Below are 122,421 nucleotides of genomic sequence, written 5' to 3'. Positions count from 1 at the left end.
CTTTTTGAGTTTCCATCAGAGGTGTTGGGCCCTATTTCATGTTTAAAGCCTTTTGTTTAATTTCTTTGCTCTTGCTAACACTTGGAACCTTTTCATGCCAGCTGTTCCCAGGAGTGGTTTTCCGCAGCCTATCCCAGTTGAGAGCAAGGCTCATTATTTAATTAATTTCAAAAGCTATTTTCATGAAACCCATTGTTCTCCCAAGAGCCTTTAAAATTTCAAGTCAAATCCTACCGAGGAAACTAAAAAGGAGCATAAACTCAGACAAGCCAAGTGTAAATGTATAATTAGTCAGGCCACAAAAGAATCTGAAGAGCAACTAGCGAAAGATAAAAACTAACAGCAATTTTTAAAAGTGCATCAGAAGCAGAAAGCCTGCCAAATGATCAGTGGAACCACTGGATGGTTGAAGTGCTGAAGCAGCAGTCAAGGAAAATAAGGCAGTTGTGGAGAAGCTAAATAAATTTTCTGCTTTGGTCTTTATTGCATAGGATGTGAAGCAGATTCTTAGGTGGCAAATCTGAGGAATTGTCTAAAGTGACATAGAGGAGGTTTTGGGACAAATTGGTAATATAAACAGCAATAAGTCCCCAGAAATTGCAAAATTACTGAGGGTATGTCTACACTGCATCCCTAGTTCGAACTAGGGATGCAAATGGAGACAATCGAAGTAGTTAATGAAGCGGAGATTTAAATATCCCGCGCTCCATTAACATGATCTCGCCGGCGCGCTAGTTCGAATCACAGCTGATTCGAACCAGGAAGTGCGCGCCGGGACGCGTTAGTTCGGACTAAAGCCCTTAGTCCGAACTAATGTTACTCCTCAAAAAATGAGGAGTAACATTAGTTCGGACTAAGGGCTTTAGTCCGAACTAATGCGTCCCGGCGCGCACTTCCTGGTTCGAATCAGCTGTGATTCGAACTAGCGCGCCGGCGAGATCATGTTAATGGAGCGCGGGATATTTAAATCCCCGCTTCATTAACTACTTCGATTGTCTCCATTTGCATCCCTAGTTCGAACTAGGGATGCAGTGTAGACATACCCTGACTGTGGTGTGTAACCTATTGCTTAAATCAGCTTCTTTACCTCATGACAGGAGGATTGCTAATGTAAAACCATTTGTTAAAAGGCTCCCAAAGTGATGTTGGCAATTGCAGGTTGATGAGCCTAACTTCAGTACCAAGCAAATTGAGACTGAGGGTATGTCTACACTTGCACCCTCTTTTGAGAAAGGGATGCAAATGAAGACATTAAAAACTGCAAACGAAGCTGGGATTTAAATATCCTGCACTTCATTTGCATATTCATGTTATGGTGCTATTTCAAAGTAGCGCTATTTCGAAATGACAGACGCTGTTAAGACGCGGTTATTTCGAGAGAAAACCCTTCCCTCGAAAAAACCCTTATTTCTCATACAATAAGGTTTACCAGTCATTTTGAGAGAAGGGTTTTCTCTCGAAAGAACCACGTCTTAGCAGTGTCTGTTATTTCGAAATAGTACCATACCACAAATATGCAAATGAAGCGCAGGATATTTAAATCCTGGCTTCATTTGCAACTTCAAATGTCTTCATTTACATCCCTCTCTCGAAAGAGGATGCAAGTGTTGACATACCCACAGAGAAGAGTCAACATGGCTTTTTTTAAAGGAAATCATGCTTCGCCACTCTATTAGAATTCTTTAAGGGGCTCAACAAAGAAGTGGGCAAGGGTGATCCCGTGGATATAGTGTAATTAGACTTTCATAAAACCGTTGACAACATCTTCACCAAAGACTCTTCAGCAAAATAAGCAGTCATAGGGTAAGAGAAAAGATTGTATCATGGCTTAGGAAACAACGGATGGGTATAAAAGGCCTGTTTTCACAGCTGAGAGCTAAATAGCAGGGTCTCCTAAAGCAGGGGTTTTCAAACTTTGGGTGCAGTTTATAAGGGTAAGTCACTACCTGATCATAAGGCACTTTGTTTACTTGAGCATCTGCAGGCATGGCTGCTCACAGTGGCCACCGTACACCATTCCTGGCCAATCGGAGCTGCAGGAAGCAGCGCAGACTAAACCACCACTTCCTGCAGCTCCTATTGTCTAGGAATGGTGAACCACAGCCACTGGGAGCTGGGAGCAGCCATGCCTGTGGATGCTCAGGTAAACACAGTGTCTCTCAGGCTACGTCTACACTACAAGTTTTCTCCACAAAAAATATGCTGAGGGATTCATTTGCATGAGTTGCAATCTCATTTGCATATTTTCATTTTTACCGCCTTTTTTGGGGCATAAGGATCTTGCAGAAAAAGGGGGGTTTGCGCAAAAAGAAAATGTCCACACTGCTCGCTTTTGTGCAAAAACCCCTAGCGCAAAAACGGATTGGCAGAAAATATGCAAATGAGATTGACTCATGTAAATGATTCACTCATTAGCATATTTTTTTGCCAGGAAAAATAGTGTAGTGTAGCTGTAGCCTCAGCCAGCTAGCAGCTTACCCTTCCCAGCTGCAACTCAAAGTTTGAAAAGCCCTGTTCTAAGTATTTGTACTTGGACCAGTGCTGTTCAGTTTAGTGTCAGATATTTACAGTGGCAAAGTCTGTAGAAGATACAAAATTATTTAAGGTAGTTAAGTACAAAGCTGATTGTGAAAAGTTACAAAGAGATGTCACAAAATGGGGTGACCGGGCAACAAAATGGCAGATGCAATCCAACAAATGCAAAATAATGCACCCTGGAAAACATAATCCCAATTATATATATAAAATATGGTGTCTAAATTTGCTGTAAATTAGCAGTTACAAATCTAACAGATTGTTAAGAACCACTGGGAAAGGGATAAATAATAAAACAGAAAATATCATAATGTCAATCTATAAATCCATAGTACTCCCACACCTTGAATATTATGTGCAGTTCTGCTCCTACCATCTCAAAAAGATGTATTAGAACTGGAAAAAAGTACAGAAAAGGGAAACTAAAATAATTTGGGCTGTGGAACAGCTTGTATATGAGGAAAGATGAAGAAGATGGGAACTGTGTATCTTAGAAAAGTGATGACTAAGGAGGGGATATGATATAGGTCTATAAAATCATGAATGGTGTGGAGAAACTGAATAAGCAAGTATTATTTACCACTTCACAGTACACAAGAACTAGGGTTAAGCTATGAAATTAATGGGTAGCAGATTTAAAATAAACAAAAGAAAGTACTTCTTCACACAATACACAGTCGGCCTGTGGAACTCATTGCCAGAAGATGCTGAGAGAGCCAAGCTGGGTTCAAAAGTAATTGCCTATGCTCTTGGAGAAAAAGTCCATTAATGGCTATTAGCCATGATGGTCAGAGGCACAACTCCAAGCACTGGGTGTCCCTAAATCACTGAGTGCCAGAAGCTGGGACCGGATGAGGGGATGGATTTCTCAAAATTGCCTTGCTCCTCTGAAGCATTTGGTACCAGCCAATGTTGGAAGACAGGATACTGGGCTAGATGGAATATTGGTCTGACTTAGTATGACCGTTCTTATGGCAGTGTTGGTGGATGAAAACAGGGGAGCTGACGGCCTCCATGGGTCCCTGGGGAAGATGGCGGGGAGAAGGGGATGGCTCTGTGCTCCCAGAAGAGCTGAGGTCTCAGGCAGAAGGAGTGGGGCTAGAAGTCACTAGTCCTCAGTGCTGTCCAGAGTGTGACGCATCTCCCCAGCCTTCAGAGCTGGATGGAGAGTGCATCTTGGTGCTCTGGCAGCAATTTAAAGGGCCCAAGGCTGCGGCCACTGCTGCAGGCCCATTTGAATCACCAGGCCCTAGTTCAGCTGCCCACTTTGCCCTCCCACTCCACCCCCTATCAGCCGGCGGGTGTGGATGGGATGTTAGCGATATGGCCTTACTGAAGTGATGCAGCATGAGGGCCGTGTGGTCTACTATTGTGTGTGAAAGAGTGAACAGTGTTCCCACCGAAACCCTTCCAGGTACTGGGGCAGTTAGCAACACTGCACAAGGCTCTTTCCCTGCTGGTTGTGTTCTGGAGCTCTGAGTTCCTGTCTCCGGAGAGGGATCAATGTCCTTGGGCCAGTCAGTTGGTCTTGCAATTTCAACAGCCTCCTTTCCCCATCCCAGTCAGCCTTGGTGAATATCCTGGAGAAGAGCTGCCTGGAAATTGCTAGAAAGAACCCTCACAATGCTTAAAACATTTTGTTTTTAATTGAAATATTTTCAGCTAAAATTTCCAACCAACTTTTACTTCAGAGTGACAGCTAAAAAGCTGGACTTCTTCTCTGGCCGCTGTAGCCTTGCCAGTGTTGTACATTACCCAGACCCTTCTTAACAAGGAATGCCACAGGGTTGCCAAGGTGAACTTGACTGCACTGAGTCTGAGGTGAAATTCAAGGTCCATATAGGATCCTGTTTCCATCCTTCTGCGAACTAAGTTTGGTATAAGGCATGCAAGCCTTGTGATATTCATGGGGGACTGGCATGACAAGTGGTGTTGGCTGATCCATCGTGCCATAGGTTTAGCAGCTTTGTTCTATATAATGATCATTTCAAGAGAGAGTGGGTTCATCCCTCCACATTCTTGATGGAGCAATAGCCTTGGTTCATTGGTGGTGCGTGGCTACTGTACTTGTAACCCACTGCTTTGTGCATGCAGGCTGCTCGATGACCTCCTGAGGTCTCTTCCAACCCTATGATTCTATGACTCTATGTTGCCCTGATGGTGAGTGTCTTCTACCACTTCCTGCTAGAGGAAATAGCCCTATTGCTCAGGCTCAAGATTTGAGCTTTGGAACTCCCTCGTTCAGTCCCTGGTGGATGCCAGAGTGGCAGCCCTACTTGTCATAATCCTGCTCAGCTTGTATATGGCCTGTTGCATCCAAGGAGCTCTAAGTACTTTGTTAAGACTGGGAAGTCTTGTAAGACCACTATTGTCCTCTCCCACAGCAGAAAGGGAACCCTGAAATGGAGTGACTTGCCTGAGAGGTGCCTAGCAAGCCAATGGCAGAACTGAGTCAGAAACCAGGAGTCCTGCTTCCTAAATTTCTGTAAGCCTGAGTATAAGCGATTTGCCATCAGTGACTAGAGTCATTGTTCAGTGGGCATGGTTGGGAAGGTAAATAGCTCAGTAGACTAGAGGCAGGGTGTCTGTACGAGCTGAAATAAGTGTGCATAGGTGCTGACTTCAGAGATGCTTGGGGCTGGAGCACCTACAGAAAAAAATTAATGGCAGCTAAGCTCCACCCTCTGCTTCTCTCCTCCCAGCACATGTCACCTGCCAGTGTCCCTGCTGACCAACTCCCCCCCTGACTCTGCACCACTCCTGAAAGCAGCTGGCATGTATGACAATGGATCCACGGCCCCTCATCTACAGGCACTGAGCCCACAGCTTCTACTAGCCAGTACTGATCAATGGGAGCTGCAGGAGTGGTATCTGCAGACAAGGACAGCATGTGGCGACCCCCTGCTCTGCCTTTCTCAGGGACTGCAGAGATACGCTAGCTACATCCAGGAGCAGCAGTTACCATAGGGATAACAACTCCAGCCACAACAGGTTAGGTATTTCAGAACTCACTACTCAAATAATTAAATTTAAGCATGAGAGAGAAATGAAAATTATGAAATGCACAGCCCAGTCAAAAACCGCACAGCCCAGTCAAAAACCACACTGAACACACTTTGCAAGCAATAAAATAAATAACAACCCACCCCCCCACATATGTGTTGGGTCGGGAGATGAGAGTGAAGGACAGTGTGGCTCTGTCTACACTTGCGGCTTCTTGCACCAGAAATATGCCAATGAGGCTAAGCGTGGAATATCGTCAAGCCTCATTTGCATACCTAAGAAGCCGCCATTTTTGAAGAAGAGGCTCTTGCACCAGAAGGAGCTGTCTACACTGCCCCTTCTTGCGCAAGAAAAACCCTCTTGCGCAATGCCGCTACGCTGATTATTTTCAGGAAGAACGGCATTGCGCAAGAGGGATTTTCTTGCGCAAGAAGGGGCAGTGTAGACAGCTCCTTCTGGCACAAGAGCCTCTTCTGCAAAAATGGCAGCTCATTAGGTATGCAAATGAGGCTCAATGATATTCCATGCTTAGCCTCATTTGCATATTTCTGGCACAAGAAGCCACAAGTGTAGACATAGCCTGTGTGTTTGTGAGAATGACAGAGACATACCCAGTGTGTGAGAGTGACAGAGATTTGCATTGCCAAGCTCCCTCCATCCCCTTCTCTCTGTGTGGAGACAGGGTACAGGAGTGTGGGGAGGAGGGACACCCTGACATTAGCACCACCACCCTTTCCCCCTCCCACATCTTCCACAACAAGCAGGAGGCTTTCAGGGGAGCAGCTCCAAGGCAGCTCCATGAGCAGCATGACAGTGGGTAGAGGGGCAACTGAAGTGCCAGTGCTTGATAGCTTCCTGACCAAACCAGTCAGGATCACCCATTGGAGGCTCCAAGATCTACCAGTAGAACCCAATCTACTGGTTGGTGACCAGTGACCACTGAGGTAAAGAGTGTGTCATGCATGGACAGAGTATGATGCACAGGAACTGGATCCTACCAAGTAACCAAGCCAGCCCTGAAGTATGTTATGCATGTGTTTATTAATGTTGGAAAATTGCATATACGGAAACGATTTTTTTGCTGAGTAATTCTGAATGTGTTCTATTCCCACCTCCATGCTTCAGTCTGATCAGCTCTGCAGAGTATTGCTGTATGCCAAGTAAAAAAAACTGAGTGACAAGATTGGAGTGAAACTAAGCTCGTGGGGAACGACATGAAAGGAGGTCTCAGAGCAACTCCAGCAGTTCCTTCCTATTGCTGTCAGCTCTTTGGGACAGGGACTATCTTTCTGTGCTGTATTTGTACAGTGCTTAGCTTAGTGGGTTCCCTGTCCATGACTGGGACTATGATAATATAGTGTATTTATCAAATGTCTTTTGGATTTCTGGATATTGAACTTGTGTCATCAAAGGCTATAAAAGAACCTGTTCTATTTCCAGACAGATACATTCATTCAGAATGACCTTTTTTCCGATCAAGAGATCAACAAAACAAGAAAGAAGTAAAGTCTTCATGAGAGAGAGTGAGAGAGCACAGTGTGTGAAAGAGACTGCTAAAACAGTCTGTCTTGAATTCTGGGGACAAAATGGCTGCAGAGCACTGCACACAAGGAATGTATTTGTTAGAAATGTAAAGGAGCAATATACAAACAGCCATAAGGTGGATATCATATACACAGCTAGATACAAGGGGACGTTTAATTTCAAAAAGGGATCTTCCTTTTTGTGCACATGACTTATACTTCAGCTGCATTTAACTGTAAATTAGAACACTCACCTGTAAATTCCAAAGGGCATGAGTATATCAAGTAGTGTGATCGGTGGCACAAGTACCTTTATTTACACCCTAATTCAATGGATGCAAGCAGACTGGAGCCTCCAAAGGAAAGCTCAGCCTAAGCGGGAAAATGTAAGCCATAATATGCATAGAGAAAAATCACAACATATTTTAGGCCAGTGGCCTCCAACTTTTTTAAGCATGAGATCACTTTTGGAATTTAAGTCAGTCCAGGATCTATCTCAAACCCAAATACCCCTGCTCCACCCCTTTGCTGAGGACCCGCCCTCCTCATTCTATGAATACAGGGTACAGAGGAGGGGGACAGAGTGACATCAATGCCACCCTGCACAACAAGCAGGAAGCTCCCAGGGGCAGCTCTGAGGCTCTGGGCAGTGGTAGGAGGGGCAGCTGAAGTGCCAGCGCTTGATAGTCTCCCGGCCAGCCCAGTCAGGATCACCTGTCAGAGGCTCTAAGAACTATCGGTAGACCCCGATCTACTGGTTTAGGCCAAGTCTACACTTACCCCAAGATCGACGCTCTGGAGATCGATCTTACAGGGTTCAATTTAGCAGGTCCTGCTAAATCAATTGCTGATGGAACCTCTGTTGACCTCGGTAATTCCCAGGGTCAAGAAGAGTAAGGGAAGTCAATAGGAGAATTTCTTCTGTTGACTTCCTGTATTGGAGATGCTGCAGAAATTTAACTTAAGGTACTTTTAATCCAGCAACACTATTCTCTTACATATCTTAGGTTGGTTTTCTCCAGTAGTGTAGACCTGGCCTTAGTTCAGAGAGAGAACTGTGCTGCTTCCTTTGGCAAACTTTGGGTCTCCACCTATAAAGTCACAGTTACATTAGACTCCTTCAGGTTCCCCAAGCGATGTATTCTGTGGTTTCTGACTCTGAGTCTGATTGTTTGTTTGTGATGGGTAGGTTTTTGGTTTTTTTAATCTAGGAAAATCAGCTTGTTGCATTGCTAGTGGGAAGTGGAGGTAAGGAAGAGAAAGAAAAGACAAAGAGAAAGTGCTGATTTTTAAAAAGGAATTAAAAAGTGGCAGTGTTAGTGAAGGGTAATTATCCCTCTGTTCCAGCTGAAATACAATTAAGGAAGCTCTCCGTGAGCCCCCGGGATATTGTGGTTTACTAATTAACAAGCGGATATGCTGTGGCCCCTGTCAGGGCAATTATAGCACGAGACAGGCTTCAGGAGTTCTAATTACACATCAGTCTGCGACACACGCTGCAATACAAATTAACAAGGGGCCCTGGCTGGCATGGAAGGGAGCTTACCTAGCAAGTGATTACTGCCAGTCACCAAGCTATGGGAGTCTGGGAAGGGCCATAGAGCTGCATAACAGCTGACGTAGACTCTGACCCAGAGCTGAGGCAGGGAGAATAGCTGGGCTCTATTGGAGGCTGAGCTCAGAGCAAGATTTTATAGGAGCATTTTCATCCTCTTTGTTGTGATTCCTCCCAACCCCCACAGTACTTGTGGTTTTGGATTGTCAAAGCCAAAATTGCGAATCCGTGATATTAGAGTGAGTCAGAGGAATAAATAAGATGGGGCTAACTGCTGTGTCTCTCCCATTCATTGGATACATGCAGCACTTGCGCAGAATTCATGTTGCTGGCCAATGCCATTTGAGAATGATTTCTCATGTTAGCAAACAGATGACCACAAATGGGGGATTGAGAGGGGGAGAAGGAGATGCCTCCAGCTGAATGAACAAGGTGCAAGTACTAACTAACATTAGGGTGGATGAGTTTGCTTGACTGTTTGTGGGGTTGTTTGCTCTTTCAGGTTATTTCAGTTACTGGGCCAGTTGGGATTGTGTGCCTGGGGACTCTCTGAGCCTTTGTTCCCTTGATCATTTTTGATCAGCCTTGTGATCACTCTCCCCTGCGTGATTAATGAGGGGGTAGGAGAGGAGGCCTTAAAAGCCAGGGGCTAAGTGACCAGTGGGGGTTAGCGAAAAGGGCAGTTTGAAAGGGAGTCCTAATAGAGTCACCATGGTTAGGAAGGGTCGCATTGCCTGTACCAACATTGCTCCTGTCTCCTCCATCTGTATCCAGACAGACAACCTACCCCTGGATGCCTCTACCCACACCCTGTTGTGGATTTGCAAAGACTGTGGCCTGCATTTCCTACTCACAGAAAACCAGGCTGTGAAAGGCGCAATGTGAAAGGCGCCTGCTGGTGGAGTACCTCAGGAAGCAGGCGGGAGAGCTTCAGGAGCAATGGTTAAGCTGAAGTATCTGTGCCCATGAGGAATTCCTCGAGTATTCCTGTGAGGACATCTAAGACTGAGAAAGTTATTCAACTACAGAGGACTGCTGTCACACAACTGGGGAAGGAGGAGGTGGCTCTGTCACAGGGAGGACATTGGCAGCTGGTTACTTCTGGCAGCAGGCAGTGTTCCACCCCTACTCGAATCTATCTGCCACGGTGATGAACAATTAAGCTGCCCTGGGTACCAGAGATGAGGAATCACCCCTTAAGGTGGAGGGAGGTGGGCCATGTACTTCCAAGGTTGGGAGGTCTGCAGCCATCACTCCCAGGAGGAAACGCAGGGTAGTGGTGGTTGGAGACTCTCTCTGAGGGGGACAGAGGCCCCCAGTCTGTCCCCCTGACATAGCATCCCGGGAGGTATGCAGCCTTCCAGAGGCCCCTATCTGAGACATTATGGAAGGATTGTTGAGGATCAACTGCTCCTCTGACTACTATCTCCTGTACCCCATCCATGTGAGCACTAATGATACTGCGAAGTGTGACCTTCATCAGAACAAAAGTGATTACAGGGATCTGGGAGTACAGGTGAAGAAGGTGTTTGGAGTGTAGGTGGTATTCTCTTTGATCCTTCTGCTCAAGGGTAGGGGCCTTAAAAGCATTTTCGGAAATGAGTGTCTAGATTGGCGCAGACGCTTTTGCGCAAAAGCACTTTTTGCAGAAAAGTGTCCGTGTCAATCTAGACGCAGTTTTGCGCACGGAAGCCCCAATTGCCATTTTCGCCATTGGGGCTTTTTTGCGTAAAACAGTTTTTAGCTGTCTACACTGGCCCTCTTGCACAAATACATTTGCACAAGAGGGTTTTTCCCCAAACGGGAGCAGCATAGTATTTACGCAAGAACACTGACAATCTTACATTAGATCATCAGTGTTCTTGCGCAAATTCAAGCAGCCAGTGTAAACAGCTAGCAAGTTTTTCCGCAAAAGCACATGGTTTTGCAGAAAAACTTGCCAGTTCTAGAGGCAGCTGAGGTGAATACCTGGCTGTGAAGATGGTGTCACAGGAAAGCTTTGGCTCCCTTGACTGTAGGATGTTGTTCCAAGAAGAAGGACTGCTAAGCAGAGATGGAGTCCATCTACTGAGGAAGGGAAAGGGTGTATTTGGACAGAGACTAACTAACCTAGTGAGGAGGGCTTTAAATTAGATTCAATGGGGGCAGGTGACCAAAGCCTACTGATAAGTCAAAAACATGGAGACCTGGAAGAAGAGTCAGAAATTGGAGGGAGCATGGACTGTAACAGCAGGGATAAAGGAGAGACTTGTGGGATATTACACATGATTGGAATATTAGTATTGAAGGCTACATCTTTCTTAGGAAGGACAGGCAGGGGAAAAGGAAAGGAGGTGTAGCCTCATATTTTAAACATGTATACATGTGGACTGAGGTTGAGATGGACATAGGCGACAGACTTGTTAAAAGTCTCTGGGTAAGGATAAAAGAGGTAAAAAAAATAAGGGTGTTATGGCAGGGGTTTACTACAGACCACTTTCCCAGGATGAGGAGGTAGATAAGGTTTTTTTTTTTAAACTAACAAAATCAGCCAAATCACAGGACTTGGGGTTATGGGGGACTTCAACTATCCAGACATCTGTTGGGAAAATAATACAGCAGGGCACATATTATCCAGGAATGTATTGGAGACAAATTTTTATTCTAGAAGTTGGGGGAAATGATTAGGGGAGAGGCTGTTCTAGTTTTGGTTTTGTCAAACAGAGATTAACTGATTGGGAATTTAAAAATGGAAGGCAGCTTGGGTGACAGTGATCATGAAATGGTAGAGTTCATTATTCTAAGGAATGGTAGGAGGGAGAACAGCAAAATAAGCACAATAGATTTCAAAAAGGCAGACTTTAACAAACTCAGGGAGTTGGTAGGTAAGAGCCCATGGGAAAAGAGTCTGAGAGGAAAAATAATTGAAGACAGTTACAGGGCTATAAGTCACCCCAGTATAATCCATTCCACACTAAAGTCGTTGACGCTTGTAGAAACTGATGCGTTATAAGTCCTCCCATTCCCCGCTCTTAAGTTGTGCAACCTCCCTCCATGCCCCCCCGCCTCCCAATTTGCGCAAATGGAAGTCAGTTGCAGGGAAAAAATTCCCCACTTTAAGTTTTTTCGCTATAAGTCCAAGGTTTTTTTGAATGTTTCTTGGACTTATAGTGAGGATGGCCTGTAGCAGTTTTTCAAAGAGACATTATTAAGGGCAGAAGAGCAAATTATTACACTCTGTAGGAAAGACAGGAAGTATGGCAAAAGACCACCTTAGCTTGAATGATATAAAAGAGACCCTGAATGGTATAAAAATCAAAAAAGAGTCCTTCAAAAAGTGGAAACTTAAATTAAATTAAAAGGATGAATTTAAACAAATGGAAGTCCAGAGAAGAGCAACAAAAATGATTAAGGGTCTCAAAAACATGACCTATCAGGGAAGATTGAAAGAACTGGGTTTGCTTTGTCTGGAAAAGAGAAGCTGAGAGGGGACAAAGTAGTTTTCAAGTACCTACAAGGAAGAAGAAGAAAAATTATTCTCTTTAACCACTGATGATAGGACAAGAAGCAATGGGTTTAAATTGCAGCAAGGGAGGTTTAGGTTAGACATTAGGAAAAGCTTCCTAACTGTTAGGGGGCATATATACAGCACCCTTAGCTCGAAATAAGCTATGTAATTTGCACTACTAGCTTATTTCTATGCTATTTTGAAATAGCTTATTTCACAATTTGGTGCTGTCTACGCAGTGACAAATTTCGAAATAACTCGCTATTCTGAAATGTACCTTATCCCTCGTGGAACGAGGATTACTGGGATGTCAGAATAAGCCTCCCATTATTTTGAAAACTATTTCAAAATAATGGACTGCTCCAATAGACGCAGAATAGCTATTTTGGGATACTTCCAGTATCCCAAAATAGCTCCGCAGTGTAAATATTCCCTTAGGGTGGTTAAACACTGGAATAAATTGCCATGTGGCATCTCCATCCCTGGAGAATTTTTAAGAGCAGGTTAGACAAAAATCTGTCAGGGATGGTCTAGATGGTGTTTGTTCCTGCCATGAGTGCAGAGGACTGGACTTGATGACTTCTTGAGGCTCCTTCTAGTTCTATGATTCTATGTTTGGAAGAGTCTTTACTAATTTATGTATGGGGAAGTGAAACCATGACCCAAACCACTTTAGTGACTAAAATATATAGCTGGCCTTGGCTGCAGGCTGCGGGTTTTCTTACTAGGTATTTCTAAAGTTTTATATTTTTAAATCCCACCTGTAATGTTCAAGGAGGGTACACCTGTGTGTGGCTTTGAGTCTTCTATCCTTTAAGTGTGACTGTGGAATAATTCCACTGAAGGCATTGGAGTTATAACACCATAAGTGAGAAGAAAATCCTGCCTAGGCATTTTGTCCATAGCATGTAGCACACAGAGCAGCAGACAATCTAATACAGTTCACAGCTATGAGCATCACACACACAACCCCTGTCCATACTGCTTTTAACCATATTGGTTAAACACCATTCACACCATTACAATATGGCAGGTTTTGGGCCCAGACCCAGTTTGACTCCAGCATTTGGAAACCATGTGATGGATTACTTGGAGGAAGCCAACCGCCTGATTCTTGGCAGCATTGTTATTTAGCATTTATCTGTGTACAATGCCAATCTCTGTCAGTCTGCCATGGGCAGAAATCCCACAATCCAGCCCTGCCGGGAATAACCCTGCTGGAAAGCTGCCTTGAGTCATGGTTCTGGTACCAGAGTGGTGCAGACCCACAGGAGGGAATGGATTGCAGCCCCTGTCCACAACCAGAATCACACCCAGACTGAACTAAACTCAGAGGGTTTCAAAGGCAGATTAAACAGACAGGCTCTTACTGCTGCTGCTGCTTCCCTGCGCCTCTAGCTAAGAGGGAAAGGAAATGTTTCATTTACTTCAACAATAGCAAAAAAATGTATGTAACCCTCCATTCCAGCTGAGCTCCTGCAAATGAGATTTGCAAACAGCTAGCAGAGCATCCATCAGGCCTGCAAGCATCTGGCATCCGACAAAGGGAAAGGCTTCTCTGCGCTGCTCTGCCCCCGGAATAAAAGAAGTGGCTGCCTCCAAGGACATGTTATTCAGCTGCTGTTCAGCTCTGCACAGAAACACCATCAAGGGTAGCAGAGAGGAGGCGGTGGGAAGGGCCTTGGAAGAAGGTATTTGTCCCACAGCAATCGCTGCTCTGCTCTGTTGTGGGTCAGGATGTTCCGCTTGGGCCACAAGTGGGGGCTAGAAGAGGGAGAGGGGCAGGACTATGCATTGTATAGGGACAGAGTGTAATGAAAGGGCAGGTGAGTGCTATTCCAGAAAAGGATTTAACCTATAGCACATACTTTTACTCTCTTGCTGGGCTTCTTCCGCTCTGACAAGCATGTGTCCTGCAATCTTATTTTTTGAGGAAGAGCAGCTCTTGCGCAAAAACCTCTTGTGCAAAAGGGAAAGGAAGAGGAGAGCGTGACATATGCAAATGAGCGCTCCATTTGCATTTGCTCTTCCACGAGAGGATCGTAGTTTAGTCGTAGGCTCAGAATGCCCAAACCCACCCTCCATCTGCAGCTGCTGGTTACTGCCCCTCCCCTCTCCTTGAAAGATCCATCTGACCCCCTTGCCCAGATGTCTGTTCTCTTCTGTTTCTCTCCCTATCTCTGCCTAGACATCTGCCCCGAGCTTGCCTCCCTTACCAACATGAGACTAGACCCCAGCAATCTCCCCACCTATTGCTAACCCCACATGACACCGTCCCTCAGGGTTAGAGTGATCTAGTTCTATGGTCTGCCTGTCTCGGATCTAGAGGGGTCTGGGATCACATGACTTCCTTTGGTGCCTGTTGTCGGGCATGTGTCTAGAGCAATTTGAGATAAACGTCTACGGGGTGTGGGAGGATGGGGAAACCCCATAGCTATCAGAGCCTAGCGTGTTCATCCCTGCTAGGATGCATAGGCAGCTGAACTGGGACCTTTGCTGCAATAGGGGAATTATTCCAAAGCACTTCCCTCCTTCTGCATGCTGACCCCTCTGTCCGTGATTGCCCCCCTTCCAGATGGGACCGGGATCAGTCATGTGGCCATGCTGAACTGTACTGCTTCACTCCCTTCCACAAGGGATGCAGCACGGGTTACTGGTAAGCTGCTGGCCTCTTGGGACCTGAGCCATGACATGACTGGCAGACACAGGCTGCATAGGGTGAGGTTGAATGGAAGACATTAGCCCCCTTTCCTTTGTGTGGAGTAAGGGACTCAACTGGTCTTTCATGGAACCTCAAGCTATGAGAGCTCCCCATCCATGCTGCCGCTATGAGGAGATGGCAGGGATGTGTCTGGGGAAGGCAGCCCTAGAATAATGACAGAGGGAAATTGCACATGATGTGATAATGGAGGGATCCACCCACAGTCAACAAGAATTCCTGGCTTGCATCCATGGATTTTCTGATCCCACTCAGTTTTCTGAGCTGGAAGCGGGGGCACTCTTTGAATGGGGAGCAGATTTGGGGAGAGCTGGAGAGATTACGAAACAAACACTTTACACGTTGTAGAACAGTCACTGCACAAACTGGAAATTGCTGCAAGTTGTGGACCGTGTGATGCTTTGGGCCAGCTCCCAGAATTCTCTCAGACTCCCTAGCGATCCTGTGAAATCAACATGGATTTGTAATGGGGAGGGGAGGATGCTGGGTTTTGTTTTAAATTTCACTAAAGCAGAGCTGGGCTGTGGCTGCTGCCGCTCCGTTTCTCTTGGCTTTGATAAAAAAGGATGAAGTAGTAACACTGGCTAAGATGAGAGGCAGGTGGTGCTGCCTGTCAAATATTTTTCTCACACACACAAACGTTCTCTCACGCTCACACACACTTGCTCTTGCTCTCATACACACACATACACACGTTGTCTCATGCTCACACACACACTTGCTCTTGCTCTCTCGCACACACACTCACACACACACTTGCTCTTTCTCTCTCACACACACACACATTCTCTCTCACTCACACACACACTTGCTCTTGCTCTCTCTCACACACACACGTTCTCTCAGACTCACACACACTTCCTCTTACTCTCTCTCTCACACACACGTTCTCTCATGTTCACACACACACGTGCTCTTGCTCTCTCTCTCACACACACACACACACACACACACACACACACACACTCACACTCACTCCGTCTCTTGCTCTCCTCCCCTCCCCCAGATATACAGGGTCAGAGAGAGGTGCCATTGCTTCCTATCATTTACGGCTCAGCAACAAAGCTACCAATTGGCCACCTCTGCTGCAAAGCAACAAGGGGGGGGGGGGGGGGGGGACAGCGCACATGGCCTCCTTCAGAAGTCCCAAAATAAATCTCATTAACAAATGCAATTAATGGGAGCTGGGCCCTGTCCCACTCCCCACCCGCAGACAGAGCCATACATAAAAATAACTGTTTATTACACAGCAGGAGCAGCCTGGCTTATCGCTGCAGACAGGAAATTACAGCACAGAGCTGCACGTTTCACTTTTAATAACTTTGGCAATAAAGCGTCTTGTCAAACGAGGCCGAGACAGCACAATAATGAAGCTTCCGCAAGGCCCGTAATTGCTCACTGTTCTCCCAGGGCTAAGCCAGCAGAGCGGGGTGATGGGGAGGGTCACCCGCTTTCCACCCCATGTGGGCTACCCCAGCAGCCATAGGAATCTTCCACCCCTAATTCCTAAAACAATGCTAATCCAGCTACCCTGTCCCCTGGGGGCAAATGCAAGATCGTTCTTCTGTGGTGCTTGCGGTATTGTCGTCCTCTCCCTTGCCACCCTGCTCAGAAGAGGTGGCCTGGGGCCTCCTTCCCTGTGTACTGCACATCAGGGAGATGAGCTCAGTGCCTGAGGGCTCTGTTTGGACAGCTAGAAGCAAGGAAGGGTGGGGCTACTGGGAGGGGCAGTTATTGCTGTGACTGAGTCAAAGGAAGCAGGTGAATCTCTGCAGGGCACTGACCTGTGCAGAGTCCTTAGCTGATCAGCATCAGCCATATTCTACTGGGTGCTGCCCAGCAGAGTTTCCTCTGCCTCTGTCAGGAGGAACACAAACTCCTTGGCACTTGGCTCTTCCGCTGCACAGCACAACTCAGTACTGCGAACTTCAGGCTGCAGCCATGCCCAGTTACCTAAGATGTGAAGCAGTTGGGTGAAGGTGGGATAAGAGGTAGGAAGAGCATTAGGCCCAGGGATAGGGATGTTAAATTTAGTTTAATCAACTAATCGACTAGTCGGTGGATTTTTCCATTGACTAGTCGATAAGCATGGGAGCTGCAGTGGGGTTAGCTCCCGTCCTGGGGAACTAACCCCGCTGCAGCTCTGCCTTTTTAATGTATTAAGAGCCTGCCTGCTCTTAATATATTTAAAAGGAAGAGGCGCAGCATCTGGGACTGGGTGCGAACTGGGAATCAGCTAATTCTTGGCTCCTGCCCGGTCCCCACTACCCCCTGCTGCCCACAGAGATGGTGCTGGGGGGAACCACTGATAGAGGCAGCGAGGTGGGGGAAAGCAACTAGTCAAAAGACTAGTCAACGATCAGATAAGCTTTTGCTTATCAGATAGTCAACTAGTCAACTATAGTCGCTTACATCCCTAACCTGAGAACTACAGACTGGTCAGCATATCCTGCTCTTTGGCTGAGGTCATCTCCAGCTACAGATGCTTCCTAGATGTAAACTGTTGGCTTCTGTGATTGACGTCTGTTCCATTAGCATTTACAGCTTCTTCCCACACCTCCCTTAGCAATGGTCTCTTGGCCGGACTTCTTCCCTTGCTGCTCTTGAGCTTGTTGTATCTGACTGACAAGGTGAAACAAGTTCCCAGCCTCCCCCCAGTTTCTTATGGGCAGGTGTCCACCTCACCACAGCCCACTGGCACTTTTCCTAACCTTCTCAGCAGGTCTTTCCCCTGCCATCTGCAGAAATAGTCCCTCCAGGTCAGGGATGCTTGTGCTAAGAAGATCGTCTAGAACAGGGATTCCCAACCTTTTTCGGTCCCCGTAGCCCCTTGGCTTTTAGTAAACCTTCCCGTACCCCCTATTCAATATGAAAGGAAATAAATTCTAGACTCTAGAATCCACAACTTTTTTCACTAACACTACTACTTTTGGAATATTTCACTTAGGATAATCTAGTTATTTACCAAATATTCCCCGTACCTCCTTGACAAGCTTCTTGTACCCCCTGTGGGTACACGTACCCCAGGTTGGGAACCCCTGGTCTAGAAAAACGCCCTGTCTTTGTCAATCTATGACTGACATTGCTGTCAGTCCAGCCCTGGCATTGATGGTAATAACGACAATAATGGTTACAAGTGGGAAACCCTTCTGTTCACCCATAAGCAACTGACTCGTTACCCAGCTACCGAGGCAGCTCCCTGAGTGGCAATCACTCCATTTACCACAGCAGGAGGCTGAAAGGGGACGCTTATTTCTTTCAATTGTCCTACCCTGGTCTTGGGATCACTGCTTGGTCAATAAACTTGCCTCGCTCCCACAGACGTGCCCCAGCTGGTTAGTTCTACATCTCAGGGCAATCAGTATGCGCTCAGTGCACCCAGCAGGGATGGCAGGGGAATGGGAGGACTGCGTTGAAGGAGAGTGAGTGTGGGGAAAGATGGAGGCACAGAGAATGGGACTGGAGCCTTTAATTTGGGAAAAAGCTGGGCGTGTAGGTCTGGACTGGAGAGGAGGGTGGCATCTGAAAAGAGGCAAGGAGTTAGCAGTGGGCAGAGACACTGGGAGTAGCTGGGGCAGGATTTACCACCCACTGTAGTTGCCACTTCACACTGAACAGTCTGTTACCTCCAAACTAGGAACACTTGTACCTCTTCTTGAGGCTTTGGTCTGGATTAGCCTCTCTGAAGAAAACTTGCTCAGCTCCAGGCTTCAGTTACTTCAGCTTCATCTCAACTTTTCCCTCGGTTCCTCTGCTGCTCTCCTACTGCTCCAAACTGTCCTCTTCAAATCACTGAACCCTCTCCACATCCTCTCTCCCTCTGCTTTCATTTGTAGCTCCTGTGGGACACAGAATGGCCTCCTGCACGAGACCTGCCTGCCTGTGTGAGGGGAGATGCTGGGGGCTGCTGGAGGAAAGCCCTGCTCCTGAGTTCGGTAGCTCTACTGAACCACAGGTGAGTTGGAGATGTCTTGATGCCCTACAGTCCCCAATGATACTCTAGGTCTCTGCAGATGCCCTAGTCCAGTAGGTCCCAGAACTTTGGGTAGGTCTGGAGCACGGGGCCTTCACCAAGCCCAAGGGCTACCCCCTTCCCTATGCCTCCTTCCTCTCCAAGATGTGAACCGGGCCCTTCTTTATTCTTAGACACTGAGTTAACACGAAGCAGGAGCCAGGGCTTCTTTGCTGGGCTGTCTCGCCCTCATCCTAACCCTATTCCTTCTCTGCTGGCTAGGCTGGGAAACAAGAGCTGCACATGCTCCCAGTCAATCTGCTAATGTGTTAAAACGACACACTGGGATGTTACCATCTGTTAGCTTAAAAATCACCTTTTCTCCCAGTGCAGGCAGCTCCCAAAAGTGGGAGGGTTGCCCGAAGCTTGGCTAGGGAATGTTTGTCAAATAGCCGGGATCCTCTGGTGAACGGTGGTCAAACCGGACAAACCATTATTAGCATTTCACCTGAAGACCACCTGTCTGTCCCCATGAAGTGCACTTCTCCCTGCACCTCTTGCACCACAGCCCCTTCCAGAATGACCCTGGGATGGTCAGTTCCTGGCAATGGCAAAAGCAGGTCATGCAGATACACGTCTGTGACTGCTGAACACAGCGAAGGCCAATGAGAGAGAAATACATGTGGGTACAGTCTGCAGCAGCACTTCTTGGACTCCATAGGCAGTGCCCCAGCTTCTCGATAATAGCTTCTTTAGGATACAGAATGAGACGCATCCAGGCTGGGACTGAGAAATGAAGCGTTTTGGAGTCACAGCAGGAACGTGCTGCTGTTGCTGGAGCCCTCTACCCGTTGCCTGGCTCCCTGGGCAGAGAGGAAGCATTGTTCTCTGGCATTAGCACTCTCAGGGACTTTACCTGGAATTACTGATCCACATTCATAAACATGATCATGCTAATTGTCTGCCACAGCAGCTGCTCTCGCCTGTGGCTGCCTCCTCCCTGTGCTGGGACATCACATGAATTCATTTCCATTCCCAATCCAAATATCAAGATGTCTTTATTCCACAGCCTACTTTGATTAAAGGGGAGAGGTGGAGGCTAGAGATAGTGAGACAGAAATTGAGAAACGCAGGGACTGCAAAACAGGCAAGGAAGATGGACTAGTGCATCTTCATTGACTTCAGCTGTGTTGCACCTTCTTACACCCGGCCTGAATTTGGCCCAGTGACAGACCATGTCGGGAATATTGGTCTAATAGCCACTTACAAGAGCTTTATAGACCAATATTCTACAGGATCCAGCTGTGGTGAGTCATATACACAGTATGAACAGCTTCTGTCTAAATAGCAAGGATTATTGTGTAAGAATCAAAATATTGCTGGACAGGAAATGGCTAACGATCAACAACCAAGCCATCCAAGCTCTTCTAGCCTTCTGGGATAATGCTTGCTCCTGTCTCATTTAGAGGCAGGCCAATTACCTGCAGTGAAATGTTCAGTCTACAAATTTAGCACTTTATTCTACCCACAATCGTCTCAATTTTACAGTTTTGTTCATTATTCAAGATATATTTGCATAAAGCATCTGAACTATCTCAATCTCTGGGTCCTATGTAAACCTCAAAACTTTGCTTCTTTGTACCATCTGATTGGTCCCTTAATTCACATGGCTTAATCTTTGATTTCTGATTGGATCACTGAAACTTTTCTAGACAAGAGGAAGGGAAATGGAAGATTTCAAGAGGATGAGGTGAACATATCTTTCCTGCACCAACTTTCACACTGACGTAAGGAATCATGAACTTTCCCTTTCCACAACCATGCTTAAGAACAGAGGACACTCACTTGTCTGAATGAGTGCTGAAAACAAAATATGGACACAAATATCCTCAAAATTAATGTGCAATCAAATAAATCCATTGAATCAGGTGCACTCACACAGAGGATAATGAAGTCATTGGGGACCATGGGCATTGGTCTAATTTAGGGTTGCCAGATACATTCACAAAAAATTCTGAACATGACAGGGAAAAAAATTGGTTGGTTAAAAAAAGGTCGCTGCACCTTTAAATTCGTGTGCTCCCCACTCCCTAAACCCCACCAGACATAGCAGGGGGAAAATGTCCCCGTCGACCTTCCGTCTGAGAAAAACAGAAAATACTGGACATTTTATATGCCCAGGATTTTCTGGTTTGTTTTTTTTACCGGACAGAAGACATGATTACCCAACTGTTGGGGGAAAACTGGACACCTGGCAACCCTAGTCTAATTGCAGGTTCAGGACCATAATGTTTTTTGCATAGTTCACCCAGCTCTAGTTTGGCTAGTGGATGTAAAGTGATGGCTGTGTGATTGTTTTCCTGTATCCTTTCTGAAACATAAAACCAGGTTGATCTGCTCAGCGAGCATTTGCAGCTTAAATGCTGAGCTCTTATTAATAGACATAAGATAGGAAATGCATACCGTAATAAAAATTATGGTCAGGCAAAAAAACTGAATCCACTATATTGAAATGTAAAGTGATTTTGACTTATCTGTTTCCATGCCCGTGAGCAAGTGGATGGCTGTGATGCAGATGCTTTGGGGGCATGTGACCTCACAATATTTCCTCACCATTTAAGGAACCGATAAAAGGGTTGTAAAACTGCAAAAAGTTGTTTTCACAACTGCTTGTGCAAGGGTGTTTTTTCAATTAAAAGGAGACTGGATAACTTTGCAGAGACTTGTGCAAATGGTGTGCCCTTTTAATAGACAGGGGCTTCAAAGTCTATGACTTCATGTTGTATCATGCAAGCAAGGTAGTAACAAACTTCAACAGGCCTTTATTTAACAAAGGTGAAACCTCTTTACAGCCAGTGCTCCCAATTCAAATAATTACAAGCAGCATCTAAAACACCACTCTTCAGTAAGGCCAGGATTTCACTCTGTGTGAAATATTGACACACCAAGGGACTGTGCCTAATTTCTGAATCAGACAACACTGTGTGAATGCACAGAACCCCAAGGCACAGTATGCGGTGCAGCAGACATCAATGTGCCTGTTAATATCAACTTGATCTTAACCAGATTTTGCACCAAGTTACTAGCACTTACCTATCATGGATGGAGTCAATAGATAATTAAATTAGGATATGTCTGCAGGCCGTCCTTGCTGTAGGTCCAAGATACCGTCCAAAAATGTGGACTTATAGCAGAACAACTTAAAGTAGGGAATTTTTCCCCCACAGATGACTTCCATTTGCACAATTTTTTTTTATTTTTGAGTGACTTAAGAGTGGGGAATGGGAGGACGTATAACGCGTCAGTTCCTACAAGTGTCAATGACTTTAGTGTGGAATGGATACAGTATATACCGGGGCGACTTATAGAGGGGATACCCTGTCCACTACTCATTACAGTGCAGGTAAGCTGGCTTTCTAGCTTTGAACATTTCCAAAAGTTTGCACATCTTTGCTGGTTGGAGAAGCCAGGATATTTACATTGCTCTGCACAAACCTCCCGGCTGTGTGCGGGAACCAAGCTCATTCTGCTAGCTGCCATGTCGTGTAATTTCTTCCTGACGTACCTTCTACCAATCTGATTTCAGATGCAGTTGCAGGTAACTCTGAAAAATTTCTTGACTGTCTCCTGCGGAAAAAATCCTCTCAGGTACATTAACTGCAATTTCCAGGCCACTGAGGAAGACATGGAAGCATTATGTAAAGGTCACAAAATGCTACCAACCTGCTGGCTGTTTTTGAACTGGAACAAAAGGAGGTGGTGAAGAAAGGAAGAGACACCGAACAATAGTTCTCACATTATCTCACCCTCATAAATGGAAAAACTAGAGCTGAACCTAAAATTCCCAAAATATCATTTATAGAATAAATGTGGTTTGTTCTACTCATATCAGAGCTGTGCCCTGATGTGGTTTCCTAAATGCAGTTGTTATTCTGAAGAAATAAATCCACTTTTCAACTTTTTTCAAATTTATTTCCCCATACAGGTTGGTCTGAATAGTGGGAGTGTTCAGTAGTTAGTATGCATTATTCAGATGGTGAAGACTAGCTGTGATTGGCCAGGTAAGTTACATGACTCAGGCTTGTTTCTCTTCTCTGATAAGGTGAACCTGAAAGCCCTTCCTTTGCAATTTCAGGAGTGCTAAATTAAGAAATCAGTTTCTGCAAAGGTCTGTGCAAGCTTGCCACAAACACCTGTGCCAGGAAAAGTCAGCTGCATTTACCATCATGGAAAGTGACCACAAAGGGACTTGATTTGAAAATCAAGGACCAAATTTTGTTCTGATTTACAAACCATGAGTAACTCCGCTAAAAAGCAATTAGATCCTTGCTTATTCCAGATTATCTAAATACCACCATATTGGAGTCCCTCCACAGCCACCTCTCCAGTGTGTTTTAAGTTCTGATGACTTTTGCAGTAGGAAAGGAAATAACAAGAGGGGATTTTAATTGCATAGGAAAAGCTAGTGAAGCTAAGCTAAACAACAACTGCAGTTCAGGTAATTAAAAAAAACCTAACTGAACTAATCCTCTGTGACGTACACAGAAGGCTGTCTCCATTAGCCTGTGCTAACAACTCCTACTCAAGCTCTTGGCGTGTGTATGCCTGCACTGATTGTCTTTTGTTTCCTCTGTTTGCAAGTTCACGTTTGTTTCAATGGATATGGGCATTGTGTTATGGTCAGATCACTCCCCACTAACAATTACTTGGCAGGATAAAGGAGAGCCAGCAGTTCCCAAAGAATAGAAAATTAAGAATTACCTACAGCAGTATCCCATGGTCTTACCATATATAATAAACAAGATTAGAAATTGCTGCAAAACCAAATGACCTTCCAGGGTCCACCTAGGAAGTTATTGTGGGACACTTTAAAGACTGTCATTAGGAGGAATTAATTAGTTTAGCAGCAGGGAGAGGAAAAAATGTTTGAAATAAACGGCAGCAGATTTAGGGAAGAGGTTTAATAACTAGGAGAAATGCATTAAAAGGGGGGAACATAGAAATTAAATTACAGTTTGAAGTCAATTTAAACCTTTTAATTTCTGAAAAGACAGAACAAGCCCTTGGGTGACTAAAAGGGGAAAGCAACAAGATGTAGAACTGCTCAGCCTACAAGCTTAGGGCAAAGAAGGGGAAATGAAAGGCTGCAGCAATGAGACCGCAAAGGGAGACGTGCAACTGAGCCACATCATCATCTCACAAAAAATATCCATTCTTATTCTCCCTCCACCACGGTACCTCGGGAGAACTGCCACTGATGTCGGTGGAGTGCCCTGGTGTCACCCTGGGGTAAGAGACAGGCGACTCAGGCCCAGACAATGCAAGTGACCTTCTTTAAGCACAGAAATAAGAGGGATCTGATTTCTGCACACAGCTTCCACACCCAGGGGGGCAGGACACTTAATTATGAATGAGTGAGGGGAATAGAATTCCAGCTCATGTACATTGCTGGTTTCTGCTTCCTCTCTGCCAGGAGGAGGGATGGGCTAGCAAAAAGGCTTTTGCATTTCCCATGGCAGGTGGAGGTATGCAGGGCCATGACACCAGTCAGAGGAGGTGAATTGTCTCACAGCAGAGCGAGTTTTCCTGGGGCCTGGGTCAGCTTTCTACATTTGCTCTCGGTGGAGAAGTAAAATAGAAATGAGTGGGGAAGGGTCTTTACTTAGCTGTATTGTGATGTCTGACAGTGCCCAGCCAGCACTTGAGACGACCTGGTGACACACACTTTTAAGCACTGTGATCTATGGGTAATTTTACCACTATGACAACGGTCTTAGCTGCGAGCTCTGTGGACACTAACTGCTCTGAGCACGGCCATGGGCAATAACTTTCCCAGTATTCATCTGGGTTGTTATGAATAAAAGTCCATTGCCATGTCACGTTCAATAACAACATAAGACACTGACGTCCACTCCTATCTTCAGAAACCCATTCACTTTCACAGCCCCCTGGCTGGGCAGAGAAAGGGTACCAGTCCCAAAGGACAAATGGAGAAACTCAGGCACGGACCAGGGAGAGATGTACCCAGGATCATGCAATCCATCGATGGGGCAGCTAGCCACAGAACCCCGGAGGTGTACTCCATATCCCCTGCTCTGGCCAGCCTGCTCCTGTCCTGAGACAAAAATGGATCATAGGAGTCCAAACGCCAGTGATCTCTCTGGACCTCTGGACCTCATGGGCATGAGAGCATGAGCAATAAGCATATCAGATGCACACCTCATCCCTTGGAGGTGGGCATGAGGGAGAGACTCACTCTACATGCTGTGTCACAGTTCAGGGCAATTGCACCTGAATTTCCTTCTCAGAGTCCAGCAAGGGAATCCACTGTTGGTTCCAGACTCCGCAGCCATCACCTGTCCTGCCTGGAGACACGCTGCTCTCTCCTAACTTACCGGGGTATTTCCAGGGTGACAATTCCCCAAGTGTCCTGTGATCTCCTCACAACAAAGTCTTCCAAAGCAGGCCTGCTTCACTTCCCCCCTTAAAGATGTCACACAAGAGGATCTCCACACTGTTTAAGCTGCTACACAGTTCTGAGCAAGAACATTTATTCTTAAAGTGAAAGCAGATTAAAACAAGTGCTAGTGCAAGAGATCACCCTTACTCCAGCCAGGCTCTGGCTGAAGAACAAGTCCTACACAGGGGTTTTGCTGTCGTCACAAGCAATGTTCCTTGTAATCTTTTCCATCCTCATTGGAATTTTTATTTCATCCATGTCTGGATGGAAACTTTTATGTGCACGGAAACACGTGCAAAGGTGCACCGCCAGTAGAAACAAGAATGGGTGCTTTGCTAAATTGCTGGGTGGCATTTGAATTTCTCCTGAGAGGCAGCACAAGTGCACAGCTTAAAGGACATGCTGGTCACAAGTTCTGAACAATCTGTCTCATGGAGCCTGAATAGGCCAAAACCCTTCCAACCCTTTCCCAAGTTTTACGCCCACACACCCTTCCCTTTAGGACACAGGTTTTGTCCATTTGCTGGGTCAGAAAGAAAGCCCTAAGTCATTTAAACTTAGGTGATTTTGTCCTTTGGTGCTGGCCTCCAGAGAAGCCATTTTGAGCCATTATGTTCAAGTCTCTGAAGACAGGGAGTAGAGGTTCCTCTTGGAAAGTGTTGCACCCTGAGTGAATTGCCTAATAATCTCCCACTGGTTTTAATACCTGATTACCCTCATGGGGTATGTCTACACTACCACCCTAGTTCGAACTAGGGTAGTAATGTAGGCAACCGGAGTTGCAAATGAAGCCCGGGATTTGAATTTCCCGGGCTTCATTTGCATCTCACCGGGCGCCACCATTTTTAAATGTCCGCTAGTGTGGACTTCGTGCCGCGCGGCTACACGCGGCACGGACTAGGTAGTTCGGGCTAGGCTTCCTATTCCGAACTACCGTTACTCCTCGTGGCGGCGCCCGGCGAGATGCAAATGAAGCCCGGGAAATTCAAATCCCGGGCTTCATTTGCAACTCCAGTTGCCTACATTACCACCCTAGTTCGAACTAGGGTGGTAGTGTAGACATACCCATGGTTACCTTCCCCCATGGAATAACAAACAATCCCTGGCCTCTATACTACATACATTGAATTCAATAAGGCTTGTCCAGGATATTGCAGGAAATTGCCACCTCTGTCACAGTATACAAAGGGGGCCCTTTACTAGCCCCTTCAGGATCAACATAGGGGAGCAAGATGTGGGATGGGTGCTCTCTCGGAGGTGGACATTGAATGGGCAAGGCATGGATTGTCTGCTGTGCTCACTGGCCATGTCCCTTATGGAAGACTAGTGATTTTGTTGTTCTATAGCTCATCTCACGACAACAAGTCACAGTCTGCCTTATGGTGTACGGCCTCCTCGTCAACACCGTGCCATGCGCTTGCTGAAGCTGTTGAATTCTGCCTGCGCTCCCTCTAGCTCCCCACCGTGGTCCTCTGCCACCTTTCTCTGGAGTACGGCAAGGTGAATGGAGCGCAGCAGAGGTGCGATTCATGGAAACGCTGGGGCAGCCGGATGCCTCTTCTCCTTTTCTGATCACCTCAGTTGTTGCTTTTGTGAACATCTCAGGAAAGCAACGAGAGGGTAGGTCTGAAACCCCTTTGTACATCTCCCAGAGCAAGCACTAGCCAGCAACCCAGCGCTCTCATCCCAGGGAACCTGCTCTCCTTGGAGTCCAATCAAGGTTACTTACTTCCTAGGTATCAAGTAAGGCTGGAGAGAGAGAACCTGGAGCTCCGGACATTGGTGATTCTGAGCAGACCTTCAGACAGTGCCTCATAGTGGGGGTCTGTGTATGTGCACCATTGAGGGTGTGCGTGTGTCTTTGTTTCTCCAGGCTTGTGTATGGGTCTTTGTGCACCTGCTCTCACTCATCTGCTCTCCTGTCTGTTGCTCCCCATCTTACTCTCACTCCACTCCTGCCTTTCACTGACACTCTACTTTTCATTCACCTCCTGCCCCACCCCCTAACCCCACCCCCGTGATTTGAGAGGCTACGTGCAGGGGGTTGAAGGAAATGCCAGTCACACTTTCTCTTTTTCAGCAAGCTCTGAAGTAGCAGCTCTTCTCCAGAACTCAAACCACAAAAAAGTTTAGTCGGGTTCAACTAGCGACGCTCAGACTCAGAGCAACTTCTGAATCCCCTTTGATGCACTTCACGTGTTTCCAAGGAGAAGCAAATGAATGTAACTGTATCCACTTCCCAACCTCACACAGAGCCTCTTATGGGCCACACACACTATTCACATACCTCCTGCTTTTATCAAAGATAGGATGTAGGATTTTGAAGTTACCATAATTTTTGGATCAACAGCAACAAATACTCCTGCCAGTAACTTTAAGGGCAGTGAGCTCTCTCTCTCTCTCACACACACACACACACACACACAAAACATTCCCTCTCCCCATGTTTCAGTACTTCCATTTTTGCCAGATACACAATACTGTACAGCATGGATTCCCAACTGGGGGGGCATGCCTCCCTGGGTGTGTGTGAAGGATTTCCGGGGGGGGGGGGGGGTGCAAGGTGACCCAGCCTCCCTGCCCCCTCCCGGTCAATCCCCTTGCTATTTTTGTTTTTCAGCCCTGGTCAGTTCCTTTTTTTGTTGCTGGGGGGAGGGGGCGAGGCGTGAGGGTTTCTCAAAAATCAGAAAGGAGGTGTAATGCCGAAAATTTTGAGAACCACTGCTGTACAGTGACATAAATGCATGCAATACTTGTGTGGATCATTTACAGATAAGCAGGGTACTGGAATCACAAATATTTCAATAAGGGTATAAATAATCACAGCTGCAATGATATCACGCAACACACAGTCAGACTTTGGAACTGCCCGACAGAGGATGTTGTGAAGGCCAAGATTATATCAGCATTCAAAAAGAGCTAAATTCATGCCGAATCAGTCCATCAGGGGCTATTAGCCAAGATGGGTAGGAGCGGTGTCCCTAGCCTCTGTTTGTCAGAAGCTGGGAATGGCCAACTGGGTGGATCACTTGATGATTCCCTGTTCTGTTCTTTCCCTCTGGGGCATCTGGCATTGGCCACTGGTGGAAGACAGGGCACTGGGCTAGATGGACCTTTGGTCTGACCTTGTATGGCCCTTCTTATGTTCTTATGACATGCAGAGGGAAGCAGCAAAGCAACACAGTACTCTTTGACTGGTCAGCACAGCAGGCATACTGGTGAGTTGGTGCCTTCTGCTCACTAGCTGTTGGAGGACTCAGTATCTCTTGGCTTTCCAGGGGCCTGCTTTCACAGCTTTGTACCTTGTTTTTATCTTAAAGGTCAATTTTTGTCTTTCTTCCATTTTAAAAAGCATGGCTGCATCTAGACTTGCAAGTTTTTCCGCAAAAGCAGTTGCTTTTGCGGAAAAACTTGCCAGCTGTCTACACTGGCCACTTAGAATTTACGCAAGAACACTGACGATCTAATGCAAATACAATGACTTTCCCGTTCAGGAAAAAGCCCTCTTGCGCAAATGCTTTTGCGCAAGAGGGCCAGTGTAGACAACTGAGAACCGTTTTGCGCAAAGAAGCCCTGATGGCGAAAATGGCGATCGGGGCTTTCTTGCTCAAAACCGCGTCTAGATTGGCATGGACGGTTTCTGCAAAAAGTGCTTTTGCTCAAAAGCGTCCGTGCCAATCTAGATGCTCTTTTCCACAAATGCTTTTAACGGAAAAACTTTTCCGTTAAAAGCATTTGCGGGAAATCATGCCAGTCTAGACACAGCCCATGTGTAATGGGGCCAGGCATTGCCAGGGCAGCCAATCTGTGGAGCTGGTCATAGGGATGTCACTGCCCACTGAATAGGCACCACCATCTTGGAATTGGGTAGAGTGAGCCACATAGAGAGGATTATATTAGCAGATTTAAAGCCACAAGGGACCTTTAGATCATCCAGTCTGACCTCCTGCACAACACAGGCCATAAATCCTCACCTGAGATTCCTGCATCAAGACCACAACTCTTGGCAGAGCTTTTTGAAAGACTTGCAGTTTTTAAAGGCTTTAAGCACTAGAAAATCTACCAACCTCCCATAGGTGAGACAAAGCCTTTAGGAATCAGAAATAGGGGAAAGTCAGCCCTCCCTCGATTCCCTCCACCATGTTGCTCCCAGGACAAGAGAGGCAGACAGGTTCATCTGCCAACATGCCAAGCAATGTCAAATTGGCCCAGCTAAAAAATCTGTGGACCGGTGACTTTTGATCCAGATCACTGAATTGCAGCATCTGTATGTGTAAACATAGATTCATAGACTCTAAGACCAGAAAGGGCTATTATGAGCATGTCATCTGACTGCCTGCACATCCCAAGCCACAGAACTCACCCACCCATTTTACCCTCTGCCTGAGTTACTGAAGTCTTCAAATCTTCTTCCAAAGACTTCAAGTTACAGAGTTCAACCATTTACTCTAGTTCCAACCTGTACCCTGTGCTGCAGAGGAAGGTGAAAACCAATCTCTGCATCTAGGCCAATCTGACTGGGGGAAAATTCCTTCCTGACCTCAGATATGCTGATCAGTTAGGCCCTGAGCATGTGGGCAAGGCCTACAATGCAGACATCTGGGAAAGAATTATCTGTGGTAACTCCCAAGCGCTCCCCATGTAGTGTCCGGTCTCCAGGAGCTGGAGATATTTGTCATAGATGGGCGTATGCTATGCTCGGCAAACTCAACACACCATCCCCCTCCAGAACCTTATCAAGATCAGTCTTAAAACAGGTTCGGGGCAATGGAGCACTTTTATAATGGAGGTGCTCCGTATAATAGAAACCACGTGAACCCAGGGGGTGCAGCAGCACTCCCCTCCTCCTCCCGCACCTTTAGTTCTTGCACCTATGAACATGATAGATTTTTGCCTCCACTCTTGGAAGACTGTTCAAGAACTTCACTCCTCTGATGGTTAGAAACCTTCAACTAATGTTAAATCTAAATTTCTTTATGGCCATTTTCCAGCCATTTGCTCTTGTGCCAATACTGGCCCTAACTCCACCCCCTCCCTGGTGTTTATCCCTCTGATGTATTCATAGAGAACAATCCATATCTCCCTGCAGCTTTTGAGTTGTTAGGCTAAATGTGGGACAGATGCTTCCCTAGCATCAGCCCTGTGCTGATCACAGTGTATGACTGTGTCTACACTGCACCCCTTTTCCAGAAAAGGGATGCAGATTAGACACTTCGGAATTGCAAATCCGCGGGGGATTTAAATATCCCCCGCGGCATTTGCATTTACATGGCTGCAGCTTTTTTCCGGCTTGGGGATAAGCCGGAGAAAAGCGCCAGTCTAGACGCGATTCTCCAGAAAATAAGCCCTTTTCCGGAGGATTTCTTATTCCTCTTAAAATCAGGAATAAGGGACCTTTCGGAAAAGGCTTTATTTTCCGAAAGATCCCCCGTCTAGACTGGCGCTTTTTTCCAGCAAAGCCCCGAGCCGGAAAAAAGCGGCAGCCATGTTCATGCAAATGCAGCGGGGAAAATGTAAATCCCCGCTGCATTTGCAATTCCGACTTGTCTCATCTGCATCCCTTTTCCGGAAAAAGGGTGCAGTGTAGACACAGCCCCCGGCTTTATCAGAAAAAGCTACGCAAATTGCTCTCCACAATATGCATAGCTTTTTCCAATTGCTTTTGCAGAAGAGGCTTTTCTGCCATTTGGCCCAGTCTAGATGGGGCCAAATGGCAGAAAAGCCTCCTTTTTTGGTGGAGCCCTTATGCCTCATGAAATGAGGTATACAGGGCTCCCCAAAAGAGTGTGTTTGCTCTTCTCCTGTCCAAGCCTCTCAGGATCACCTGTCAAAGGCTCCAAGATCTACCAGTAGATCCCAATCTACTATTTGGTGACCACTGTGTTATAGAGTGGGTCTTCCCCTTTGTTTCTTTGGGAGAATGGATGGAAGGACCAAGGTGAGAGGGTGGAGAGAGGGGAGAGATAACAGCACTGAAAACAGAGGGGAACAAGGAAAACAGCTAGTCCATCAGGGCAGGGCAGCCAAGGGGGCACAGAGGAAGAAGAGGGGACGAGAATGGTGGCCGTCTTTTGCCTAACTCCTTATTTTCCCCCAAGAAAATATTGTGCTGTTTCTTTGGCTGCAATGGACATTTTCACTGAGAACTTTTTCTGGTCAACATTTTTCAATTACCCCCTCCCCCAATTATTTTGGTCTCTTCCTCCCACACCTTTTACAGCTGTGAAAGAAACAGGCATGTGGGTGGAGTGGGCAGGGGCAGGGTTGATTGATGTTTTCATGTAGTCAGAAAAATCCACGACGTATTCCAGAACAAAACACCCTTTCCCCTCATATTCTTCAGAATGGAAAGAAGGGAGCAATTTGCAGCCAGTTGCACTGAACTCGGGTCACTTTCATTGACTGTGTTTTTGGGGCTGGCATCCTGGTTCTTTATGCTGGTGAGAAGAAGTGGCTGCTTGGAGTTCCTGTTCTATCAGCCCCGCCAGCTTCTCTGGATTTTACAGGCAGCTCCCCCATGCACAAAAAATAGCCCCAAATTTACTAGGGCAGTGGTCACCAACCAGTAGATCGGGATCTACTGGTAGATCTTGGAGCCATTGACAGGTGATCCTGACCGGTTTGAACGGGAAGTGCCAGCACTTCAGCTGCCCCTCTCAGCACTGCCGTGCTGCTCCTGCCCTTTGTCTTGGAGCTGCCCCCCACTTGTGGGAGCCTCTTGCTTGCTGTGCAGAGCATGGTAATAAGAGGAAGTGGGAGTACTGATCTCAGGGTGCCCCTCCCTCCACCCTGTACCCTATCTCCACAGAGCAAAGGGGGTAGGGATGGAGAGAGTTTGCTGGCTGCTTTTGGGAGTGGTGCAGAGCTGGGTAAGGGTGAGCCTGCCTTAGCCCCCTGCACCACCACTCAGAAGCCACCTTTGGTAAGTGGTGCCCAGCTGGAGCCTGCATTCCAAACCCTGGTCCCAGTCCTGAATCCCTCCTGCACTCCAAATTCCTGCCTGATAAAAGAGGGGGAAGATAGGGGAGGGAGGATGGAGTGAGCAGGGGCGGGGCTTCGGAGAAGGAGCGGGAAGGAAATGGGACAGGGGTTTTGGGGTTTGAGGTAGGTCCTGGATTGCACTTAAATTCAAAAAGTGATCTCATGTTTAAAAAGGCTGGAGACCACTGCACTAGGGTATGTACACAGCCCTTCTGCGTCCTTCCTCTTCCCCTTCCCGGCCCCTGGGCCTGTCTGCTTCACACCAAGATTTGGCATCCCACAGCAAACAATTCCATTTCAATAGCCAATCCTTTCGGAGAGCCCCCAGCAGGTATCTGTCCCTATTAGAAATCTTATTTGCACTGGAAGAGAGTGCAAATTATGGTCTCTCTCTCGGACGCGGATTGCAATGCGGGGGGAGGCATGGAGCACAAGCTGCCATTGTTAATAAGGGGTGGGCGGGCAGAGCGGTAGGGAGCCCTGGGTGGCAAATAAAAGAAAACAGTAACTGATGTAGCGAAGGCAGGAGCGGTGGCCTTTCGAGTACTCCGAAGCAGCCTCGGAGAGCCCCGACAGCGCAGGAACAGCAGAAGCAATGCAACAGGCTTTCGCAGGATGCGGGGCTCTCTCCCTTTTGTCTGGATTCGTAAGGCAGCGATCGAGTGGGAGATGCGGCTGCTTGACAGATACTGTGGATGGACAGATACTGCAGTGCGGCTAGAAGAAACAGATACTGCAGCAGAGAAAGACGCAGCCTCAGAGGGTTTGGGGTGGTTAGCGGAAAGTGTTGGGGGGTGGAGCGGTTCAGGGTTCTTCAGGGAAGGGTTACCAGCAATTCCCAGTCCGGTTTCCCCTGCAAGCACTTGCACCGTCTCTCTTCATCTCCCTCACACCTGCTCAGGGCCGGATTAAAGGGGGGGGGGGGGGCAACTGCCCAGGTGCCAACCTATGGGGGGGGCCTCATGGCAGCTGTAAGGGTCGCCGTGCGCCCGGGGCCGAGGGCACCCCTTAGAGCTGCAATCAGGTGCCGCACGCTTGATTGCAGCTGTAAGATGCGCAGCGCATCGGGGGGCAGGGCCACGCATGCGCTGTGCGCCCAGGGGCGCAGCCGCACATGCATCGCGCACCCGCTGCCTGGGGCGCAGGAATGGCTCGAGCCGGCCCTGCACCTGCTGCACAAGAAGTGTGTAGCAACCCACGTGAACTCACCAGACACAGAGCTGCCTGGCGAAAGGGAAACGGCCCAAGGAAGGGGAATAGCACCCAACACAAGCCGATTTCCAATTCCTCCAGAAGAGGCAGAGCTGTTAATGAAAGTCCCCCTGGTGGCTGACAGCGTGTTGAGAGCACCGCTGGCCCCAGCCCTTGGAGGTTGGAGTGCAGCACCAGATCCTTTTCTGAATGGACACACTTCCTGTTCAAGGGTCACTTCTGTCTGCCCTTGGGGTGTGTGGCTAAGATGTTGGGGTGCTGCAAAGCATGCAAAGAGGGCTTGTGGCTGAAACAGCTCCTACTCAGGATTCCTTTTCAGCCGGGAGACCTGCTACCCACAGAATGGGAGCAGGGAAGGGCTGGCCTCAGATGCACATGAAGTGAGCCCGCCTTCAGCATTGGGGATTCTGTTAACTCGTTAAGCTAGCTCTGCTTTCAGGCCATCGGTTAGCAAAGAACAAGCAAAGGACAAAAGTCTGGGTATGTCTAAAGCTGTGTTGCCTAAAGGCTGTTGGGGTTGTGGGGCATTTTGTTATCTCAGACCTGCACCAGTGCCCGTCCAGAAGAGGTGATGTCACACAGCTCCTGACACAGCCCACTCCTGACCTGCTGCACCCCCGCGTCTCCACTCTCCACCACACATACACACTCCTTTTCCTCCACCACTGTCCCTCATCTCCAAGCCACAGTTTCCCTTTTATTTCAATCCTGACAAATCAATGAACTAATATTGTTGGCGCAATTCAACTGCCTATTTAATCCCCTCATGTGGACTCACTTTAGTGGCCTGAGTCAGCCATTTCAGTGAGTGCAGGAGAAAACATCCGTGCCCATCTTAAGGAGCTCTACATTACCTGTGTACTGTGTCTAATGCAATAATAGGATTTGGGTGCCCTGTGAGCATCTGATACCCTCACCCGTCTGGCTAGCAGCCCAAGGGTAGTATGGTGAAAGTTCAGTTCTTCGTTACCACTAGGGTAAATCCATCTCATTCAACTCAGCCACCATAAAGTGTGGGAGTAAAAAAGCAGAATCCCTGCAAAGACAAGAAACTGCATGTAACTCTGGGTATGTCTACACTACCCTCCTAATTCGAACTAGGAGGGTAATGTAGGCATACCGCACTTGCAAATGAAGCCCGGGATTTGAATTTACCAGGCTTCATTTCCATGAAGCCGGCCGGCGCCATTTTTAAATGCCGGCAGTTCGAACCCCGTGCCGCGCGGCTACACGCGGCACGGAGTAGCTAGTTCAGATTAGGCTTCCTAATCTGAACTAGCTGTACTCCTCGTGGAATGAGGAGTACAGCTAGTTCGGATTAGGAAGCCTAATCCGAACTAGCTACTCCGTGCCGCATGTAGCCGCACGGCACGGGGTTCGAACTGCCGGCATTTAAAAATGGCGCCGGCCGGCTTCATGCAAATGAAGCCCGGGAAATTCAAATCCCGGGCTTCATTTGCAAGTGCGGTATGCCTACATTACCCTCCTAGTTCGAATTAGGAGGGTAGTGTAGACATACCCTCCGAGTGGACCTTTCCTGTGGACAGAAGTGAGACAGTAGAGAAAGAAGCAGAGGAAGCAGATCCAGCACACGAGATCACTGCATAAGTACAAAAGCCAAATGAATGAAGGGAATAGTGATAACACAATCAGAAAAGCTGGATGTGAAATGGAATTGTTGCTTCTGTAATGTCCGTGGGGTATCAGGGAAATCCACCCACATGAGGACAGGATGGAGAATGCACTCACAGCTTCTGTGACCTGTAGATGTTTCTATCACTATAACACTTGGTGACTCTCATTCTAGCTTGTCATACCAGTAAAAGATCATTGTCTTGAACTGTATTGCAAAATGAATGATGAAAACGACTGGCTTGGACCTGCCTATGACTCCCAAGGGCCTACGTGTTACAACAGAAACCAGAGCTTATCGACAACAAAGATCAGAGAGTGACGTGCACTGCCCAGAGCTTATACTGGGATCCTGCCTTTGGAGCAAGCAGGTTTCGAGTTTCAGGAGAATGCTGGCCTGCTCGGAAAACTCGGCACTCCAAACAACCTGAGCATCAGGCTATGAGCAGGGTTCAACTATGCCCAGGTTTTGCTATGTGTGGACTAATCTAACAACTCTGAGCAGTGCTCAGTATGCAGGGCAGGGTGAAAGGCCCCATATACTCTTGGAATGTCTGACTACCTTGGGGCAGCTGGCTAGAACAAAGTTGGATCCACTCTGCACAGGGGAGAATAAACTCTTGCTGCTTTGGTGATCTCTAGGTCTCTTTCTGAAGGAGATGCCAAGAGAAACCCAATTCCATGGTGATGGATACAGTGTAAAAACAAAAATGGAGTGGAGTGGGCTTGTCTATGTTACACTTTGGTTCCGTGATATGATGGGAGCCTCAAGGGTTAAAGCCGACTACCCAGTGAAAACTACTGGATGATGGTGAAACAAATTATTTTTATTAAATGGAATGATTTTTTTAATCAAAACTAACAATTACCAAATGGCTTTTTAAACTAGCAATTGCCCAATGCTTTTACAGGGTAGAAAACCCTAAACTTAGCTGTACTTAACTAATTACAAACTTCTTTGATTACAATTCAACTATACCAAATCACTGTCTCTAATTTGCTTAAGGCAGCGCAGCATGCAAATGAAAAATACAAAAACAAAGCCAATATAATGATAATAAAAACTCCGTCCAAAGCCAGGGCCTCTATGGTTATTTTAGGGCAGCTGGTGGAGTTAGTCATAAATCTACTTTTACAACTTAACAACTCCTGGGCTTCTATTTCTAACACTTATACTTAGCCTAAATACAACACTACTATACAACACAAGATTATACAATTTACACAGTGTGGTTAACAGAACTTAGATACACTTTACAGAATTACACAGTGAAATTTACACAATTTAACTATTAATTAAACCAATAACCAATACATTTAAGCAATACTTACAAATCCAGCAACGATAACAACACAAAGACACATTAGAACTCGGAGCATGCTCAGGACTAGTGCACCCCTATCTTTGACTCGAAGGGTGGGGAGGCAGCATCAGGGTGATCAATCCTTTAGCCGGGCAAAAAAAGACACGTGCCCTCAATACACGGAACCTCCATTGAACAAAGGGGTTGAGGGTCTTTTTTACAAAAATTCGATGTCTAATGCCATGCTAGGGTCTGCATTTGGCAGGGCCTGATAGGCTAGTGATGAGGTAGTATGACAATACTGCCCTATAGGAGTTTTCGTGATGTATGTGTGAGCCCCTCGTGGACAGGACTAGATGGGGCATGGTTAGTGTGAGACAGTTGTGTTTTATTACCTTATGTTTTCTTTTTCTCTTGCCTCTAAGACCGGTCAAGCTATGGTCAAATGAGGCTTATCTGTAACTGCAGCTAGGCACTATCTAGTCATGCTCACCTCCCTGTTTTCTGGTGCCTGTGAGTCTCAGGATACCTATAAGGTCAAATTCCGTTCACAGAAAACTGCATTGTGCTTCCCATGCTCCTCTGAGTATCTCACGGTCTGGGTTTTCTGTGAGGGGCCTTGTGTGGCAGGATGGGCTATACGCGAAGGCCATGGACAGAAAAAGCCTGCTTTACAACAGTCTACAGAAGGAAGCTCGACTAGTTACTCTGGAATAATTGTACTGGTGTAGTTAAAATGATATAGCTATATCAGTATAATTCCTGCTATTATAATTAAATCCTTATACTGGTACTTTAGTATCAGAGGCATTTTTCAGTTTCACTTAAGTCCCTGCCCAAGTGTGAGAGAGAGAGAGAGAGAGCATGTAGGGGTGGTCTAAGTTCCTGTAAGTAGGGCAACTGTACAGCTGTCTACTTAGAGCTACATAGGCACTCAAGGTACACCAACCCCTAGCCCAGCCTCCAGCCTGCCATGGCTGGGGAAAGGACAGCCTGAACCAGGGCCTCTCTCCAGCCCAAATGCAACCATAGCACAGGTGACTAGCCCTCAAGTCCCTCTGCTATAGCCCAGGCAACCCGGACCTAGAGTCCCTGTGATAGACCCCCACCATGATTTATGAAATGGACTTCTGGACACAAATATGCATAACTCAAAGATGCTTTGGACAAATTGTTTCATGTAACCTATCAATCTTAATGTCATAATCTGCTGGATAGTAGCAGAGAGATAGCCGTGTTAGTCTGATCTTGCTAAAACAAAAGGAAAAACTATGTAGCATTTCAAAGACTAACAAGATGGTTTATTAGGTGATGAGCTTTCGTGGGTCAGACCCACTTCCTCAGATCTGTTCCTCAAATCTGCTGGATCTGTTTATCGTATTTTAGGATATGTATCACTCTTCTATGTGAAGTTAGAGGTATGGAATATGGAATGGTTTATGGTTTTAAATGTGCAAACGAAAGCCATCAAGGCTGTTACCCTCCATGTCTAGATGTCCAATTGTAAACCATCTCCTTTGTTCTCTAAATCTTAGCATGGTTGTTCTGAGGCAGTCACATGTCCACCCCAACTAGTGGGGCTGACTAAGTAATGGAAGGGTAGAATGTAGAAACAGAATTCCTGTTCAAAGGGGAATCTTTAAAACAATAGGAAACTGGCAGGTCTTGGTCTTTTGGCTGGCGTGACACACCCAAGGGAGGAAACCAAAGACCCTAGGGAAAAGGAGACTTCCCTGGTTTTGAAGGTTTAACTGGAAAAGGAACAGTTTTAGGGTGAGTTTATAATGAGTTTGCACTGAGGTTTTAGTGTTAGAATTAGCTAAGCATTTTCTGTTATTTTTAATTTGTAATCTACTTTGCTCTGCCTGTTCTCATTTATAACCACTTAAATCCTACTGCTTGTACTTAATAAAATCACTTTTCTCTACTATCAAGCAGTGTAAGTAATTGTTACTCAGGGAAGCAAACAATGTGTACATTACCCCTTCATTGTTAAAGGGGGTTTACCTAAATAGTTCATTTGGGGTTCTGATCCAATGTAGGGAGTGGTATCCCAGGAAGCTGGGCCCAAAACTGCGTTTTCTTTGGACCTGAAGAGTTTCAGTGTCTCTGTTGCTTCTTGGAGGTGGGGAGGGGGTAGGGATCTCAGCTCTGTGCCTTGGCTAGAGGAGACCAGGGAGCTGGCCCAGCAAGACAGAGAGGTGAGAAACCCCAGAGAGCAGGAAGGCGAATGGCAGTGGCCTTGTCAGCACCTGGGGAAGCACCCCAAGGGGTGACCGCACCCCATCACAGTTCCCCTGCTGCAGACAGAGCAACTTGGTCCCAGAGCCCCCTCCCTCACCTACCTGCACCCCAACCTCTTCCCCAACCCCACCCCAGAGCCCACTGACCCCTGAGCCATCCTTAGGGGAATGCAGGGCCTGGAACAATCTGCAAGTGTAGACACAGCCTCATGGATGTATTGGCCCACCATCATCCAGGAGGGCCCAAGTTTTTTACCTTACGGGTGGGAGCCCTCCCTATCTAGAATATAGCAGCAGTTGGCCCTGGGTGTTGCTTGCTCCAACCTGCAGAAATAGTAATACAATTTACCCAGAGCATCGTGTCTCTTCCTGGGACAAGACCTGACCCCACCACTTCACTGTGTCACAAGGATAAATGAAAGCCCTCAAATCGGTACCCTCCCCCATCCCCTCCTCTCCGCCTTAAGGGCCACGGCCCAGCTTGCTATGTGCAGGGAAGTCTGCAGCAGAGCCCGGAGCAACCGAGCTCTCTCCTACTCCCTACAGGTGCGTGAGGCAATATAACCCGGTCTCCAGTCCTCTTGCAGCCGGGGCCTTGCCCACAGGTGCGCGGGGACCCCCGGCCCAAAGGGCTGCCTGGTCCCAAAAGCAACGATCCAACTATAGGAGCCCAGCCGGAGACAGGCGCCGTGAAAGGGCGCACGCGGAACCGGTCCCACGCGCTGCAAAGCAGCCAGCAGCGACCCGCCCAATCACGCCCCTTCATGCAAATCGCATCCCCCCCCCCCCCCCGCCCCAGGAGCCAATAGGCGGAGGAGGGGACGGGGGGCGGAGCATGCAGGCAGGACTTGCCCGGGCATGTGGGAGCCATTGCAGCCGCTGCTTCCGGGAAAGCCACGTGTGAGAAGCCGGCTGGTGGGGTAAGAGGTGCGGGGCGCCGGCCCAGGGGGCCACGGCCCGGGTGAGTGAGTGAGTGAGTGAGGGGGGGCCGGGCTGGAGGAGGGGTCCCAGGTAAGGGCAGAGGAGCCCCTTTCTCCTGCGCACGCTCTCTGCCCGTCCTGCTGCTCCTGTCAGTCCCAGGCCCCTGCCCCGGGGAGAGCTGGCACCGCGGAGCCCAGCCAGGGGACTGGGGCAAGAGTCAGCTCTGGCCGGGCCAGCTCATCCCCCCTCTTGTGGCCGTATCACTCCGCTATGCCTCGGGCGATGCTGGCCCCCAGGCCCGAGTTGTGACTGTCACAGGCTCTGCCTGCGCTCTGGCCAGGCCTGACTGAGTCACCAGCTCGGGCATATTAGCCACGCTAAGGCCTGAGCCCTCCAGGAGGGCCCCGTGACGCTCCCCAGCACACAGAGATTGGGCCAATTAGGTGTATTCCCTCGCCCCCTTGTCTCCTGGGACTGACTGTGCCTTCCACAAGACTGTGATAAAGCCCAGGCAGACCCATCGTTCACTATTGCCACTGAGGGGTGCCAGGTGTCCCCCCCTCCTTTTTTTTTTGTGGGCTGCCTGGTCCGAAAGGGATCCTGGCGGCTCTGGTCAGCACCGCTGTTAACAGTCTGGTCGGGGGTGCATCAGGGGCTGGGACTAAGTCAGGCTTCTTACCTGCTTGGCTCCTGGAAGAGGCTGCTAGGTCCCTGTCTCCGTCCCAAGTACTGGCTCTGCAGCTCCCATTGGTTAGGAACATTGACCAGTGGGAGCTGCAGGGTGGCAGAAGGGTAGCATGAGGAGCCTTTTTGCACCTAGGAGTTGCAGGTATCTGATATCCGCTTCCTAGGAGCCACAGTAATTGCTGCCGGTACCCAGAACCCCCTCTGACACTCCCAACCCCTGCCCAGAGGCAACTTCTGCACCCAAACTCCCTCCCAAAGCCTTTATATAACCCACATGCGTGTGCATACACACACACCTGCCCCAGCCTTGAGCCCTCTCCTGCATCCCAAACCCCTCATCTCTAAGCCCTCCCCAGAGCCTGCACCCGCCACCAGAGCCCTCACCTCCTGCACCTGAATGTCTTGTCTGAGCCCTGTGAAAGTAAGTGAGCGAGGGTGGGTGAGAGCAAGTGATGGAGGGGGGTGGAGCTAGCCCCTTGGAGCAAGGAAAGGGTGTTTTGTGCAATTAAAAAGTTGGCAGCCCTATCTCCATTCATCTGTGAGGAATGGAACAGTCCCTCTCAAGTCCAGGCAAGGACCATCTCTTTACCAGCCACTGACTAACCCTGTGCTGTGGTCTATTTTGGCAGGATGCCTTGTGGCCAGGGTTTAATGCTAGGTGTCGTGAGCACAGCAAAGGCCTGCGAGGTGGGACAGAAGGGGGCTGATGGCCGGTTTCTCGGGTACGCCAATGCCAGGTGGGATCTGTGCTGCCCTCGCTCCAAAACCCACCTGGCTCACGGAGCACAAGTGGAAGATCGTGACTTGCTGCAAAGCCAGAATAAAAAGAAGAGTCGGAAACACCAGCGGTTTATGGAGCGTAGGGCTCTGCTTGAGCAGAGGGGGCTATTGAGACCCAAATTGGGACATGACACTGAGCCAAAGGCATTCAGACCATCCAAAGGGGGCTCATTAAACAAGGAAGCCAGTGGATGTGACAAGCCAACCAGTGAGACTGTATCTCTCGTAAACAATCAGTCTGTGAGGAAAGTCCATGTAAAGCTCGCAAAGCTGAAGCGGGCTCTGCTAGTCCCTCCAGGGGGCACGGCTGAGCAATGCTCCCTTTCGCTTTCCCAAGACTCAGAGAGCAGGTTATCTTTGCCTGGCAGCTCCAACTCAGGAAGAGCTTCTTTGTCCTGCTCACTACAGAGACCCGGGAAGTGCGTAGCCATTGATTGTGAGATGGTGGGCACAGGCCCTGGTGGGAAGGTGAGCGAGCTGGCACGATGCACAGTGGTAAACTACGACGGAGACGTAATCTATGACAAATATGTCCGACCGGAGCTTCCCATTGTGGACTACAGGACTCGCTGGAGTGGAATCACCAAGCAACACATGCAGAATGCTATCCCCTTCCGGACTGCACAGAGAGAGGTAAGCAAGGGGTGTGGTGTGCATAGATGTATAGTCTGAACAAAGGCTAGGTTTCATCCCCTCTGTAAGAAGTTGTCAAAGTATTGCTCTGCCAAGATGATGGGGTGTTGCTGTTCTAAGACCAACTGGCAGGTGACATGCAAACAACCAGAGGCCTTCATCTGCTGCCTTCTCCTACCAAGAGATATTAGAAAAGCACCGTAGTTTGGAGACCTAAACATAGGACTAGAAGCCAGGAATTCCTAGTTTCTAATCCTTGCTCTGGAGATGGTTTGTTGTGAATCAGCCTTGAGGTGAGAGTTTCTATACACGTGTGCGCCTTCCCTCCCGCTCTTTTGCCCCTTCACCAAATTTCCAGCCTGCCCTGAAACCAGAAAATGCTTTGGAACTTAGTGTCTCTGGGAATTGTAGCTCTGATTCTTCAGTGACTGTGTTGGGGCAGTGGGGATCTGTGACCTCATAGTGGTAGGACTGGATTTGAGGTTAGATAGAGCTGGAGAATCTGAAGTCAGTGCAAGGAAGGACTCTTAAATCCCTCTCTTAATCGTGCTGTGATGCCCAACTAATCACCTCTGACACTTTCAGGTCCTGAAGATCTTGAAAGACAAGATTGTGGTGGGACATGCCATCCACAATGACTTCAGAGTCCTGAAGTATTTTCACCCCACAAGCCGCACTCGAGACACCAGTCGAATCCCTTTGCTGAACCGGAAGGCAGGATTCCCTGTGAAAGTCAGTGTCTCTCTCAAGAGCCTGGCCAGGCAGCTGCTCCACAAACATATTCAGGTAAGGGACCCTCTGGGCCTGGAAAGCAGGATTTGGGGAGTCTTTAACTCCTTCACTGCTGAAATGGCTAAGGTTGCAATTGAATCTGTGAGGGTAGGCCCTGTGGGAGACCATGTGGATGTCGGTGTCTGCATGTGAGAGGCAGGATGGTCTAATGGTTAAGGTGTTAGCTGGGCTATAAGAGACCAGGGTTCAATTCCCTGCTGTACCACAGGCTTCCCTCATGGCCTTGTGCAAGTAATTTGGTTTGTGTCCCTCTGTTCCCCATAGAGGATGATAGCACTGCCTTGCACTGTGGTGGTGGGAGGGTAAATCCATTACAGATGTTGAAGTGTGCAGGCCCAAATCCTCAGAGGTGTCTAATTCCCAATAACTTCAATAAATCGGAGGCTCTGGGCTACAGATACCGTGGCAAGGGAGCACCCAGAAAACATTTTAAATAGACTGATCTGCAGATCTGTTTGCGAGATGGAGCCCAGGGTGTGTTTGAAGTCCAACAAAAATTGTCATTATTCTGGTGGATAAGGAGCGTTTGGGAGCTTGTTTCTGGGGCCTTCACCAACCATTGACTCTGGCACGGCCTTTTCTCTTTGCCCTCAGGTTGGCCAGAAGGGACACTCATCAGTAGAGGATGCTCGGACTTCCATGGAGCTTTACAGACTGGTGGAGGTCCAGTGGGAGCAGGAGCTTGCCAGCAGTCTACCCGCCAGTCCCCCTAGCACTCCTACGGACAGCTGCACAGATAGTGACCATTATATGGAGGACCAGTACTGGCCCAAAGACCTGAATGTAGATTGCAAATGAAATTCTGAGGCTCCAACTTTTCCTTAAGGGGTTTTCCTCCTTCAGCTTTTAAATTCGGAGCAGCTGTTGGCTCCTCCAACATGGCAGCTTGGTGGTGGTGCATGAGATCCTAAAAACGACACCGAGCCATGCAACTGGATTGCTCATGCTGGACAAAAAGCAAATGTAGGATGAAAAGTACCGGACTTCCAGCTTTGTTAACGTGAAATATTAGTAAGAGAAGGAAATGAACCCTCCCAACCCTATTCTCACCTGCCCGGGCCCTATAATATCCTTCCCCTGTTTGAACACTAGGGAGAAGTAAAAGGAAACAAATGTGAAAAACTCTGCCTTTTCGTTGGCTGCTAGGAACCTGTGTTGGTGCCTTGGCTGTCCATAGATTACACTGAAAAGCATGATGTGGGGCATCTCAGTTGTCTAGTAGATGCAGAAAGAGGAAAGGGAAGGAGGGCGGTGGGTGCAGACTTTTCAATAGCATGGAGTGCTATTGACTAAAGATGGTTCTGGGACCTGGTTCCCTACATGCTTCCTAATTCCCACTGCAGGTTGGCTTGCCAGGAGTGTTACAGGCAGCTGTTTCTCATTAGAGCCCTGCCAAAGGCCCTGGAACCCATAGCAAAGGAAATGTGATTACATGTGTTGCTCAATGTCAGGGTCAAAATGCAGCTGATATTGCTGGGCTGTGGGAGTTTCCAGTTCTGTGACCAGAGATGACACTTGCAGTATTTCTACACTGCAGTAAAACTCTTGTGGCTGTCCCAAGTGCAAGCCTGGAAGGGGGGGAACAGGGACCAAGATGGCTCTGAACTGTTTTTGTGCTCCCCAGACTCCTGCGACAGCAGTGGCATGGACTACCTGAATCCCCATTAGTGCACAGGGCTGCTGTCACTTACACTGAGCTACCTGTGCCTGTAAAGCAGCAAACAATGGAGCCCTGCGCTCCAAGTCCAAATCAGGTGCAGGGTCCTGGGTTTTTAAGCAGCTCCCCAGTGAGTCTGACTTGATAAAAAGCAGACGTGGCCGTTTTTTACACAGCTTGTGGCTCCTGGGTTAAAATCTGACATGCCTGGCTTCTTTCAGTCCTCCCCACACATGCTCCTGTGTTGATCATGTCAGATGTAAACCACCTGGGCAGATGCCAGGATTATTTCTCTGGGCAGCCCCTGCTGTCCCACAGCACTCTACGAGGATGGATGTGTGATAGCAGTGTCATCTGTTCCTGTCTGATGTGCTGAGATCAACCTTTAGCTTTTTTTTAAACTCGGGGATTCTAAATATAGAGAGACAGTAGAGCTCTACCAAAGTCTTTGGGTGTTTGCCACTGCAGTCTGTGTTTGGAATCTTCCATGGCCAGTGGGCATCTAATAGATGTAGAGCTGGGAGAAGGCAGCTCTCCTTAAGTCCTTCCAGAGATGGGAAAAGCTCCATGTTTCCCCTGGCGGGGGGAGAAAGATTCCACGCCTCACAGTGTATGTATATCGTGCAGAGCTAGGACTGTTCAGGTCAGGGCTGACCCTCCCTGCTCAACCCTTTGGTTCGGAGTTAATGGTCAACTTCACTTTGAAATGATGCAGTGGGGTAGAACTGCCCAGATGGTTATCAAAGGCTAAGGCCTGTCACTGTATAGAAATGTGACATACACTCCTCTCTGCCCCAACCTTCCTTCACGTGCCTATATTTAAGTGGTATGACCTTTGTATGTGTACTGCTGAGCTTTGGGCCTGCATCACTGCTTCCTGGGTTGAGTGAAAGGCTCAAAGGAGCAGGAAATGCTTCCAATCCGATGTCTGTGCTAGCAATCAGCTGTACAATTTAAAAGGCTAAGTGCTTCTCTGGCAAAGCTAGAACTAGACTCTCCTTGGCTGGGACTCTGAATTAGCCACGAGAAAATCCCAGGCAATGCATTAACTTCCATTCTCGCCAGCCTCAGGTGGTAGTGCTCTGCACAAGGCTGAGTAACTGTCACCAAGTACAATGATCTGGAAACTGCTCCGCCTGATCCCCTGTCACTGTTCACAGATGAAACGTGCCCACAGAAATTAGCCAGAGCTGAGCAGTGGACAGTATCTTATTGAGCCATTGCCAGTATCCTAAGGCCGATTCCTGACACAGCCTGTGTGGCCAGTGATAATCATGGCATTGAGACTATTCTGTGCTAAGGGAACTTGACTTTTGTTCTCTTCCCTCCACAAAAAAATCTAATTATCTGGGGAGGGAGGTCAAATTTGTGGGAGGAGGAAGGGGTACGAGGATGGCCATAGATGTTGCCTACTTCTACCTATTCAGCTCTGGGACATTGCTCTGTGGTGATGGCTTCTTTTGTCCTTCTGTTGTTAGTTTTGTCTCCTGGGGTAGTTTGACTATATAGGGTGGGAACCAGCCACCTTGCTTAGAATCCCCCTGCTTTCTGCTCAGTGATGCTGTGTGAGGAGAAGCGTGCCTCTATATGCTCTCTGTAAGGGCAGACTAGGGAGAAGGCAGATGGTCCAGCAGTGGGGGTCTTCCTGCCAATGCCTGTTCTTCCCAACAGTCTACACTAACAGTAGCAAAAAAGCCTTGGCTTTGAAGGTGTTCCCAGTAAATGTACTAGGCTATAGTCTTCCTGAACGTGGAGTCTCACGGACTAAGACGGCATGAGGTTTTTCTCATCCAGTTTGCACATTGGTGGTTTAACGTGGTCCCACTGAAACAATAAAACTGGAGGAAGTTCAAATCCCAACTTCCTAGCCTCATGAGTGAGGGCCTCCCTGCCTGGGCACCAGGGCTGAGGTGAAGAAGAAAATGTAGTTCTAAGCTATGTATTTCTAGGAAAGGTGTCTAGAGCGTAGTTGGATGCTAGAGGTTTAAAATGAAATATTTATATAATATATTTGTCAAATTGAAACTTACTTGTGCAAGTCTCTGTGTCTTGGTTGGCCCTTCATGGTCGCTTGGTGCTTAGGGAGTCGGGGTATGATATTCTGCTGTGGTAAGGCCTGAGACTTCCAAGCATTTGACAGCCAGCAATCCAGGCACTGCTGGGTGTGTATAGAAAGTAAAAGAGACTACAAACAGGCCTCTTCAAACAAGTCACTTTCTATGGAGGGACCAAATAAATAGCAACCTTAATTTAAAATGCTGTTCAAAGGAGGGCCGCTGGGGAGAGAATTCCCTGCCTCTGAGCTCTTCTGTTCTGGCTACATCTAGACTGGCATGATTTTCCGCAAATGCTTTTAACAGAAAAGTTTTTCCGTTAAAAGCATTGCGGAAAAGAGCGTCTAGATTGGCACGGACGCTTTTCCGCAAAAGCACTTTTTGCGGAAAAGCGTTCGTGCCAATCTGGACACAGTTTTGCGCAAGAAAGCCCCAATCGCCATTTTCGCGATCAGGGCTTTTTTGCACAAAACAATACTGCGTTGTCTACACTGGCCCTCCTGCGCAAAAGCATTTGCGCAGGAGGGCTTTTGCCCGAATGGGAGCAGCATAGTATTTCCGCAAGAACACTGACAATCTTACATGAGATCGTCAGTGTTCTTGCGGAAATTCAAGTGGCCAGTGTAGACAGCTGGCAAGTTTTTCCGCAAAAGCAGGTGCTTTTGCGGAAAAACTTGCCAGTCTAGACGCAGCCTTCTGAATGCTCCTTTGGGGGGAGGGGATGCCATCCCAAACATCTACAACCTGATCCTGTCTCCAGACAGCTTTATAGTGGATTTCCTCCCCCACCCCGCAGGCTTTAGAAGATAAGAACACACCAAATGGCTGCGTCTAGACTGGCAAGTTTTTCCGCAAAAGCAGCTGCTTTTGTGGAAAAACTTGACAGCTATCTACACTGGCTGCTTGAATTTCCGCAAAAGCACTGACTTCCTACTATCTGAAATCAGTGCTTCTTGCGGAAATACTATGCTGCTCCCGTTCGGGCAAAAGTCCTTTTGCGCAAAGCTTTTGCACAAAAGGGCCAGTGTAGACAGCTCAGATTTGTTTTGCGCAAAAACGCGTCTAGATTGGCACGGACGCTTTCCTGCAAAAAGTGCTTTTGCGGAAAAGTGCCCGTGCCAATCTAGATGCTCTTTTCCGCAAATGCTTTTAACAGAAAACTTTTCCGTTAAAAGCATTTGCGGAAAATCATGCCAGTCTAGACGTATCCAATCAGTGTTGTTCTGTTTTCTAAAGCTTCCTTTGGAGAGGTGCCCCTTGCCTACCAGTTTCTTGGTCCTCGCCATAAAAGATGCTATCCTATTTGTTTCTGGAATGTTTCTCTTACTGAGATAAGGGGGGGAGAGACAGCAAGCAGTAGTATCAGCTGTTGAAGGATCTTCTGATTGGGCTGCAATAGAGGAAGGTCGCCCTATATCTAGTACTCTTCAGTTGCTAAGAAGCAGCAGTGGTGACGCCTGTTAGTTAAAGATGGTGACATCTAAAGCCTGGTGTTTCCTGTTAAAGGAACACTGGCACCTTGAAATCATCAGGTAAGAACAAATGAATCAATTTCATTTCACAACCTACACCTGCCAGTGCCTGGGTTTTACAATCCCACTTTCCTCTATTTACTATGGTTTTCCACTCCCTGGTGCTATGTGACATACCCCCATAAGCTATTGGAAAACTCACTACCCTGAGGCTATGTCTACACTGCAGGCTTCTTGTGCAAGAACTGTTTTGCACAAGAGTTCTTGTGGAAAAAGTCTTCCACAAGAGTGCATCCACACTGCCACGTGCTTTGCACAAGAGCGTCCATGGCAGTGTGGATGCTCTCTTGTGCAAGAAAGCTCTGATGGCCATTTTAGCCATAGGGCTTTCTTCCATAAGAAATTAATGTTGCCAGTCTACACTGCCTTCTTGTGGAAGAGCTCTTGCGCAAGAGGGCTTATTCCTCATGGGGAGAGGTATTAACTCTTCTGGAAGAAGCCCTGTTTTCTGATGCTGTACTGTAAAATTACTTGCACAAGAATGCGCATGCAGTGTAGACATCCGGCAAGTTTTTGCACAAGAACAGCTGTTCTTGTGCAAAAAGCCTGCAGTGTAGACATAGCCCCTGAGTATGAGTGCAAGGCTGGGATATTTCTGCTGTACAATGTATAGTGGCCTCTTTCAGGCTTATTGCATGTTCTGATGATGAGAAGGCCCGTGGCGTGCTAAGCATTTTCAGCTGTTCTACTTGAAGGACAGGAAAAACCTATTAAAGGTGTGGGGTTTTTTTTTTTTTTTTTAAGAGACTCCACAGGTATGCTGGGAGGAAGCATTTCCCACACCCTAGCATGGCAGAAGGGAGCTAGCTCACACAGATCACGCCTATGCTTTAAAGAGAAGGAGTGCTTGATCAGAATTGTGATGCTCATAAAGCAAGCTGCCTTGATCATGTCGTAAGAACAAGGTGAGCTTTGCAAGGGGCAGGAGGCTTGCTCAGCCTTATTTTCCCCAAAGCGTTATGTGAGTCATATGTGCGTTGGGTAGGATAATTTTATTTAAAATACACTATGGTTAGTGTGCTGAAGCTGCCTCTTCGCCCGCCCGCCCTTCCCATCTACCAGAAAAATGCTTTGCTTAAAGGAAAACTAGTCATTTTGATGACTGCGTTAGATGAGTGCAGAAAAATGAACTTAATCAGACTATAGAAGGTAAACCAGGCAGCACAGTGCTTCAGCTATAAATACATGTAAATATTTCCAGATCTCCATTTGTATGCATTGGAAACCAGTCCTAGGGGATGCTATCAAAAATATTCCACTATGAGAAGAGGGCTACATGTTCTGATATTCATAAAACAGGATTTGTGGATATCTTTGAATAGTGGTGTGGACTGACAGGTTATGGTGAGGTGTGGGTTGTGTGCACTTGGCACAGGTATTTGGGGCAGTTTTTTTTTGTTCATGTAAACAGGGAGGGAAACGGCTCCTTTTTGTGCAAATAGCTGTATCTGCACATCACCAGAGGGTTTTGTGTCAATACAAGAATTCATTGTTGACTGCAGAAGTGCTTGCTCCTTACTAACAGCCCAATCAGGGAGGGCAAACACCCTCATGTGACCCATCACTAACCGTGAATAATCATATAGCTGCAGGATATCACCTATCGGTTATTCACAAATTGAAATCTTCGATAACATGGAAAACTAGAATGAATAAATTTACCAAACTCAGCCTCAGGGAAAAGAGCTACTTTCAGACACATCCTGGAGTATTTCACCTGTCACAGGTGTTAGATGCCTTAAAAATCCCTACACTACCACTCTCAAGACAGAAGAATCAGAGCTGCAGTGACATGTGCCTTGCACTGACCCCCCCCCCCCCCCCAACTTTCCTTCTTTGGCTACTGAAGGTTCAGAGGGAACCTAGAGACTCAGAAACACTTTGAAAATGTTACAGAATTTGCCTAAAAGGAGCTGTGAAGGTCTGCTATCTATTTTAGCTCTGGCTGCAGTTCCTGTGGTTCTGTCTCAGCACACATTTCAGAGATGCAGCTGTGTTAGTCTGTTTCATCAGAAACAACCAGGAGTCCTGTAGAACTTTAGGCTTTAAGATGCCACACAACTCCTCATTTTTTGTCTCAGTACAAATCACTTGCATCGAGTTGGTGCTGCTTCCTCCAGTACTTCACTTAAAAGAATCTAGGATGCTTTAAAACAGCAGTGTTTTAGCCCTGTTTTACATTGTGCCATGGGCATGGAAAAGGGTAAATGTTCTACTGCGGTTTTCTTTTCAATTACCCCAAAAGTTCAGTTTCAATGTTTTTGCCATGCTAAGGTAACCACTCTTCCCAAAGTTAATACACTGAGTAGGTGCCTGGCTTTGATGCGATATGGAAGTTTAGTGTGGGGGCTCTGAGGCTGTAGGGGCTTAAACTAACAGGACATCCTGCTGAGACACTAAACGGGGCCATGTTCTCACCCAGGTGTATGTGGGAGAGATGCAACTGGTTTCAAACTCAGTCATTTCCTCACCACTTACGTTTGCATTCTTTTCCAAGAAGTGCAGTGGAGATTTATCGTGAATCGTCCTGATTTCACCTCCCTGATGCTAATTACAGCCTGTTTCCTACAAGCAGGGAAAGTGCAAACACACAATGAGGGAGGGTGGGGGTGGTACAACAGCTGCAGAGAGCAAAGTAGGCTTATTGGAAATTGCATTATTGTGTGAGTAACACAGAGAAAAGCCCAATCTTCTGATGAAAGTGACTACCTATGAAGTCCTGGTCCCCTTGAAGACAGTGGGAGTCTTGCCATGAACTTCACTAGCTCCAGGATCTCAACCAAAGTGTTTGCTTATGCAGATCACAGAGTCACTGTGTGGGTGAGACAGAGAGATTGCAGGCAGAGGGAAGTTGCTGAGAGCGCAGGCAGGTAGCCAGCTCACACCTTGGAAAGCACATGGTCTCCCTAGCAACTTGCTTTTGGCTCCCTCCCCACCTGGGCATCATTAGACCAGGACTGGAAGAGAGAGATTCTCTGGGAAATTGCAGTGTCCCTAATTCATGTGCCAACAGATAACAGAATTTCAACTGGGAGAAGATTTAAGAGTCCTGTTCATCACCCCATGGCTTGCAGCTGTGCTTTCCTCTTTGCAGAGGTGCAGCACACAAATAAAAGAGGCTAGTATCACGTGCTTCCCCTTGAGATAACTAGCCCCTGTTGGTTGGAGCTTGAGTGTATTAGTTCATCAGTAGTCCTGCCAAACCCCAAAATTCAAAACCCATGAGTTGGCCATCTGCCTCCAAATCATTGGATTAGCTTAAAATTTCTCAGATTTTTTTAATAATACATTGGAGGGCTATTTTTGTTTGCCTTCAGGTTTTGAGCCACCACAGGGTGCTTAGGTCTCATTTTCAAGCCTTTCTTCACAACCATGAAGGCCTGTAATGTTTTTCTAGTGAAAGCTGAGATTTTTCACATACCCTCCCCTCTGTTTCCAGGAACTGGAGTTTTAAGTACCAAATGTTAAAGGAGCTGGCAATGCTGCATGATCAGTAACAGTTCTATTTTGTAGCATAGATAAGGTCTGTCCTAGGCTAGATTATAAATTCCTTGAGCGGGCAGCCTGTCTCCCTCTGTACAAAGCTCAGTAAACAATCTGGTCTCTTGCATTTTCCACTCTCAAGGTTGCTGTCGAGGCTGGACACCACCTGAGGAGCTGCCTGTGGCAAATGATTCTGCCCTGATTGGGCATAAGCCCAGCTAACAGGCAGTTCCCAGCTAACCTGTACAGTCTTTACACTAGTAAAAAATCCCCAAGCAACCAGTGTCTGTTACACTGCAGTGGAGTATTAGAGTGGGAAGGAAACAAGTGTATCTACTTCAGCTGATTGAAACCTCTGTTTCCTGGGAGACTGTGGCTCCACAGACTCTCACAGAGACTTAGATGGCCAGATAGGGCCTTTTTCTTTTTTGCATTTGTTCCTATCTGGACTGTGTATATTTAACTCTTTAAGGAGATGCTTTGGTTAGAACTAAGCTATGCCCTGGACCTCCAGCTGCGCCGAGAGGCTGTGGGACGCTTTGCTCAACTCCAGGAGCAGCAGGGCCATTTTTCAGGGGGACAGACTTCAAGGCCAAGTAGCATTACATTTTGTTGTGTCTGGACAGAGCCTCGCGTAATGGGCCCTCATGGCCAGGGCTCCTAGTGGCTACTATAACACAACCCCTGCGGGAGGGAAGGAGGCTGTTAAAGGTCTGTGCCTAAAAGAAAGCGGTGGAGGGGTGTGTGTCAGTGGGTCATAGTGGGGGAGTGGGCAGTGTGTGTTAGTTTCAAGGGTTGGATTATGAAAATCAGGCTTTAAATGAAACTCATGCTTAACTCTCCTCTTGGCAGCCATTCAGAGGGTGCTCAGTTTGTTCCCAGTCCATGGTGGGTCAATGTGGGCTCTACAGCTGGTTGCAGCATTTAGTAAATCATGACTGAGGGGTGACGCTGCATAGCCAGCCAGGAAGGCTGAACCCTGCATGTGACCTGAGGTTAGCTCTGCTAACTGCTAGCAAGGGGGCTCCTCCCACTGCAGAACTTGCTGGGCCATGCCTCTCCTGTCCTAGGATTTGGCTCTCCGCTGGGGCAGGATCTATCACCACCCAGGGATCCTCCTGCCAACTGGCAGAATGAGCAACCCCTTGGTGGGAGCGAGGCCTGCCAGACAGGCGGTGACACCGGGCAGCCTCTTTTTCTCCAAAACCCTGCAATATAGCCACCGTGCCAAAGTCCCTCACTCCCTAAGGCAGCAAGCTGCACCATTCTTTCCCACACTCGAACTATACCCTTCCCTGCCAAGGGCCCTCTGCAAAGGGGTCTCTGCCAGGATGGGCAGATGTAGTTATAGAGACCAGTGCGTGGCCAGTGGCAGTGTCACCATGCTGGTCCTGGGACATTAGAGAGACAAGGTGCATGGGAGAACGTCTGTTATTGGACCAACGTCTGGCGGAAACAGAGAGAGGCCAATGGAGGAGTCCCCCAACCTCCCTACCTTCAGGGTCCCCCTTATCCTTCCTATATACCAAGTGTGCCAGCTCTATCCCTTGGGAATCTGGTCGTGGCTGTTCCCAGGGTGGGTGGGACTCCAACCCCCAGCCACCTGTTCAGCCAGCTGTTCGAGCTGTGCCCAGTTCTCCTTCAGATATCTCACCTGCCTGGTCTCATGAATACTGTGAATATCGATTTAAATCAGTGGTGCCCAAACTTTTCCTGCTCCTCCCCCCTTGCCAGCACTGGAGCCTGCAGTAATGGGGAGGAGGAGGAATGAACACAGTTGGCTCAGCAGAGGAACCGGGGCTGAAGGCTGTTTTGGGGGCTGACCTTGGGATGGGGCAGGTGCTGGGGTAGAAGTGGAGCTGGCCTGGGGGAAGAACAGGGGACAAAGCGGAGCTGAGGTTGGAGCTAGATTCTGAGCAGAGGAGAGCTGTGGCTGTGGGTGGAGTGGGGCTGGGAGTCACTCCCTTCCTGCCCCTTGTGGGTGCTGGCCTGGGCCTTGCCATGTGCCCCCCAGATGTTCCTCTGGACTTCCTTGAGGGGAATGCCTCGCTGTTCGGGGACCGCGGATATAAATGAACTGTTAAGGATCTCCTACAGGGGGTCAAGTAATGTGCTACAACCACGTTGTGGAGGGGGCTCTAATGTTCCTTAGGGGTGACCCCATAGAAAAAGATTCTTCCTCAGACAGTTACCCTGCTGCAGAAAAACCATCATGTAGCAGGCAACGTCTTGTCTGAAAAATGGGGGTGTTTCCAGCCTGGGGGAGAAAGGGCATCTTTCTGGCAGTATGAAATGATGATTTGTGCTGCAGGTGATTCTGGAGGGATATGGAGCCATTGCTTTGTTTTTACATAGAATTCCCACCATGCCTGGTATGTTTTCTAAGGAATGGAAGCATGTTCACACTCGCTGTAACACACACACATCCACACCCAGTCTGCTTCGATTTACTGTGCATGGTGTTTTGTGTAATCTTTAAACCAAGCGGAAGATGGTGGAGCCCTTTTGACATCATGGCTCAAGACTGCGAGATGGGGGGTGTGGCATTATTTGGAACTGAGCACAGATTGGCTCGTTGCAGCATCCTAGATTACTATGGCAACGTGGTCTATAACCCATTCATCTGATCAGAAGGCATTATAACAGCTTTGAGGACCTTTGTGAGCAGAGTTCACCCGTTGGATATGGAAGGGGCTACACTTCTCACAGTTGCCCAGAAATAGGTAAGAGGAATCACAATCCAGCCACATCCAATGAAACACTTGGCCTTTTGTTGGACAGAGAATGGCATTCCTCTCCGAGTTCTGCCCCTGAACTCGCATGGCTCTAGAGTTATCCTCTGGTGCATGTATCAATGCGCCACTGAGCACACACCAGAGATACATTTCTAGTTGAAATATACAAAAGGTTTGTCCCAGACTGGGAGGGAGGATGGTGAAGCTGACCAACCAGTTTGTGGACACGTTTATCCACTTTGTACAGTAACTATCTCCATGGGATTTGATGCTGGCGGCCACACACTCCATTGTCACTACTGTAGAAAAGCTAATGAGAGAATAATCCTGGTTGCAATGACTTGTGGGTTAATTACCTGCCTAAGGTCACTGCCGAAGCTGCCAGCAAGTATGGCTCATGGCTGATAATGCTCTGGAGAAGCCTAGAGCCTTCCTCAATTACCAGTCCTCTCCCTCCATTCCAGTCTTGGCCAATCCTGGAACGGAGACTGCATATCATACACCTCCAGACTCACTGCCGAGAGCTACCAAACTGCCATCAACTGGTACTTTCCATCACTAAAGGCCCCCCCATTATATTGCATGGAAAGATTTTGATTTTTCAATATTTACTGTGTGTGGGGTTATTTTTATCAAAACTATTGAGCCTCCTTTCCAGAGCAAACCTGTGATTTGATTGGTTATCCGTTAGCCTATGTGTGGATGATGATGATGATGATTGATTATAAAATGTGTATGATAGTAGCTCCTGGGAGCCCTAGTTATGGTTGAGTACCCCATTGTGCTAGGCACTGTACAGATAGAGCAGAGATGAGCCCTAATGTTGATTGACCTGGGAGTCTTGTGGATTTTTAAAAACATTTGAAAGGAATTGCAGACCCCTTTGGAAATCTTAGATGCAGAGCCCAGGTTGAAAACCACTGCTCTAGACCCCCACACTGGTCATGGAAATTGTTTGGCTACAAGGAGAAAAGTGTGTGAGAACAGAGGAAGCTGCAAGCAAAATCTTAAGGATACAGTGTTTATAGATCCTCCAGCAGATGCTGCATTTACATAAGATACAGATAAGAAAGGGAAAACATTAAGCAAAATAAGTAATGCAGAAATAATGATAAAATACCACACGCTAAAGAAATGGAATTGAAAGAACATTTGTAAAGTGCTGCACATTAAAATGCCTCCGCGTAGGTGATGTTCAGACTTGCAATTGTGATATGTCTTGAATATTGGATGGGACAGATTTTCAAAATGGCTCAGCTTCCACAATTGGGCCTTGGTTTTCACTCATTCAGCACTGCTGAGAGCTGAGCCCTTTTTGACAATCTGGATCCAATTGTGGGTGATAAGTGCTTCTGAAAATACCACTTAAATGCGTGTTTTCCTATGTGAGGCAAACAGAAAATGTCAGACACTTTCAGCAAGCACAAGTCTTTTAGAGATAGATGCCTGCTGCGCCTACTCTCGTCTCTAACAAGCTCAAAGCCCCAGTTCGGAGCACTCCCCTGCCATTTCAGAAAAACACAGATAAGGCCCAATTGTCTGATGCTTCTTTTGGCCTCTGGGACCTTTTCATGGTGTGAAATTTGCTTTTCTTCCACCTTCTCCAGATTTTAGTTGGTGGGCTGGCCACGATTTACATCATGACTTTGAAGCACTGAAAGAAAACATGTGGCACTATTGAGTCTATGACACATGCAATGATGTTGCTGAGAGAGGAAAGTAGAGTGGGGAACTCCTTGAGGGAAGCCATCCTGGTCCTTTGTGAAAAGCTGCTCAATGAAAGCATCCAGTTAAGGAGGCAAATCACTCAAAAGCTAGCACGCTTACTCTGATCCTGCTGTAGTTGGTGAAAGGGTAGGGTCAGATCGAGTAGAAGGCAGGCTGCAGTATTTTCTAGGATTTGGCTACGTTATAAGTGTAGCCTCTTTGCTGCTTAGTGATTCATTCAAGAGCTAATCTGGAGTTCTCAGAATGTTCGTGAATATTCACCTATGTGTCAGTGCATCGCTTTTTGGGGGGAATACCTGTTTATCTCCCTTGTTCGATCACCTAAATCACATGGTGGTGGTGGTGTTTCTGCTTCCTTACTGGATGACTGAATACTTTTAAGCAAGGGGATGACAGTTAATGAATGTCTGGATGGATATCCATTATGTAAATTTCATGTCACTTTTTAGAATTTGCAAATAAGCGGTTTTCATCCAAATATCCTGAATAAAGACTAATAAGAGCCCAGAAATCCTACCAATGTGAACTCAAGGCTTTATAAAAAAAATTGTCAAATTAGCTTTTCAGTCATCTGCAATAGCAGGTAACTAGCAAGCTTGTCACTGGAGTGGATTTTAACCAATGAGAGAAGGTGAGGTGACACACAGATATTTACTTCTGTCTAGCAACAGCCTTTCCCAGAACAACACGTGACAATTCCAGCTGAGCTCTGTGTTCACCTCTTTCTTATTAAGCTTTTTCCTCTTTAATTCCATTAAAAGCCGTTTTTCATAGAGGGGCACCTTGCAATTTGAATCCGATAATGGATTGTCCCCCTGACCTTATGTACATTCCTGGCAGCCTTTCCTCTCCCACAGAAACTTGGATGTGGGAGAAGTTAATAGAGCCATCAAGATATGCATGTGCCTCTGACCTCAGTCCTGCAATGAGCTCCACTCCCATGTCCCATTATTACCCTCCTGCACACTCATGTGTCCATGGAATTGTTCATTCTTAGAGCCAGTGAGGGTGCATGTTGGTGCAGGAGTCCATCTGTGCAGAGCTCACTGTGGGATTAGACGCCTTGCTGAGTAATTACATGATTTTATTATTCCCCTTGTGCTTCCTTTCCCTTTTACCTCCTTCATCTGTTTGCCTCCTTTGCTTATTGTGCAGATCTCATTGTACCCTCTCTGGGGCAGGGACAAGGTATCTGCATTTTGCGAGGTGTCAAGGTCTTTTTTAGGGCTTAAAACATGAGTAGCAGCTGCTGAGGGAGACAAGTGCTGACTCAGAGCTGGGAAACCCATCTCCCCGGATTTGTCATCAGTGACCTGTTCTCTCTGATTCCCTGGCTCTGCTGGTTCTCTGATGAAAGTGCTGGGGCTGGGGATTTCTGAGGCACCTAAATAAAGTCTTGCTGTTGAGGAGCTGTTAGGGATCTATTTGTATGGAACCTCCAGCAGGGCATGATGAGGGGAGGATCTGGAGTGTTTTGCAATGCCCAATATGCTTTTCCTGGTCACAGCTTTAGCTTTAAAAGGCTGGATGAAGAAAGCCTCAACATGCAGTAACCCCAGATTCCCGAGACTGGAAATGAGAGCCACCTATTTTGATTACAGTAGACCCGGCCTACAGGTTCCATTGTGCTAGACACTATACAAACACATAGTGAAGGACCTTCCCTTCAGAGTTTACTGTCTAAATAGACAAGATTGAGGGAGAAAGGATTGTTATTCCACTTTATAGATGGGAAACAGAGGCACAGATTAAGTGGCATGGCCATGGTCATACAGAGGGTCTGTGTCAGTGTCCACACTAGAACCCAGATGTGCTGTGTCTCAGCCCTGTGCCTTCACCACATGAACGGCTGCCTTATTGTTTCTGTTGGGATTGTAAATTTGAAGGCAGAAAACCTACTGTCAGTGAAAAATTAAAATCATAGGAGTCTTAATAACCTGTTTGTCCAGCAGGAGCAATAGGTGTAAGCTGAAAATGAATAGGCACATCTGCCAGACGCTTAGCACTTCAGCTGCTGGTGTGTGTGAACTCCTGCAAAGATCCACTGATTGGTTGCAAGGAACCATTTTCACCAATGAGAGGGATTGGTGTGGCCTAGCAACAGCCTTTCCCTAATGAAAACAAGCCACTTCAACATCGTGACTGTCTGCAGATAAGAGAAAATGGCAAGATCCTCTCAGAAACTGCCCGATCCTGGGAAGCAACGAGTGCCCTCTTTTCCCTCGGATGTCAGGCACTAAAGTCCATGGGAGTTGGGAGCGCTTGGGACTTCGCAGGTGCAGATAATGGAGGCAGCACCACTGAGGTGTCCTACCTGCTCACTCCAGTTCCCCCTTTCAGCCTCTTTGTGCCCAGAGAGAAATATCATCTGCACAGGAGGAATTACTGTGCACACAGAGGAGGGCTGGTGTGGAACTATCCTGCTGCAACACTGGGAGAAAAGCGCCTCACCAAGCCACAGACCCGCTCTCCTCTTGACCAGAACACATGCACACAGCCTGACCGATGAGACCCGGGCCCAGAGGCTGCCCAGAGAAAGAGAGAACTCCCTGGCCCTTAGTAGCTCATGGAATGCCTGAGATATAGCCCTGGAGGGTTTGGAACCAAGCCGGGGGTAAGCGGGAGCTGGACCCAATATCAGAACATCCCGCAAGGCTCTGGGGTGTCACTGCAGGGCATGGCCACTGTTTTGTTGCTTGGCACTCCTGTCCCACGTCCCTGTGTGGGATGCTCTTCATGAGAAATTACAGCCCTGAGGAGCTGGGGCAGGCAACAGACCAGCTCTAGCCCTTTTCCTTGTGCAGAGGCTTGGGAATGCAACTTGTGTTAAACTAATGCAAACCAATGGCTACCCAGGAAGGGGAGAGACAGGCCGCCTCCAAAACACCCCACCATCCTCAGCCCAGCCCTGGCCTATCCCAGGCAGAAATTGGCTCAGTGTGGAGGCAGCCAGCCACAGTTTCTGAGCATTGTTTCTGGCTCTGCTCATTGCTGTGCTTGGCCCCCCGAGCGCTGCAAAGGGAACGTCCTTCCTGTGTTCGGTGGGGCCCATGTTGTCCCTGGATACAGCTCAGGAGCAGGGCGGGGCCAAGCTGATGCTGTACAGAGTGGGAGGCCTGTAGCCCAGGGGTTCTCAACCTTTGTCCTTTCTGCATTTCCCTCACCCTGCTGTTAAGAACTCCGCAGCCCACCTGTGCCACGACTGTTTTTCTGCATGTACAAGCCAGGGCCAGCATTGGGGGTAGTAAGCAGAGCAATTGCCCAGAGTCCCACCCCACAAGGGCCCCTGTTAAGCTAAATTGTTCAGGTTTCAGCCCCGGGGGGTGAGGCTTGGGGCTCTGGGCTTCTGCCCTATGTGGTGGGACTTCAGCTTTCTGCCCTACGCCCCAGCAAGTCTAATGCCAGCCCTGCTTGACAGACCCCCTAAAACCTGCTCACAGCATCCACCCTTGTTGAAAATCATTGCTGTCGCCCACCTCATCCTCCCTTCTCCAAATGGAGACCGCGTCCTCTGCCTCCGCAACAGCCACCCTACTGCCTGAGACGGCGGGACAACCCACCCGGCTCTGCTGTCACCGTGAAAACAGCTGTGGGGTATGGCAGTCACCTAGCAGAGGTTCCTGGCGGTATCGGGGAGGGGAAGAGGTGCACGGTGTAGGGCCTGATGTGTTGCTTCTTGTTCATGTTTTGGTGGCACTAGACTAAAGAAGAGCTTTAAATATTGGGGAGGAGCTCCATGGAGTCATGTGTCACTGGGCTGGGCCCTGGAGTCACAACCTTTCGGCAAGTGTCTGCTGTCACATCAAGCTAGCGTGGGGACAGCTGGAGGGAATCCTACTCTGCCCCCATCGAGATTTCTGCTCTTGGCAGGAACAACAGCCAATGCTGCACCCACTGGCACTGTTATAACCACAGTAAAGCAGTGTCACGGGACTCGCTTGCTCAGCATGGAGCTCATCGCCATGCTCACTCCAGATTGTGGTGGAGACTCTGGAGTGCTGAGCACTGATGTGAGCTTGCAGAGAGCCGTTCTGCAATCCCATCCTGGCACCTTCCCTCCAGGCATCTCTGCCTGGAAACTGTTCTGCCTGGAATGGTATTATTATAAAACCGAGACAGCGCAGTCAGCATTCACCTCCCTGGAAACCAGCATGGAAAAGAGGAGTGCGGCACGGATGGCTCCAAGGAGAGCAGAGGGGAGGGCCAGGGAGCAGCAGGCGAGAAGGCCACGCTCTGCATGCTAAAGGGCACACAAATCCCTACTGTGAGACTTCCCGGCTGTTACCGTCACTCTCCCTGTATTTTCCTTTAGTAAAATCACTCCTGGCTGTTGCTTTTGCTGGGGTGTGCAGGGTTTCTGGGGGGGGGGGAATGTTGCAGCATCTAAGCAGTGGTGTGGGAATGATTTTTAGAATGGGGGTGCTGACACCTGCCTTCACCCCATTCTCCCTCCGGCTGAGGCTAGGAACAAAGCCCTGGCATGCAGGGCCAGTAGTTGGGACTGGGGGCTGGCTGCGGAGCCTCCAGCATGCAGAGCCCCCTCTCCCCCAGTAGACTGCATCCCTAGTTCCCGTGCCTATGTATCTAAGATTCCTTTCCTTTACCCCATCTCATGATCAGAGTAAGCACCCTGCTCGTCCTGAGTATCAGGATTTTTTTTGCCCCTTGGGGAATGACTGGATGCCATGAGGTTTACTCTCCCTTGATAGATGTGTATAATTCCCATGCAATATAATACTGCTCTGGGATTGTGTATGGGCCCTGGATGCCATAGTGATCCATTCCCCAGAGCCATGCACAGCTGAGGGGGGCCTCATTGTCAGCCATGTTGTCTTAGCAAAGCCTAGAATGTCCATCTAGCTTCCCTGAGCTTTCCAGGTTGGTTTTGCTTGCACCACCTCACGCTCGGGGCCCGTCTCTTGTTTTACAGGTTGGCAGAGTCTGCTGTGGAAGATACCAGGGCAGCCATGGAGCTCTTCAAGTGGGCCAGGTCAAAGGGGATGGCTCCATTGCAGGGACTTCTTGCTTCAGAGTGTCTTTTTGTTCAGATCGGCTCCCATGCGCAGCTGCACTGGAGGTTGCCGGCCAGGCTCCAGGTAACATTCTCATTGATGATCCTGTTATGTGCTGAGTGAATGTCCCATGAGAGTAAGGGGACCATGCTTCCCAAAGGGAAAACAGGTCACCATTGCAGGCCTGTCCTGCGTCTTCCCTTCCCTATGGGGCTAGCCCTAGCTACTCACTGACCCCCTGCTGCCCTATTCAGGGCTAGGGTCACTTCTCATTTGAGCCCTGCCTGCCAATGTATGAAGCTGTCACTGCTTGCAGGAGCCCTGCCTGGCCCCTGCGCATCCCCCTCTCCCCCCGCCCTCATATATACTTGACAAAAGTGGGCACTTGTCCTGTTAACTGTTGCCAGCTGATGAAGTTGGCATAGAGTAAATGGCTAGAGCCCTGCAAGTTTGCAGATATCCACCTTATATCTGCAGGTATCCGCACCCATGGCCCATTTTTGCAGATGAGGATACAAATTTTCTATCTGCACAGGGCTCAGTCTTTGAGGTATTTAGATTGGGAACTCACGGGGACAGGGACTGTCTCTGAGCAAGTGTCGGTACACTTTGCACCAGGCATCTTTGATTTCCGATGGGGCCTCTACAGGTTGCTGTAATACAAATAACTAATAAGGTTAGATTGATAGAGAAAGGCAGGAGCAAGAGGTGACTGTTACACCATCCTCACTGCTGAATAATACCCAGCCCTTAGTTCTGCAGTCTGCTGCTTTATTTCTACCAGCTTAGGGATTTAGGGCCCGTGTTTGTAGAGTTGTTCACTAGGTGGTGCCCTTAGGCTGCTTATGTTTGCCTGACTCAGACCTACCAGCTACCAGTGGGCATATCATATGGCAGGCAGCCACGTAGAGGGGAGATGGAGTTTGCTGGGGAATGTTTTATGATAGTGCAAATGAGTCTGAGCAGAGAGAGAAACTAAGTGAGTGTCAATAGTTCCCATGTAGGTGGGACAGGTTACTGCACCAAACTTTCGCTTCTGTCGGAAGACCTGGGTTTGCACAGGCCAGCCACAAGCACTTTGTTTGAACACAATGATAATACTAAAACTGCAATAACCACAGTGCTGTGAACACAACTGGAAGATGCTGGAGCAGCGATGTTGTGCCTACCTTAGCCTGAGATGCCAGGAGGCAGGGGACAAGTGTTCCTCTGGTAGGGGGCTATTCCTACGCAGGGATAATTTGCAAAGGGAGGCTCAAATGCACGGGAAATGAGGAGTGACTCTGAGGTGCACACTTGTCCACTCCTTTGCAAACAAGCAGGGCTTTCTAGTTTGCCCTGGAGGGACACGGTTTAGTTTTTACATTGGTGTTCACAGAAGCCAGAGCAGGCAGAGTGTCCCAAACCAAGAGTAAAGCTTGACAACTACCCAATTGAAACCACAAACCTCTTCTCTTCCAATTCTTTACATTTAGTGAAGGTTAAAGTAAATCAGTTTATGCTGAGGAACCAAAGGTGCCTAAGGCAACAGGGAAAGCCTGGAGGGGAATCATACGGTGAACATGAAAGTTAGAAGTATTTCCCCATCTTTCCACGCTGAGATCTCCCGTGCTGTTTCCTACTGTTGAGGAGCTCCTCGCTGTCTTCACATTGGGGCTGGTTCTCCCCCTTCCTGTTGCGAAAGTTCTTCTTCAGTGTCTTCCCGGGCCCATCTCCCAAAGGCAAAGTTCCAGATGCCTTTCTTTCTCTCCTCCTGCACGGATTTCTGACACTGTCCCAGACCCTCTCCCCCGGCTGCAGGGTCTCCATTACTTCTTCCTCTGCATGTGACTTCTGTTTTGGAAGCTTCACTCTTGGAGCCCCAGAGCCTTGGTCCTCCTGCTTGCTTCTTGACTCAGGAACTCCTGAACCATCTCTCAGACAGTTTCCCAGAGGAGAAGTTTGGGGCTGCGTCACTTAGGACTTGTAAAGCTAGTTTGGCTAAATGGAAAAGAGGGATCTATCTTGCACTGACAGGTGAGGACCTAACAGACCAGATAGGACGCAGCAGAGACTTCTATCAATTACTCTTCCTGCCTTTCCCCGGCTCTCTGTCTGAAATGCAGATGTGGTCTCCAGTCTTCTTGCATTCAGTAGTCAGGTAGGGCAGCAGGTACTCTCATCACCTTTGCCTTTTGCTGCCCCAATGTCTTGGCATTTGAATTTTGAACTTTTGCCACCATTTGATTCACAGAGACAGACAGGGACCTGCTGAGAACAGATGACTCAGGATTGTCCCAAGCGTGGGGATGAAGGCATGACTTCCTGAACACATGGAGTGGGACTCTCAATCTAAAAAAGCACACAGCATCATCCACTCCCATCACTTTGAAACCCAGGGGTCACATTTCTGACATTTGGGAGGACTGGCTCAAGAGGTTAAAAATGCCAGCTAAGTGGCTTTTTTTTTTTTTGCCTTGGCCCAAGGATAATTGTTCACTTAAAAAAAATCTAATGAACAATAGGGTAAGGTTGTCAGCCTCCGTGTAGGAGGGACTGTGGATTGGAATAGCAGGGGATGATGCAAGTCAGGGTTGTGGGACACAGCTGGTTTGGGTTGGGATCCAGGGTTAGAATAGCAAGGACTGCTGCAGGTCAGAGGTAGGGTATGTTTGCAATCCTGTATGGAGAAGCTTGGATGGTTACTGTTCCCACCTTCTCTCCAGCGAGCCAGTACGGAGAGCCTTTCATTTTTACTAGTGCCAATTTCTCCACAGTTTTAAAGGGAAAGCCACAGTCAACTGAGTGGCAAATTCCATGGAAAGAGTCACACAGGGTTGCCCTGTTGTGACAGGGCATGTCCATGTGCCACTCGATCCTTGTGTCTCTTAAAAAACCCAGAAAGGTAAAAAAGATCAAAGCCAGAGCTCCATAAAGCAACACTTGTTACTTTTTTAGGATGACATTAATATGTGGTCATGGTCAGAAAAGTGACTCTAAAAATGGCACCCTGTTGCTGAATATATCTGCCCCTTTAAGCAGTTTCTGAGTCGTAACTGTTTGCTGACAAAAACAAGGTTTAGCGAGTTTGGACCCTGTAGACCCAATATAGATGTGGAAGTGTAAGCCACAAAAGCCATAGGTTGTCCTGACTTAAACCCCATCCTAAAATCTCAGGTTCTTGACGAAAGATGTATGAATTAGAAAGAACTCGGTATGCGTTTCATATACTAGCTCAGGCTGGCTGCTAGACTTGTACAGTGGTCAAATTCAAGCTGGAAATCAGAGAGAGAATTATTTATCATTTGTTTCTGGTAGCAGTTAGTGCACACGGCGTACTTTCTAAAGTCCTCGCAGCCTGTAGGAAATAAAATGTTACTAATCTCATGGGTCCTGAACCCATGGCCTTTGGTATGTTAAACCATTGCCCCATAACATGTAAAAAGGACCAGGTTGTAGGCCGTAGAGGGGAATATGAAATTTACGTAGGGTCATAAACAAGGCAATTTTCTCACACAGAAAGTGCCTGCAGCCCAGGTTCCTGCTGCTCAGTTTGGAGATTCTGGGACTCTTCTCTGTATCCTTTCCCGTTATCCATGTGTTTTGTCATTTTGAGGACAAGGAAGTGGATTACACGTGAAAAACAGAAAAAAACACCTATGTTTCCCCTAAGCTGCACAGCCGGGCAGCTTCCCATTAAGCCCTGCTCAGGGACCCAGGACTGCAGCATGGACAGAGAGCTCTCCCAAGCCCTGAAGCTGCCAGGGACAATGGGAAGGAGCCCCTTGCTGCCAGCACCAGTACAGAGCTGCCATGGCTGGGAAAAGGGGGCCCTCCTTGCCACCCCCAACAGGGATCTGCCCATGTAAGCCTGAGTCCCAACCCCCACCCCACCAAGACCTGAGCATCCCCACCCCAAACCCATATTACCAGCTCAGAGTCTGTACCTCTCTTGCGCCCCAACTTCCAGTCCTGAGCCCCTTTCCTGCACTCCAGAGCCTGCATCCTGAATCCCAGACCCACCCCAGAGCCTGCCTTCCCAGCCAGAGCCCTCCCACCCCTGCACCCCAACTCTCTTCCCCATGGCTGAGCCCCCTCCCACACTCAGAACCTCTTGGCCTCACCCCCACCACGTGAACTTTGTTACATGCACCAATATGAAGGTATTGTGTCATACATCACCTCCACACTGGTGCACGTATGAAAATACATTGCGCTCCAGGGTTAGAAAAATTAGAACACTGATTGCCACTGAAGCGCTTTGCTGGCCTTTAAATCAATCACTATTAGAGAAATGATTAATCAAGCCACAGAATAAAATTTGATCAGGGCTTGTACTAAAATTATTTGGAAAGAGACATGCCAATCCTGTATCTCATCGTGGGTACATTCTGTCCCTCTGATGCACCCTCTTGAAAGCATATTTATCTCAGAATATAAGGCAGAACTGTTCCACAGTGCACAGAGGCCTACAAATAACTTTCTGCTTTAAAATGGCTCAGAGAACCTCATTTTTATCCCACAAGTGCAGGCTAATAGATAATCTTGCAGCCAGGTCATATGCTATTGTACCTCAAATGCCCAATTGTATATTTTTTGTAGATTGGCTATTTGAAAGCATCCAACATATAATTTCTTCTACCTTTATACAAAATGCAATCAAGCCTTTTCCAGGATGTACTGCATTTAGTATTAATGTGTTTTCCGTGTGCTGGTGATGCATTTTATAAAAAGATATTGGTCATGCATTTAATAATATACATGGAACACTGTTTAAATGGTTCCAAATCTGGCTGCTTCCTAATATTTAAAATACTTGTGGTAACACAATCCATTTTAAATATATCTCAGGGCATAAAACCTATGGGGAATTTTATTCAAAGAGGGGAATTTTGCAACATTATATGATGAAGCCATTTTAAAGATGGCCTCATAATTTGAATGTCAGGAACACTGGCCAGTTTTGTTTAGTTAGATGAGGTTTTGCAAATGTGCAAAACATTCCACAAAGCAGCAGTTTATTCCCTGGAAAATGTATATTCCCTCATGGAAATGTTTAGGATATAAAAGATTTGAAGGAATTTGTAACAGGAGAGGAGGTAATGGGAGCTCAAAGAAAGCACCCCTCCCCCAGCTTATCCCAGACATAGACTTCTCATTTTATTGGGGGAAGGGGTGTTGCTCGATATCCCCCCTTTCCACTGTAGGCTCTGTCCCCACCCCACCCCATGCCCCAAATTCCTACCCCACCTCTTTCCACCCCTGCTCCACCCCTACCCCGCCTCTTCCCCACCTCCTCCCCTGAGCATGCCCCATCCCTGCGCCTCCAGTTACTGGGAATTAAATGTGTCTTAAATCAAAGCACAAAGCCTCCCTCCTAGGAAGTATGTGTCTGAGCTGTATGAACCATGTCTGCACTGCACAGATATCTATCTGCCCAGCACTCACTGAATTCCCAAAGTCCTGATCTGGTCTCACTGTGTAAATTGGATTGGATCCTTCAGGGGCTGCTCTCTCCCTTGGTTATTCCAAACTTCTGGTCAGGAACGTAGAAGGGGACAACCTCTCGCCCCAGACAATGCAGTCAGATTCACCTTTATAAAACATGGCTGTCTCGTGTCTCTTTGGCCGGGCACCCAGCTGAGAGCTCACACAGTCAGGTAGATCATTGCGGTTGCTTGTCTTACCTCCTTCCCAAGAACTGCAGCACATAGATGGTCTCTGTCTCCCCTCTTAAAGCTACTTCTGTTGACACTGGGCAAGCATGGAGCCCACGGCCCAAGGGAGGAGGTGATGGTCAGTGGTGGCAGCAGCTGCTGAGAGAGGCCAGAGCTGGGAGAAAACAGAAGCAGGCAGGCTAATTTGGAGAGGGTTAGAATGGTAGAATCTTCCTCAGGTTGCTACTATTCCCCCTTTAACCCCCACAACCCCTTCAAGCTGCTTTAGGCTTCCACTGCTCCCTTCTCCCTCCCCAGACTACTTCAAGCTTCACTGACTCCCCAAACAACCCTGTTTCCCCTTCCCCAGCTGCCTATAGCCCTCTCGGCCCTCCCAGGGTATGTCTACACTACAAAGTTAATTCGAACTAACAGACGTTAGTTCGAATTAACTTTCATAGGCGCTACACATGCAAACCGCTAGTTTGAACTTAATTCGAACTAGGTAAACCTCATTCCACGAGGACTAATGCCTAGTTCGAATTAACTAGTTCGAATTAAGGGCTGTGTAGCCACTTAATTTGAACTAGTGGGAGGCTAGCCCTCCCCAGCTTTCCCTGGTGGCCACTCTGGGCACCACCAGGGAAACTCGTCTGTCCCCCTCCTGGCCCCGGAGCCCTTAAAGGGGCACAGGCTGGCTACGGTGCCCGTGCCAGGTGCAAGCCTGCCAGCACCCAGCCAGCAGACCCTGCACCTGGCACGGCTCGAGCCAGCCACCCGCTGCCACCCAGCCCTCCGCCTCTTCCCGGGACCAGGCTGGCGGCTCCCGGGAGCCTGCACAGGTCCGCAAGAGGCAGGCGCCCGCCTGGTCTAGTACAGACATCATGGACCTCATCCACGACCTCCGCACTAGGCACAGGAAAGTGGCCGTCTAGGTCAGGATAGCTGCCAGCCTGGCCACCCAGGAGCAGGTGTGCATGAAAATCAGGGTGGTCCAGTGAGACCCCCGACCCTGAGCCCTGAGCTTAGAATGGGCGTACTGGGTCAGACCAAAGGTCCATCTAGCCCAATAGCCTGTCTGCTGACAGTGGCCAACACTAGGGACCCTGGAGGGGATGGACCGAAACAATGACCAAGCCATTTGTCTCGTGACATCCATCTCCACCCTTCCACAAACAGAGGCCAGGGACACCATTTCTACCCCCTGGCTAATAAAGTCATGGAGGTTGGGTCCATGGAGTGCTATCTAACTTCTCTTTAAACTCTGTTCTAGTTCTAGCCTTCACAGCCTCCTGCAGCAAGGAGTTCCACAGGTTGACTATTTGCTTTGTGAAGAAGAACTTTCTGTTATTAGTTTGAAGCCTGTTACCCATTCATTTCATTTGGTGTCCTCTAGTCCTTCTATTATGGGCACTACTGAAGAACTTTTCTTTATGCACCCTCTCCACCCCACTCGTGCTTTTATAGACCTCTATCATATCCCCCCTCAGTCTCCTCTTTTCTAAGCTGAGAAGTCCCAGTCTCTTTAGCCTCTCTTCATATGGGACCTGTTCCAAACCCCTGATCATTTTAGTTGCCCTCCCCTCTCCCACCCTGTCTCTTCGCCTCTCCCACCTCCTTTTCCCAGTCTCCCCGAGTTTTGTTCAATAAAGAGAGTTTCTATTTTTGAACACACATGTCATTTATTTTGTACATTAGGAAGGGGGGCTAGGGAGGGGTAAGTGGAAGGGGGTGAGGGAGGAATGGGGTATGATCCCCCAATGGGGAGGACTGGGGTGGCTCTGCGGGTTCCTCGGGGTGGAAGCTCTCCTGGAGGGCCTCCTGGATCCTGACAGCCCCCCAATTGATCCCCTTGGATGGCAGCCTGCGGCAAGTGCAGCCGGGCTGATGGCCGAGTGCTGTGATGTGCTGAGTGTGGGCATTCAGGGCACTCCAAGCCAGGACTGCTTTGCAAGCGGGGAACCCCTGAAAACTGTCTGTCCGGGGTGGGAGTCGGGTCCCTTTAAGCACAGCCCTCCACTAGCCTGAGACAGCAGCTCCATGCTCTAAGTCCTACTCTGATGCCCTGCCGGCACTGCTTCCGGCCATCCTTAACCTCGGTTCAGGGTCCACTCAATGTGGACATGCTAGTTCGAATTAGCAAAACGCTAATTCAAACTAGTTTTTAAGTCTGGATGCACTAATTCAAATTAGCTTAGTTCGAATTAATTAATTCGAACTAAGTTAGTTCGAATTAATTAATTCGAACTAAGTTAGTTCGAATTAGCGCTGTAGTGTAGACATACCCCCACAAACTGCTTCCTCCCCAAACAGGATTCCACTCCCGTTGATTTGTTGTGTTTCTTTGACCCACTTCACCTCCATCTGCTCCCATTTCACCACCTCTGAAAGAGGGTAATTATGGACAGTGTAATAAGTCAGCGGATATCTAGAAGGTCCTGGCTTTCATCACGCTGCACACAGCATACAGTCAGATTCACAGTCCCTGGAAAGTGACAGCAGGTCAAGAACTCAGAGCCTCCTGCATTTGTATCAAGGGCTGCTAGCACCTGAATTAGAAGGGAATCTTCATTAGTCAATAACAGTACAAGGATTGTGACACATGGTTAAACACGTCCAACTCTCTCCAACAAAGGCAGTGTTGACCCATGGCCACTAATCAGCTGATTGGAATACCTACCAGGCAGAGGGGTCAGATGAAAGATGCTACTCAGAGGCAGAACATTGTTATTTATACCAATTCAGAGCACCACGTTTGGATTCACCTTTTGCAAGCACGTGCAGGAGGGTTTGATCCTAAACTGTGAAGATCCATCCTTGCGGCCTTGTGTGGGAAGAACGTAGAAATAAACCTCTGGCTCTTATGTGTTGCTGGCAACAATACAGAAAAACCTGTTTGTTTATATGCGACAGCTGCGTTGAGTGTGGGCCGTGTGCGTCTGTGCAGATGGCCACTGAGGCTGTGTGTGTTACTTAGAGTTTCATTTTGTTCCCAGGAGCTGGGCCTCTGTGTGTTGACCTGCTGCTTCTCGGTGCCTGATAACAGAACGTTTTGAGCAGGGGCCCTTATGAAAACGCTTTTCATGGGCCTCACAGAAGGACGGTTATTTCTGCGCTTGACTGTCTCCCCCCTCCTGCCTCTCCACGTGGGACACTTGTGTATGTTTGAAATATACGGAGCCCAAAGAGAACAAGACAAAGTGAAAAGAGGAATTGATGGCTGCTGAGATCCAGCCCTGGGCTGCGATTCAAGCCCAACAGCAGGAGTAGCTGCACTCAGGCAAGTTTTTCTGAGTGGCCCTGGCCCTGTGGGAAGCAGGGAGAGGACCTCATCAAGGCCATCACTGTAAGCAGCTGACGCCAGCATTGCTCTGCGGCCTGAGGCCCTTCCAAGGAGCGAGCCGCGGCACAGATGTTCTCATTGTGCTTCTGGGGAGCCTTCTCGGAAAAATCAAGCAGCTCCATTCTCAGTCTGCTTTTTTAGATTTAGTTATTAATTTTTACTTCATTTCTTTTTTTGGAAAAGAGCCTTTTCTCTCCTGCTTTTCATTTCAAGTTGCCAACTCCCTCCAGCCAACTCCCTTTTTAAAGCCCCCTCTCTGCCCTGACTGATGCCTGTGTCTGGTGGGTTGGCACCACTTTGCCTGAATGTATTATCAGTTGTGCCAGGGACACCCTCTTCTGCATTGTGAAATCTGTTGGATGGCACTGAAAATGAACCAGATGGGAAGGGGGGCTGGATCTTGTGGTCAGGGCAGGGACTTTGGAATTTTGGATTCTATTCCACACTCTGCCATTGACTTGCTATATCACCCAAACAAGATCTCTTTAGTTTTGGGCCTCAGTTTTCCCATCTGTAAAATAGGAAGATTGATAATTACTTCTTAGGAGAGGTTTGTAATGCACTCAGATCCAAAGTTCTGAAGATTTTACCATAAGGGAAAAGGCAACTAATGGAGGGAGAACAGAGGTAGTAAGAGAGGAAGACAAATAAAGAGACATCTATCAGAAAACAGTGATGTTAGATAAGATAGAATGGTGATAGTTTTACTATTAGATACTAGGATGATGGACACTGTAATCAGGGAAGGTCCACAGAGCTGAAGAGAAAAGGCTGGAGTGATGGATCAGAGTTTCCAACAATAAGAACACATTTACAACCGAATATGTAGCTAGGAATGGAATCAATGAGGCAGGGACCTCATAGGGAAGTCGATTAGTAATGAATATAAGTCAGAAGCTGGGAACTGTAGAAAAGTGATAATAGAAACAGAGGGACACAAGGAGAAATTAATGGCCAGCAGAATTAAGGACAATAAGGAGGATTTTTAAATATATATTAGGAATAAAAAGAATCCTGACAACAGAATTGATCCATTACTAGAGGAACATGGGAGAATTATCAATAATAATGCAGAACAGACAGAAATGTTCAATAAATATTGTTCTTTTGTATTTGCAAGGGGAAAAAGGTGAAGAACTCATGTCATATGATGATGAGAACACTCTTTACATTCCACTAGTATTTTGGGAATATATTGAACAGCCATTACTAAAATTAGATATTTTAAAATTAGTAGATTCAGATACCTTGGATCCAAGAATTTTAAAAGAGCTGGCTGAGGAACATGCTGGACCATTACTGTTGATTTTCAATAGGGTTTAGAACACTGGGGAAGTTCCAGAGATTGTAAGAAAGCTAACGTTTTACCAGTGTTTAAAAAGAATAAATGGAGTGGCCTAGCTAATTATAGGCCTGTCAGGTTGGGGTTGATCCTGAGCAAGATAACAGAGTACGATTGCCAACCTTCCTGATGGGTTGGATCAGATGTCATTTGTGGCAATAGCATCTGGTCGGGAAAGTTGGCAGCCCTATAATGGAGCAGCCATTTTCCACTTTTGCGCAAAATCTTGCCAATGTAGACACAGCCTATGTGTTTTAATATGGCTAAATGTAAAAGTTTAAGAACAAAGAATGTAGGCCATACTGACATGATGGGGGACTCCATCCTGGGAAGCAGTAATTTTGAAAAAGATTTGAGGGTTATATAGTGAATGATCAACTGAATATGAGCTCTCCGTCTGACACTGTGGCTAAAAGGGCTACTTTGATCCTTGAATGCATAGACAAAGGAAGCTGGAACTTATTTGTATCTGGCACTGGGGTGACTGCTGCTGCAGTACTGCATCTGGTTCTGGTGTCTACAATTCAAAGATGTTGATACATTGGGGTGGGTTCAGAGAAGAGCCAGAGGAATGATTAAAGGATTAAATAATATGCCTTATAATGATTGAGTCAAGGAGCTTAATCTAGTTAGTTTAACAAAGAGGAGGCTGTCAACTCACATGGGCAAGGCCCAATAGGGTTGTGGATTTGCTTCAAGACAGAGTTGATTAGGGATAGATAGTTGCTTTTATTAATCTTACTACGTCACTACTGCTACAGGTGTAATACTGCCAGATGGTTACACAGCTACTGCAAAGTAATATGCCAATAAACATAGGCAGAGGAATGCATAAAAGAGTAACAGGCACTTGGAAATGCTTACGCCCCTTCAGTTCTGCAGGGAGTCCCATTCAGGTCACCTCGCGCCAGGCCGCAGTGGACATGGCTCCACCTGGGGGACCCAGGACACCCTTTGAGGTCTAGATCCCTGATGAGACTCAATGGACATGGGACTCCCTACACTACTTATACTACAGTTGTTTACCGGGTGTGCACGTACCTGGCTCAATGCCGTTCTTATCACTCTTATGAGCTGAGACCAAGGTCAAACTTGTTTACTGCTCAGTAGTTTCCCAGCTCAAAGCATGGTTTAAAGCTGATAAAGCCCAGCTGCTGTTTGGGCTTGTGGGGTCCCAGGCTATGCTAAGCTGGGTACAGCAGGGATGGAAACTTCCGTCCCAGGCCTGCTAAGCTACAGGACCCACATATGATTTTTATGTGACAGAGGCTAAGGGGGGAACTTGATCACAGGGGAACAAATATGTAATAATGGGCTGTAACATGATCTAATGGCTAATCCAAATTCAGATTAGAATTTATCAGTGAGGGTATCAACTACTGGGACAATTTACCACTGCACTGACAGAGGGATGGGTTAGATGGATTTTTCCTCACCTCTAGCTGCCCTGCCACTAGGAAAAGAACACTGAAATACAATGAGCAATAGGCCAACACATTCATAAACCTTTTATTAACATATGGGGGAGACAACAGCCTCCTCAGGCTCCTGGGCAAGGTGAGGGGTGGGGGGAGAGCTATGTGCTCCAGAAAGGATGGGCCTCAGGCAGGAATGTGCTGCACAGAGCACATTCAGGCTCCCTCTTGCCCCCAGAGCCAGGGAGAGCATGTAGTGCAGCCCTCCAACAGTGATTTATAGGGCCCTTGGCAGTAGCATCCAGGACCCAAAGCAATTGCCCCCTTTGCTGCCCCCATCAGTGGACCTGTTAATGAAGAAAAAAATAACATGCTTGCTATGTGTGGGTCACTGATTCACAATAGCTAAAGATCTAGCCCTTTGAGTCCATGTAGACTATAGATATTCTGGGGTAGATGTGTAAAATCCCATTTAATTGGTTAACTGGTTAAATGTGATGTTTAATCAGCTAACCAATTGAAGGGGGATAGGCTGAGGCTGCTCCAGCCCAGCCAAAGCAGTTCCCACCTGTGACACACCCAGGCTCACTGCTGAGAGAGGTCAGAGCAGCCCCTGTCCAAGGTAGGCTCCACAGGGCTTTAACACCCCCCTGCCCAGAGAGGGTGGGGAACTGCTCCAGCCCCCATTGGCTAACTGGAAACAACAAGCATCACCCATTAAGAGTGTAGCTTGCCAAGTTAACCTTTCACATCCCTAATCTGGGCCAAAGATTTTCTTCTTTACTAACTATATTGGATCCAAATCAATTTCTGGGGTTGGCTCATGAAAGGGGAAATTACCCTCAGGTGCCTCTCTGAGGTCAGCAAGGGTCTCTGCCCTAGTGCATCTATTATTGTCTACCTCTTACAGAAACACAAATGCCAAGAAGGAAGCACATAATGTTTCTACAGTTGGTAAGTGACTGAAAGAACATGTTTACAGCCAAGCAGAGGCAGGAAAAACTGTCTTTCCAAAAGGACCAGTGGGTGCCTTTAAAAATGATCTGCACAATCAGAAAGGGGAATTAGAAAAGCAAACACCATTCAAGGAGACACTGAAAAAGCAATGTTGCAGCTGGACAAAAGTAGCTTGGATCATATGGGCATCCCAAGGAAGAGTGAGCATGAATACAGTTTAGGTCCAGGAAACAAGGGGCAGTCAGGGAGTGGAAGTGACTAGGTTACCTCAGTGGGATTATCTATGTCCTGGTTATTCTCACTTTGACAGCAATAGTGCCCTCAGAGACTGCTCCTGCATGTTGGAAGGGTGAAAGGTGGGATTAATGAACATGCTATCAAGGTGCGAGAAGACAGAACTCTCTGTGTCAGCCCTGAGTTTGTGCCAAACTGCTGAGCCAATCCCAGCACTGTACTTTTTTCTGTACTCTTTAGATATGTTTTTCATGTCCGTTTCCTCCAGTAATCTCATGTCCCTTAAGAATTGAAAGCATTTCCCTCTCATTGTTGCCCCCAGTCTGTTTATAGCAGAGCTGGAAGGTAACCTGGTTCTTTACTTGTTCATGGGCTAGTAATGTTTGCAAGAGTTAGTATGGCACTTTCAAGGAATAGTGGTTAGCAGCGGTCTTGCAAAGCCAGCAGAGGGAGCACTGCATTGAGTTTGTGTAGGACCATGCTTGGGGCCCATCCTTGCATGTGTTTTGGTAGATACAGGAGAGTTCTAACTCCACCATAACATTCATAAAGCAGAGATCACAGGAAGGGGGCATGATTAACACACATAGCAAAGTTAGGTGATGGCAGTTCTATTCACAGCTCTCACCAATTCACCCTCACGGTAGGCTATTCATGTCACTTGTCTATAAGTGGAGATAAGAATAGCTCACACTGACCTTTATAGGAATAACTTAAGCAACAAATAGTCTAGCAGCACCTTAAAGACTAACAAAACACATAGTTGGTATCATGAGCTTTCATGATACCATCTGCATGTTTTGTTAGACCTTAAGGTGCTGCTAGACTATTAGTCTGTAACTGGAAAAAGTTAGAACACAACAAACTCGGCTACCCCTCTGAACTGTATAGGAAGGTAACTATTACTTCTTTGTATAGCATCCAAGTGCTAGGCACTTCACACAGATACAAAGACATGCTCCCTACCTCCCAGGGCTACCAAGCTTAGAGAGACACCCTACAAAGAGAGGAAGAAGGGAAATAACCGTAGGGTTAATAATGGCAGTAACTGTGCATTTAAAAATATACATTTAATGCCTAGATTTTTTCAGCAGGACAGGAATGCTGGAGACAGGGGTGACCACAGAAGGCTCAATAAATGTTTAAAAAGCACTTGAATAGCCTCAAAAGTGAGGCTTTGCTGAATCCAGATTACCAATACAAAACAGATAAAGGACATTACACAAGGATAAAAACCCCACAATAAAGCTACCGCTGGCCCAAGTCAGGCTCAGGGCACAGGCTGTGAGGCTAGAGAAGTGAAACAAGCTAGGATGGAGCCCAAATATCTACGCAGTCATTTTGCAGCCCTGGAATCACAGTCCACTGAGCTGCGTTTTTTATTGCTGTGTAGCTGTCCCCTTACGGGCCAGCCTTAAGTCACTATGGTGGGAAGGTATCTCTCAAGTGTTTCTAATACAGCACATAAGCATGACTTGTCCTAGGCTTCATAAATATCACTAACTCATTTCCTCACAGCAGCCCCATCGGTTTTAACAAGAGCCCTCTCCTATGCTCCAGCACCCATAACAAAAGGAAAAGCTTAGTCTCATTGAACTGGCCTTTTATACCTCTGCCCCAGGAATAAAGGGGCTCAGTTTGTTCCAGGTGGCTGATTCCTGTTGCACCATCCGCTTTGTTCGCCTGTTTGTATCAATAGCTGCACTACCTCTGCCCCTAAAGTGAGGCCTCTTCATTGTTCTCAGTTTAGCAGTCTTGTTTGAGTTCTTGGGGTTTCTTCTCTTGTCTGAGCTAAATTTAGGGACCATTGTCAGAGAATCAGCAGCCAAACTCCTTATCTGCACAGGATTCTACCCCACATTAAAAAAGCTGGAAGGGCTCTTTCCTTTTAGCAGAGAGTGGGGGGAGATGCACTAAACTCATCTAATTAGAACTGGGATTGGCCTAGGAAAGCCAGCATGAGACCCAGCTGCCTTAAAGCCTGCATTGCCTATGTCTTACCCCAGGCTCTCCATTCCTTTTACCTTCCTGATGCGAACAGCTTTTTAGCCAGTCCAGTAAGGTCACATTTCAGGTCTTGATTTTCTTGGTGCTCTTGGGTTCTCAGCCCAAAGCAGGGCTCCTTTTGACTTCCTCTTTTCTCTGCTGCCAGTCACATGGGCTGTGGATGAGGGAGAGACAGTGACATTTTATTTGCCAGAAATGAAATTGTAGGCAGGGTGGTAGGTTGGCTGGAGGTCGAAGGCAGAGAGATTAGCATTAGGAGAGGCCAGTGCTGCAGCAGATGAGCTATACTAGATGCAATGATGGTAGTACCAAGAGGGAGAGGGGATTATAAGCACTCAGTGCTAGATGTGGAATCCATCTGTTCAGAAAGAAGTAGAATAGAACAAGGCAGGACTGCAGTGCCTCGGCAGAGCTGTGTCGGTTTAAGGCAGGGATTGTTTCAGGTTAGGGCTGAGAGGTTTTGACAGATGGCATGAGAGGCTTGCAGCATGCTGGACTGCACTAGCTTAGACTCAGCTGGTCCTTTTCTTTCACTTTCCTGGGTGCCAAAGCTTCTTAAATATTTATAATGAAAGGAAAAGCTCCAAAGTGGCTGCTTGGCAGATGTGGTCAACGCTACCCTGCAGCTGCACATGCACTGAAGTTCCAATGCGGGGGGAGGGGGGGGGTCTCTTGCCCAACAGGTGTGTCTGATACCTGAGACTTATTAGGAGCAGATATATAGAGATTGGCCCAACAATATCAGCAGCTGCCTTGTGGGCTCTGTACATTAGGTGATCATAAGCCTCGTTGGCATTTAGAAAGTTACTTAAAAAAATCAAAGGAGACAAAGACTGCCATATTGGAAGATTTTTACTCTCATACACTCTCTTCTGATGGTTATTTTTTTCCTGAAAAGCTTGTTAGGATTTAGGTGATGTAGCAGGTTAATGCCACACCCTGAGATCTCAGAAGCCTGAGTTTAAATCCTATGCAAATCACAAGCAGCAAGAACTAGAGTAACAAGGAGTATTCCATTTTAGGGTTTATGGGTATTGGTTTGGAGGTAGGGAGGACCCTGGGACTGGAATGACAGGGAAGGCTCTGGTTCAGCAGAGTGACCAACATGGGTGAGTGGCCAACACCAACAGAGCTGGAGAGCAGGAAATCTTGCATCTACTCCAGCCTCTAGCTTGAATACGCACCAGATACTTTCGAAAGGTAAAACAAGGAATGCCTAGTTGGTTGTTCCAAATTAGGAAGAAGGGATTGATTAGCCATATGATGGTCCCTGTTTGGGAGGATAACACATACTGGATTTAGATGTACTCCCATTGAAGTCAATGGCAAAACTCCACCAATTTCTTTATAGAAGCATGTCCCCGTGTTTAAACCCTCTGTTAATTTACATTCTGAGTCCTGACCATTTCTTGTGGGATCTTGACTTTGCCCCAGTTGTCCAGGTCTCTCTCCCTTCCAGGAATGTTCTGCTATTTCTTCATGCACCTGCATTCTGGATTTTGATGTGCACAATAGCTATTTGTGTGCAAATCCACCCCACCCTGCTTTCTTCCTTCTTAGTCTTCCTGTACAGGAGAGATGCTAGAGGCAATAGGCAGCAGATAGAACATGTCTCAGGAGCCTCCAAACTCTTTTATTTATTTCTCCTTTGAGACCAAACCAGCCCCTTTGGCAGCATTTGAATCCCAGAAACCAGGTGCTTGCACTCAGCACTGGCCACTGCCACTTGACTGTGAGGTTATGTCTCCACTCGCGGCTTCTTGCACCAGAAATATGCAAATGAGGCTAAATGTGGAATATCGCCAAGCCTCATTTGCATACCTAATGAGCCGCCATTTTTGCAGAAGTGGCTCTTGCACCAGAAGGAGCTGTCTACACTGCCCCTTCTTACACAACAAAAACCCTCTTGCACAATGCCATTCTTCCTGAAAAGTAATCGGCGTAATGGCATTGTGCAAGAGGGTTTTTGTTGCGCAAGAAGGGGCAGTGTAGACAGCTCCTTCTGGCTCAAGAGCCTCTTCTGCAAAAATGGCGGTTCATCAGGTATGTAAATGAGGCTTGGTGATATTCCACGCTTAGCCTCATTTGCATATTTCTGGTGCAAGAAACCGTGAGTGTAGACATAGCCTGATAGTGCCGATAGAAAGTGGGAGGGGAGGAGAAAGTCAAGCCCTGCATTCATTTCATACACACACTAATCACCTTTGCTCAGTTTCTAAAACAAATAGCTATTTTCTTTCTCTAGTTTAATTTTTCTGCCAACAGTATGCACCAGCCTCACCTCAGGGGGTCTATACAGTGTTTGCAAAGGACAGTCCATTCAGAGCTGAGCAGGGCACTGTCTCCAAGAGTAGTCTAGCAACATTTGCCTTAAATGGCTTGAAGAGGAGTAAGGCTTCTTCTATGCTTGTAAAAGGCCCATTTAATTCCCTTTCCTCATTCCGCTCCCCTCCAGGCCTTACTGGCATCCAGGACACAGGGACTTTTATTGTGCCACGAAATACCTAGAATGTGATTGAACAGATTTACAGGAAAATGCATCACCTCAGACTGGCCAGCAGCCCTACGTGCCTGCTGCCACACACCTACGCTCCGGACAGCCAACGGCAACGCTTGTCTGGCCAAGGTCTGCTCCAAGCTGAAAGTAACACAGGTGGGGTTTCTATCTCCAGTGAGAAGGGCTTCTTCAATAGCTGTATTTCAAGTCAACCTTTTACACTTAACAGCACCCAAAGACACTAAAGCAGGGGCAGCACAGACACTTGGTAGTTTGCCCCTTCCAGGGTGGGCCTGGGATGTGGCAGAAAACTTGGGGATGCAGAGCTGAGTAAGGGCCCAGGACTGGAACAGCAGGGAGTGTTGCAAATCAGGAAGGACGGGGCACTGTCTGAGAGGTGTGGGAGTCCTGGACTCGGACTACAGGGACAGGGATGGGCTACAGATTAGGATGAAGATGCATTAGCAGAGCACTGTGGAATCCCAGGGTATGTCTAGACTGCATCCAACAGAGGGATGCAGATTAGGCAGGTCGACATTGCAAATGAGGCAGGGATTTAAATATCCCTTGTCTAATTTGCATAAAAATGGCCGCTGCATTTTGCCGACTCCACACTTTGTCGGCAAAAAGCGGCAGTCTAGAGGGGGATCTGTCGAGAAAGAAAGCCTTTTTTGACAGATCCCTTATGTCTCCTGCAAGGAGGTTTACAGGATCTGTCGAAAAAGGCTTTCTTTCTCGACAGATCCCCCTCTAGACTGCCGCTTTTTGCCGACAAAGTGCAGAGTCGGCAAAACGCGATGGCCATTTTTATGCAAATTAGGCAGGGGATATTTAAATCCCTGCCTCATTTGCAATGTCGACCTGCCTAATCTGCATCCCTCTGCCGACAGAGTGATGCAGTCTAGACCCTCAGATAACAAGGGCTGATGCTAACCCTTGGCTGAGTTTGTCTAGACCCTTATCATCTGTCACTGCCACGACCTCCTCTCCTGTCTTCCTGAGCCCCCCTTGTCCAAAAAGTAGCTGCTAATATTGTTAGCACTCAGTGCTTTGACCGGGCCTCTCCTCCTCCCTCACATCCTTCTGTTGCCCCCCCCTTCCCAACCCAATCACAGTTATATCTCTAGTCCTCCCTCACAAGACTCTGCCCAAACACCATCTCAGTTTACAGCTTGGTCCACCTTTAGTGTGTCTTTGCCAGCTCTCTCCCCTTTGCCTCGGGGCATCTTTTTGTCCTTATCCTACTGTTTTCTCTATGGTACAAATGTTCCATACTGGTTTGTCAAGCTCCTTGCCCCATTCAAATCCCTCCCCAAATCTGACATCTCTGTGTGGCTGTGGCAGTTATGGTATTGCTCTGTACTAATGTACAACACGGTGGTGCAATCATTTTATGACCATGATGTGTGACACAGATCAGGGAGGTAATGTTGCTGCGGGCGGTGGGTTATTAGAATTTCCTGTACAACAATTTCAAGCTATTTTTACAGGCGGCTGTAGGAATAGCAAACAGGCACATGACACAATAGCTCTTGTTCAGGACGTCCTCAGCACCTCTTTGAAAGGCAACAGGGCAGGCGGCTAGCTTCAAGAATCCTGTCTCGTTTTCTTTTGCCAAAGTGAGGAGCCTGGACATGTAAAGCACATGCCTGAGTCAAAAAGTGCTTCTCAGGAGAGAAACGGGTGCATGGAGGAGGAAGGGGGGGATCACCTGTTAGAGGCCATCTGGAGACCAACTTGACAGAGATTCTGTAGAGGGAGTCTAAAACAGCTGGGCTGTCCCAGTGCCAAGGAATTAGGGCAGCAGTTCTCAATCTGTGGGTCAAGACCACAAAGTGGGTCATAATTAATCCCATTTGAACAGGGTTTCCATGGCCAGTGTTAAACTTGTCGGAGCCCAAGATTGAGACTGAAGCCTGATCCCCTCCTCCCTGGGCAAAAGCCAAAGCCTAGGACAGCAGAGCTACAGCTGCACCCTGTTCCTTCCCACCGACCACTCGGCCCAGGATCGTGCAGTAATTTTTGTTGTCAGAAGGTGGTTCATGGTGCAGTGAAGTTTGTGAACAGCTGCCCTAGGGAAACCCAAGATGTGCACAATCTGTTCTGTTGTTTTAAGAGCTGTTTTCTCTGAAATATTTTGCTTCTAATTAAACAACACATTGCTTCCAGGAGGCTGCCCGGTCATTATATTAACCATTAATCTAGGGCTACTCAACTTTGGAAGCCCCGTGGCCAGTGTGAGCCAGTCAGCACCTCTCAGATTCTGCCCACAAGGCTAAGCAACCAGCACTTTCCACAGTGCCCCGGACACTCCCAGCACCTCCTTCCTGGGGGCTAGAAATGCCGACACCCTGTATCCGTCTGTTCCAGCCAATCGGTCTGTTTGTGTCTTTCACTGCTCACCCCTCCTGGGAGATCCCTTGCCGTTGTGGAGCATGTTCCCACTGGAGTCCACGTTCAAAGGATCCCACCCACAGGCCATGTGTTGAGCCCCATGTAAACCCAAAATGCCCCGCGGGCCACAAACAAATATCCATGTGCTGAGTGTAGCCCTGCATTACTCCCTACGTCAGAGGGAATAGAACAGCAGGGTCTGAGTCTCTGATGCACCTGCTGAGATACTTGCAGTCAATAAAGAGCCCTACAACCCACAGCCCAGTTTAGGAGGGGAGCATTGTGTGATTCCGTCACAGCCAGACAACAGCCCAAGGCCTGAGCCTCGGGAGGGGTGCGCTCAACGTGACCCCGAGGGGCCAGAGGAGCAGTTCTCCTGGGACCTGGGACAGCTGCCCACAAAATGTGAGACATTACTAAGCAGACCTCCCAGTCTGTCTTGTCTGGCCTGTGAGTATCTGGTAAAATGTGAGCTGCCATTTCAGAGTTGGGTGCATTGCTGGCCCTTAACCACTGGCAGTGCAGGCCGGAGGGGATTGCCTTGCCCAGCCATCCGAACCTCCCAGCTAGATAACTGTCATATGTCCCTCTCTTGAGGCACAGGTGGAACATTCAGCTAGACCAGAATGAGGCTGTTCACCTCTGGAGCCAGGCGGGTCATTGTTAGGGTGACCGCATTTCCCTATATTGAATACGAGACAACTGGTAAAATTGCTTGTCTCCAAGTGAGTTCAGTGACAATCAATTAGAATTGTGCCTGACAAATGTTCAAATTGACAGCAGGTTTCGGAGCCCCTGTTAAACACAAATACTGTGTAGCAGGATTCTTTTTATTTACCTTTATCTTTAAGGCTTAGGGTTCACATGGGGAGAGGGACACACACACACACACACTCCTGTACACTTCTCTCACACGACGGGGTAACCAATCGACCTGCCAACGTTCTCCACCTTCCTTGCATGAGTAGGCCCCCCCAGAACAGACTCATCTTTCCAGGTACCTGGAGCCATGTCTTCCTGAGGCAACACAAGGGGGCATGCAGGGTCATTGGGAAGGGACAGGCTCTGTGGGGGTAAGATGTGTCAGAGCAGGTGAGCATGAAGGGGTACAATTGGGAGAGGACAGAAAGAGGGAGAGCACGTAAAGGACCAATGGATGGGCAGCAGAGGCAACAAGTGACCAGCCACCCTCTGGCACCTGCTCGCACGCACCAGACACTGCTACCCACAGCACACTGTCAGTGCAGGCTGGAAACAGGATAGTGGAGCTGGGCCCCGCTGGCCAAGAGCAGGCATGCAGCAGTGGCTGCACTAATGGACCTTCAGGGGGAGCAGCCATTAGCCCAGTGCAGGGCAGCTTTCTCCGGCCACCAGCTTTGCACACCCATCACCATCATTGGCCCCTGGACTCCTCCACTCACCACTGGTGGGTGGGGGGCTGTCAAGCAAGGATTTCCCTAGCCACAGAACCCACTAGTACTGATGGGAAACAATTTGCCCATTTTTAAGAAAAAGTCGGGACACCTGCAGGAGGGCTTAAATACGGGCCTGCCCCTTTAAAAACGGGATGTCTGGTCACCCAAGTCATGGTGAGCCCATAGAATCCTGCTGCTCTTTGTTGACTTATCTGTGCTCTTCTGAGGACAATTCCGATTGCTAATTATAGTCTTCCAAGCCCTACAAGATCTGGGACTCATTTAGAGTCTGTGGGCAGGATCCTTGGCTGGCCAGTTACCTTGGAGACCATGGAGTTATGCCAGTTTACACCAGCTAAAGATTTGGTTCTGGGTTTCTCCCTGCTGCTCAATCATAGCAATTGTGGAGAATGCTTTTGGTTGTAGACTTAGTTTACTTTGTCCCTCACCTTCCAGGACAATCCATCCCCAGATCCCCAAGTGTTTAGAATTTGGCTTTTGATGAATTGACTCAGTTTGACGTGCTATTAAGGCCAGAGATTTTGCTAGGCAGGAGATGGATGCTGAGTAGCTGCATTGAGACGCCTCGCATGTTTTTGTTTGTTTTTAATAAGCTGTACGGCGCCCGGCTGCTGCACTCTACCAGCCCCACACAAAGCCCTATAAATAAACCCAGCAAATAAATAACATTAGCTGTGTGGGAGGCCAGGTCTGCAGGAGCAGGTGCTGCAGGTCAGAGGTGCGTCGGCAAAGCTGTGCGTGGGAAGCTTGCACAGCGCCTGCCCCTATCATGCCTGATGCTATCTGAAATGTTTGCAAATGCTTTTAATTCCCTCTGTGGGCCAAGCAGTGAGCAAGGCATGCAGCAAAGCCATGAAGTGTGTGTGGCGGGGGAGAGGGGGGGTCATACTGAGCATCAGGAGGGACTGGAGAAGAGGCTCAAAAAGAAAGAGACTCATGAGCAGAAAGACGCTTGAACCACACCATTGAGCTCTGAGTCAGAAGATAACCTACGTTCAGGGTGCTGGATCTTGGATTTTTATTTGATTCATAGATTTTATGGCCTGAAGGGACCATTAAATCATCTAAACTAACACCCTGTGTACAAGGCTGGCTGATGAGGTGCAGGGGGGGGGGGCAAAGAGGACAGTTGCCCTGGGGTTTCAGGCTGCTACCATAGCAGCAGCAGCAGCTAGAGCCCTGTGCCCTTTAAATTGCTGCCAGAGCCCCAGCTTGCTGGGGGAGGCTAGTCACCAGCCCCTCTCCTCCTGCCCATGGCCCCGTCCCTTTTGGGTGGCCAGAGATGAGCCCCCTATTATGGGCGATGGATGACCCCATGACTTAGAGAGGCAAGCCCCCTGCTCCCCCCCCAAAAAAAAACCACCTGCCAGATCCCAGGCTTCCCTGCTCCCACTGTGGCCAGTGCTGGCCCCTGTCCAGCCTGCCCCCTCCCTCACAATGTGACCATTGATCCTGTCCCCCTCCCTATCCCATGGTAGTGTCCCCAGGCTCCCCTGACCCTGGAGCCCTGGAGAGCAGCCGGTGGGCGAGACACCCACAGCCTGCCCCAGGTCTAAAGGCAGAGGCATGGCACAAGGCTGGGGCCACACTGCCTGCACCCCTGACCAGCAAGCCCCACCCTACCACAGCCAAGCCACCAGCCCCAGCACTAGATGGCCAGAGTGGTCGTAGCCCCCAACTTGCCTGCCCAGCCTCTGGCATCATAACAGCACGCTGGGGGAGTGGGCATGGGGAACTCTGGTGGAGCATGAGTGGGGCCAGTTGAGGCAGTTTGGGAAGGCAATGTCTTCCCCAGCCTATGATACCCACCACCTATGCCACCACTTTGTCCAATTCTGTCACCAGGCCTGCCTGTGTATTACAGGCCATCGAAGTTCCCCCACTTACTGCTGTGCCCAGCCCAATGACATATGCCTGGCAAAGGGATATCTTTCGTAAAGGAAGCTGATCTTAATCGGAAGACACCCACAGATGAAGAATCCTCCATTTCCCTAGGTAGCTTGTTCCAATGATTAATCACCCTCATTCAAATTTGCCTTCTTCCTCATTCAAATTTGGTGGGCTTTAAATTATAACCTTTGGCTCTTATGATGTCTTCCTCGGGTACCACATGAGTTGGAGGGATCCATCCAGACCAACTCTGTGCAGGCTTCATGTCTTGTTTTTTCTGCTCCTTCCACTGGATGCGCACTGCTGCCTGTTTCAGACCTTTCACTAAAACTCTCCCCTGTCCTCCTAGAAGCACATTTCCTTCAGTTCTCCCTGGGCTGTTGACCCTTATTATCTTTGTCCTTTTACAGTATCTTCATTTCCCAGGGTTTGGCTGTTTCTTAAAATATATCTGAAGCCCAGGGAATGCCTCCAATTAACAGATCAATTCTTGTGCTAAGCCAGTTTTCCTATATGATTTTCCCGTGTCCTGCTAGCAGCTGATTGCTTGTCCCTTAGATCTGTCAGGCTTTGGTGCATAGAAAGCATACGTTCTTTAACAGGAGATTCTCTATATAGGCACGACTGTCCTTTGATAAGGGAAACAAGTAGCCTCTTGATACTTTTAATCACTGTGGGCCCTACATTAACAATCTTAGCCCCCAAATACAGTCAATGGACTGCAGTATTGGGGGGGGGGGGTGGAGTAGTGAAAACAGCTTACTTTCCCTCACTTACTGTCCCTGCTACTGAACGTTCAGGGCCAAGTTCATCTCTTGTCTAACAGCAGCAGTTGGTAGAATTAGGCAGGGATTACTCTGGCTCTGAGTGTAACACTCCTGCTCACCACCAGGTAACCTGCCAGCTGCAGAAGTCTAAGTCTGACTGAAGGAGGCTAAATCCCATGCTGGAACAGATGGATTCAAAATTTACCAGCAGCTAAATATTTAATTAAAACCTCTCCTGGGCTTTCACCCTGTTAAAAAGCCAAACAGATATTGGAACCATTTTCCAAAGAGACACTTTAAGAATAAAAGACACGTGTGTGTCACTCTGTTTCTCCACCCTCCCCACCTTCCCCCTTTGGTCAGCTCTGTGTTATTTACTGTCGTCTGCCTTAAGGATCTCAGGTTATTTGTGCATCTTATAGTTCCCAGGAGAGAGTTCCCTATCATGGCGCCAGCATCCCATTTCTCTCTGTTCCTGCTCCTTTCACACTGACTGCAGATTGCCTAAGGGTGATAGGGCTCTAGTGGATGAAGGTGACGTAAACTGGGTACACAGTGGGAAAATTGGGACTAGGAATTCCCACTGGTCGGAGAAACGGCAGAGGCTGAAGCATAAACATGGGTCAAGGGTCTGTACCATTGTGCCATCCAAACTCCCTCTAAAATCATTAAATATAAATCATAGACTATGGACACAATCATGTCCTGATGGAAGTTAATGCCAAAACTTCCATATAGGGCCCAAAATATTTCTTGGGGAAGAGTATTTCATGGGATACAGAAATAATATGCATGCTTAATTATATAACATTACCTTTTCGAAAGAAAACCAAATGACTAACAATAGTTATTTTCCTCTAAAATGTATAAATAAATAATGAGGAGAACCCATCCCCAAAGACTCATTACTGATTTTGCTATTCAGCTTGTGTTTTCCAAAAGACTCTCCAAGTGCCATAAAAGCCCAACATTCCATTCTTCTCCAAGACAGACACACCTCTTCCAAGTAGTAAAATCACTTTAGCATCTGTGATTTCCGTACAGTCAAGGAGGGTGAGGTCCATACTAAAAAAGGGTTTTGTTTCCCAGACACACAGAGTCTCAGGGTGGGACAGTTGTGCTTACCATGAGGAAATCCTGCAAAGCTAAATTAGCTACACAATAGGAAGAAGTTATCTTGAATATTTAAAGCACTATTCAAACCTGGGAGGGGCCATAAGCACATCCAAACCCCCCTGATTCAGGACATGCCTACTGTGACAGCTCTTCCAACTGGCAAGAATAGATTTACATGCAGAACAGATGGGCATGTTTCTAACTGCAGTAGTGTTACAGAGCTGAAGCATCATCTTAAAATAAGCCTCACAACTATCTAATGATAGTGGCAGAGGACCAGATTCTGATTTTGATTGCATTGTGATAAATACTATTGAATCACTTTTGAAATCAGCTGAGCTACTTTGGATTTGCTTGCAAGCAGCTGAAAGCTCATTTTTTGAATGTTTCTAAATGGATTTTGTTTTCTCTTTACCCTGCTTAGCTTCACACCCAGAAATTGTTTGCAAAGTGCTATGGGCAAAATCATCCTCGGGTGAATTTAAATCCTGCAGCAGGCAAATGGTAATTCTTCCTTCCATGAATATCTTGAGAGGTGGAAAGGTCTCAGTTGCATGGCCCCTTCTAATGGGGAGAGGTGATGAAATACTGCTGAGGTAGCTAAGAAGAGAAAAAATAAGAGATTAAAAGAAGAAATACAGGAATATAAGTGAGGCAGAACAAAATGAAATTGCAGTTCTCCATAGAGTCAAATGCTATGCACCCAGAGTTCTCCTTGTATACCTCCTGCCCTTGTCCCAGTATGGACTACAGATAGTTGCTTATACCAGGCTCAGACATGGTGTTCTGCTAATTAGGTGCAAAGGAGACAAGGCAGGCACTTCTCATCCAATATTCTCCAAGATGCACTTGGGCTCTCAAGAGCAGATTCAAACTGCTATGAAAATTCACGAATGAAACAAAAGGAAGTCAAATTATGGTGTCTGGTTAGCTCTCTACTTGGCTGGGCATATTAATAAATGTCTTCTTGCCTCAGTAAGGATGGGTGAATAACTGGCAGCAAATAATTTATTGGATGGGTTTTATATCTTCTTTTCTCACAAACTGCAAAAATAGCACAACTTTCTCCAATTTATTCATTATTCAGAATGATGCACCATATAATTTTCCTCTTGAGATTTTACACAAGCAGATTTACACAGTGAATATTTGGTATTCAGCCCATGTTGCTTGCCCTGATGGGGCTCCCAGCTCATATGCTGTTCTTATTCCTTTATTGAATCCATGCTCTCTAGTAATTGCTTAAAATTCAGTTTCTACATATCCCTGCCCGTAAACTCATCCACTAGAATAGATGCAGGTGCAAACAAAACAAGTCAAAAGAAAAGGAAAAGCTGAGTAAACCCATTCCCCAGCGTTATGTTATCACAGATGTTTTCTTGCAGGAGGGGGCAAAGTTAAGGTTTCCATTAATAACTGCTGTTATATTGCTAATAACCTTCAAAGGAAAAGTGGTTAGAGAAAGGAAAACTTGCAGTGAGTAATCAGGTCCAGTTTATGCAAACACAACCTCACTCACAAAGCCCCAGTCAGTTGGAGAATGAGAGCTTCTTCTGTTGTCCCAGGCCTGGTTCTTTCCAGCCCTAACTGGGCTGGGCGAGTTTTGGGATGAGCTGTAGCCCAGGCAGTCTTCTGTAAAGCCTACTGTGTGAGTAAAAATAATCAATTTCCTTCAGGGTGATGCAAGACCTGATTTAGACATTGGCTCTATGTACACATCACATTGCTCTTTTGGATACGTTTCTATTTGCAATTAACCACAGAACAGAAGACGGGAGAAAACCTGCGAGAAGTTGAGTGCCATTGACTCCTGTTGACATCACTACATGTTTAGGGGCAAAACATGCTTTTTGTATGATCATGCTCTTCTACAACCTTTTAGTGTGTCAAAGGTTCCATTCAAATGAAGAATCCAACGATTCTTTACAAGTCTCTCCCTTGCAATTGATGGTATCATTTGCCTTAGATGGGAATGGTGTATCCTGTATTCTGATCCATATTTGCAAGTCCATATCACACCTGCCCATTGATCCCTAATGGTTTTCTGTAATAACCATCCCTCCTCTCTATTTGGAAACAGATTATTGAAAATCACCTTGGATTTATTAAGAGGTAAAATAACCCTGAATAAAATGAATATGCAGTACACCATACACTACAGTCAATACCTCAATGTCACAACATTAGCCATCTATAACTCATTTAGTACAACAATCTGGGTTCAAGTGGTGAAAATAGTGCATCTAGTCTTGATTCAGGAACCTATACCACTGATTCCTATGAGAAAAGCTGTTTCAACTCGCAATGTTTTGACTTACAATGCAATTCTGAGGAATGAGTTGTGTCTTAAGTCCGAGGACCCCCTGTGAGCTGCGACCCCCTTGCACAAGTGGCATTGTTCCACAGAGGCATTGGGCAGCATGGGTATCATAAGCAGAGTAATAATGCTGAAATATGTGTTTTCATTAGCCAAAACCACTGCCTCTATCGACATTTTGTAGCTATCATCTCCATGTAGGCCTGTTTTTCTAAGGGGGAAAAGGAGTGTATTTAGGAGGTGCTAGATCAGCTGTGTTTGTTTAACGTGTTGAAAAACCCCATCAAGAAGTAAGTGAATAGCTCTGGAGCTGTGTTACCTACCTGTGATGTCACCTACGGGGAAAAGAGCAGAATTTTGCCATCACATTTCCATAGCATGTAGTAGGGTTGGAAAAAGAGCAATCCCTTGCCATGCCCTCCTGCGTCAGGTCTGCTGGATGAGCTGTGGCTAAAAGAAGGTGCGTCTACACTGCATCTGAAGCTCAAAATAAATTACATAATTTGAACTATGCAGATTGTGAGGCTTTTTTAGAGTCAATTTTGAAATACCTCATTTTGAAATTTGGCGCTGTCTACACAGCGCTTATATATATATATATATATATATATATATATATATATATATATATATATAGTAGCCCAATGTCTGTGACTCTGTAATGCTGCTGAAATGCTGGCTGTTCCCTCTGGGCGGCGCTGTTTCCTCCTGCCATAGCACTCGGCTGACTTCTGTGCCACTCAGCTGGGCCACCATGGGGGAGCAAGCGGTTGTTTGGGTGCCAAATGGCCACTTGCACCGCTTGCTTCCCCGCGGCGGCCCGGCTGAGTGGTGCAGAAGTCAGCCGAGTGCCACGGCGGGAGGCGAAGGGGGCAGGGCAGTGACGTTCACGGCCAGGGGGCGGGGCCTGGAGCCACTGTCACGCCTCACGTCACCGCCCCACTCCCCTTCGCCTCCCGCCGTGGCGCTCGGCTGACTTCTGTGCCGCTCAGCCGGGCCACCACGAGGGAGCAAGCAGAGCAAGCAGCCATTTGGGCTCCATGCTCCCCATGCAGGGAGAGGCAGGAGGGGGAGGAGTAGAGAAAGAGAGAGAGAGAGAAAGAGGCAAGAGGCAGAGGAGAGAAGATCGTTGTGGAGGAAAGACCTGAAAATCGTCTTATGACGGGCAAATTGGCTAGTTTTGAAATAAATCGCTATTCCGAAACGTTCCTTACTCCTCGTGGAATGAGGTTTATGGGATGTCAGAATAGCGAGCCCATTATATTTCAAAATAACGGGCATACTCAAAAGATGCGAAATAGCACTATAGCGTAGACGTAGCCCGAGAGTGGAAATCACATAAAGCACTGTGCATCTGGAATTACAAAGTGGTGTTGGTGATGGCACAACTGGGCCTTAAGTTCACTGAGCAGGGAGCTTCCTCAATCTGTGTAATGTGCAATCTATTAAACCTCCTGACTTCCAGAGCATATCCTGATTCATGCCTGGGGTTCAAGGTGTTCCAGAATTGTCTTGATCTCAGAAAACAGAAGTTGCTTTGCAAAAAGTAGGCCCTTAGGCTAAATGTAGTGGATGCAGAGATTTAAAAAAAAAAAAAAAAAAAAAAAAGCTTCTCTAACAACATTTCTCCAATGTGCTGAGTCAGGCCAGAGGTTTCCAGCTCATGTGTTGGGGGTGGGGGGCGGGGGGGCAACTACAATGCATTTACAATATACTGCTGTCATCTTTCTACCCAGACAGCCTGGCTCCAGTCTCATTGGGTTTCTATGGGAACCACAACAGCTCTGCCAAAACTTACACCTTGGAAGGCCTTTTTGAGTGGAAACTCCATCTGCGTAATTTCCACATTTAAGAAGCTGCCTCCTTCCCCAGATACCCTCTTCCCCAGCCTCCCTTGTTAGCCTACAATTCAACAGATTAGACAACCTCCCTCCCCCCCCCCCCCCCCCCCACCTCTTTCAGCATTTAGGGTTGTTGTTTTCAGCACTGGGCTGCGTTTGCCGTTGGCATTCTCAGTGGAACCACTGATAGTACTGCTAATTAGTTTTGGCATCTGGCTCATCTGCATACATACCTTGAATCAGAAACACTGTTACTTATCTGAGTCAGGTCTAGGAATAAAGCATTTCATGAAGAATCCAGGATCCTAGTCCTGGTAAATGCAACTGAACCCTCCAAGGACTGATCTGAGTAATTCCCTTATCTCCAGATGGTCACTACACCAGCTACATAAGGCACTGAACTTCTGAAGGCAGATGCCTGTACAGTAGAACATTTTCTGGGCTGTCAGGGTAGGATCTCAGGAAGCTAGTAACATCTCTCTGTTTCTGTGCTGGCCCAGCCCTACCAAGAATTGGAGCAGCCTCGTTGCTACTGTAATTTACATGACTGGTGTAAGGTCCCTAAAAGGCTACCGTGTCTCCTCCCTTCCCCCTACCTGCTGGCTAACTCCAGTATTGGGAATTAGACTGAGTATGGATGCAGCTGGTAAAAGGGCTGCCTTGGATGGCTTTATGCCAGGGGAAAGCCTCTCTCCACAAATTAATTCTGCTCACATTATTTGAGGTCAGAATCTGGTCCTCAGCTTAGCAAGGACAGATCTAAGGTCCGAGTGTCATGACTTTTGGGTTGTGGTTGGCGAGTCCTAACATTCTGTGAGATTGTGGACTTTTGTAGCTTACAAATGTACAAATCTCACATTTGATAGGCCAGCTGGTGGGAGCTCTTTTTTTAAGCTTTTATTTGAAAGTGGCAGTGAAACTGTGAATGTTTTTTATTTCCGAGCTCCTGATTTATTTTAACCATGCCTGTTCCGAGTCATTGTTAATGGATTAGTTAAGTCTCTCTCTTTCACTTTAGTTAGGAATAAAGATAGAGAGATATTCAATATAGGAAGGGCTATAGACAGAAAAGGAAGAGGAGAAACTTAAACCTTTTCTAGGGACTATCCCAAGTGATGCAGGGTGATGCAGGCAAGATCATTGTGTGGTTTTTCACCCTGAAGTGAACAGAGGAAAGTTTTTGATGATGTAATAATGCATACACACTAGAAGAGAGAGGTCTTTGATAATTGTAATGACTGGTATTTATAATACCTTTCATACAAGGATCTCAAAGTGTTTTGCAAACCAGCTGTCTGAGATCACTTCACCCACCACTGAAATGCACCACTGGAGCAGAAAAGGACAGATGATTAACAGCGCATAGCAGCACGACATAACAGTTTGGAAGAGTATCCAGCTGAAACGGCAGAGTAATTTAGGGACAGAGAATGTAAACCCACAGTAGAACTTGGCCAGCACAACAGGGTTAACATCCCAAATCAGGTAAGTAGTGCTCTGGAATCTTGCATAAGGACAGCAGTTAGGACCTTAGTTTTACCTCTCATCCCAAAGGCAGCCTTTCATGAGAAGTGTAACTCTGCCTGTTGTTTCCATTTGAAAAACTGACAAGTGTTAACAAACTTACTCATCAGACATCCTGGAAGCTCAGCAGTAGATGTCTGTCACCAAGGCACAGTAATTAAGAACAGCCAGCCTGTTGGTGTCATTGACAGAGACTGCTACATTGACAGGCAGAGACTAGTATTTGGAAAGAAGCTTGTGTAAATCTTGTGCTGTCCAGAGTAATGGAGATGAGGCTCTCCACTTCACCTACCAGGAGAAGAGGTTCATGTGAATTTTTTTTTATATCCTCCATACTTTGTGAATTTGTCTCTTTCCCCAAAATCTATATAAATGAGATGAGGGTAGTTAGGGCTCTATCCTGAAACTTCTTCTGCGGCTGTCTGTGTTAACTTGGTAATTGTGATGATGATGATGATTGATTGATTTACATTGCAGTAGCACCTAGAAGCCCCAGTCACAGACCAAACATGTATAATGGAAGGTATTGTACAAACAGAACAAAATGGTTGGGATGTTGCCTATCTTGAAGAGTTTCATCATGTAAGAAGGAATTTTTTGTAATTACAATCTAAGCATATTGATTTATGGCACCTTTCTGGGCAGGGGAAGAAATACCCTGTTATTGTTATTTTTTATTTAAGTTGTAGTAGCATCTTCTATGTATAAGGCCTTTTCTTAATACTGAGGGTAACACAAACCCTGCCAGGGGAGAGCTGACACTCTAAAAGATAATACAGACAAAAGGGAGACTATGGAGCTCTATAATGATAGGTTAAAGCCTACTGATGACATATATTTGGTCACTGTTACTTTTGAAATTAAAGACCCTAAATTGCTGGAGAATTCAGCCTTCCGATATGCCTTGTGAACTGGTTCCCGTTCCAGTCTCCATCTTCCCCTGTCTGCCACCTTCAACATCCTCCCTCCATGCAAATGAGTAATTCACTCACCAGATAAATAGATGACCTACACTCTGATCCAGCGAAATGCTTACACATGTTTAATGTTAAGCATGAGAGTTGTTGCACTCCACAGCCAGAGCCCTGGTTTACACTACAAACTTGTCCATATAATTATGTTGCTCAGAAGGTTGGAAAATCCTCTGGGTGACAAAGTCATAGCAACCTAACCTGCACTGAGGAGGAGGTAGCATCTTCCCAAAGTGCTACAGTGCCACAGCATGATAAGTGTAGACAAGCCCTTAGCTCAGTGTTATAGAAGTGAGGTTCTCAGAGGGATTTAAATGAGGAAGGGGTTTGCAGATCAGCTTTGGAAAGACTTATGGGGTGGCTTGGAATGAGGCACAAGGGCAAGGTGGGGTCAGAGAGCTGTCTCCACACCCCTGGAAGGTGGAGGCCTCGGGAGAAAGGGGTGGGGCTGGGGCTTGCTTCCTCCAGGCACCCACAGTGCCACCCAGAACATGTGGCGCCTCTGCCAGGCAACCCTCAGCACTGCACAAAGCACTCAGTGCCAAGGCTCCAACAGCTATTTAAAGGGCCCAGGGCCCCAGCCATCATCCCTGTTCCAGTAGTAGCAGTGGTGGCTGGGAGCCCAGGACTTTTTGAATTGCAGGGGCCCAGGGCAGCTCCCCCCTTTGTACCGTCCTTGCTGGCGGGCCTGCATACAGAGGGTTGTGGAAGAAGCTGACTATATATTTTGTTATTGGAAAGACTGCCCTTAATAACACAAGCATCACCAGGTCAAGCATCCAGAACCACGAGAGCCATCAGTGGCTTCTAAGAGGCTGTTGTGAGACTTTCAGTCAGGCAAGAAAAGAAAAATAGACTCATTTTGTATCTGATTTTCATTGCTGTACATTCCCACACAGTGGGGAAAGCTGAGGTTGTTATTTTTTACCCAGTTGGACTTCCTGGCTCTCCTAATATCTTTTAGGAGCTGTAGACAGACAGACATGGCTGGCTGAAAATATGCTCCTTCTGAGGACCTGTTCCCGCAATGACTATTTCAAAGAATCGCTTTCAGTTCCTTCATCCACAGTTCCTTCAATAGAGACCAATTTGAAATGTTTCTTTCAACTGGAATTTGCCAATTCTGGCCCACTTGGGCGATGAACTTTGTGTAAAGTTGTTTGTGCAGTAGCTTAGATACAGCATTAGAAGGTGAACATTTTACAAACAAATGGAATGAAATATTGCTTCATGCAGATTATGCCAAGTGTTTCCCCTCATCCTTGACCCCTCTTCACCCTGCTCAGTGGAACAGTATGGCTGAAGGATCTCGGAGTTAAGACCAAACTATGCATATCAGCACAAGATATATTTCTTTGACGACAGAATGTGCTATACTTCTGCACTGATTGGAAGTTCAGTGTTAACTGTCTATCTCATTTGTTTAGATGGCATTTCCAAGTGTGATATGCAGTCTGCATGTGGAGCAGCTCTGACACAATGAATACTCATTTTCCCTAAACACAAACTGGATTAAAACAATTTTCAGTTGTTTCCATTTATGCCAAGAGATCCCAGCTTATTTCAAATATTTCCAGTTTAAAAAGTCAGGGAGACTCCAGTGGGGTCCCAGCAATCAACCTGAGCTCATCAGTAGGCCCCCATAAGTGAACAAACAAATGGGTCCCCCAACTGAGGTATGAATTGGGATGAGCAGAAAGGTACCATTGCCAGTATCAGTACAGCACTAAGACCTTGTCTTAAGGACATAATGAATGGACTAAGGTTCAGTTAGAAAATGATTCAGAGGAGTCTACCACAGTATTCACAATCTATGAGTCCAGTAGAGACTCAACAATCAATTAATTTAATGGCCCAGCAGAAGAACAAGGTAATATTGCTCTGGGTGACCCTGTCCTGCATCTCTTTTTATTTTTCTCTTTGGCCCTTTTTCTTGTTTCTCTTCTTTTCCTTTCTCCCAGTTTTTTCTTCCTGTCCTCACTCCAACTGTCTCTTATTAATTCCCTGCTTTTTTCACTAACAGGGTCTATTTAGAGCCCTACAAGTACCAGGTTAAATTCCTAAAAAACAACCTTGTTCTTCCTCAAGGAGGCCCAAATACATTCATTTATTGACAGGGTCGTGAGCTGATACTTGACTTCCACACTCCTGGTGTGTTTCAGATACATTTTTTTATTATTATTAAACTGCTCTAAAAGGACCAACAGATTGCCTGTGAATGACCACACAGTGGAATGCTACAAAGCTGCTATTCACGGCCAAGAAAATTGTACAATCCCAGTGGCGCAGCAGAAAGACAGCTCTTTATAAACCAAGCTGCATTAAAGGTCAATGGTCATAAACCGCCCACCCTGCCTTCCACAGGATTTGAGTTTTTAAAAGTAATCAGAGCTTTTGACTATTGTACAGAAAGACTTTTGTTTACTTGCTGAGGATTGCTGGGGAGCCATCGTATCATGGTGGGTGATGAATGTCTCAAACAGCCCTATAGCCCCATAATTGTTACCTAGTCAGGAGCTGGACTTTGGAGCTGGTTTCTGGTTTTTGGATCCTTGGGTTTGGAAAAGGAGATTGAGTCATTGGGAGTGAATCTGATGTGAAGTCGGGAAAACAAAAGCAAACCTGCCAGAGAAACGAGTTACTCTAGTCATGCACATGGCCTCCAAGAGGTAGAAAATCAATGGGGTAAAAAGGGAGACACTCAGCACTGGAACTCACCTGTAAAGAACAAAGTTCTTCCTCCATGATTGCCAGGCATAGCGAAGTGCAGGCCTCTGCTTGAGCGCTGAGTACCCCGATTCAGATCACTGCCTTTGGTCTGAGGAGGCCTGTCAGATGCCCTCTTTCCTGTCATAGAACCATAGAATCATAGGACTGGAAGGGACCTCGAGAGGTCATCGAGTCCAGCCCCCCGCCCTCAAGGCAGGACCAAGCTCCGTCTACACCATCCCTGACAGATGTCTATCTAACCTGTTCTTAAATATCTCCAGAGAGGGAGATTCCACCACCTCCCTTGGCAATTTATTCCAATATTTGACCACCCTGACAGTTAGGAATTTTTTCCTAATGTCCAATCTAAACCTCCCCTGCTGCACTTTAAGCCCATTACTCCTTGTCCTGTCCTCAGTAACCAAGAGGAACAAATTTTCTCCTTCCTCCTTGTGACACCCTTTTAGATATTTGAAAACCGCTATCATGTCCCCCCTTAATCTTTTTTCCAAACTAAACAAGCCCAGTTCATGAAGCCTGGCTTCATAGGTCATGTTCTCTAAACCTTTAATCATTCTTGTCGCTCTTCTCTGTACCCTTTCCAATTTCTCCACATCTTTCTTGAAATGTGGCGCCCAGAACTGGACACAGTACTCCAGCTGAGGCCTAACTAGTGCAGAGTAGAGCGGCAGAATGACTTCACGAGTTTTGCTTACAACACACCTGTTGATACAACCTAGAATCATATTTGCTTTTTTTGCAACAGCATCACACTGTTGACTCATATTCAACTTGTGGTCCACTATGACCCCTAGATCCCTTTCCGCCATGCTCCTTCCTAGACAGTCGCTTCCCATCTTGTATGTATGGAACTGTCCTGTTAGTCTGTCTGGGTTCTGCATCTATCCCTGCTATAATAACTCCATGAGTCTCCTCTACAGCTTTGACTCCAGTGGAAGTCAGAGGGATTTGTCCGAGCATGGAGTAAAGGCTTTATTACAGGGCCTCAGTGATGTGCTAGCAAGGAGAATGATTCTCTTCTCATAGAGATACAACGTCACTCCCGTTCACCAGTAGAGCATGAAACCTGCCACACATTTGTGAAGAGGATTCTTGGCACAGTCTGCTTTCAGAGACCTTGGCGTTTTGATACCTCTTCTGGAGTGCTGAACCAAGGTCACCTATTTCAGATCAGATGGATATTATCTCAGGGCATTAGTGGATCTCAATACTTCTCATCTTCTGCTTCTAGCATCCTGTTCTCCACTCATTCACCATGACTCTTTTCCAGGTCATAATCCTTCTGCTAGCATTCCAGCCACTTTTAGCCTGGAATTGCCTAGCCACAATGTACAGATGGTGTTGTGACCCTATGAATTCCTTCCATTTGCTTTAGCCATGGGACTGAACAGGATGTCTGGACAGCAAAACCATGGCCATCCAAAGCAGAGAAAAAACAGGAAATCATGGACAGAACAAAGTCAGGCCTGTTCTTGTAGGGCATGCTGGTCTCTGACCCCACCCATAATGATGTAGCCACGTCAGTAATTCCCAGGCAGAGAGGTAGGAAGAAGAATTCAGCCCTGTCTATCTGAACACAGCACTGCTGTGAGAAAAGCAGCCGCCTGCAAGCAATCAAGAGATATTCTGGGAGAATTATATTATTAGTTATTGCAGCACCATGCGGTAAGCGTGCATGACATTCTATGATACGTAAGAGAAGGTGCTCGCTTCCTCGAAGAGCTGAACGATCTGCACATCCAGGAAAGAGAGTTCTCCTGGTTCTGAACTAAACAGTGGGCACAGCGGGTGAGTTCCACAGGTTCTTCTTTCTGCTACCCCAGGCTGCAGTGGGAAGATCAGAGGACTCCCTCTCAGAAGACAGTAAGATTGATAGAGAGGGATGCCCTGTCCCTCCACTCCAACCTGACAACAGGTTCACTGGAGGAAACCACCTCCTCCATCTTCAAAGTGGAAGCTAGTTTGTTCTCTGTTTTCCTGAGCAATCTTTTTCAGAAGAACTGGCCTTCCCCATGCAGTTAGACAACATATCAATCCCAGATCAACAAAGCATGTACTGAAGTCCCATCCAAATCATGCTTCAAGTAGATCATGTGCTATGCTGCACTGAAGCCACTGAGATACCTAGTCAGTCATCTCCCAGCAATTTGTCCAAGTAGGTGACAACTTGCTGTTGTCTTGGGCTTCCATTGATTTATCTTCTTCCTTTCACACCCCATAGGCCACAGCTTTTAAATGAGGAGACTAATGTAAAATGGTTGATTTTTAAAATATTCACATGTACACTTTGCTTTTCTCTGCTCTTCGTGCTCTTCGTGCACTGATACATTATGTCCTGGCAAAAATTAAAAGTTAGCTAGGTTTTTCCATTAAAAACATACTTCTTAAATCACATTGTTGTGTTTAAACCCTTTAATAGCCTTTAACGTCTCTCTTTCCTGCAGTGATTGCAAAGCCTGTCAGGGAAGGACTAATTTTAATGACGTTACAGGTAATCTTGTTTTTAAAAAATAAACTCCTGGCTTTGTTAATTAAAAATGCTACAATGTTTCACTGGTCTTTTCTTTCTGGTGCTTTAATTAAAAGTCACTGGAGGAGGGTTTTGGAGGCTGAATCCCAGTTTTATATAACAATATATAATTATATCATAATCCTAAATCCCAAGACAGAGCAAATGGTTTGATCCTGAAAGAATTTTGCCATTGAAAGTATCATCTTACACCCTGGATGGATGCACCTTGAAAATCAAGCCCCATGTTTCCATTCATTTGATGCTAAGTAAAAATGTAAATGAACATTAATAGATTTAAGTCCTTTTGAAAATTGGCCCTGATTGTGGTGGAGGGGCAGGTGTGTCAGTTGTACCTGCTCACCTAACTGGCTAATTTCCATACAAAGGTGCTGTCGAAGCAAATTTGATTTTCTCTTTGAAGATTGACATTTTATCCTTAACTCACCCAGCAGTGCCTACACATCACAGGAGATGCTCAGTCTTTCCGTCCCTAGGTAGGCAAAACCCCTGTTAATATCAACAACAGATAAGACAGAGGAATCAGGTCAGTGGTTTGTGATAGAATCTCTCCTGTGCTGCTACCTGGAAATCTCTAGGCACCCAGAGCCATATTAAGAGCATCATGACCCCATTGTAACTTTTAAGTCCCTTAGTTTCCCACTGACACTAATTTTCATTCTCCCAGCCTCCTATTTTCATAACTGAAGTTGAAGCACTGAACATGCCGAATCTGCTTTGCAATAGACAACCTATTTTTCAAATGCAATTGTTGATTTTAATATGAAGCACAGTACACATGGCACTGACCATCTATTTCAAGACATTCATACAGCATGTTGTAAATGTACAATCCTACTTTGTCGCCTGATGGGTATGGGCATGGGAGGGTGATCCTTAGTGGTGGGAAGGAGGAGAAAGTTGGTGTGTGCTTAATGAGTGAATAGCCAGATAGCATATCCTAGCACGTCCTAGCTAAGGCAGCAGGAACATCCCTTGTCCCTTCTGAAGGATGTGACGTTAGCACACACAGTAAGGTGGCAAGCAGCTCTCATGACTCTGGTGACAGATGGAGCATTTTCTTCCTTCTAGTGTGTAGCATTGATTTCTTTGGCTAATGTAAGGGTATTTAGGGCACCTGTACAGAGGTAGCTTTATCTCTGTCTCTTGACCTAGCTCCATTTAGCAGAGTTGGGGGGAAGGCTTGGCAATTGAGATGCTGACTTTGCCAGTCATCTGTGGCCCACTGTGGAGGAGTATAGAATTCCATCATGCTGAATGGCAAGGGCACGGCTGCTGGAGTGATGAATATTGCAAACTGAATACCGAGGGCCTAATTTTCCCTGGCATGGTACCTTATGGCATCATTTCTACCTATGACATGTGACTTCAAAGTGCTGCCATTCAGACCTGGCAGTATTTTGTATCCTCCTTATCCTTGCTTTGCATAGGTACTGATGTCAACACAAGGTACAAGGCAGTGAGAAATGAGGCCCTGTAGCTCAGTGACCAGCGGTTTCCGGGGAAACTGTCTCTAACACATCAGCTGCTATATATGGCCTGTATGTGTGCTCAGGGCTGCATGAAAAACCAAACATGTTCTTTCTGGATAGACTATAAAAGTTATTTTTAAAGCTCTGCTTCATGGGTCTTTATTGGTACTTAGTGATGACGTCATTTCCTGTCTCTCAGTCACTTGCATCTCTCCTGTAAGTCTGTCTAATGGGCTGCAACTAATTGAGACAGCTCATGTGCTTTTATGTTCAAGGGTTCATGAAACAGCAGCTCTTTCTGGAAAATGTTAACATTTTCCTGTTTGATACACTCAACTGGAATTTATTTTAAAGAAATGCTTTTTTTCCATTAGACTTCTGGGAGGGGTCTCCAAAGGGGTACTTCCTGTCAGCTGCTGTTCATGACTAATATAATCTAAAAAGCATCAGGGAGACAGAATGTTAACCCAGTTACTGCTTCAGGAAAGATGGCATTTTTATTATTAATAATTATTTGCCATATTATATATATATATATATATATATATATATATATATATATAGAACTGATAGGTTGCAATGAGTTGCCAGGAAATAATTCTACTGAAGAGATCTGGTGAAATCATAAACCATGAGAATGCAAAGCCTGAGTCACCAGAAACCCACAGGAGACTGGAACTTATTCCACTGTAATTTACCGCAGTCCTTCCATACATTGGTGGTTGAGATATTCTCTTATTAAAAATTTGTTTCAACATCTTAAGGCTTTTGCTAGGGCTGTCACTACAGTAGGTTTAAGCTATTAAGCTATTGATTTAAGCTATTAAATGGACTCTAGACTCTTTTCAGAGTCAAGATTTGCAGAGGGATCATTTGAACTAAAATTCCGAGATTGCTCCTGGAATTGACATATCTGAATATTCTCAAAAAAATCACATTTGGGAGTAAGAGCTTCTATAAAGTATGGCTTCCCAGATAATGATTCCTGCCATCCATATTTCACTATCTCCATGTGATGTCTATTTTGGTGCTAAGTGCCACTGTGTAAGACAGAAGACAGTATTGATGATCCTGAACTGGAAACCCAAATAAGTTAGTGACCTCAAAGGGACACCCTGGAGTGTGTACATCAAAGCAAGCCAACATGCTTAGAACTTTTTGCTCTTTCCAGAAAGTTATATTGCATACAGCTCCAAAACCAGGAAAGATGTATGTTAAGCAAGCTGGGATATTTGCGATCAACAGGAATGGGAAGGAATTTGCGCTTCAAAATCTAAGTGACATCAGATGTACAAAAAGGATGCCTGAGGGTGAGGCTTTTCATCTGAGAAGACCAAGCAGCAGCCTGAGTTTCCACTCCTGTGTTCTTCTGGGCACAACACAGACTGCTCAAGCACTCTCTGCTTGTAAACACCATGCATGTTTTATTTACAGTATTCCCCTGCCACCTTCACAGCATTGTGCAGTTGCTTATTTATGTAACCCTTCTGCCAGATAGCACCAGTAGCAGCCAGGGCCAGGTTCAATATCTAGGGGTTCCTCTCAATCCATCCAACACAGAACTGGCTCATGCCCCAACCCAGTAACCTGGAAAATCACATAACACCTTTGGGTGCCTCTGGGAGGCAATGCTTCCTCACTTGCAAGCACAGAGTCTGAGTGTAGAAAACCTTTAATAAAAGCAGCAGGAAGTAACATGGCATTAATTTGGAAAAACGCCACAGACAGAGTCCATAGGAAGACATCACAAACACAGTTCATAACTAAAACCACAAATAAATGTCCCAGCCCAAGTAGGTTGGGCAATATCCTTTTCCTCGCTGGCTCTCAAGTCTAACAATGTAGATGTCCCCTTCCCAACCCCAAGCCTTCTCTGCACCCCACTGAGTCGCTGCCCTTGGTCAGGGCAGACCAGAGTTCAGAGCCTAACAGAATATGTAGATGGTATCATGAGTTTTTGTGGGCACAGCCCAATTCTTCATATGACCAGCTATGATAGTTTCTAATGTTTAGAGATCCTCCTTGATTTTTTTCTGTTTGTTGTATAGAACACTGATAAGGTGATTCCTGAGGGTTTTGTTGGTTTTTTTTGCAAGAGTGTGGCATAATCTCTGGCTGTAGTCCATGGGATATGTAGCTTGTAGTAGGTTTTTCACCATTAGATCCTTAGGGTATGTCTACACTAGCTCGTTAATTCGGCAAATCAGGCAACTAAGGGGGATTTAAAAATGACAGCCGGATAGGAACATGCAAATAAAGCCCGGGATATTTAAATCCAGGGCTTCATTTGCAACTCTGGTTTCTTGATTTGCCTACCTAGCTCGAATTAACGAACTAGTGTAGACGTACCCTTAGGTATGATGTTCATCTGTTTGCACTTGGAAAGGAAGATGATGTCTGTTTGGATCTGTGCAAGTTTCTTTGTGTAGCTGATGGATTTCCATTCCATATGGCTGAATGCAGTGCTTCGCATGTCCAAAAGCTTCAGAGTGTTACCCCAACAAATTCCTACTAGAGATGACCCAGGGTTACACTAACATGGGTTTATTGCCATTAGGCATAAACTAAAGAAGATAGAGCTGCTACCAAAGGTTTAATCTAAAGAGGGAACCAGTTATCTCTCTCTCACACACACAAACAAGCACACACACCCCTCCGTTCATTCACGCACATTCATTCCTGCCCTCAGGCAGTCTCACACTTACACGGGCATATGGGTTGCAGAAGGAGCCAAGGCATGTAGATCCTGGAGGGTCTGTCTGCTCATCGTGGCTGGGGAGCTGGTCAGGAAAGAGACTGCGGTAGAGAGGAGTTTTTCAGAAGCAGGGGAAGAATGAAAGAGAGTCTCACATGTGCTCCCTCTCCTTTATATTGTGTCTGTATGGCCCCTGTGACTCATCCACCTCATCACCAGGGAGCATGCCCAGACTTCCCTTTATCCAGCAAAGCAGCAGTCTCTGATGACTCATCACCATGTGCTCCAGCCTTAGCCTTGTAGCTTCAAACACACACACACACACACACAATCACTCAAGGGAGAAGCAAAATGCAGGACAATGTAGCACTTTAAAGACTAACAAGATGGTTTATTAGATGATGAGCTTTCGTGGGCCAGACCCACTTCCTCAGATCAAATAGTGGAAGAAAGTAGTCACAACCATATATATACCAAAGGATACAATTAAAAAAATGAACACATATGAAAAGGACAAATCACATTGCAGAACAGAAGGGGGATGCGGGGGGGGGGGGAAGGAAGGAAGGTAAGTGTCTGTGAATTGATGATATTAGAGGTGGGGAGAGTGGGATGTTTGTGAGTTAATGGTATTAGAGGTGATAATTGGGGAAACTATCTTGGTAATGGGTGAGATAGTTCAAATGTTTGTTCAGTCCTTTTTGGAAAGTGTCGAATTTTAACATGAATGACAGTTCAGAGGATTCCCTTTCAAGTGCAGATGTAAAAGGTCTTTGTAGCAGAATGCAGGTGGTTAAGTCATTGAGAGAGTGTCCTTTCTGGTTAAAATGGCAAGAAACTGTTTTTTCTTTGTGATCTTGTCTGATATCTGTTTTGTGGGCATTAATCCTTTGGCGAAGTGTCTGAGATGTTTGTCCAATGTACATAGCAGACGGACACTTTCGGCACATGATAGCATAGATTATATTTCTAGATGCGCAGGAATATGTGTTCTTGATCTTATAGCTCACTTGGTTAGGTCCAATAATGGTATCAGCAGAATGAATATGTGGACAAAGCTGGCAACGGGGTTTGTTGCAAGGGAAGGTACCAGGGTTGGTATTAGTGTGGTATGTCCTGTGGTGGTTGGTAAGAATCATCTTGAGGTTAGGTGGTCAAGGGAGAATGAAGTTTAGAGCAAGTTACAAGCAAGGTGTCTGAGAGTTACAAAGATTACAAAGTTTTACAAAGGTTACAATGAGTTGCAGTTTAAAACCTTAGACCTTACAGTTAGTATATTTTCAGAAAATGCATGTGTAAAATAAAGTAAGCTCAGGCGGAGGCCTTTTTTTATGCAACACAGAGGGGTAGCCGAATTAGTCTGTACAGGATAAACTTCAAAAATAACAAATAATCTGGTAGCACTTTAAAGACTAACAAAACATGTAGATGGTGTCACGAGCTTTCGTGGGTTGTACCTATGGAGCCTTTCTTTAACTTTATAATTGAAACTGTGGGGAGAAACAGATTGAACCAATCTTACAGCTCATACCTAGAGGGCATGCAGCTTGCTGACTCCTTCCCCAGCTTAGTCTATAGCAGTGGTCTCCAACCTTTTTAAGCACAAGATCACTTTTTAAATTTAAGTGCAGCCCAGGATCTACCTCAAACCCAAATAACCTTGCCCCACCTCTTTCGTGCCTCTTTTCCAAGGTCTTGCCTCTGCTCACTCCATCCTCCTCCCTTTCACCAGGCCAGGGGCAGAGGGTTAGGGCACAGGCTCTGGTTTTGGGCTAAGGGATTTGGAGTGTGAGAGGGGCTCTGAGCTAACCCTGGGGCAGGGAGTTGGGGTGCAGCAGGGGGTTCAGGGTACAGGCTCTGTGAGAGAGTTTGGATCCAGGGGGCTTAGGACTAGGACAGGGCCTGGGGTACAGAAGAAGGTTCATGACTGGAGCAGGGGTTCGGAGCTGGCTCCATCTGGACATTGCTTACCTCATGTGGCTCCTGGTTGATGGTGCAGTGGGGCTGAGGCAGGCTGCCTTGGCCCTGCACCACTTTCAAAAGCAGCTAGCAAATTCCCACCATCTCAAGCCCTGTTGTGCCTCCCCCATTCTGTGATGACAGAATATAGGGTGGGAGAGGGGCACCCTGACATCAGCACCCCCCCCCCCCCCTTCCCTGCTCTAAACTGCAAGCAGGATGCTCCCTGTGGTGGGGGAGGCAGTTCCAAGGCAAAGGGCAGGAGATGCACTGCAGTGGGGGGAGGGGCAGCTGAAGTGCCAGCTCTTGATAGCTTCTTGGCCACACCAGTCAGGATCACCTGTCAGAGGCTCCAAGATCTACAAGTAGATCCCAGTCTATGATTGGTGACCACTGGTCTATAGGGCTCAGAAATAGCAGCCTCCGTCCATCCAAGTGTATTTACACTGACAGGGTCTCTTCTAATTGAGTTAAAACAGTCTGACTTTTCTGCACTGTGCATTCCCACAATAACTGCAAGCATTGATGGTCATATCTTACAATTCCTGCATTTACTGTTAACACGGTTTGTGACCCCCCACAACAGCAACCTGAGTGAAGTGTATTTACATAACCACATCCAGGATTTCTTTCCTAGTCCAGCCTGAACTGTATTTACATAACAACTGTTGAATACCTCGCAGGTCTAACCAAACTGAATGAACATAACCACACCCAGGATTCCTTTCCCATTCCAGCTGGCTGTAATGGAAGCATTGATTCAGACCCTCCTTACATCTACAACAACATATCATCCTCAGCCCCCTACATTAAAGATCAGAGAGAAAGGAGATTATTTGTGGACCGGATCTAGAACAGAACTTCTCAAACTGGGGGTCATGACCACCTGAAGAGTCATGAGGTTATTACAGGAGGGATCATGAGCTGTCAGCTCCAGGCATGCCAGAGCTCTGGCTGTCAGTCCCAGCCCATGCCAGGGCTCTAGTAGTCAGCTATGCATGGGGCTTACAGCCCAAGCCCTTCAGAGCTACATGGCCAGAGAGCAATGGCCTCTTGCCAGGTGCCCAGCTCTGAATGCAGCACTGCCCCCAGCAGCAGGGCAGAAGTAAGAATGGCATGGCATGGCAGGGCAGGGATCATTGCTTCCCTCCCCCGCAGGATGGGGGGTTGTCACAACCTGAAATATTTTCAAAGGGGGTCCGAGCAAAAAAAGTTTGAGAACCCCCTCTCTAGAGTTTGGCTCTCTTGTCCTCTTTCCCCTGATACATCCTTCCCTTTCTACTTTCTGAGCTAGTGGGTTAATTAGTCTTATAGCTTTCTTCAATTCATCCCCTATCTATTAGCTAGATGCAGCTATTATCATCAGGTTAACTCTCAGGCAATTAATTGGAAATGTGCCCAGAAAGCTCTCACAGAGAACATTCAACTTTTTTATGTTCATTTTCTCCTCCTTCCATCCTCTCCAGATTTCTCCACTGTATTCCCACCCCTACTCTCTCACTCAAAGTTCTGCAATACAGCTCCTGGGAAGACAGCATATAATTTCCTCTCACACACTCACAATGGAAATACATTCAATCTGTAGTTAGGGTTGTGGTATCTTTTCATTGTGAGCCAAATTTTGGTCTCTGCCCATAAAATTTTGGTGTATCACAAAAAAAATGTGCTTCACATAACACTCATGTAGTATGTGGCTAATCTTCGGGTGTGTGCAAAATTTGTGGTATGTGTGATTAACTGTTTCTAAAAGATAGATCCTAAGGAAAATCTAAGGAAAACCGCTTCCTGAAAATTCTTCTTTTTTTGTCTTGTCAAAGCTCAGAAAGTGCTTGCATTAGAGATTTCAAACTCCTCAACTAGTTGGCCAAGACAATTTCTGATAGAGTAAGATGCTTATTTCTGGAGAGATTAGATAGTTATATGGATGACAAGAATATCCAGAGTTATTACAACAAATATTTAAACAAGATGTTTAAACAAATATTTAAGCAAGGTTGTAAACCCTCATGTTTCAGGACTTCACTTAACTAGCTATTGGAGTTTGGAAGAAGCACTCCCTGGCTGTGTCTAGACTGGTTGTCTACACTGGCCGCTTGAATTTCCGCAAGAACAGTGACTTCCTACTGTCTGAAATCAGTGCTTCTTGCAGAAATACTATGCTGCTCCCGTTCGGGCAAAAGTCCTTTTGCACAAAGCTTTTGCCAGTGTAGACAGCTCAGATTTGTTTTGTGCAAAAAAGCCCCGATCGTGAAAATGGCCATCGGGGCTTTTTTTGCGGAAAAGTGTGTCTAGATTGGCACGGACGCTTTTCCACAAAAAGTGCTTTTGCGGAAAAGCGTCCGTGCCAATCTAGATGCTCTTTTCCACAAATGCTTTTCCGTTAAAAGCATTTGTGGAAAATCATGCCAGTCTAGTAGCCCCTGAGTTAAGGTTATCCAATAACTGTCTCCAATAGAGTTCCATGCATCTTCTCTGAACAACCTGGTATTGACTACTGTTGGTGAGAGGATACTGACCTAGATATACCAATAATCTGGTCCCATATGGCAATTCCTATGGGCCTGTGGCTTAATTAGTTAAATATTTGATAGCGTGCTTGCACTGTCACTGTTGATGAAGGGAGCTGTCTGTCCTTGGCCTAGCTTTGATTGTGTGCTTGCACTTCTTAAACAGGTGCATTTTTTATCTCAGGGTTACTAGAGTGATCTATTCTGAGGTAAAAACACAATGAAGACAAAAGTACTTTAGTTTCACTGTGGAGTTAACTAACTAGGCAAAGTCAACCCCAAGTAGGGATAGGATGCTTATCTTGGCAAATTTACCTCAGAGCAGAACTAAAGGTCCTGATCTTCACTGTGTTTCTACCTTAGGATAACTCTGTGTTATCTTTTAAATACAACAAGTAGATCTGTGGCACCTTAGAGATTACCTCCAGGTAAAAAATACACTTTTTTTTAAGTAGTGTTCTGAGAGATACTCAAATACTAGCACTGCACTTTGGCCTCTCCATGGCACGCAGTGCCCATGCTTTATTCTTACCAAGTAATTTCTTTCTCTGAAAATATTTACAGTGTTGTGATGTTCTGGGGGTGGGGGGGGAGGGAGTGAGATGCAGACATTTATTTCAAGACATGAATGCTGAAAAGTTCCTACTTTCTGAGGAGTCATTCATACACTTTCAGAGTTGGAACTCAGCCAAGGCTTAATCCAGCGTAGAATGAAATCAGGCCTTATGAAAAGATGGATGGTTGTAACTGAAATAACAGACACTCACACTATAAAACCTCTGTGCAAACAATAACCTTTTGTCTCTGCCAACCAAATGAGCTATTCGTGTAACCATCTCTGATCTGTGGGTTCTTTAAGGAAAGGAGTAGTTGTCATTAAGCAGAGGGCAGGATAGTCTGAGTGGGATTTTCACTTTGGGAGACCAGGGTCTTGAATTTCAGATTGGATCTCTCTCAAATATAACAAGTTTAACAGGATCAGCTCAGTTGCTTGTGGCTATACATTCTCTCCCTTGTCAGATAGCTTCCCATCACAATTGACAGATGTTCTCCACTGACAATAAATGATAGAAAAGAAATAATTGAAAAGATACTTTGTGATGTTGTAGCAGAGTCTTGGATTTTGTGAGCCACACCATAGCTGCCACTAGTGAAACTAGTACTGTCTTTGTTTACTGTTGTTCATGGTAAGTGTGATGGAAACCTCAGAGAAAGTCATAAGAACGGCCATACTGGGTCAGACCAAAGGTCCATCTAGCCCAGCATTCTATCTTCTGACAGTGGCAATACCAGGTGCCCCAGAGGGAGTGAACAGAACAGGGAATCTTCAAGTGACCCCTTCCCTGTCACCCATTCCCAGCCCTGACGAACAGAAGCTAGGGACACCATTCCTACCCAACCTGGCTAATACCCAATGATGGACCTAGCATCCATGAATTTATCTAGTTCTTTTTGAACCCAGTTAAAGTCCTGGCCTTCACAGCATCCTCTGGCAAGGAGTTCCACAGGTTGACATGCATTAGAGTCAACTTTAAGTAGATCATTTCTTGGCTACTAAACATACTTAAAACACAAAATATAAATTTCTCCATTGCACATGACCAGGCTTCTACTACACATCAGCAGCTAGGGTTATATTTGGAGAGGTGGGAGAATGGAACAGTGCCAGAAGGGCCTTTGTACCAGATGTGATTTTATTGGATGTGTCTCAGTTCATTTTCCATAGCTCTCACATCTGGATGGAGCAGCTATTTCGATGTCATCCATAGGCAAAACTCTGCACTGGGGTCAGATTCACTCAAAAAAGGTGCATGAACTTTAGGGTATATCTACACTGCAATGAGATGCTGGCAGCTGGCTCATGCCAATTCACCTGGTCTTGTGTGGCTGCTTAATTGTAGTATAGTCACGGAGTCTACAGCAAAGGCTGTAGGAACCATTGAGGTGGAAGAGTCCCAGACCGTGGTCTGTTGAACATCTACACTGCAGTTAAACAGCCCCTGAACCTGAGCCTGAGTCAGCTGGCATGTGCCCGCCCTGGGTGCTTATTTCAGAGTAGACATACCCTGAGAGAACATTTTCTTATTCTTGATTTTTATATTACAGTTGCTCCTGAGGCCGCATTGAACACCAGTGCTTCATTGGGCTAGGAGCCGTATGTACCTTTCAATGTTCCCTCTAATCTTTTCCATCCATGTGCAGAATAAATTTTTATGTGCACTGAGGCATGTGTTGAACAAGTATAAACAAAAAATCTAGGTATGGGTGCCATGCCAATCAGCTGGGTGACATTTGAATCTCTCCTGAGCATCTACACAAACACACAACATACAGGGAATACTGGTACTCAGAGTAAGGGACGTCCCCTGATCTGAAGAGCTTGCATTCCAATTAGATAAGAGAGAAAGAAATATAACATGGAAGTGAATGGGGAATAAAGGCACAGAGAGATCCAGTGATTTGTATGAGGTCTCGCAGGATGTCTGTGAGGAGTGGGAAATGGGGGCCCATTCTTCTTTGAATGCTAACCACCAAGCCATCTCTTTCCCCCTCCCCTTGATCTTGCCCTGAATTTCAAGCCTATAGCAAAATCAGAGTCACAGTGAAATTTTTTTGTGTTCTTTACAGTGCAGCTGTGGGTGCTTTGTATAGATCCTTGCATGCCCCAATGACACAGACAGCCTGGCAGGCCCTTTCTTGATGGTGGGTAGGGATGGAAAAGGTGTCTTTCTTTTTTAATAACAATTATTCCATGTTCTTGTTTTCCTAGAGGCTGAACTTTGTCTACAGATTCTACAAATCCAGACTAGCTGCTCTGTGTCAATAGAGCAATCTGTGAGGCTGGATACAAAATAAAATAAATACAACAGGGTATAAATCCATATCTCCAACTGCTTCAGTCTAATACAGGCTTTCCTCAGATGAATTCTCTGCTGTTCCCCCTTTGGGATTCAGCAGTCAGCATATCGGCTTCGCATGGGGGAGAGTATTTGTGAAAAGGATTTTTTCTTAACCAGTTCAGACATGTCTGGAGCTGCCATTAACTGACAGCATGCCTATGGCTAATAGGGATGTAAAAGAGTGGCTGAAGAGTCGACTACCCAATAAGCCTAGGCTTATTGGATAGTTAATCAACTACTTGCATTTTCACTCCACCCCCTCCACACACACACACTTGCTGCCCCTGATATAGAGGCAGCGGGGGGAGGGAGGAAGCAGGATCCAGGCTGTGAGGAGTTGGCTTAAAAGCCAGTTCCCCCCCCCCCCCCAGCACCATCTCTGCAGTGGTGCTGCAACTCTGCCTTTTAAATGTAGTAAGATCCGCCTAGCCTACAAGCAAGGACAATATGAAGAGTTTCCCTGATCACGACAAGCCAGCGCTCAGAGCTGCAGCCCAGCTGGGGGGAGTACCAATGCTGAGGGCTTCCGGCCTGTGGTGTGGAGATTTGTCACGTGCCAGATTAAGTTAAACAAGTTCCCCACCCCGTTCTTGTGCTTCCACTGAAGAGCCAGGCTTTTTAGCTGGGAGCTGGACCAGACTCACATTCTCTGTGGATCCAGTGCAGAGGGGGGATGCATAACGTTCCCTGAGCAGTGGGTCACACGTGCACCAGTACACTTGGAAATGGGATGTGTAAAAGTGCTCCTCTCCTCCCTGATAATCCGGGCTGTCAGGGGAAGGTCCTGTTTATTCAGCAAATGCCTTATTCCCTGTTATGAAATGAGCTGGAGTGATGCCTCCCTATTCTTTAATCGCTTTATGAAACATGTTTGCTTGGGTTTGAGGAAGCCTCTGGGATGGCCCATACTTTCTCCATTTTTCTCTCCTTACTATCCTTAGGGCCAATTGAAAGTAGATTCACATTACATCCCAGTGGGGTCAAAATGTCTCCCACCAGGCCTCTCGAGTCCAATTTTACACTGGCCAGAGAGAGGGTTACTGGAGAGTAAACTGATGTGCATCCACCTCCCCACTCTCCAGTCTATATGGAATGTAAGGTTCTGCACTCAGGGTATGTCTACACTACCCCGCTAGTTCGAACTAGGAGGGTAATGTAGGCATACCGCACTTGCAAATGAAGCCCGGGATTTGAATTTCCCGGGCTTCATTTGCATAAGCGGGGCGCCGCCATTTTTTAAACCCCGCTGGTTCGAACCCCGTGCAGCGGCTACACGGGGCACAAACTAGGTAGTTCGAACTAGGCTTCCTAGTTCGAACTACCGTTACTCCTCGTGGAATGAGGAGTAACGGTAGTTCGAACTAGGAAGCCTAGTTCGAACTACCTAGTTCGTGCCCCGTGTAGCCGCGCTGCACGGGGTTCGAACCAGCGGGGTTTTAAAAATGGCGGCACCCCGCTTATGCAAATGAAGCCCGGGAAATTCAAATCCCGGGCTTCATTTGCAAGTGCGGTATGCCTACATTACCCTCCTAGTTCGAACTAGCGGGGTAGTGTAGACATACCCTCAGAGTCTGAATGCTGAGCCTGGTTGAGAGGCAGTAAAACGCCCTGCATCAGGACCAACAAGCCAGTTCTTTCTGTAAAGTACATTCCAAATGGCCAAGGACACACAGTTTGTCCTCAACGCCAAGGGTCTGAATGAGCCCCGGCACTTAGGGTCCCAGGCTGAGACCCGGGGAGAGGGTGGGACCGGGTCCCCCTCCCTCACCCCACAGGAGTATTCAATCCCGGTCAGCGACAGCGCGGGCATGAAACAGAGAAGGGTGATGGTCGGACAGTAGGGCCAGCCCAGATAGAGGTCTCGAGAAGGACTGGGCTGTGGGTGCAGGCCCCACCCTGCAGAGACAGGCTACCGTTGCAGGGTCCGCTGAACTCCCCCTCCCCGGCCTGGCCCAGAGGTGGCAATTGCACCCAACTGACAGGGTTTATAACCAGGGGCCTGGGGTAGGACCCCGTTAAAAGAGGGCAAAGGGGTTCGTTGAGCCCCGCTCCCCTTCCGGGAGGGGGTGATCACACCCCGAACCGTCCACAGAGAGCAATCCAAGAAGAACAAGCATCAGGAAAATCCCCAAGAGGCATCAGGGGCTTAATTGGAGCATCCAGTTCCTTCTCTGAACCAGCTCTCAGGTTCCATGAATCCTGCTGCCAGTCCAGTGAACAGAGCTCTGCAGTCTGGCATTGTGACAGACTGTAACTTCTTGAGACTCAAAGACTGAAAGTGCTGTTCTACGTATAAGGAAACAGTGTTTCAAAGAAGCCAGTTTCCAGGGCCTTCTCCCCACAAACTCTGTGATTATGTCATGTCTCCAGTGTAGTCAGTGAACATTTATCTAAACAGAGTTTAAATCATGGCAGGGCTTCTTTCTCTTTCTCTCAGTATATTGCAAGGTCACCACCAGAAGCAAACGCGGAGGTTACTTCACACCAGTATTTCTTTCTTTGGGGGTCAGATCTCTCCCCCACTCTTCACACACACACCCACTTCTTTCTCTGAAAGAAAGGAGCTTTTGTTCCATGCTTATAACTAGTAGAAAACTTTAGAAATGTCCATAAAAATGTCAAATTAACTGAAATCTGAAGTAGCAGGCAGACAGATTCTTAAAGTACAAGTTGCCTTGGTTTTCCCAGATTTTCTTACAGAGGTTAAAAATCCTTCCAACCTGGGACTGTCACTTCCCACCCTTCAGTCTTTGTTTCTAGGTGTCTTGCTGTAGGGAGAGTGAGGTCCCCCCATGATGTCATTTTTCCCCTTTGATATATTATTCCACTTCCATGAAAGCCCTTTTGCTGTGACATGTAGTTCCCATTGTGTAGTGCTGTCTCTGAGAGGTTTCTATTGCACACAGTTCCTTGTGCTTGTGCGCATTTCCTCAATAAGCCATTAACATTGTTTGGCCTTTTTCCTGTTGTACCTGAAAGGCTGCCTGGAGGTGTTTTGAACCTCACCACATGTTTCAGTATAGGTACATAGCTAAACTTCATTACTTCACATACAACAATAACAGGACAATCCAATAAGCTATTAATGTCTAGCCAATCAAGACTTTTAGAGCTATCCTTCACAAGGTGTCAGAGGGTGTCACAAACATTTTCTAGGGCGAAGACCTGATTTTCAACAATCTCAGCACCCAACGTAAGACTTATGACCGCATTTTCAAGAACTCAGCTCCCACTGTGCTAAGCTCTTTTGAAAATACAGCTATGTATTTTGGTGCCTAAAATGAGAGCTGAGCGCTTTTGAAGACCTAGCCCTGATTATGGGTGCTGAAAATCAAGTCCTTCTTGTTTGCCTGCCTTACAAAGCCAGGCAGAATATTCCAAACCCTGTTGGAAATCAGGGTGAAATCTCCATTCCACTCTCTTCTCCTGCACTCTCTTTGCATGAAAATGTTCCCTTTTTTTGGAGCCAGGCCTGGAGGAATAAGTCAACTGGTTAGTATGGATAATAAGGGCTCTCTGATGTATTGGTTTGACAATGTACCCACAGTGCTTGAATTTGCTGAACAAAGTATGAGTCATTGCTCACATTTTCTACTACTTAATGAAACATAAATCGTGCAACTCTGGCAAAATTTTGGCCTGGCTGTTTTTTCTTGCTTCTCAGCAGCCTTGCCTAGCTGGTATTTTAGCAACTTGGCATCTCATTCCCAGTGATCCACGTACTGAGCCTCTGGTTCTAATTTCCTGCAGTTGAGCTGCAGAGAGAGGGGAGAAAGTGGCAAAGCTACTTCATTCCCACTGCCTGGCTGCTGAACAGAAGGGGGCTGCATTTTGAACCCCACCCAGTATTTCCCGAGTTGCATTCAGAAATGGTTGCATCTCTTGCTGTTTGAGCATAAAAGGAGCTCAAACATCTAAAAGGGGGAGGGGAGAATCCCTCCTAACCTACCAAGCAATGAGGAAAGACTTAAAGAAAAAAGTTCAGTTGCTCTAAAATCAGAGGAGACAAGTGGATTAAATTGGTTTGATTATTTTCCATTCAGTATAAATGTCAACTAATGACTAGAATCAGCTGGCAAAGACTGAAGCAAAGGCAAACGGATGCTCCCTCAATAGGTCTGTCTCCAGAATAGCGAACCCAATGGGTTTGTGATTTATTTGACAAAGATCTGTGTCTCGTTTATCACAGGCTGTAGATCGTGCATACAGCCCTTCCTAACAGGATTAATTAGATGTCAAAGAACTGGCTAATAACAGACTGTGCTCTCAAACTATGGGTACGTCTACACTACAGAGTTAGTTCGAACTAACTTAGTTCGAATTAGTTAATTCGAAATAAGCTAATTCGAACTAACGCGTCTAGAACTAAAAACTAGTTCGAATTAGCGTTTTGCTAATTCGAACTAGCATGTCCACATTGAGTGGACCCTAAACAGGGCTTAAGGATGGCCGGAAGCAGTGCCAGCAGGGCATCAGAGGAGGGCTTAGAGCGTGGAGATGCTGTCTCACGCTAGCCGAGGGCTGCGCTTAAAGGGTCCCGACTCCCACCCCGGACAGACAGTTCTCAGGGGTGCCCTGTTTGAAAACCAGTCCTGGCTTGGAGTGCCCGGAGTGCCCAGACTGGGCACATCACAGCACTCGGCCATCAGACCGGCTGCACTTGCTGCAGGCTGCCATCTGGGGAGAGGGGACAATTGGGGGGCTGCAGGAGAGCTTCCACCCCCAGAAGCCTGCAGAGCCAGCCCAGTCCTCCCCATCGGGGGCTCGTACCCCATTCCTCCCTCACCTCCTTCCACTTACCCTTCCCTAGCCCCCCTTCCTGATGTACAAAATAAAGATAACGTTTCTTCCAACATTGACTCTGTCTTTATTGAACAAAACTGGGGGAGACTGGGAAAAGGAGGTGGGAGAGGGGAAGAGAAAGGCTGGGAGAGGGGAGGGCAACTAACATGATCAGGGGTTGGGAACAGGTCCCATATGAAGAGAGGCTACAGAGACTGGGACTGTTCAGCTTAGAAAAGAGGAGATGGAGCGGGGACAGGATAGAGGTCTCTAAAAGCAGGGGTTGGGTGGAGAGGGTGCATTCATAAAAGTTCTTCCTGAGTTCCCATAAAGAAGGACTAGAGGACACCAAAGGAAAGGAATGGGTAGCAGTCTTGAAACTAGTAAGAGAAAGTTGTTCTTCCCAAAGCAAAGAGTCAACCTGTGGAACTCCTTGCTTCAGGAGGCTGTGAAGGCTGGAACTAGAACAGAGTTGAAAGGGAAGTGAGATCAAGTCATGGAGGTTGGGTCCATGGAGTAGTCTTAGCCAGGGGGTAGGAGTGGTGTCCCTGCCCAAAGTTTGTGGAAGGCTGGAGAGGGATGGCACGAGACAAATGGCTTGGTCACTGTCTTCGGTCCATCCCCTCCAGGGTCCCTAGGGTTGGCCGCTGTCGGCAGACAGGCTACTGGGCTAGATGGACCTTTGGTCTGACCCAGGACGGCCATTGTAAGCTCAGGGCTCAGGGTCGGGGGTCTCTGTGGACCCCCTTGATTTTCATGCACACCTGCTCCTGGGTGGCCAGGCTGGCAGCTCTCCTGCCCTAGACGGCCACTTTCCTGTGCCTAGTGCGGAGATCGTGGACGAGGTCCACGATGTCCGCACTAGCCCAGGAAGGTGCCCGCCTCATGCGGTCCCCGGCAAGCTCCCGGGAGCCGCCAGCCTGGTCCCGGGAAGAGGGGAAGGGCTGGGGGACATCGGGTGGGTGGCTCTGTGCCGTGCCAGGTGCAGGGTCTGCTGGCTGGGTGCTGGCAGGCTTGTACCTGGCACGGGCACCGTAGCCAGCCCGTGCCCCTTTAAGGGCTCCGGGGCCGGGAGGGGGGCAGACGAGTTTCCCTGGTGTTGGCCAGAGTGGCCACCAGGGAAAGCTGGGGAGGGCTAGCCTCCCACTAGTTCGAATTAAGGGGCTACACACCCCTTAATTCGAACTAGTAAGTTCGAACTAGGCTTAATCCTCGTAAAATGAGGTTTTCCTAGTTCGAACTAAGCGCTCCGCTAGTTCGATTTAAATTCAAACTAGCGGAGCGCTAGTGTAGCGCCTATGAATGTTAGTTCGAACTAACGTCCGTTAGTTCGAACTAACATTGTAGTGTAGACATACCCTATGTGACTAAAACTCCCAATAATATTTTGCATGGGCAGAATATATACCTGCCTGCTAGATACAGTAGTATTGTCAAGAGGTATTTCTGTTTAGCATGTTTACTCCCAGACCATTTGGGCTCAGACCACATTAATGTAAATGTGATATAAAGTGAGAGGTCAGGATCCAAAGAGTGCATCAGAAAAGAAATAATCATGCTGAGTAGCTTTAGTGAAAATAAGATCTGAGGCCACCTCGATTTAACAGTGCCACATTTCTCATTTTAAACCTGAACAATAAGAAAAGGAGAATGACCTCCAATTTCCATGGGAAATCTGATTTGGGAGGACATTTTAAACTGAAATTACTCTGGGGTGGTTGTTCCTAGGGACAGATGAAAGATTTGATTGTAAGAATTCCTCCTATTGGAAAAGACACAGTCTGATGTCTGTGGAATTATCCAGCCTTCTGAAGCATGGAAAATTTGGTTGAGTAACTTTAGTAGGGGTTTTAGCTTCTTTCTCAGTTTGTCCATGAGCAGATCCCAATTTCATAGAAGGCTTTGTTATTTATAAACCTTCCCGTAAAAACTTAGCTGAACTATTCCTACACCATGGATTTGTTTGCAAATTCTTCACATCGACTAATTGTTATTTACAGTTTGTTAATTGCATTGCCTAATTGGTCAGCTGAGCCACATGATTTCTTTTCTGAGCTCCTGATTGAATTATTGGCGAAAATAACAACAGATTTCAGGTGAGTTTTATTTGCAAAAAGATTGTTAGGACTAAAACTAGTGAGAATTTGAGAACTATCACTCATGAATGATAGAGCCTCACATCCCCCAAAGGACAGTATCCAATCAAACATGGAATTCAGATTCTTCAATAAATGCATTAATAGTTTTTTTCATTCTTTCAGTCAGCTCAGCCATTGGGTGCCTTGGAAAAAGTGGATTTCCAGTGGTCCATGTTCTAGCTGGGACTGAGAAAGCAAAAGTGCGTACAAATGTAAATTCTCCTTCAGTGCAGAGAAAAGCATCTGCTGCCAGAACAAATCATTTTTCATCCTGCCTTGTTTGCATTGGAGCTGTTCAGAGAAAAATAATTCCATTTTGTGGAGGCTTTTGATATGCTGACATTTGGTTTTCTTCTGATTAGGCAGCTACTAAGGAGCTGGGCAAGTGAGCTAATAGGAAATCAGGCAGGTTTGAAAGCTGCCTAGAAAGCAAGGATCCATGAGAACTCAGCTTGGGAACTGGAGGAACGTCATCAAAATTGAACATTCTCTGCGGAACATTCTGAATTCAGAACACTGATAAATCCCAACAACCAAGTAGGTCTTACCCATGAAAGCTCATGATACTATATATTTCAGTTAGTCTCTAAGGGTATGTCTACATTACCACTCTAGTTCGAACTAGGGTGGTTAATGTAGGCAACCGGAGTTGCAAATGAAGCCCGGGATTTGAATTTCCCGGGCTTCATTTGCATATAGCCGGGCGCCGCCATTTTTAAATGTCCGCTAGTTCGGACTCCGTGCCCGCGGCTACACGCGGCTCGAACTAGGTAGTTCGGACTAGGCTTCCTATTCCGAACTACCGGTACATACCGGGTATGTCTACGCTACAAAGTTAATTCGAACTAACAGCCGTTAGATCGAATTAACTTTGATAGGCGCTACACTAGCGAACCGCTAGTTCGAACTTAATTCAAACTAGCGGAGCGCTTAATTCAAACTAGGTAAACCTCATTCCACGAGGACTATCGCCTAGTTCGAATTAACTAGTTCGAATTAAGGGTTGTGTAGCCACTTAATTCGAACTAGTGGGAGGCTAGCCCTCTCCAGGTTCTCCTGGTGGCCACTCTGGCCAACACCAGGGAAACTCTTCTGCCCCCCTCCCGGCCCCGGAGCCCTTAAAGGGGCACGGGCTGGCTACAGTGTTTGTGCCAGTTGCAAGCCTGCCAGCACCCAGCCAGCAGACCCTGCACCTGGCACAAGATGAGCCAGCCACCCACTGCCACCCAGCCCTCCCCCTCTTCCCGGGACCAGGCTGGCGGCTCACAGGAGCCTGCCCAGGGCCTCAAGAGGCGGGCGCCCACTTGGTCAAGTGCGGAGATCGTGGACCTCATCGAGGTTTGGGGGGAAGCCTCCAATGTCCACGATCCCCGCACTAGCCACAGGAAGTCGGCTGTCTACGGGCGCATGGCTGACAGCCTGGCCGCCAGAGGCCACCAGCGGACCTGGGAGCAGGTCCGCTACAAAATTAAGGACCTGCGGCAGGTCTACTCCCAGGCCTGACAGCCAGAGGCCAACCCGGAGGCATGCCCCCACTTTCAGGCCCTGGACCGCATCCTGGGGGCTCACGCCGTCCCTGTCCCCCGGGTGGTGATCGACCCCGGGGCAGAGGGCCCCGTCCTGGACACGGAGGAGGAGGAGCAGAAGGATGCTGAGAGCCAGGAGCCTGCTGGGAGCCTGCCCAGGACCCAGGACCCCCGAGGCACCCCACAGAGCACAACGCTTGTGTCGTCCGAGGCCGGGGAGGCCTCCACATGTGAGTACCATCATGCTCCCCTTATGTGTACGGGGGGATGGGGGGAGAGGGAGCCCAGGGACCGTGCGCCTGGGCCTTGCCCACCATGGAGCAGCAGCTGGGTGTCATGCAGGGGCCCTGGCCTTGCAGAGGGGGGCTGGGTTTCACCCACCTTGTCCCCAGGGAGAATTGACCGCTGCTCTTGTTTCACCACAGCCGCAGCACCTGGGACTGCAGGGTGCACCACCCCGCCTGCAACAGCCACCCGCACCCGGGCCAGCAAGCGTGCCAGGAACCAGGAGGACTACCAGCGGCGGCACCTCTGCTTCCTGGATCACCAGCTCCGCACCCAGGACCACTGGGTCTGGGATGACCTTCGGCTGCGCCAGCGGAGATTGGAGGCGCTGGAGGAGCAGGGCCGTTCCCTCAGAGGCCACCTCCAGACCTTGGTGGACAGGTTCCTGCCTCCTCCTGCTCCGGCTCCTGCGGCTGCCCCAGCTCTCGCTCCTCCTCCCACCCCTGCTCCCCCTGCTCCCCCTGCCCCTGCTGCCCCTGCTCCCCCTTCTGCTTCCTCTGCACCCCCCGTCCCTCCTGCCCCACCCTCCACACCCATTCTCCCCAACGCCCCCGCACCCGCAGTGCTGCAAGATGTGAGAGCCAGCTGGACCCCCAAGCCTGAGCTTTCCGTTCCTCCCTTTCCTCCCCTTCCAGCTCCCTCCTCCCAGGTTTCCCCCTCCCCTCTACCACCCTCATTCCTTCCTCCCCCCACCCCAGTTATGTAAAATAAAAAGATAATTTTGTTGGCAAAAAAGGTGTCTTTATTTGTCATTAGGAAGCTGCACCTGGTTGATGGCCTTGACCACCTGCAGAGAGACACAGCAAAGCGCGAATCACTGGGGTGCCCGGGTGGCTGGGAGTGTTCGTGCCCTGACAGTGCCCTGCGCCCCACTCCCAGAAGCAACCCCCCCAGGCGGCGTGTAGTACGGCTGGAACAGACTGACCCCTCCAGTGCGGGGCACTTTCGCCTCCTCCCCCCTCCCCCCGTTTTCCCTGGGGTGGCCCATCCCCTCCTTGCAGCCCCCCTTCCCCCCAGCCCAGTGACCGGCGAGTTCCATACCTGCATGAGCACTGCTCCAACGGTGGATCTCCCCACACTGAACTGGTTCCCGACGGATCGGTAGCTGTCCGGTGTGGAGAGCTTCCAGAGGGCGATGGCCACACACTTCTGGAGGGGGATGGCGGGCCTCATGCGAGTGTCCCTTCTGCGCAGAGCAGGGGTGAGCCACTCGCAGAGCTCCAGGAAGATGTCCCTCTTCATCCTGAAGTTCTGGGTCCACTGCCTATCTCCCCAGCGCTCTAGGATGATGCGGTCCCACCAGTCGGTGCTGGTGTCCAGACGCCAGATGCGGCGGGGCACGCCGGCGTTCGGGCGCCGCTGCGGCTCCTCCACGGCCCCCAGGGAGGCCAGGTGGAGAGGCAGGGGGCTGACGTGCACCAGGTGGTGCCAGGCAGCCTCCAGCCATTGCTGGCAGGCTTGCAGCAGCAAGTCCACAAACTGCACCAGAAACTGCAGGGCGAGCTCTGGCTCCATGTTGCCACCTGCGGCGGCGTCCCCGAAGGGAAGCACCGACACAGACGGGCGCAGAGAAAAACGCTTTGCTGTCCCTCGGCGAGGTTGGCAAGCAAGCGGAAAAGCTGAGAACCGGCTGTCCAGGGGGGTCCCTTTAAGCACGAGCCTCAGATAGCCTCAGACAGCAGCCACACAAAGCAACTACTGACCTGATGCCCTGCCAGAACCGGTTTCAGCCGCCCTTAAGTGCACCCCAGCGTCCAATCAGTGTGGACACGCTAGTTCGAATTAGCAAAACTAATTAGCAAAACGCTAATTCAAACTAGTTTTTAAATCTAGATGCACTAATTCGAATTAGCTAAGTTAGTTCGAATTAGCGCTGTAGTGTAGACATACCCTAAGGCCGGGCTACTCAACTTTGGAAGCCATGGGGGCCGCAGTGATAGTCACAGCACATCCCAAGAGCCGCAACTTAAGTGTGGTTGCATATACATGCAAATATATACAAATAGCTTCTTTCACACTGATGGGCATGGATACAAAGATTAAGGCAAGGCTATACAACATTCAGACCCCATTTAAGTCAGCTCTGCTGATACTAATAAAATGCAATATTTACCTGATTTCTACCCATATGACAGCACTTTTAATGAGCAATGACAGTCCAAGAATTTAACTACTAAAACGCATATCAACAGAAGACCATTATATTGACTCATCGTTGTGGAGCATGTTCCCAGGGAAGGCCGTGTTCAAAGGAGCCCACTCGCGGGGCCAAGTGTTGCGTCCTGTGTAAACCCAAACTGCACCACAGGCCGCAAACAAACGGGCTGTAGGCTGCATGTTAAGTAGCCCTGTCTAAGGTGTCACATGACTACTCTTGTTTTGTTCAGATACATTACATTAAAAAACGGATTCTGTGATGGCTTTGAACCCCTGCCAATGGTATTATGTAACTTTGATGGATGCAGGAGATAAGGTTTGTAATATAATTTCTGTGAAAGGAAGAATGGCCTTGAGCCCTGGAGCTTGAGAGAGCTGGATTCTGTTCCCAGTTCTGCTGCAGCCTTTCTGTGTGAAACCAGGCAAGTCACTTAGGCCAAAACTGTCAAAAATAGGAGCAAAATCAATGAGGGGTCCTGTGGCACCTTAAAGACTATGGGTACGTCTATACTAGCCCCCTAGTTCGAACTAGGGAGGCTAATGAGGGCGACCGAAATTGTAACTAAAATGCGGGATTTAAATATCCTGCGCGTGATTAACATATTCCCAGCCGGTCGCCATTTTGGAAACTGACTAGCCTGAAGTAAATGCCCTCGTTTACACACGGCAGAGAAGCGGGATTCTGAGATAAACCTGTTAGTTCGAATTAACTGTTACTCCTCGTGGAATGAGGTTTAACAGATAATTCAAATTAAGGGGTTTATCTCGGAATCCCTGCCGCATGTAGATGAGGGCAGTTTCTTCGGGCTAGTCAATTTCCAAAATGGTGACCGGCCAGGAATATGCTAATCAAGCGCGGGATATTTAAATCCCGCACTTCATTAGCAATTTCGGTCACCCTCATTAGCCTCCTTAGTTTGAACTAAGGGGCTAGTGTAGACATACCCTAAGAGATTTATTCAGGCATAAGTTTTCATGGATGAAACCTACTTCATCAGATGCATTGAAGTTAATAGGAAAGAGGAGCCTAAAGTTAGACTTCCAGATCCATATTTAGTCTCGTAAACAAGTGAGCTATTTTATTTCCACAGCTCCCACTGAAATCAGTGGCTTCGATGACACTGGAAGCACACATGAAAAGGGGGTGAGTGGAAAATGGGGGCACCAGCTATCCCTCAAGCTCAGGGGAAGTGCATTGTGTTTTGGAAATAATAACACAATGATGTATGTTTCAGACAACCATCCATAAAGAGGCTTGCCGTTGGATCGTTCTGCTGTTGCTGAGGAAGGAAACATTAATAATAAAACATTTTAAAATTAGGAGTTTTTATTTGCACTTTTTTAACAAGAGAAGCCCTTTCCCATTTCAGACAGTGACTCTCTAACCCCTTCATGCTGTGAAACCCAGATCATCTCTTTCCACAAACAAGTATCATTAATGCAGTGTAAGCGTGCGTGTGCTTGTGTGTGTTAACATTTTCTTCTTCTATGAAGCAGGCCATTGTTCCATACAGTACGTGGGGGACACAGAGAGATTAATGCTGTATATAAAGACTGCTGGGAGGATAACAAGGTGACAGCCTTGAATTCTCATCCTGAGAGTTCTTCAACTTCAATCCCAGTGTCCTATCAAAGTGAATCTTTACCAGGTTTCTATTTGCTCCCAACAGGTTGCCAGCACTCAATTACTTTAGTAACACCCCATACATTTTTATGCAGTTGGGAGAGTGTGTGTGTACTGAAACACAATGGCTGGCTTGGGATATTGTTCAGAACTGGTTGACTGAACTTTTGTGGCTTTTTCCTCAGCATCAGGGGCCTGATAATATATAGCATCTTTGTTGGCAGTAAAGAGCAGAAGATTTCCTCCACATTTTTGCAAATACTTTCCCAGCCAATCACACAGGGTTACTTTGTTTCACCTAAATTAACAGGCCATTGACTTATTTCACAGGGAACTGGGAGAGAAGTGAAAATATTCTGCCCTGATGGTTGTATGTGAAAAATATTGTCAAATCCTCCAACTAAAGTTCTTCACATCAGTTATTTGACCAGCTCTACGTGGAATAAATATGCAGGTAACAACACCTCAATTACATGTGTGACCCATGCCAGCAATGAGGCCCTTTTTTGGCCCTCTACAGTAGACCATGGGCACTGGTTTATTATAAATCTGCTACTGCCTCTGGACTGCACTCACTTGTACCGTTGTGACAGAGGGGGTTGTTGGAGTGTTGTTGCACTGGGAGAAACTATGGGTAGCCAGCTAAGCTGGTTTTGCAGCTGTTTTCCAATCCTGGAACAGCACAAAACAGTTGTAGTCAGAATTAAGCCTTGCATTTTTAAGCTATAATCATGCAAAGGTTCAGACACTGTGATACAAACATGGGATTCTGAATCATAAATGAAGCACTCTGTGGCAGTGTCTCTAAC

At 47.2% G+C, this 122,421-nt stretch overlaps 1 protein-coding gene and 1 pseudogene across 4 annotated transcripts; both read left to right on the top strand.

Annotated features, from left to right (window-relative positions):
* The first annotated feature begins 39,434 nt into the window (after positions 1-39,434).
* LOC102459698 (apoptosis-enhancing nuclease) lies at positions 39,435-46,104 on the top strand. 3 transcript variants are annotated; one of them, XM_075897055.2, is made up of 4 exons: positions 39,435-39,526; positions 40,844-41,627; positions 42,213-42,413; positions 43,014-46,104. In XM_075897055.2, the coding sequence occupies exons 1-4, from the start codon at positions 39,465-39,467 to the stop codon at positions 43,215-43,217; spliced, it is 1,251 nt and encodes a 416-aa protein (XP_075753170.2). In that variant the 5' UTR covers positions 39,435-39,464; the 3' UTR covers positions 43,218-46,104. The 3 variants fall into 3 exon arrangements, with proteins under 3 accessions (XP_075753170.2, XP_075753172.2, XP_075753171.2); XM_075897057.2 differs by having other exon boundaries at positions 39,435-39,533; XM_075897056.2 differs by having other exon boundaries at positions 39,453-39,567.
* A 429-nt stretch (positions 46,105-46,533) lies between these two features.
* LOC142818300 (interferon-stimulated gene 20 kDa protein-like) lies at positions 46,534-76,185 on the top strand (annotated as a pseudogene). The gene is made up of 5 exons (XR_016350671.1): positions 46,534-53,888; positions 55,495-55,669; positions 59,820-59,838; positions 60,549-60,704; positions 69,253-76,185. The product of XR_016350671.1 is annotated as an interferon-stimulated gene 20 kDa protein-like (transcript).
* Positions 76,186-122,421: the final 46,236 nt, after the last annotated feature.

Source organism: Pelodiscus sinensis, chromosome 14 (genome assembly GCF_052426305.1).
Source record: "Pelodiscus sinensis isolate ZL-2025 chromosome 14, ASM5242630v1, whole genome shotgun sequence".
NCBI classification, from domain to species: Eukaryota; Metazoa; Chordata; order Testudines; family Trionychidae; genus Pelodiscus; species Pelodiscus sinensis.
Note: the sequence above shows the minus strand (reverse complement) of the source record. Positions and strands in the feature narration are given on the sequence as shown.

Excerpts from the sequence above, each read along its gene's own strand:
- LOC102459698 (XM_075897055.2), top strand. The coding sequence starts at position 39,465 with ATGTGGGAGCCATTGCAGCCGCTGCTTCCGGGAAAGCCACGTGTGAGA. Across the intron at positions 39,527-40,843 it reads GTGAGAAGCCGGCTGGTGGG|GATGCCTTGTGGCCAGGGTT; the intron begins GTAAGAGGTGCG and ends CTATTTTGGCAG. Across the intron at positions 42,414-43,013 it reads TGCTCCACAAACATATTCAG|GTTGGCCAGAAGGGACACTC; the intron begins GTAAGGGACCCT and ends CTTTGCCCTCAG.